Genomic DNA, 144179 nt, shown 5'->3' on the forward strand with positions numbered 1-144179 from the left:
GTATGTACAGGGATCCCTGGGTGGCGCAGCAGTTTGGCGCCTGCCTTTGGCCCAGGGCACGATCCTGGAGACCCGGGATCAAATCCCACGTCGGGCTCCCAGTGCATGGAGCCTGCTTCTCCCTCTGCCTATGTCTCTACCTCTCTCTCTCTCTCTCTCTCTCTCTGTGACTATCATAAATAAAAATTTAAAAAATATGTACATTATTGTGATTTGTTTTATAAAAGCAACATGTGTATGTAGGGAAGAGAAAAAAATACTGGAAACATACACACCAGTTGTACAACAGTGGTTGTGCTGGAATGGGAATTTGCAATTGTATTTATCTTTTTGACTTCTATATAGATCAAATATTTTTGCAACACTTTTGTAATCAGAGTACAAATATTAGATTTTATTTGAGAGAGAGTGCACACGTGCAGGGGGAGGGGCAGAGGGAGAAAGAGTCAGCTGTCAACCAACTGAGCCACCCAGGCGCCCCCAGAGTACAAATATTTTAAAGAAGAATTCCACGGGATGCCTGGGTGGCTCAGTGGTTGAGCTTCTGCCATCAGCCCAGCGCGTGATCCTGGAGTCCTGGGATCGAGTCCCACATCGGGCTCCCTGCATGGAGCCTCTCTCTCTCTCATTTATTTATTCTTCATTTTAAGAATAAATAAAATCTTAAAAAAAAATAAAATAATGTGAGAAAGTAAGACAAATTTGTAATGATAATATACGTTAGGACTACTGATAGCGTGTTTGTTTTTTGTGAATTTTCTTTTACATACAGGCTCCCTTAGCATAAGACAGAGACTATAAAAATGAGAGCTGTTATTCTTTCCTTTCAGATTTATCATACCCTAAAAGGAAAAAAACCTATTCAAAAACAACAAGGGGGCCCCTTGATGCTAATCTTACAGATATAAATGACATTTTAAGTTATACTAAATATGAACATAAAAGTCACTGCATCGGCTGCAACTATAGTGTAATGAAAAAGATGGAAACAACCCAGGAACAGAGGCACGTTTATTTATTACGTAAATAAGGACCAGATATTACAAAAGAACAATCCTTTAGCCAATGCAGGAGGTTGCCTAGGAAGTGAGTTCTTCCAGAGTAACAGAAATAAAGAATGCTATATTATATTAAAAACCAAAGTGAAGGTGGAACGCTAAATTGCTTTTGGAAAAAAACCTATTGTATTGCCTTATTGTATAGAATACAAGTTTTTTTTTTTTTAATTTTTATTTATTTATGATAGTCACAGAGAGAGAAAGAGAGGCAGAGACACAGGCAGAGAGAAGCAGGCTCCATGCACCGGGAGCCCGACGTGGGAATCGATCCTGGGTCTCCAGGATCGCGCCCTAGGCCAAAGGCAGGTGCCAAACCGCTGCACCACCCAGGGATCCCAGAATACAAGTTTCTTTTACTGAAATTTAAACTTATGTTCATTGAAGTATCTGTGGAACTTCTTAAAAGCTCTATTTTAACATTTTGTAGAGTTTACTGTTTACTTGAAATAAAATTCTAATTAAAGTATTAAAAAGTAACGTGTATAATTTTCAAGCTTAAGATGGCAAGGTATGAATTGTAGTGTATAAATAATTATAGTTATGTATATTTGACTATTCAGATAGTACATCCTTATAGTAATATATTTAAATACTGTATTAAAAGTTGGAAGAGGGGATCCCTGGGTGGCTCAGTGGTTTAGCGCCACCTTTAGCCCAGGGCATGATCCTGGAGTCCCAGGATCAAGTCCCAAATTGGGCTCCTTGCATGGAGTCTGCTTCTCCCTCTGACTGTGTCTCTGCCTGTGTGTGTGTGTGTGTCTCTCATGAATAAATAAAATCTTTAAAAAAAATAAAAGTTGAAAGAACTGGGGAGCCTGGGTGGCTCAGTTGGTTAAGTGTCTCCCTTTGGATCAGGTCATGATCCCAGAGTCCTGGGGTCAAGACCTGTGTCCGACTCACTGCTCAGTGGGAAGTCTGCCTTCTTCTCCCTCTGCCCCAACCCCTGCCCTGCTCGTGCTTGCTCACTCTCTCTCGAATAAGTAAAATCTTAAAAAAAAAAAAAGAAAAATTGAAAGACCCAAGACTGTCCTCTCTCAAAATCAGTGGTAAAATCACGTTACTAGTTTCTTATGTTATCTTTCCCAAAATATTCTAGGGGCATATATGTGTAAGCACCTGCTGCCACATCTCACCCCCAGATGTTATCTACTATTCCTATATTTTTCTACTTAGCAATGTAACTTGAACATCATTCCAAACAGCTCATAGCTATTTCTTGTTCTTTATAATAGCTGCATAATACTCCATTTAACTCCATTCCTCTTAATAAACATTTGGATTGTTTCAACATATTAGCTATTAGAAATCATATCTTTGTACATTCACCTCTGTGTATATCCATGGGCTATTTGTTAGGATGAGGATTTTTAGAATTAAGTGGATACAGAGTTAATGTTTTTGAAGAGATTACTCTTCAAAACAAGATTGTACAAATTTATATATACTTTGAGGTATTTTCTTTGTTGGGCTAGGTCAATGTGCTATTAGTGTTTTTATGAAATGTAATTGTGAGAAAAGACATAATTGACATAGAACTTTCATAACAATTTATTAGCAATCCAAAGAATCATCTGCCATGAATCAATCCTATTTCTCTATAACTAAAGTAATTAAAAGAATGGGATGTGAAGACATGAGTTCAAGTCCTAGCTTTGGCACTTAGGATCTGTGTGATTTTGAGCAGGTTATTTGGTCCTTTTAAGCCTTGATATGTCTTTGCAAAAGGGGGCAATAATAGTGCCTACCTAACAGAATTAGGAAGATTAGTGTACAGAATGACTATTGAAGAGACTGACAGGAGTACGTGCTTGATAACTCAGTGGATGACCTGAGTGATTAACACACAAGAGCATTATCTATGTCTATTTGGAAAAAAAAAAAAAAAAAAAAACCAACAAAAAGACAAAAGACAAAAAGATATCAAATAATGAACTAATTATTTTCTCAGAGTCTTTCAATTCAGAAGAATATAGCATCTTCATCTGAACTCCTCACAGTCATGAATGTGAATTTCTGGGCAGAATTTAGTATGGAACACAATTAATTTAGAATCAGACTCAAACTCAGAAAATATGAAGTTCTAATTGAAGAAGAACTTCAGAGGTGCCTGGCTGGCTCAGTCAGTTAACTGTCTGATTCTTGATTTTGGCTCAGGTCATGATCTCAAGGTTATGAGATCAAGCCCTACACTGGGCTGGGTGTGAAGTGAAGAGGAGAAGAAAGAGAGAGAAGCTTAAGTAGACTTAAATTAAAAGCTTAAATTTTAAGTAGACTTAAATTTAAGCTTAAATTTAAAAAAATTTTTAAAGAAAAATAAACAAGAGAACCTCAATAATAGGGAGATTTGGGTTTATGAGATTGCAATATAATCCAAATTTCTCTAATCTCAGAACAAGCAAATTTCTAAGATAGCATTATAATAATGATGGCTGGTAATTTATAAACACTCTTAACTTGAGAATGGCTATAAAGAACCAAGTGTAAGACTTCAATGTTGCAGCTGATTTCAAGCATTCCTTTTAATGGATTTTATGTACTAAAAGTATGATCACCTCAAATCTCTATAAATAGGAAATTGAAACATGTTCACTTTGATACATCAAAAAATATTAAAATAGGCACCGCAAAATATACTTGTGGTTAAAGGTCAAATTTATTAGAAGATTAAGAGATGTATTATACCTGGACTATAAATACTGCACAGCTGACTTTATTCACAGTCAAGCACAGAGATATAGTCAGTGCCAACCTATTTTGTGGATACTCTTGTTCTTTTGTTCCAAGAAAAATTTGCACCGTAAGACTTGGACTTGGGTTTTGGAACCTTCCTCTCTTCAATGTCATAGCTCCACCCTACAAAACAAAAACAAACCCAGAGAAACACAATTAGAGATATCTCAAGAGCACAGCAAGTAGAAGCTAACTTTCATAAATTTAATGTTCATTTATTATGAAGAGTACATGTCAGCACATCTGAAATATACTTAGTAATGTTTTCCCTTATAATCCTGTGACAAGAGAGTCCAAAATATTGCCTGAAGATGATTTATTGTATCTCAAAACTGTCACCCATGATGTGACTTCTCCTTGCTCAATATTCTTTGTTCAATTACTTATGGTTATGTATTTATGTAAAATTTTTTATTTCTCTATGTGGTATAATATGCATCCTCTTTAATAACTGCAGTGCGGAGCATTGAGCAATATAGTCTGTCTCACTGTTTTCTAAAAGCTCATGTTTTCACAACAGTTTGGATCTCACTCAAAGCAATACAGGAAAGTGTACATAGTTATATACATATCTATGTACATAAATAATGGATTCGGAGCATTAAAAGATTACTTGGTCTAGCTCTTTGGACTATGGCAGGCTACTGATTAAATTCAAGAACTTTTTCAGCATTTGTATCAAGGGCTATCTATTTAGAATCCCATGGAAATACTTGATAACAATGCAAATTCTTTGTCCTGATCAAAGGCTCGCTGGATCTAATTTCTGGTAGGGGCTTGAGAATCTGTACTTCAACTATTGATCCTAGATTTTTATGCATAGAAGTTGAGAACTACTGGCCAAAACGATCTATTATCTTCTGAGAGTCTTTGTATCTTCTCTCCAAAGCCCTTCTCATTGTTTTATGATTTTGAAAAGTAGATTTATTCATGTCCATGTCTTCTGCTTTATTAGTTACTCAGTTCTTCTAAGTTATGGAGAACAACCCTTCAACATCCTCCTCTTTGAAAATCATTCTATTCCCTAGTGCAAGCAACCTCTGTAACTTTTACTTTTCTTCATAAGATTCATTTTCCATTCCTGTAGTTTATCATTCTATCTGAGGATTTTCTTCAAATAACTCATCTTGAAACACTTGATTCATTACTGAATCATGCAGTCATGTAAAAATGTCCACCAAACTCAGTATTATATGTCTAATTAAGTAAACTTCTTGATCTTGTGAGTCATTCTAAGTTCTAGTGCCTCTTGGTCAGTATAGTATTTGCTGCCACAAAAACTTATATTTCAATAGCTCCCTACAATGCAATTTTGCCATCAAAGTGAAGCCTGTGAAAATCAAAGCATATTGCTACTGCTGCTTATTTTAGTGTCCAAAAAGAGAAAATAATTAATAATTCCATTGCCAAAACTCCATCTTCAAAGAAAATCCATGTGCTATAAGGAAATTGAGGCAGGAAAGCAAATGAAACAAATGGTTTAAACATACAAACAAAACATCAGAATCCAGGAGAGAAAATATTGATTCAATTTACTTGCTTAAACACAGCCTTACTTTCATGGAGTAAAGTTTTGAGTACTTTCTAATCCATTAAAACAGAAAAAAATTAAAAAGCTGTCTCTTACTTTAGGAGGACCTGAACTTGTAAGTACATTAATAAGTGGCAAATAGCATTTCAAAAACTTTACTAATGGGCCTAAGAAAGTACCTACTTCATAGGTTGTCATGAGGATTAAACAAGCTTATTCATGTGAATGCTTAGAAAACACCTGGCCCTTAATCATTTATTGGGTTCTATGAAAAAGGTACTTTTCTAAAACCTTTATATGAACTAATATTATTTCCTTTATATAACTAAGGAAACTGAGGCACAGAGTGGTTAGTTAACTAGCACAAGCTCACTTGGCTAGGAAGGGACAGAATCAGGACTTATCAACAAAGACAATCTGGGGCGCCCAGGTGGCTCAGTTGGTTAAGCATCTGCCTTTGGCTCAGAGTCCTGGGATCAAACCCCACATGATGCTCTCTGCTTGGTGGGGAGTCTGCTTCTCCCTCTCCTTCTGTCTGCAGCTTCCCCTGCTTGGGTGCTCGTTCTCTCTCTCTCTCTCTCTCTCTGTCAAATAAATAAATAAATACAAATCTTATTTAAAAAAAGGACAATCTGATTCCAGAGCTTCTGCCTTAACTAATACTGTGTCTCATGTGGTTTACAGCAAGCACTTGATAAATAAGCTATTCTTTCTGTCTCAAATTTGATTTGCAACTTTCTAGCAACACATCTTCTATATGAAGTGAAGCATTAATGTGAATAAAATTTCCATCACATTGGAACCCATTACTTTCGAATTAACTATAGAAAGGAATTTTGGTAAGCAAATTAATATTGTGAACTGAACATGATAACTTTAACATTATAAACTTCTCAAGCACCTCCTACATTAACCAGCAAATGATGCTGTTAATTATTTAAAAAAAACTCAATTCAATAAAGCAGGTATAATAATATTTACTGAGCATTTGCTATTCATTTAATAAACATTATTAATTGCATACTGTATGTCAGGGACTGCTGAGACACCAGAGGTAAAGCTGTGAATAAATCCCCAAACTACTTCAAGCTAGCAGAAGAGAAACTGATAAGTAAATGCATAGTATATTAGGTGTTAATATAGTAATATCTATGATTAAAAATACATATTTTATGCTAATGAGCACTAAAGAGAAAACACCTTAGAGTAGGTACACAGGGAAACCCACCCTCCTTGAGAAGGTCACATTTGTCTGAACACCTGAAGGAGGTCAAACAGTTAGCCGTGTGGATGTCTGGGAAAAGAGCTTGAGGCAGGAGCATATCTAGTATTCTATGTTGTTAAGTCTTCTACTAAGTGCTTTAAATGTATTTTTACAGAATTTTAAAAGATCGTAGGTTGCCTGGTTTATAAAGTAGGCATTATATATACTCCAACTTTATATCTAATTATTAAGGAAAAATAAAGCACAGAGAAGGTAAATAAGCAGCCTAAAGCCACACAGCTAAGTGGCAAAGTCAGTGTTTTACTGAGGTCGACTTTAAAATTATGGACCGAATCACGTCATAAATAGTTTAAACTGCATTTCTTTAAATGCATCTTGTAATTGTAATTTTTATCTATTTCACCCATTTCCTTTCAATCTTTGTGATTTTTAACCCCCCCCCCCCCCAGTTTTTATAAATGTGTCTCAAGAATGCCTGGAAAGTAAGTCTATGTTCATCATATGTCCTCCCACTCCCACCCCAGTTGTGGAGGAAGGAAAAGGTTTCTAGTGTAGATGCTACATCCTGTTATAATGATTGTTGGTAAGTTATCCAAGGCCTCCATGATCTCTTCTTGCCAAATGATGGGTGAGAGAATCTATGCTCCCTCCCTACCCCTGCTTCCCAATATATACTCTCCAGCCCAATAAAGACATTGTAAGAGGAACTGAAGAAGAAATGAGGAAACACTTGGACATATTTAGGAATTGGTATTATACACAAATAAATACATACCTGATACTCTCTCATTTACATGGTTAATCTTTCAACCACTGGGGAGAAAAATTTTTTTTTACTGCATCAGAATGCAGATGTAGCTCTATTATCTGTTTTGTTCATGGAGTTTCAAAATGCTGTCGGGGTCACTGCAATGTGAGATGACTGGGATTTTGTACACATAAAAAAACAACTGGTTTGGGTTTTCTCCTTTAACAAAGGAGTGACCTGGCTCTTGGGAATTGTGAGCCAGATCATAGTTGCTGTTGATGGTGATAACAATAAATAGAAGTATCATTATAGGGACTGGAATGTGGACGGGCAAAGCACCTTGGAAAAACAAAAACACACGTGGAAGAAACTAATATTTGCTAAGAATACCCATCTCTATATTATTATTGCTCTACCACAGCCACCATGATTATTAGGATGTAGAGGGGGGAAAACCCTTTTTCTCGCATTTTTCTGTTAGAAACAACTTTGTTCCCAAAGCTGCACAACCAGCTAATACACTTCTCTGATTAAGTAGGTATGAGGAAATCTAATGATAACTCACAAGAGACTGAAACTCAAGTCAGAGTCTACATAAATCTCCATTTGGATTTTCTATCACGGAGAAAATTTTTCTACTATGTAGGACTGATGCTAGGATGAAAATCTGCTCTTTTGAGGGGGGGGGGGTCCTCTATTACAAATCAGACCACATTTCCAAGCATTCTTCTCCAAAGTATTTACCTTACAATGTGTAGATAAATTATTTTATTGGTCCCACTATACTTCATACTACATACAATCTTTCCCAAGTTATTTTTTCTAATATTGTGGCAATATACCAGCTACTGGAACAAGCAGTGACTAGCTAAAAACACAAAATAACCATAAGAATAACAACACTTGAAAGGACTGTAAACATTTGTACTTAATGGATAAGTTACATGAATTATGCTTATTTTCTACTTCCTATTTGGAAGTTGTTCTTAAAAAGAACATAACCTGGAAGAAACAACATAAAAATTTAAGAATGGAATTTTATATGTAAAGTGTTAAGCTTCTATAAGAAATTTCTTTTCAACACTAAGAGTTTTTTTTAAAAACTCAAACTTAAGTTTCTGTATTAGATCATGGAAGTGAAAACACTTGCATTCTCTGAAGAATGCTTATACAAAATCAAGGTGTAGTGTATGGCAGTGGTCCCAATATGTTGTTCTATTAGGACACTGAAAACCAGCCCTTACTCTTCCCAGCTGTGCAACAGAAGAAGATCAAAGCAACTGAGTCCAAAGCAGCTGCCCCAGGGATGGAGTAAGCTCCTAGGGCTGCCGTCACTTCCCACTGAGGAGAGCAGCCATATGGCACGGATTAACCACAAATCCAACCACCAGCACCTAAATGATGAGAAGCTGACTCCCTTTGCTGTTTCACACACTGGAATGCTTTCACAAAAATATTTTGATCTTTAAGCCCTAGTATCAGAGAAGTACCTCTGGCAAATACTGTAGTAAACTTAAAATGTGACCTGTAATATCTTATGCTCAATTTCATTTTTGGAAATATGCCCATTTATTTTGTTGATCTCCAGGCTGTGGTTGAGTTATTCTACTTCCTACAATATGAATGTTTGGTGAAATCTTTCAAATGCACCTCCATAAAAAAGCCCCAAACTCAAGAATCAAAGACCAAAAAACAACACAAAAGGCCTCTGAACAAAACAAGACCATGAAAATTAACTTGTGAGTTCTATGTATGAGACAGAAAATTGATTCCATTCACTTTTATATACAGAACCATTTTATTTATGGTTCAGTAATGCAAAAATAGAGAAATATTCATTAGTGCTTTTATTGTTTGTGAAATGTTACTTCTGGTAACCTTGGTTCAAGTCCTATAAAATGTCTTTCTCCTGTAATAATCTAATCTCAAACCCTGATAGTTCAGAAGTGAATAGTTTAATAGTTTTTCCTACTCTCCTTCTGTGTACAAAGCAAGAAGCACTGCATAATTTGGCACAAAATGACATAACTGGGAGTCACTGCTAACAGAGGCAGAGGATCAGAATAGAAAATGCTTTGGGAAGCCAAAGCAAGATATATTGATACTTGAAAGGTTTTGTATCCACATTATGCCTCCGTAAAAGCACAGCATAAACTTTTAAAATATAATTTAAAGAGGGGGGAGAGGGCTGTGATAGCCTTTGAGGGATTTCACTTTACAAGTCTTGGGCCAGAGCAGCCCAGGTGGCTCAGCGGTTTAGCGCCGCCTTTGGCCCAGGGCCTGATCCTGGAGACTTGGGATCGAGTCCCACGTCAGGCTCCCTGCATGGAGCCTGCTTCTCTCTCTGCCTCTCTCTCTGTGTGTCTCTCATGAATAAATAAAATCTTTAAAAAAAGAAAACACTAAATTAAAAAAAAATAAAAAATAAAAGTCTTGGGCAGCCTGGGTGGCTGAGTGGTTTAGCACCACCTTCAGCCCGGGGTGTGATCCTGGAGACCCCAGTCCCACCTCGGGCTCCCTGCATGGAGCCTGCTTCTCCCTCTGCCTGTGTCTCTGCCTCTCTCTGTGTCTCTCATGAATAAATAAATAAAATCCTTTAAATGAGTGAGTGAATGAATGATAAGTCTGTCTACTTTGAAATTCCCAAGTACCTAATACTTGGCAAGGGAAGAGGTTCAGATTAATTTGCAAGCATCTTAGATCTTCTTTTAGAAAATAATATGGAGAAATAACAGGGGTTGGGATACATTTGCAAAGTAACTCTTTCCACAAAAATTATATAAAATTATTTAAACAAGCAAATAAGGTGAAAATGTGAGGCACCTGAAATATTTATTAGATTAGTAACATTCTACACCTGCCACAGCTGCAACACCTCAAAAATAAACCCACCTTTGATGTGATAGTCAATGGCCCCCTTAAATTTTATCTTTTCAAATAATATAGTTGCTATACAGTATTATTTTTATTTTCAAAGCAGTAATTGGAACCACATTATTCAGAATTTGCCACAAAATAAACTGGTCGGTGTTCCAAAAGTACATGTGAAAATCAGTCATTAGAAATTGAGAACATATTTTTTCTAGAGAAAGAAACTATACAACAGTGGTACATGTCCAAAAATCACTCTCAGAGATTTTGATGTAACTGGTTTGGGTGTGGTCTGTGCATAGGGATTTCCAAATCCCATTTAACCCATAATATACTAGGAACCTCACTAAGCCACCACGTATAACCTTATCTCCATGAGAAAAATTATTTTAGACCTCCAACAGGAAATTTAAATCTCTCTCCCCACCCCAACATTGTCTGTTTCTCAAGAAGCTTAGCAGTTCAGGAGTCAAGCTGAACATTTTTCTGGCCACAGGACAGTACCTGGGACTGGGGATTGAGAAGAAAGAACTACAAAGAAGAAAACTGGGGCTTCAACAAAAAATTATGCAGTGTCTATAGCATGCCAGATCTTAGCCCTGATTGTGGTCCTTGAGTTATATTGAAACCTTGTAAGATGTAGGTACAAATAATCCTCATAATTTGTGGATTCTGTATTTGTGAATTTGCCTGTTTACTAAAATTTACTTGTAAACTCCAAATCAATATTCATAATGCTTCCATGGTCATTAGTAACATGCACAGAGCGATGAAATTTGAGTCACCCAACATATCACTTCCTAATTGAGGTCAAGCAAGGTAATGCTCTGCACCTTCTTGTTTCAGATCTCATACTGTAAACGAGTGTCTTTTTCCGTGGTCTATTTACAGCTACATTTTTTTGCTTTTTTGTGCTTCTTGGTGATTTTGCTGTTTAAAACGGTGCCACAAGTATAGTGCTCTAGAGCTTTTTAGTGTTCCCAAGTGTAAGAAAGGCTCAGATATATCAATACGTATGCTAGATAAACTTCATTCAGGCATAAGTTACAGTGCTGCTAGCTATGAATTCAATGTTCATGAAATCAATAATATGTATTAAATAGGTGGTTTTTTTTTTTTAACATTTTTTTTTATTTTTTTAATTTATTTATGATAGGCACACAGTGAGAGAGAGAGAGGCAGAGACACAGGCAGAGGGAGAAGCAGGCTCCATGCACCGGGAGCCCGATGTGGGATTCGATCCCGGGTCTCCAGGATCGCGCCCTGGGTCAAAGGCAGGCGCCAAACTGCTGCGCCACCCAGGGATCCCTAAATAGGTGTTTTTAAACATTTGAACACTGGAGACGCCTGGGTGGCTCAGCGGTTGAGCTCAGGGCATGATCCCAGGATCCCGGGATCAAGTCCCACATTGGGCTTCCTGCATGGAGCCTGCTTCTCCCCTCTGCCTGTCTCTACCTCTCTGCTGACTCCCTGTTTTGTTTTTGTTTTTTTTTTTAACTTTGCTCTCTACTAAGTTTGGGAATTGGTTTTATGGTCTAATCATTTGATAATTCCCTTAAATAAATTAATGGTTTCAGAGATCTGTTGTCTAAATGGGTGAAAAAAAAAGACAGAAAATCTGGTCTGTTGGACTTTGCAGTCTATTTGAGCTCAAACAAATGAAGAATTTGTATTCACTAAGAGAACAGCTATTTAGCATGGATTACTGAATTTCCTAATTCTGTTACCTGTGACTGAAAGTTTAGAACTAAAGTTATAAGCTGTGTGACTGACTACTGACTGGTCTGTCTATATGTGTTAATTCAGAAGGGTCTTTACCTCTCATTATATGTATGGGTAATGTTTTTCCACCTCTACATGTTATTAATGAATTAGATTATAAAATCTCTTAAAGGGGCTCTGTTCTGAATGGCTTATAGAAAAAAATAATTCCTAAAATTCTTAGAAAATAAGGAAATTCAACTTCTAAATAGTCTTAATGTGGTAGCTCAATAAGGCATTCAACTCTTGATTTTGGCTCAGGTCATGATCTCAGGGTCATGAGACTGAGCCCCAGTGGCCTCCACATTCAGTGGTGAGTCTGCTTGAGATTCTCTCCCTCTGTATCCTGCCAGCCCTTGCTGGGACTCCCCAACTTCCCTCCCCTTCCCCCGCCTCAAAAAAGTAATCTGAGAGACAGAGAGAAAGAGATGGAGGCAGAGGGAGAGGAAGGCTTCCCACAGAGCATAGAGCCCGACGTGGGACTTGATCCCAGGGCCCTAGAATCACGACCAGTGCTACAGGCAGATGCTCCACCGACAAAGCCATCCAGGCGGCCCTCAAAAAAGTATTCTTAAACATCTAAGGAATTCGAGTTCAGGGCAGCCTGGGTGGCTCAGTGGTTTAGTGTCACCTTTGGCTCCCCAGCGTGATCCTGGAGACCCAGGATCGAGTCCCACGTAAGGCTCCCTGCATGGAGCCTGCTTCTCCTTCTGCCTGTGTCTCTCATGAATAAATAAATAAAATCTTTAAAAAAAATAATAATAATTATTATTATTATTATTCAAATTCAGATAACATAGATGAGTCTCGGGGTGCCTGGCTGGCTTAGTCAGAAGAGCAGGCAACTCTTGATCTGAGGGTTGTGAGTTCGAGACCCACACTGGGTGTATAGATTACTTAAATGAATAAATAAAAACTTAAATAAATACTTAAGTCTTTGAAAAATACATATAGCTGATCTTTGGGAAATAAGACAAATTTAACAATTTTGATTTAATAAAAGCAGCTATGTTTATTTAATAAAAGCAGCTATGTTTTCTTTATTAGTGTTAAATATAACACAAGCACAGAACTTTATTGTTTCAATATGTTCTTTCTAAACTTATTTTAAATTTACAGATCAAATAAGCTAGCATTACTTCTGTTTAATGTTTATAATCCTAAAAAATATAAATTTGCATTTATCCAAAATCATTGATTATTCTGGTAATTTTAACAGTAATTGTGTTTTATAGTATGTCACTTTGAAAAATAATTTCCAAGATCTTTGGATAACTTAAAACCTTAGATGATGTTAATGGATATTTATTAAATACCTAGATCATTTCTAAGAATACTGAACAACCGATTACTAAGCAAAAATTTAAGTTTATATACTTTTGCTTCTTGATTTTATATGGTACAGAGAGGTTGTACCTTTGGGTTTGTTAATGGATGCGTTCATTTTTGCCATTTAGAGAAGTTCCACTATAAAGAGTGCATGTGGTTGTAGAAAGTTGTTAAGTGAATTTATAAGTTTTGCTAGTTTACTTAAATATTAGTGTGTAACAGTTTTCAATGATCTCTGTTTCCTCTATGAAATCAGAGTAACTTTGATTAAAAGATATAATTAACATACAAAATTTTATTAGGAGCAATAGTGGCAAAGAGGTATAACTTCATATGCAAGGTAATGAGATGTGTTTCTGTTCTTCAACAGAAAAAAAAAAAACAGTATAGAGAGGTCCCTTTCAGGCAACTGACCTGAATAATGGAAACTTGATCAAGAGAAAAGGACCCAGCGTGACCACCAAGCTCATGGTAAACAGGCTCACTAAGCTACCCACCTCAAAATAGCCATAGGCCCTAACTGACCAATTACAACTAGGCACACAGTTCCTAAGATTACCAAAAATTCCATACTCTTTCACTCTGCCCAATAACTGTGGTCCCTCACCACCTCCTCATCTCAGTCTTTCCTTTGCGGTCTTGTCCACAGCTTCCTTGCAGTGTATTCAATAAACCTCTATCTCTTTTGTTGTGCCTTGGGTGAATTCTTTCACCTCCTGCACTGTCACAGCCACCCTTATTAGTCAGGTCACCCCATAGTTAAGTCCTAAAGCTAATGTTCAGAATGAGAAAGAGAATGGTGAAGGACAAAACCTGAATGGATGCTGAAAGTTATGTAAGATTTAAAAAAGAAAGTTGTGTTTGGCTTACGGTATGTCTAAAAAGTCTGAAAAGCTATGAAATGTGTTAAAATCTTAGCAAAGTTTGCTCAGTTTGGGTGCGCTTATTTCATTAGTTCACTGTTTACTGCCTCTATCTACAACACGAAGGGTTATTCTTTTTGTCTAATCTGCCTAGATTTCAAAGTTTCTGCGGCTTACCAGAATAACTTTAAATGCTTTATGCTGACTTTAGGTCCTTGATGACGTCTGTAAGAGCTCAGGATCTTTACAGTCATGTTACCTTTTATGTCTATAAGTTTTATTATCCCTTTGAAATGAGCAGTCAAGTACTGTTTGTCCAGCACCCACGATCCTATTCCTATCCTAAGTGTGCAAATCTACTGACATTTTTAAATTTTTGTCTTCCCAAAATAACAGCCTAAATGTAAAATAAGATTCAGATTATCTTTGTACCTAAGAAACTATTTTCATGATTCCCCAGAGGGCCTCTGGAATATCACAAAGATGTATTCTTTCAACCTTGTGAAAAGAGAGATACTGGAAATAACTGGGTTTATTCGACATGATACTATTTACGAATATAAGAGTTATCAAGTCAGAAGATGCTTAACCCTCCTGAGGTTAAATCTATATGGGTAAAATGTTAATAGAAATATTTCAGAAATTTATGTTATATGCTAAATATAGATTCTCAGTGCCCAGTAGTCCATGATGTTTTATTTATCAGACACAATTTCACTTATCTTTAAAAACATTAACTTGGTTGCATCTTCCATAGTTTGGAATCATAGAGGATCATAGTTTGGATCACAGAGGCCAGTATATGCAAATTGGGAATCCAGATCACTTATCAATGGAGTTTTATTAATATGCAAATATTTAGGATCTACCCCAGATTTACTGAATCTCTTTACTTGATTTTCTTGACATATTTTTGGTATATTCTTACTATATGTTTGACACATTCAGGGTATATTATATCTTAGGATTAATTATTTCTCTGTAAATATTATGTTCACGTATTTTTATAAATTAGATGCACATTCACTGTTTTCTTTGAAAACAGGCTTTATGGTTTAGCACCGCCTTCAGCCCAGAGCCTGATCCCGGAGACCCGGGATCAAGGGGCTCCCTGTATGGAGCCTGCTTCTCCCTCTGCCTGTGTCTGTGCCTGCCTCTCTCTCTCTCTGTCTCTCTCTCTCTGTGTCTCTCATGAATAAATTTTTTAAATTTAAAAAAAAAAAACAGGCTTTAATACTGATTACAGATATTTTGTCTATAACATTTTTGGTATGACTTTAAGTTGCATTATTCTTATTTTGAATGCTTATATTTCATTTCTGAAATTTACCAGTAATGTTAATTACAGCCATCTTAAGTCTTTTATCACTTAGGAATAGATTTTTTTGTTTTATCCTGATGCTATCCTGAAATCCATTACAGGCCAGAGTGCTTTGTCTTCAACAAAGAAAGAGCCTCAGAGCTCCATGGAAGACTTAGGTATTCTTGGGTATAGGCTTCTGATGCCGTAAATAATTGTAAGACCATACCAGTAGACTGAGTCAGGATTTCCATAACTCTAGCTGAGGAGCAGACAAATTTATGACACAGTGAAGCCAGAGTTAATGATACAGGACTGAATGCATTGATGAAGGCTGAATATAGTTTTTGTTTGGAATATTTCTGATATTGTTTCAATGTTCTATTTTCTGGGCAGTTAAGGAAGTCCTTTCCCTTTTCTCCTGGGGTATCTATAATTTAATAGACAGTGTTTTGTAAATTAAAATTGGAGTCATTTGTAAATGATATTAGTTTCCCTGCATGACCCCTACAGAACTGGGTAACTCTTGTTGAATATTCTTATATTCATGGCAATATAGTAATTGGCACATTTTCAATATGTCCTCCTTTTTATTAGAAAATAAGTGTAACCAATGGCTATGAAATGAAGGCCTTACCTAGATTGACATATTTGACAATGCTACTCATTTAATCAGATATGACCACATACTTTTAAGGAACTAAAGTTGACAAAAATCCTTCTAGGAAAGTGGCCTGGCACCAGGCTAACTTAAAAATTCCTCAAGGTAGGAAGGAACCTTATTTTGAGGACTTTCATATTTCCCTGAGAAGGGAAGGAAAATTTGCCCAAAGTAATAGGTATCACAGAAGAAATCTGGTGGCAAGTTATTGGTTGCGAAAAGCCTAACCTGAGATTCCTTATGAAAAATTTCAGCAAAGCAAACTTAAGAAAGCTTATATGGTGAAGAGCAGCAGAACTGTGGCCTCCCAAAATGCCTTTTTGGCATACGGATTTGGAGCTGGTTATTTAAAAAAAAAAAAAAAAGTAAACACAGGAAAATCTCTGAAAATGAAGAAATTGCCCTTTTGTGAGGGACATTTACATTTATAAGGGAAATCTCCATTTGTAAAGGTGTCTCCCACTCTGTATTAGGAAGTAGAGGATGACTAAAACTCTGGAAATTCACCAATGGAGAAGCGTTGGAATTAAATCTGCCTAACAGTTATACCCTTCTTTATGGTGCATTGCCTCCCAAGACTCACTCTCCCCAGCATCCTCTCCCCAGATCTATTGTCTTTACCTGGAGATTTTATTTAGGTGGTGGTAAAGGTCATTCTGGAGTTACACAGTTTTCCCGGGTGTACAGGAGGTATACATGTTACTAAACCTGTTTTTTTCTCTGTTAATCTTCCAATTATGAGGGCAGAGGTCTCAGCCAAGACCTATAAAGTTAAATGGAAAATTATTTTTCCTCCTCTACAATTGCAAATTATTCATTCTTGCTATACCTAAATAATCAGGCCAAATATTAGCCCAATATTTTGTGATCATAAATCTTTGGGATTTTCTTTTTAACAAAGCAGAAGGGTAGAAACAAATTATGTTTCAATAGAAAACTGCATTATCTATAGTATGCCTTTCCCCTTCCAGGTTATCAGATTTCAGTTTAATTCCTAGTCTTTCAGCTATTTTATTTCTTTTTAAGTTGTATGACTGATAGATATGCAAATTATGTCCTGTGTCCTACTGGTAGTGATTTAATTAACTGCCCTTCCCCCACAAAACGTCCATCTGTCTCCATTTGCATTCCTTTTTTCCACATACATTTGTGCTGTTTTGACTTTTACTTTGAACTGGCTATAACATCTACCTAGTTCCTTTATATCGCATGAATAAAATAAATTCTTTAACATGAATTTTTATATCTGTAGGAGTCCTGATTCTTACCTTTTGAAACAAAGGTGTCTTTTTAACAAATGAGTGAATGTTAGCTTGAGACCCTTGTTAGTAGGTTTTAAGGTAGGTGGAAGTCCAGACTTTGCTGATGGGTCTACTTCTGGGATAACTGTAAATCCTGGGTTGCAGTTCCAATTACCTCCATATTTTCCTCAATCCAGGGCTTGACCTGTCTGCTTCCTCCCCTGCTTCTACCTTCTATTACTTCAGAGGCGGGTTTTCTTCCCCAATAGATCCACTGTGGACAGAATGCAGTTTCACAGTTTATCCTCTATCCTCCTACTCCTGAAAGAAACCCTCCTCTATTTTGAGAATTTCAAAGAGTTTTTACAGCTAACAACAATGAGAAAAACACAGGGGGTAAAATGACCTACCAAAGGAAAGTCACAAAGTTTCAAATCAGATCAAACGGGGAAAAGGCCATTTCTGGTTTCATTAGCATGTAAATGGTAGGAGACCCTAGCCTTCTATCACTGACATTTTTCCACAGCCATCTTCTCCGGCTCTCCTAGACGCAGCTTCCTTCTCCTCCCCGCCCTCACCCTCAACCCTAGAAGGAAACACTAGGAAAGACAAAAGCCACAATGGGTGAGAAAGGTAGGTCTTTTCAGTATACAAAGAACTAAAGTGAGGTTCATCTACATTTCAGAGGAAACCCCAGATACTCTTTTCTCTTTTTACAAAGAAAGGTTATCTTTGAAGAGTTCCTCTGGAATATTTGCTGAGCTCAAAGAGAGACCTTCAGGAGGAGGCCCTGGGGTTAAAGCCAAAAGACACAGGGGTATTTATATTTTCTTTACTTAGTGTGTATGGGGGAGGTTGAGAAGTAAGATTTGGAGGAGTGGAAGGTAGGGAGCAGGGAGAAAAGCCACAGGGAGGGCATTCAGTCTTTTCTCCTTTCCCATACCCTAGTTTCACAGAATTAGCCCTCTGAAGAAGCGAGATATGGTGAGAAGAGAGACCTAAGCAAAACAGAAGCAGGGGGGTAGTTACAGGAGTTATTAATAGCAAGAAGAAGAGAACTTCTTTTAGTCTCAGAAATTATATATTCTTACATAAAATTCTTATATAAAAAGATGAACCTGCACAGTACCTTATATGGTTAAGAAATGAAAAACGGGTGATTAATGGGATCTTGTGGTATAATATAGGTCTCTTTTAGCTATTTTATTTCATTATTATATTACGTGTAACATAAGAGTTTCCACTTATCCTTGATTCATACTGAGTAAGAGTAAAGAATAGAACTATACTTCTCAAAATACAAAACGTGAAGTTTTCAAAGTTGGATAAGGTTTTCATATTTATGATATTCACTATAGAATATGTATTAGTGATTCAGAATATGTATACAACGTATATTCTGTACATTGCTAATAAGTACTATAGATCAGTGCTGTCCAATAAACATAATGTGAAACACAAATACTTTTAAATTTTCTTTTCTCTTCTCTTCTCTTCTCTTCTCTTCTCTTCTCTTCTCTTCTCTTCTCTTCTCTTCTCTCTCTTTCTTCTTTTCTTTTCTTTTCTTTTCAAGTTCATTTAAGTAATCTCTATACCTAATGTGGGGCTGGAACTCCAGAGCCCAAGATCAAGAGCTGCACAGTCTTCTGACTGAACCAGCCAGGTGCCTCAATTTAATTTTAAATTTTCTGATAGCCACTTTTAAAAAATGACTAAGGAAATATGTAACATTTATTTTAATTGTATTTTCCTAGCCCAATATATATCCAAAATGTTATCACTTAAATATGTAACCAATGTAAAAACTTAAGTTTTTTTTATACCAAGTCTTTGAAATACGATGTATATTTTACACTTATTGCACATTTCAATTTGAACTAGACACATTTCAAGTGCTATACAATCTCATGTGGCTACTGTATTGGACAGTGCTGACTTAACTGATGTAGGAAACAAAGGCAAAAGAAAAAAATTAAATTTCCTTACTGTCTACAGCCCATTGAAAGTCCTTGAAATAGGCAGAATGACCTTCCTCAGAGAGCTTAGCTATCCCCATCCCCAGGATCCTGTAAGTCTTAATATATAAATATTTCTTTGAAAACTTCCTTTATCTCTACCCCCCCCAAGATACTTAGCAAACATATGGCCCACTGACATACATCTGAAAGGTCTCAAGACTGAGTTTTTACCAAACAGTAATAAATGACCTTTTCCTAATAGCTAGCCCCCTCAGGATCCTGGAAACCTTGTTTCCAAAATACTCTGGAGGCTTGTGCTGTCCCTTACCCCTTCCCAACCTGAAAGTATATAATCAGTCACCCAGCACAACCTCAGAGCTTTGGGTCCTGTCCCTGTGGGTCCTGTTCCCGTGCTTTTAATAAAACCACCTTTTCACATCGAAGAAGCCTTGTTCCTCATTGTACTGATTCTCAAATAGTCCCTGAGTATACAAACTATCTTTTCCTTGAGGCAGTTTTACCCTAACTTCCTATTTCTTGACACTATTAAAAGGCAAACATTTAATACTCCTAAATGCATAACCTTTGCCAGGTTTTTTCATTATCAACACAGAATCATCTATATTCAACAAAAACACATTTTCCCTCTAGAGCATAAAATGGATAAGGTACTGGGCTAGAAAGTAAAGAAATAAAACTGGATGAGTTGGCCCATGAGCTTAATTTCCTTAAACCTGTAGTTTTTGAGTATTATCTAATACAACTTTTCATTTCAAAGAGGAAGGAATAATGTTTATCAAAGGTTAAGTATAGTGAAACAAGACTTGTTCAAAATCTCCTGTATAGCAAGCAGACAGTTATGGAATGAGAATCCTAGTTACTAATCTCAGTCCAATAGTTGTTACATATTAGTGCTTCTAAATTCTTTCTAATGCTTTCATTAACCAGGACATTGGTTCATCCAACCTTCAATAGCATTATCTTATAAAAAAATGATGTGGAGGGAGAGTGGATCCTTTTTTATGTCCCCACCACTATTCACCTACCCATGAGAGGCAAATCCGAATGTGATAAGATGTGGGTAATTTGGAAAAGATCCTCAATCCCATGATTCTGTACCATTTCAATGATTTGCTTAGACTTGCTGCCTCAATAACTAGAGAAACAGGACTATCTATATAAAGTCTCTTTACATAAAATGATTTATATTGCTGACTTAAATAAATGAGGCAGCTCACAAGTATTATAGTGAATTCAAGGGTGGAATAATCAGCTTCAAATTCCTTTTGCAGAGAAATGTATTTTACAAAGTCCGTAATTTTACCACGTATCACATGTCCATTAAATAGGTTTTGTGCGACATGTTGGAGACAAGGCAGTGGCTAAGATGGATATGATTCCTGCTACATTGTAAGGTTAAAATTCCTGATCCACTGTTAGCCTGCAGTATTATAAGACACTACCCACTAAGCTTTTTCAAGTTATACTGTTTATTGACTTTGATAACGTTCCTCAATTTTCTTGCCCAGGGAGCAGAAATCAGAGTGGGAAAGTACCTGATTTCAACAGCAGCAGAGACTAGTTCACACCTGCAATTCACATGGCAACTGTAGTCATGTAGTCCTGGTGACCACTTAGACATTAACCAGAGATTTAACAGTTTAATTAGATTTCCTGTTATTAAACTCACATTGCAGACCTCAAATGAATAATTTTCAAGGTGTCAGACATGAAATATGGTAGGCTGCAAAGATGGAAAACATTAATAGAACTGTTTTTGATAAGCTATATTAATTTAATTAAAAAGCAATTTAATTTAAATCAAAATAATATTTTAAAGACCACGATCACTTTGAGAATAATTATATAATTAAGAAATTTAGAAACTGCCAAGAACATGTTTTAATAAGAAGCTTTACTTACTAAATTTGTTTTTAGATCTTAAAAAGTCTACTACAAAGAATAGGATAAACTTATAAATGATTATAACTTAACTATGTTCTTTTTTTTTTTTTCTTAACTATGTTCTAAACACTTATTAACTACTTCAATCCTTATAACAATGCCCATTGTACGTAGGAGAAAATGGAAGTGCAAAGGCATACAAATACTAAAAGAGCAACATGGATCTAAACTCAGGCAGTTTGGCTTCACACTCTTAATCATAAGCTATGTAACACTAAATACTAAAAGGCAAGTATTTTAGATAACAAGCTTTATATAGTACTTTCACATTTATATGTCAAATATGTTACATAACACTAATAATATTTTACATTTACATATTGCCTTAAATTAACAGCTTACTTAAATAGACATTATCTCATTCAAATAGATAACTTAGATTCAAATTCACCTGCTCATTTAGAATAGAAGAATGCATTAGGTAAAAATACATACTAGTGCTTGTAAATCCAACAGAAATACAGCAGAAATGTCAGATGGAGAGAGGTAAGGGTCAGAACTAATAATTATCAAGTATCTGTCATGTATGAGATACTGGGCTAGGTACACTATGAGTTAAGTATCATGACTTCAAAGGAAAAAAGTCCATTATGAAATTAACCCAAAATCATGTAGCTTCCAAATTGGCATAATAAGGATCAGAATTCAGACTGGACTGACTCCAAAGCCTCTCTTCACTACCATGTTGCATGGCTTAATAGATAATGAGAAAAAAATTTTTGCATTTTTGTTTTAGGAACATCAATATAAACAATAGTTTTAGGTGGCTACCTCAAAAACTAATACCCTCTTAGGCTGCATTAATCTAATTGCAGAGTTGAGATTATGCTTGGTACTATACCCATCATATCTAGAAAAGTAGCCCACAGACATTTAGGCTTACATGAAGTTTTACAGAGAATAAGGGAGCAATAACTATTTTCCAAATAATCGAAGAGCCATTAGGTGGCATTATAGATTATAGATGGAGATTTTTGTCTCAGAGTAAGAATAATAAACAGGTATCAAAACTAGGATAGGCTGCCTGCCTTATGAGATGTTCAACTAGAGTTTATAAACTAAATGTTAGTGATTTTTGCAGAGGGAGTCCTAAATAAGGTAGGAGTAGAAGTAGTTTTACTCCCTGCCTCTATTTCAAATTAGAGCATTTTGGCTCTTACAGGTTATGTGGGCATTCCATTTTAGACTTTTTTTTGGAGGGAGGAGATGTTCTAATGGTATTAAAAAAAAACTAAAAACTACTGGATTAGATATACTATAAAACTTCTCTCAACTCAAATTCTATATCCCTGACTGGTTTTGATTAAGGTCAAGAATATAAAATCATATCTTGATTTTATTTGTCAAAGCAAAACAAAAACAGACCAAACATACCATTTTTTTCTGCAAAGGCAGCTGCATCTTCTTTAGTACTGAAGGTTAAAACCATGTTGGACAAAGGGTCAGCCCTGTAAGAAATTTTTTTTCCAGGATTTAGCATTAAATTTGCTTTAAAAAACAAAACAAAACAAAAAAAAACACCATGTTTAAAATACAGTAAATGTTTAGAAAATAAATGGTACAATATCAGATAAGTATACTATTGAAGGAATATCTTATTTTAAAACTGTTAACTCCTTGAATATCTTTTCCTATGTTAAACTGAGATTTTCTTTTTCTTTTTAAAGATTTTATTTATTTATTCATGAGAGACACAGAGAGAAACGGGCAGAGACCTAGGCAGAGGGAGAAGCAGGATCCATGCAGGAAGCCTGATGTGGTATTTCGATCCTGGGACTCTGGGATCACACCCTGAATCCAAGGCAGACGCTCAACTGCTGGGCCATCCAGGCGTCCCAAACTGAGATTTTCTACACTATACTGTCAAATTTAAAAATTTATAACTGCAAAGACATTCTGCAATTTTGGGGCTTTAATAAAATCATTTATTCACCCCTTCAGGAAAAAATAATAGAATTGAATATTTAAAATCCCAACAAAATTCTCAAATTGACCTTATAAATTCAATATCAAGATATTTACTGGTGAGTGCAATTGTCAGTACTATCATTACCCTAAAAAATAGATGGCAACAACACCCACTCTTCTAAATGAACCTTCCAGCATTACAGACAATAATTAAGCATATGACCAGATGAAAAATTAAAGCTCCAAGAATTAACATCTGATTGAGTTCTTCAATACAGGATAGTGATAATGTTTACAAGTCTACAAGGAAACTTCTTGGGTGCCTGAGTGGCTCAGTTGGTTAAGTGTCTGCCTTTGGCTCAGGTAATGATCCCAGAGTCCTGGGATGGAGCTCCACCTCAGGCTCTTGGCTCCAAGAGGAGCCTGCTTCTCCCTCTCCCTGCTGCTCCCCCTGCTTGTTCACGTATATGCACTCTTTCAGTGTCAAATAAATAAAATTATTTTTTAAGAACCCAAGTTTATATAGAAACTTCACAAAATGCACAAAATATATTATTTCAGAAATATCACTTTTATCAGTACATTTATTAAAAGGTAGAACACGGTTTGCTCCAAAAGTTTATTATAAATCTCTCAAAGGCAAATATAGCATTCTGTGAAACATCATTTAGAAATGTGGAAATAAAAAACTAAGATTTAGAAAGTAATGTGGATAATGGGAAGATATGAGATACACATAGGGAGAGAATTTATGGGAAGTAGCCCTCACTGGAATTAAGATCCATAAATTATTGCTGCTGAACTTCTAGTCCTCTATTATGGCTCCTTTGAGATCCTCATAATGATAGGTATTCTTACCATGTCCTCTCCTTGTAAGGAAAAAATGCTTTACACATTGGTTAGCTATATTAGTACCAATAACAAGTAATTTATTGACCTCTCCTTTATGCACAAATGGTTTCTCAGTTGATAATTTGGATAAAATATACTGAGAACAAAAATGGCAACATAAATATGATTCAGTAATTTTTTAAAAAGATTTATTTATGAAAGAGAGAATGAGCAGGAGGGGCAGAGGAAGAAGGAGAATCTCCAGGAGACTCCCCACTGAGCACAGAGCCCAACACAGGGCTCAATCCCACAGCCTGGAGATCACAGCCTGAGCCAAAACCAAGACTCAGACGCTTATCTGCGCCACTTAGAAGCCTCTGATCCAGTAATTTGGTAAGCACTGACATTCATGTTAGCTTCGTTGAGAATAGGAAACAAAACAAAAACTGTAGGAAAAAATTGGGAGCCAAAAGCTCCATTTTCTGCAAAGGTGGTATTGCCATTATTATTCTCATTTTATTGAGGAAGAATTACATACATAAATTGAACAGTAACAATGTGCATCAATAAGCCAACATTTTTCCAGCACTCCGTTTCTATCCTTTTCATCCTCCATCACCTACCTTTTGAAGTTCTAAGTATGTTGCCACTACCAGCGTTCACCCTTTCTTATCCTTTCCCCAAACTACCATACTTTCCTAACTAATCTTTCTTCTCCCTCCTTGACTCCAATCTACCCTTGACCATGTTGTCAGCTTAATTTTCCTAGTTTGACTCTTAAATTCACTGTCCAACTAGAAAACTTAAAATAGTTTCCTCTGTTTACCACATGAATTTCAAAATTTCCTACACTTTAGCATTCCAGCACTTCTCCAATATGATCAGAACCCACTTTCTAGTCTTCTTTTGAATTATGCCCCTTGGAGGTAACCAACTAGCCAAACAGATTGCTAAGTGTTCCTCTAAATGTAGCCTATATGTTCCCACCAGCTCAATCTGTTCCTCCCACTAGAAATATAGAGGAAGACCAATATACAGCATAGAGAAGTCCATCCCAACCATCTCTCATGGTTTACAATGAATATCAGTCTTTTCTATGAAGTATTTTCTTTTATATCCAACTTCCTCCAACTATAAATAACCTCTTTTCCATCTTTACTAAATATAATTTGTACTTATGTTTTTAAACTTTACATGCTCAATCCCCAATTACTGAGGTTCCAATTTTGGTAATGGCAGATTTACCTACCATTAAAATAAGATTCATCTGCCTAACAATTACATAATAAGCTGCGGACAAAACAAAAAAAATCCAACTGTCTGAAGGGAAGAGCGTGACCAAATGCAGGAATGAAAATGGAAAGGATTAGACCTTTGAAAGAAGGGAACCACAATGGATTAGATTCAAATTGATTGAATTTTCCCCCTAAAGGTACTCTCTGGTACAGACATTAAAACCCATCTAGAACTCAAGCAGAAAGCCATAGTCTTATCAGCGCAAGGAATCTGAGGACCGGAGTTTTTAGGATTGCCAGAGCAGCTGCAAAGTAGGGGAGGAAAGAGTGAAAAGGAGGAATTTGCAGAGGAGGGAACTTCTGCAAACAAATGGGCAGGGCTCTAAAACAATAGCTGAGAAGCCTGAAAGAATTAACCAGAGATTTCAGCAGCTGTTTCCTTGCTACAGGGAAGACTAAATTTGGAGTCCCAAAGAGTTAGAAGGACTTGGTTAAGTACTTTGTGCTTTCCACCAAGACCTGCCTTTTTATTATTATTTTTCAAATTTTAAGTAGGCTCCATGCTGGGCATGGAGCTTAACCTGGGGCTTGAACTCATACCCGGAGATCAAGACCTGAGCTGATATTAAGAATCAGACACTTAACCAACTGGGCCACCTATGCATTCCTATACCTTTTTATTTTTTAACACTATGTTTCTAGGACTATGACTACAGAGTAAAACTGAAACAGACCCACCCTACAAAGCATAAAATATACCCTCTACAAATTCAAGGTAATCTATTTGTAATTTAACTGTCTGCTGGAACAAAACTCATCACATTACCAGTGTCATTAAGTGGATAGGCATAAGGATAGAGAATTTAGAGAATTATACTTTTTTTTTCTTTTCCTTTTTTCAGAATGAAACTTAATAAAAATTGGCTTGATCAGGATTAATTAGCATATTAATAAAGTCATAGGTTCACCTGATGTACAAGAATCTTCATTTTAGTATTATGCATAATAACTCCAACTGAAAATTGTTGTTCAAAAGACAGCAAGCCTGGGGGCACCTGGGTGGTTCAGTAGTTGAGTGTCTGCCTTCGGGTCAGGTTGTGATCCCAGGGTCCTGGGATTGAGCCTGCTTCTCCTGCTACCTATGTCTCTGCCTCTCTCTGCCTCTCTCCTGAATAAATAAAGAAAATCTGAAAAAAAAAAAAAAAAAAAAAAAGACAACAGGACTAAAATGGAGTCACTTGTACTTAGCCCCATATCAGCAAATCAGCACTTGACACCTATCTTAACTGCAATTTCAATTTCTCTCAGGAATGAAGAAGTCTTAAACTAGTCAAGCTGGAATACCAATCAGAGGCAAGGTAATCTGTTCTTTCCTTGTCCTTGTCCTTGTCCTTTTTTGCCCGTAAGTCTTTCATTTTGTAAAGCTTTTAGTAGCTTCTATTTGCTAGATGGAATGCTGCTGGATTCATGAATCACTGAATTAAGCCAATTTGATCTTTAAATTTACTCAGCTGAATTTTGTTTTTAACCAATTTAGTGGCAGCTGTGGGATCTGAAGCAAATTTCTGATGGCATTCAGATACAATAAGCAACAGGTGTGGTACCCACAAACCCTTGAATTCTTGGTTCATCATTTCCAAGAGCCATGAGTAAGTTTCTCTTGATTCTGGGCTCCACTCTCTCTGCACAATCCCAATCTAATTGGCTTACAAGCCAGTTCCATGCTGGAATTCTGGCTTAACTGGTGGAAACCCCCAGTGTTGATTCTGTCCCAAGACCCATGTGGGAACTGTTAGTGGCAGCTGCAGTTTCCCGCTGATGTGGTGCCTCCAGTCCCCATCTGTTGGTGTCGGCTAGTTTAATCCTTTCCCCAGTCCAAGGTTCCATGGTGGAAATCACTGGTGGTACACACAGGACTATCTCATGGCCAAACACAGTAACATCTCTAGGTTATTGCCAATATACTACGATATACATGTTTGTTTGTCTTGTGTTGGGTAAAGGCTAATGCTAATGCGGATCTTGGAAGCAAAGAAGCTGCAAAAATTGGTAGGAACATATTGAGCACTTAAAAGCTGTTAGAGCATTCACCAACTAACTCAAAGATCCCCACGTTAGTATAAATTGGCTGCAGAATAGATTAGATTGACACTATATCACTGCCAACCTCAAAATATCTGTGCAATGAGGTACGCTGCAAAATATCACAAAATCCCCAGTGTAGCAGCACATCCCTTTTAGGTATACGTTTGGCTCTGAGAGATCCAAAGATTTAGCTTTAAAAAGAAAAAAAAAAGAAAAGAAAGAAAAGAAAAAAGAAAAGAAAAGAAAAGAAAAGAAAAGAAAAGAAAAGAAAGAAAAGAAAGGAAGAAAGAAAGAAAGAAAAAGAGATCCATAAATTCTAAAAAGTTAAGCATGCCACCTTCTGGCACACCTGCATATTTTGTCTAAAAACTATGGTCTCAGAAGTTCTATAGCTTGGTGAAATATCTACCAAAATGTCAAAATTTTATTAGAGACAACCTAGAATTACACTGGCCATTATGGAAAACGTTCCAATTAGATGAGATCATTCATTTAAGAAATGCACTTGAAAACAAGGGTTCCTGAACTGAACAAACAGAATGGGATACGTATTTTAATTGGTATTCAGAAGATTGCAAAATGTATCAAGATTCCAAAATTACTTCATTAAAAATATGAAGCAAAAGGCTAATGAAAAATTAAAGACACAAGAGGTACTTTAAAAAGATATAAAACCGGAATGATTCCTATTGCTCCCCTCTAATCTTCCTTTACTTTAGTATTCAACATTCTACTGATCTATCTAAACTGCCTTTCCACCCTGAAGAGACTATTCAAAGGTTACCTTTTATGATAAAATCATTCTTTCACTCCTTGATCAAAGACCAAACTAAAAACCATAGTTAAAGAACTTCCTAAACCCAAGGATGATCCACAAAAGTTTTCTGAAGAATTTATTCAAGTCATTATGAGGACTTATGACCCCAGGCTGCCAGATCTTGTGCATATGCTGGTGGGACGTGGGGAAGCCCAAACAGGATACAAAGCAGGATGGTGTAACTCCAAGGATGATATCCCAGATCCTTAACCTTCAACCTGGTTCCCTTGTGGACAAGAAAAGGCTCACAGAACAGCCCACTGATTTTTTTTTTTAAGATTTTATTTATTTATTCATGAGAGACAGACAGAGAGAGAGAGAGAGAGAGAGAAAGGCAGAGACACAGGCAGAGGGAGAAGCAGGCTCTATACAGGGAGCCCGACATGGGACTCGATCCTGGGTCTCCAGGATCACACCCTGGGCTGAAGGCAGCGCTAAACCTCTGAGCCACCGGAGCTGCCCCCACTGATCTTTAAAAGACATTCCTAGAGTCTTCCCTGTTCACATTGGTAAATTATTCAAAAGTGCAGAAAAAAGAAAGATGAATCTACCGCAGACTTTAAGCTTACTTGGAAGCTCTCTTCCTGTGGCATTCTGGGCTCTATACAATAACTGAGGTCACCCAATTTGCTCTAACTGTCCTATTTGTAAATGGATTATCTCTTGAGATTAGTGGATTGACAAACAAGCAAAAAACAGGATGGGAGACAACTGACTGAACCTGTAATGACAGCTGAGCACTTTGAAAGGACTTGGGAACAGCACCACGAACAGAATTCTGCCAACCTACTAGCCTTACAACTACAATAGCTCCAAGACCAGGCACCTAAAATAATGTCCAGGTCCCCCATATCACACCCTCCTAGGGGTCCACAATCAAAACAATGGCCCAAGTGTTGATGCTTCATTTGCAATCAACCAGGACACTAGAAAAAAGTATCCTCAAAGGTTCTATGCAAATCTGTCAACATCAGCTCAAGTGAAGCAGATGTTTCCTCCAGAAACATTAGTAAAAAAAATTTTAAATATATATATTTTAAGATTTTATTTATTTATTCATGAGAGATACAGAGAGAGAGGCAGAGACACAGGCAGAGAGAGAGAAGCAGGCTCCATGCAGGGAACCCAACATGGGACTCGATGCCAGGTCTCCAGGATCAAGCCCTAGGCTGAAGGCAGGCGCCAAACCGCTGAGCCACCCAGGTGTCCCCAGAAACATTAGTAAAATCTTTAGCCAACTGAGCAGATAACCTTAATTTATTTTATCTACTAGAAAAACAACTTAGATTCAACTTCTTTTATAACTAGTGAGTTATATATTACTACTGTACCTGATTCATGGCAGTAATTTTAAAATAGAAGTTATAAGTTCTCTATTACATCTCTCTGTAGATCTATGTGTTGCAGATAAGTTATTTTTTTTTATCTCTAGACGGTATTGGTAAAATTAATTTGTAAAAGAGTTCTATTTAATTGGCTTAAGGAAAATTAAGCACTTATATGAATTAAGGTATTCCTAAAATTCTCAGATAGACAATAGAAACTAATCCAACTGTTACTCAGATTCATGAGATCTGGGAAAATATTCAGCATCAAAGCTAATTTAAGTTTGTTGGTTTAATTAAAATAGTTCTTTAGAATTATCAATAGTGAATTTAATGCAGACATACAACTTTTATTCTATTTGGGCTTAATAGTCAAGTATGTTCATATTATCTCTGTTATGGAACTTGTCAGGAAAAAAAATAATATGAATTTTCACAAGTGATCTAAACATAATTTTTGAAAATGAGTGAATTAAAGATTTATTTATTTTCGAGAGAGCACACATGTGCCAGAAAGGGAGGAGGAGCAGACAGAGAAAGAGAGAAAGAGAGAGAGAGAGAAGGAGGGAAAGAGGGAGGGAGGGAGGGAGAAAATTTCAAGCAGACTCCTCACTGAATGTGGAGCCTGACTTGAGGCTTGATCTCATGACCCTAAGACTAAGATCATGACCAGAGCCAAACTAACAGACACTTAACTGACCAGGCTACCCAGGTACCCTAAGAACAAATGAATTAAAATAGGCTTAAGCAAGATAAAAAGCTTTAAATGAATTTTTAGAATAGTTTCCCCAGATTTTTTTTAAGATTTTATTTATTTATTCATGAAAGACACAAAAAGAGAGAGGCAGAGACAGGCAGAGGAAGAGAGGTAGGCTCCTTGCAGGGAACGTGATACAGGACTTGATCCCAGAACCCCAGGATCACGACCTGAGCTAAAAGTAGACGCTCAACCACTGAGTCACCCAAGTACCCCTCTCCAAGTCTTTTTTTAACCCGAGACCTTAACGTTGTGTTAAATTAAGTGATGGAATATAATTAAATCTCTAGATCACTTACAAATAATATAAAAACTGAAACATTACTGAATATACGTTTATCTACTTTTGGCTTCCTTTTACTGAGGAATTAAAAGTATTTGGATCTATTAGTAAACATGCTTTGTGCCTGAGAAAATTATTATGAGAAAACAAGCATTTCTAGAAATAACAAAAAGTTTAAGTCTGCCAATCCACAGAATGCTAAAGACAATTCATTACTGTTTACTTCTTAATTTTCATTAAAAATTAAAATTTTTAGGGGCACTTGTTTGGCTCAATCAATAGAGCATGCAACTCTTGATCTCAGGGTCATGAATTCAAGCTCCACATTGAGTATGGAGCCTACTCAGGTTTTTTTTATTATTATTATTTTTTAAGGTTCTAGGGTTAAAAATTCTAACATATATAATTAAAGCCACTAAGGTTTATGGAAAAGGAATTTTTGGACAGGAATATTAAGCATGGTCAAGACTGGCTAAGACCAGAATGACTTTAAGTGAATGTGTTTTATAGTAAGCTAGTGCAGGAGTGCCTGGGTGGCCCAGTCCATTAAGCACCTGACTCTTGATTTTGGCTCACGATCTCAGAGTTTTGAGATCTAGCCCTACATTAGGCTCCATGCTGAGTATGAAGCCTGCTTAAAATCCTCTCTCTCTCCCCCACGCTCCTCCCCAAATCACATGATAGATAGATAGATAGATAGATAGATAGATAGATAGATAGATAGATGACAGATAAAGGGAACTAGTGCAAAATCAGAATGTGGTTTTCACTCTGTTAAAAGAACAAAGTTTTCTTGGACTATTTGGTCTGCTTTTGATGAGAGACTAAAAGATTCTTTTTCCTTTACCTTTTTATATAATCTGCCTAGAAAACAAAGATTTTATCTTGTCAAAATAATTTCCTGTGTTTCATGTTTTTATCACATCTTTAATTACTTAAGAAAACTGAATCTTGGGCAGCCCAGGTGGCTTGGTGGTTTGGCGCTGCCTTCAGCCCAGGGCGTGATCCTGGAGACCCGGGATCAAGTCCCACATCAGGCTCCCTGCATGGAGCCTCCTTCTCCCTCTGCCTGTGTCTCTGCCTCTCTCTGTCTCTGTGTCTCCCATGAATAAATAAATTAAATCTTAAAAAGAAACAAAAACAAAAACAAAAAAAACTGAATCTTCCCCATTAAAAGAACTAAGGTTATTATTTTGCAATGATCTAACTTTTTCTATTTGCCTTCCAAGTCTTTAACTGTCGCTACGGTTAATTGGGTAACTACTGTTTCACAGTAACCTATGATCCCACCTGACCAAGTGTTTTCTAATCTGTGATTTTTTGATCAACTTCCCAAAAATCATAGTATTTCTGACTTAAACTAATTTTAGTATTTTTCTAGGGGGTCCCTGGAAAATTGGAAAAGATTTGTATTCTCTCCTTATAAAAAGAGAGATGTTAAACTAATTAGGCCTACTTGAAATGTTAAATGAGGAAAAGCACTGTCAACTAGTATTAAGCCTTCTTTATGTTGTTTTTATATAGGCATGTATTATAAGTGTTCTAAAAAATTATATGAAATTCCTAGAAATCTGATGTCCTGGTATAATGTTATATCATTCATAATTCTACTTATCTTAAAATGATGTGTAACACACACACACACACACACACACACACACAAATTTCCTTGTCTATTCCATTTTAAGGGACTCTTGTCAGACCTTTAACACAGTTAAGTCTTTTAAGGCTTTTGTCACTCAGAGATGTTGTTTTACTCTGATGCTTAAGTGTTCCTGCAAAAGTACTACACATTCATGGAAAGGATTTTGACAAGTACAGGTTATTTTTTTTTTTAAGATTTCTTTTTAAGTAATCACAATACCCAACATGGGGCTCAAACTTACAACTCCAAGATCAACAGGTACATGTTCTACTGACTGAGCCATGCCAGGTGCCCTGCCAATGACAGGTTTCTGATAACTAAAATCATACAACTGAACTAGAAATTCCTATTTCCAGAACTATTAGAAAAAACTGGATTTAAGAATTAATAACATGGTTGGCTCAGTTCAGTAGAACATGTGACTCTTTAAAAAAAATATATTTATTTATTCATGAGAGACACACACACACAGAGAAAGAGAGAGAGAGAGAGAGAGAGGCACAGACACAGGCAGAGGGAGAAGCAGGCCCCATGCAGGGAGCCCGACATGGGACTTGATCCCAGGTCTCCAGGATCACACCCTGGGCTGAAGGCAGGCGCTAAACCACTGAGACACCTGGGCTGCCGAACATGTGACTCTTAAAGGCCATGAACCCCATGTTGGACACAGAGCCTACTTAAAAAAATAAAGAATAACATAGGACTGAATGAGGAAAATTATAATTTTTATCACTTCTTGTTTGAAATACTGCTGGTTCTTTAATGTTTTGCTTTTCCAGATTTGGCAATTTGGTAAAGTATACCTTTGTAAATAAAGATGAAATACTAAAGTATTCTTTTTTTTTTTAAGTAGGCTCCACACCCAGTGGGACTTGAACAAATGACCCTGGAATCAAGAATTGGCTGCTTAACCAACTGAGCCACCCAGGCACCCCAGGAGTATTCTTTTCATAGTAATATAGTTAGTTATTTACATAACTTCAATAAAAGTCTGTTCTCCTTATAACATAACTGAAAGTACTGGTTATGGGACACCTAGGTGGCTCAGCAGTTGGGCATCTGCCTTCAGCTCAGGGCGTGTGATCCTGGAGTCCTGGGATCAAGTCCCACATCGGCTCCCTGCATGGAACCTACTTCTCCCTCTGCCTATGTCTCTTTCTCTCTCTGTGTGTGTCTCTCATGAATAAATAAATAAAAATAAAAAAAATAAAAAAAGGAAATACTAGTTATGTCACCAAGGCTTTAACTGGAGGTTTTACAAGTAAAATTTGATGGCCGGTCCTTCAGAGGCTTTTGAAAGTCCAAAGATTCCTTAATAAAAATTTCAGCAAAGCAGTCTTCAAAAAGAGCTTATATGGTCAGTCACTATTCTCACTGCACTTATATAAACAATCAGGCCAAGTTTACTGTAAACAAATGAGTTTTATGGTGATTATCTTTGAGTTTGTTTTTTTGTTTTGTTTTGTTTTGTTTTTTAAAGAGTGGAGTTACTTGTAGAGAATAAGATGTTTGTACCTTTTAAATGTCAGATTCTGGCCCTATTAACTATTTTTGAGGTTTTGTTACATGTCTGCATGTATCCTGAATTTTTCTAGTTTCCTCAAATATCTGGCTACAACTCTCAAAACTAGTTTTTCTTTTTTTTTTTTTTAAGATTTTATTTATTTATTCATTCATAAGAGAGAGAGGAGGCAGAGGGAGAGGGATAAGCAGGACCCTGGGACCACAATTCAAGCTGAAGGCATACACTTAACCAACTGAGGCACCCCGGTGCCCCTAAACTAAGATTTTCAATTCTCTCCCACCTTTGGGATCACTAAGACTGCCCTTCAATCTCCTTGGAAAGGTCTCTACCAGTTCCCCCTCACCACCTAGATGGCAGCCAAACTCCAAGGATTAGAAGAACCCCAAGCACATATTTCACAGCTTGAAAAGGCTTCGCCTAATATCTAGTCCTGTGAAAATGTTGGAAACCTTCTAAATAAACTGAAGAAGTAGGTAACATTGATGTATGCTACTTCCTCCCAAGACACCAGATCAAGACCATACTTTAGCCAATATCCTCTTTGTCATAAAAAACTCTGATAGATATACTAAAGACCCCTCAGTCCATTTTCCTGTCTTTTATTAACCTTAAAACTTGGGGAACTTTGCATCCAGGCTCTATATAAAGAAAAGGACACGAGACAAGGGTAACCAGAATAAAACCACAAGTGCGGTCTACAAACCATTAAAATATTACTGGCTTCCATTGCTGATGCCTTTCCAGTCCAGAGCCACAGATTAAAATGGGAATTACTGGGAGGCATTCAGGATTCACTTCCTTTGGCAGGACTCTCTTTCCCTGGTCAACACCACCTGCTATGGATTACCACTTCTGAGGAAGTTGAAACTCAGTTACATAAGATCACTGAGAAAGCCACTTGGCAAAAAAAGGTGAGTCCCTCCAGGGAGTCTTTCTTTGACTTAATTGATTTTGATTGGTTTGGGTCTTAGAGAGTCCTCGGTTCTAAAGTCCAATCCAAACACTGGGAATTATCTCACTTATTATAATCATACTAGTTTTCCCTGGCATGCTGTGTTCTCTCAAAGGTTTTAAATGCATGTTCGTAGCCTCTACCCACTAAGCAAATGATCTCCCTAAGACTGAAACATCAAAAAAGAAAAGAATGACCAGCTTAAAAATATGAACCTGAAGCTGGGGTCTGTCAAAGAGATCAAGACCTGTGACGACACACAAAGGATCAACAAAAGCTGTGAGAACTTTAAAAAGTGGTAGCTGGGAACAATGTTAATGCCTTAAATTTTAATCATATCTCTCAGTTAAGCTGAGAGTCTAATCGAAAAGGTGAGGGGTCGGTGGGGGTGGGGGGCAAGGATTGTTAAAAATATAAAAATAGGCCCAAAATGGGGTCACTTGTGCTAAGCCTCACATCAACAAAGAAAGATTTCATACCTAACTTAACTGTAGTTTCAACCTTTCCCAGGAATGTAATCTTAAACTAGTCAATCCTCGAATTTCCTAGTCAACAATAGTGAGGTAATCCTCCCAATAGGCCTCTTCTGTCCCCAAAGAAAGATGAGGTAATCCATGCTTTCCTTATCTCTTGCCCCTTCTGCCAATAAAAGTCTTCCATTGGGATACCTGGGTGGCTCAGCAGTTGAAAAGTCTGCCTTTGGCTCAGGGTGTGATCCCGGAGTTCCGGGATGGAGTCCCACATTGGACTCCTGCAGGGAGCCTGCTCCTAACTCTGCCTATGTCTCTGCCTCTCTGGGCCTCTCATGAATGAATGAATGAATGAATAAATAAATAAATAAATCTTTAAAAATAAATAAATAAAATAAAAGTTTTCCATGTTGGAGGCGCCTGGTTGGCTCAGTCAGTAGAGAATGTGACTGACTCTTGATCTTGACTGTGAGTTCAAGCCCTATGCCAAGTGTAGAGACTACCTGAAAATAAAAATTTAAAAACATAAAAAAACGACTTTTCCATTTTGTATAGTTCTTTAGAGATCCTATTAGCTAGATGGGATGCTGTCTGATTCATAAATTGCTAAATAAGGCCAATTTGATGGTTAAATTTATTAACAAAACTACCCAAATACCATCAATAAATAGTGCAATGGATATGAGTCTTACATATAGAGAAAAAACATTAAAATCTCATGTAACTTAAAGAGCAATCATGACATTTCAGGGGCACCTGGGTAATCAGTCGGTTCATCATCTGTCTTCGGCTGGGGTCATGATCCCAGTAGTCCTAGGATTGAGCCCTGCATTATTAGGCTCCTTGCTCAAGGGAGTCTGTTTCTCCCTCTTCCTCTACTCCTACCTCTGCTCCAGCTCCTTCTCTCTCTCAAATAAAATCTTGAGTAAAAAAAAAAAAGGAGTAATCATGACATTTCAAATACTGAGTATGGATACCTAAAACACTCTTTATATATTATTTTACAAATAAGATATAATTCTATATATTTTGTTAAGATATTTATTTATTTCAGAGAGAATACAAGAAGCATGAGTGGTAGGAGAGGGAGAAGCAGACTCCCTGCTGAACAGGGAGCTTTAATGTGGGGCTCAATCCCAGGACCCTAAGATCATGACCCTAAGACCATGATCATGAAGGCAGACTCTTCACTGACTCGGCCACCTAGGTGCCCCTATAATTCTATTTAAATTGCAACATGGCAGATGCTTTAAAAACTCTCCAGGTACTTTGATAAAAGAAGATGTTAAATGTCATACTTTTCTAAAATTGGACATAATTTAAATGGATAACCACCTTCAGCTGGAGACTGAACACATAAAATGTTCTAGAGTCTCAATTAGACTGATAATTTTTTGGGACGCCTGGGTGGCTCAGTGGTTGAGCATCTGCCTTCAGCTCAGGGCGTGATCCCAGGATCCGGGATCTGGGATCGAGTCCCACTTTGGGCTCCCTGTGGGGAGCCTGCTTCTCCCTCTGCCTATGCCTCTGCCTCTCTCTCTCTGTCTCATGAATAAATAAATCTTAAAAAAAAAAAAAGACTGATAATTTTCTAACTTATCTGGCTATTTTCTCTAGTAGCAGCAGCTTGTATTGAACTAGGGGTAGTTCTGCTATTTAACACAGATATTCTATTGTGTTCTACAAAGAACACAGTTCTGCTATTTTATTCCACCACAGATATTTAGGTCACTGACTTACTTCACTGGTGCCACAGAATTTATAACCACTTTGTTCCAATGCACTGTAAATCTGTTAATCACAAGATCACAGGAACTTACAAGTTTCCCTCAAAATAGCTAATTTCTAAACTCGTCTCCTTACAAACAATGACAAAAAATAATTTAAAAATAAACAACAAAAAAATAAACAAAAGTGTTATTAAATTATTAACACTATTCATACATCGTATCTTAAACTAATATACGACATTTGAGAACATACTAACAGTGCTCACATTATCAGCCATTTCATCCAATAAATACTCCGAAAAGACTGGTTCTAGGATTTATTGTGCTGGGCCACACATACATAAATACTAAATATATATGTCTATCATTGAACACGATATCTACATAAATGGTCTCTCAAAAAGTACTATCAAAGGATATACTGTACATGAAAAAGTTTACAATTCAATATATTTACAAGGAAAATCTATACAGAAAGAGGGCAGAAAACAATATTCAAATTAAACCAAAGTACTCACGTTGATGCCCAACCCATCAAAGGATTTTCCCATCGCTCCCTGGTATCAAACTCCATCTTCCATTTCTTTGTGTTATTTACTCCAGACTGCATGTTATTGCGAGCAGGAACAAAGATCCTGACTTTTCTAGTTTTGATATGCTCTTCTGGAACACCAGTTAAAGTAGTAATATCCTACAGAAAAACAAGCAAACACATTTCTAACAGCTCATATACACTCTGATGTACTTTTGCTGCTTTGTATACCCATATAACCCTATTCAGATTTCTCAACTGGGGTTTTTAGCTTTCTGATTTCACCAACTCTACTATTTACCCTATATATTGCTATTTTGACATCTGAAAAAGATATATTGGGAGTAGTTAGGGTACAGTAGAAAAGGGTTCATGAAAAAAAAATTTAGGTGCCTTCTGTCCAACAAAACATTGGTAATTTCTGAAGTGTTTGCTCGTAGATGAACCTGTCATCAGTAGACTCTTATTTCATGAGCTGGTATAACTAGTAAGAGAGAAAAATTGTGAATGGAGTAAGGAGATATAAAATATTGATAACTTTTAAATAGAAAAAAGTCCATTACCAGTGATTTGTGTCAAACTGCTTACAACAAGGCATTTCTTTAGAGAAAGGCCTAAGCATTTTGGCAAACAAAATCAATTAACAACTTTAGATACTACCATTTTATCTCTCTTTGGTGAAATCTACTGAAAAGAAAATGATACATCAAATCTACTCTGCAAAAGTAAACCAAAAAAGTTACCATTGTTTTCATTTCACCTTTCTGTAAAAATTGTGTAGCTTTCTCTTTTTGAAAAAAAATTTTATCTAGTAACAAATGCTCAACTGACAAATGCATATAATTCTGATACCCCAGTTTAGACCTATTTCTCAAATATGGTACAATCAGGACACAAAATAGTAAAGTAATTCAGAATTTAAGTCTCCATTCAGTAATAGTAGAAACACTATATTTGATCAAAGTAAGATCATATCAGGGTTAACCATATTCTTATAAATGAAGCATTATCATATCATGGTTCACTTACTAAGGTAAATTTTAAATAACTGGTTAAAAACAACAGAGTAAACATGAAAATGATACCAAACTTGTGAAAACAGGAAAATTCTGTGAATTTCAATTTAATTGTAATAAATCCACTAAAGACAAATGTTTATTTAATTTATAGTTCCACTCTAAACAATATTATGGACCAAATAATTGTGTTAACACTTGGTGCTGCAAATAGGTACTGGGCAAATACTAAATATATTTCTGACTGCACTGGCCTTCCTACTCAGACTTAAAAAAAATTGTTTAGGGGCACCTGGGTAGCTCAGTCCATTGAGTGGCTGCCTTGGGCACTGGGCAAAGGTCAAGATCTCAGGATGCTGGGATTGAGCCCTATGTCAGGCCTGCTCAGTGGGGAGTCTGCTTCTCTCTCACTCTCTCTCTACCCTTCCCCCTGCTATGCTCAGGCTATCTTTCTCTAAATAAATAAATAAATAAATAAATAGTTTAAAGTTATTTTAGCTGGCAACCAATCTTCTGCTTGACATGATGTCTTTCTACTTACACCAATAACTAGGTGTGGTTACTTTGTCACAGCTTGTCTGGAGAAACTACCAAAATAACCCATATAAATATTTATTATACAAATACGCACTTCTAGTACATACCTACATTTTTAAAGTTTCTTTGTATACAGGATAAAAGCAAAATATGCACAACTGGCTCATAATTTTTAAACATATAACTAAACTAAGTTTTAGTTGATCATTTTTAATTGTCAAGTTCAATTTCAAAGAAATTTCAAGTATGATGACATCTGATGACTTAAAGAGCTTAAAGAAACTCATGGGAAGTCCTCAATAATTTGTCATATTAACTTATTTAATATTATATATTGATGTTAAATACATATATTTATTTTATACATTTTTTCAGCTATAGCTGAAGTGGGATATAACAAACAATGCACATGTATTATAAAATTACAGGATAAGGTATCATTTCCAAATTCCACAGCAAACCCTCCAATATGAGTTGAGTCCATAAACACTGGATCTACAAGTTAGCTACTTTTTAAGACTTACAGGAAAGGAAACTATTAAACTCTTAACACTAATTAATTAGCTCAGAAAGATGAGATGACAGGAAACATTACTTTCTCTTTATAATCTCCTATATTGTGAGATATATACACTAAAGTAATTTTTTAAACTTTTAAAAAAGGAAATAGCATTTCTTGATTTATACTATCTATTAAAATAGAATAGGAAAATGATTTTTTCTTTAGGATGGAAAATCTCTCTTAAGTGGCTATAAAATGTTACCGAGCTCTTTTTATTTTGAACAACCATGAGTGCCTCCATAGCTTCTCAAAGTATAGCATTTTTTAAATTGATATTCCCCAATTTAAAGTTGATATTCCTCAATTTAAAGTTGGCACTGGCACAAATAAGTTACTGAATTTTGAAGACCAAGTTGTCCTGACACAGAATCCGTTTTTGCCGGCAAAAGACATGTAAGGTACTGCAGCCCAGTTGAGCTGCTGCCAAAGACGAGGATGAAAAGGCTTGGCATCGCTCACATACTTGACACCTAAAGGGCACAGAAGCTCTAAAATTCCTAGTCCCTGTAGGCACACTCTTAGTCTAGACAAACTGATTTCTCACACTTTTAAAATGCATTACGACACTATTGTTATCATTTCATCCACACAGCTTCAGCTAGTGACAGAAGAACCTGTCCTTTAAGCCACATTTCAATGGGCTAAAAGCTCCCACTCCAAGATTCCATTAAAACAATGTAATACTTGAAAAGAACTATGAGGCACTATATTGAAATCTTTACTTGTGCCTTGAAATCTTTGCTCTCCCTCAAAATAAATAAATAAAAACATCTGCAAACTAAACTACATTGAACCAAAAACCAAAGACATCAACTCTAGATTTCTACTCTGGTATTGCAATTTGGATCACCTGTGGTTTAAAACAAAACAAAACGCTGCTTATAAAAGATATGTTTTGAAGATGTCAATATTGCCTTTTATAGATTTCTCATTTTACTGGTAAAATATTTATAAATAACAATTCATGATATTCTATGACCACAGAAAAGCTAAATCGCATTTGATAAGAAGTCTTAAAGATTTTACCTGAAGAAACTCAAGACTCACTAGCTAATAATTATCTATAAATTTTAACACATCAAGTTACCCTTTGGATAATACACACTAATTTACTGAATTTCAAAACTTTTAAACAGATGAGTAAGCATAAAACCTATATTCCAATTATTAAAGAATGTCATTATCTTAAGTTTCACAATCATAGGTATAATAATGTGATTTTTAAGAAGCAATAATTAGTGATTTGTAGACTGAAAGGCATTCAAATATCTGCTACTGAAAAGATGCATATCATAATTCCAAAGTTCCACTCTTTCAGTATCATCTCTTCTACAATTTTAAATTCTGGAAGAGCGTACAGCTGACCTTCTATTTCATAAGTCTAGTTCAATGGAAGAGGAATTTTAAAAATCATTAAGAAAGTACATGCCAGCATATGTAAATAAACTTTATTCTTTCAAACACCGATTTCCATTATAAAATATTAGTTTTCCATATAAAAACTGTATGATTCGGTTATCAACTGTCCCCATTTATGTTGTGTGAATTCAACTTTTTTTTTTTTTTTTTTTTTTTTTAACAAAGGAAGCAGGGAACAAGCAATGGGAAGTTGGTGTCAAAATGCAGAAAAACCTCCCAGCAAGCTTCTTGCAACCACCCAGGATTTAGAGTCTTGCTGGTCGCTCTCTTTTCAATACCAGAATTTCACACATTTCAATGACTATTATGACTTCAAAGAATCAAATTTTCATCATTGTCCGTCATCTGCCGGTTGATTTGTATAAAGGAGTTCTTCTGCATGCACTCCAAACAAAAGCCTCCTTACTTTTGTGGCTATATATCAAGTTTAAAAGTTTTGTTTGTGACAGTTGTGTCTTTGGTAAATTAGGGTAACACTGAAGGAGTGCAGCTGCTCTGCAGGAACCTCCTTTTTGGCACCATTTCACTTAAATAAAAACTGAATAATTAGCTTCTGCCTTTATTAAACCACAAAAATGCCACTGGCCTTAGTAATTACTTCCAGTTGCCCCACCCACTTAACCTTAATAGTTTACACTTGTCATAAAGAGAAATAAATGAAAAAGGTTTTCACCACTTTGGGGAATTTTTGATCTCCCCGTACATCCGTAAGAGCCAAAATTTTAACCAGGCTTTTTGATAATAAGTTCACTAAAACACACTGTTGAAAAGTTTTAATAAAGCACATACTGGAACATTAAGTACAAATATTGTTACAGAAACTTGTTCTACTGCAAACTTTTAGTTACCAATTATGTATTTAAATTTATTCCAGGGCTAAAACTGATCTAAATTTGAAGACTGCGTTTATATTCTACTTCAACCATGAGAGATGTTAAAAAGAAAACAATTTTAGATCTGTAATAAAAACTTCCTTTCAAGTACCCCACAGATACTTAGCACAAGAAATTCATGAAATGATCTCATAAATAATGAAGGGCATTTTATAAAATAAATTTTACACTTTGAAAAATATAAAGAGTTGACAGCATAACCAACAAATGTATTTAGTTATCACGGAAGAACTTGAAGCACTTCTAAAAAAAAAAATCAGTGGCCATAAAAATTAAGATACAAATAAAAATTGCAAAAATGCACTGATGTGGGAATCCAACCAGGTGATGAAACAGTGTTGGAATATAACATTACATTTTGCATACTGGGTAAGGGTATCATGGAACCAAAAGTTTTAAATAAAATGTTAAGATAGAAATAGTAACATGCAAATGACTGCAAATCATAAAACAAGTAAAAAAACTAAGAATTAGAGACATTTCTCAATCTCAAACCATTTTCATTACTCCCAGATCCTTCTGAGCAGGAGCAATGGTTAAAGCCAAAGGGCTGAGTCCCAAATGTGGGCAAACGAATAAGCTTTTCTTAATTTGCTATCTATAAAATCAAAATGAGGTAAAATGACAACTAACATACATAAAATGCATACCTCAGACAACAAAAAGAATATATCTCATTTACTCAACATATTTTTCAGCACCTACTATGTATTAGTTATTGGACACAATGCTCAAAACAGTACATGCATCGTCTCTATTCTCATGAAAATTAATATGAACTTTTTAAAAAGGACAGGGTGAATAAATAGTAAAAAGTTGGTGTTAAGATGCAGAGAATCTCCCATCTTCCTTGAAAACTTTGTAATCAAAATACAACAAAGGGTTTTGTAATTAGAGTCAGTAAATTGCTACAAGTCTGGAGAAGAGAAAAATGTAGCTTTTCCAAAGAGCTGAATGTCCCATTTGTTGTATACATCAAAAACACGGAGTCAAATATACATTAAATTGGTTTTACAAAGTATGAAAACACATACTAGTAAGCCTATGACACTCATGTAATTGAAAAAATAAGATATAATTTGCCTTTATTTGTTTCAACTCAAAATCAAAGATCCTACTATGCCAATTTAGTTATGCCAGGGGCTGCAGAGCATATAAAGACAAAATTTTGGAACACCTGGGTGACTCAGTGGTTGAGCATCTGCCTTCAGCTCAGGGCGTGTTCCCAGAGTGGTGGATAGAGTCTCTCACTAGGCTCCCCACAGGGAGACTCCTTCTCCCTCTGCCTGTCTCTGCCTCTGTGTCTCTCATGAATAAATAAAATCTTAAAAAAAAAAAAAAAAAAGACAAGATTTTATTCCTAAGTTTACAATTTGTACACCCATAGTGGGAGTAATGTGTGGGAGAAATAACTAAATAATCATATCGTGAAATACAATATTGGGTAACAGCAAGGAAGTAGAATTCAGATAAATCTGGAGGAAACCCAGCCAGCTCCACCATTTGTTACATGTGCAATACTGACAAGCTATTTCACCTTTCTGTATGTCCGTTTCCTCCTTTAAACTGTATCACAGTACCTGTGTCATAGCACTGTTTGGAAGGATTAAATCAGGTTTTAAAGGTGAAAGAGTATCAGAAAATACATGATGATGAGGGACAAAGAAGATGATTCCTTCAGGATACTTATGATTTTAATGAGACTGGTAAACACTGTAACAGTATTAGAAATTTATAAAAATATATCCATATGCCTAACACCCTAGCAACTGTTTTAACTGTTTTTACCTACCAATAATTATCCATATACATATCCACTTTACATAGTTAAACCAATAATATTTTGCACTGATTATTTTTAAGTATCATATCACTACGTTTTTTAACCCAGTGCTCATATTTGTTTTAATGGCCTCATTAAAAATCTATTAAGTTGATATGTCACATTGTCTTAGCCATTTTGTCAGGGAGCCCTCTTGTTTAACTATAGATGCCAATAGTTAACCAGAAATAGACAAGACTGCTTAACTCAAGTTCTAACTAAAACCCATTGTGCTTATTTCTTATTGCACTTCTTCAGGCATTGACAAAGACATTTTGCAATGACTGGAACATTCCAACACCAGACCAGAAAAGCCCAGATAGTAATGGAATGCCTAGAAGACCATACCCCACGTATCCCCTTCTCAGCCCATATGGGATCATGGTCTAAACACATATGGACTGCCACCCATGATCATACACTCTGCTTGCTTTCTTATATGGAACCCCCACCCTCCTCAAACTCTCCCAATAAAACTCTAGGTATCCATTTTGCCAGCAGAGAAGTAGGTTGTAAAGGCTTGTGCCTGCCACTTGCAAAGGCTGCTGGCACCTGAATTAAATTTCTCTCTTTCTCTTTTCCAAATCCTTGTCTCTTGAGTTATTGGCTTCTGTCGCAACAAGTTTGTTCAGCAATAGTGTTGGCAAACACAGCTAGAAGCTATGCTTCAGATTTTTCCAGGCCCCTCAGGAATCCCTGGGATGGAGCAGTTGGCTAACACAGTGCACGGGGATTCACTCATTTATTTCCTGAGTTAGTGGCTATGACAGACTGATCAGCAACAATTTCTCATTGTTGAAAAATCAAATTGTTTCATTATTATTGCCTTTCAAATACACTGCAATGAAAATCCCAGTAAGCTGATTCCTTTAACTGTCATGGAGGGTAAAATTGACAAAGTCAAAGGTTATAAGAATTTTCAGGGTCCCTGAAATGTTATCAAATTGCTTCCCAAAACTGTGGTCAAATTTTATATTGCCACCAACAAGATAGGCCAACTTCCATTTATTCTTTAAAGGCATAGAAACACAGGTATATATTGAATTTATTGGCTTGAATTTATTTAGTGTGTATTCTTCCACATGGAACTACAAAGGAGAGGATGAGTTTGGTGTTTGACTTGTAAAAACATATCAAAAAATTAACAAAATTTCTTCAAAATTGACCCAAGTGATATTATGTTACTTTATAAGAGCAGCTACCAGAAGAAACCAACATGAGATGGTAACACTCACCTAAAATCTAACTACCTAAAATATAATTCTGAAACATCATACAAATATGCAATCTCTTTGTAATTGTAGGGACCAAGGGCAGGACATCTCAAGACAGGACAACTTAGCATGAACATTATTTTGATTTAAAAACAATCAAAACCCAGCAGATTTAGGAAAATCTCTTTACTTCCCCCCTTAACTGCCTGCTTGTGCCAGAAAAAGAGCTATTAACAGAGTCCTCTTTACTAAGAAACTTATGTATATAATAAGGCAATTTTTTTTACACCTCTTCTTACTTTCCCACTAATGGTCTTTCTGCCCATTGTAGCTTCAGACTCCTACCCTCTCCTTAGCTCAGATAAGCATCACATTGCTCAACTGTGTTTGGAATTCCATGTCTATGTGAATTGCCATATGTACACTATTAAATTTGGTTTTCTCCTGTTAATCTGTCTCATATCAACTTGATTCTTAGTTCATCCTGAAGGACCCTGAAGGGCAGAATAAATTCTTCCTCCCCAACATAATGGTGTGGGGATGGCAAAAATTTTCAGATCAGTACTGTACACAGTCTATTTTGTAGTGCATGATTTGACATACAGGGTAGCTAGATCAAGTCTGCTAAGCAGCTATTTCATGACAGAATAGTACGATTTTTTTTTTCAGAATGCTACAATTTTAAAAAAATGATACAGAAATAAACTTCTCCCCCCCAAATCAGGAAAATCCATTGGAACACATCAATCAGTTTTACAGGGAAACACTTGAAACAATCTTTATTTTCTATAAACTTCGAAACAAGTGAAAGTTACTACAAAAGTCATGCTTCACAAATAAATGATCAATATTGCCTCAGTGAAAACCAATATGCTTCACTGAAGCATTCTTAAGTTATTAAGCTAACAATTTTTTAACTTAACAAGAAGAAAGTTATAATAATAATGATCAACTTTTTAAGAATTAAAAAGACTTAATTTTTGCTTTCTAATCCAATGCTCCCAAAGGTTTTGGATTTTTAAATCACTAAGTCATGTAGCTATATAAGACATGTGAGAGCTTTTTCAGAAACTGAAAAGGACAAAAGAGTGTAGCCACAAAGCACTTGGAAGTCACATATTACAGTTTGTAAAGATCCAATTTGTATTTTTTAATCAAATAGTCCTCCACATCCCCTGGTAACAAATTAAAAGGCTGACATAAATTAAAAATTATTACAAAAGCAAAAAAAAAAACAATTATTACAAAAGTGACAGCAGTAAAGAACTAAATAGGATATAACTGCTGATTAATATTAAGGCAAAGGAAAAAAAGAAGGTAAATAAACTTCTTAAAATCAAGAGATGATTTAAGCAATAAATGAAATTAAATCTGGAAAGGAAGCTGGAAATAATAAAAAATAATGGGTCCAAAGCTAAATGCTTCTGGTTTAATAAAGCAATATTCAAGAGGCAATGATATGAAAGTCAAACTACATTGTGAGGAGGCACATAAACTATGTAAGACAATTTCTTGTTAATTTAATGTAAGAATAAAAGTGAAAGTACCCAAGAGAAGTCTCCTTTTTGCCTTAGGAAATGACAGTTAACTGAAAATATTAGTGACAACAGGGGACCCCTAAGCAAGTAAATATATACATGCACATACGCACGCATGTGCATACATATCCATTCATATCTTAAACATTGTATTATAACTCAAAAAGCATACATGTACATCCTTTTAATAAAATAATAACAGGGCCAGTACTTAACAGGTATAGGTCCAGTGAGTAAATTCCAAATGTCATTTCTTCCACTAGCCACCAAGAAAATATATCATAGTTTTGGCTTCTTTTTTTTTTTTTTTAATCTACTTATATTTATTATTCATGACAGAAACAGAGAGACAAAGAGGCAGAGACACAGGCAGAGGGAGAAGCAGGCTCCATATGCATGAAGCCCGACGTGGGACTCGATCCCAGGTCTCCAGGATCAGGCCCTGGGCTGAACGCGGCGCTAAACCGCTGAGCCACCCGGGCTGCCCAGTTTTGGCTTCTTAAATATGAAGTTAGAATATAAAAACATCTGTGAAACATGCTGGGTCCAAAATTTGTTTAGAATTTTGTGATTTCTTTACACTACAATCTTTTATAATTGTTTCACCTCCACTTAATTCGACAGAAATTGTTTATTAGAAATTCATCGGTATTGTCTTTTCAAAGTATTCAACAGAACTGTCACGAAAAGAACTTTGTCCCCTATATAGCAATCAGATCATAGTATTCAATTAAATTATGTAATTACAATTTCAAGTAAAACTGGCATAAAAATCTGTGGAAACAAACACAACTGAGTCTTAGTAAGCATATGACTCAATTACAAAGAGCTGAAGTCTGGAAGTATACTAAAATGAAACCTAAATTAAGCCATAGTATGTAGTGTGTTCGGGTGTCAGAAAGTATGTTTTAAAGAAAGAGCTGAATCAGTAACTGAGCAAATTGTTAAAGGTAGGTTAAAAAAAAAAAGGTAAAATATTCATTAACAAAGCCATTATTGTACAAGAACTGTCACAATGTAGAAAGTACATGGACTTTTACTGCCACCCATGATGGAGTAATTGTTACCAGACTTCCTCTTGCCATATAAAACTGGGAAAATTATTTTAAGCAACTATTTTCAGGTACTGGACAACTAGATAGTAGGCAGAATCATACTGTAATCCCTGGAAAAAGAATTCATGATGTAGCCCTTAACTGTCTCAGCTTTATCCCTGGAAGCACAGTGCAGACCACTGGGAAGCCCAAGCAGAACACAGGAGTTCTCAAAGCAGAGTAGGTAGGGACCAGTTTAGGGATGGTGAGGTAACAAACATTTGTGAAGCAGAGTTCTAAAGAGGAGCAATGAGGCAAAATAAATAAAAGGCAACCGAATTAGAAATAAAGAAGTAAAATCATCTCTGTTCACAGATTTATAGGATTCCATATACACTCACAAAAACTGTTAGAACTAATGAACAAGTTCAGCAAAGTGGCAGGACAAAAAAACAACACAGAAAACATAGTTGTGTTTCTAAATGCTACCAATAAACAATATGAAAACAAAATTAAGATAATAATTCCATTTACAATAATATCAAAAAGAATAAAATGCCTGGGAATAAACTTAACCAAAAAGGTGAAAGACATGTACACTGAAAACTACACAACACTGCTTAAGGAAATTAAAGATGTCAAAAATAAATGGAAAGACATGGCATGTTCATGGACTGAAGTCTTAATATTATCAAGATGATAGTATTACCCAAATCAATGTACAGACTCTATCAAAATCTCAATCAAAATCTCAGTGATATTTTCTACAGAAACAGAAAAATTCATCACAAAATTCATATGGAATTTTTGCTTCAAAACAATCTTGAAAAAAAAGAAAAAAGTTGGAAGATGCAATTGTTTTGATTTCAAAACTTATTACAAAGCTATAGTTCTTGAAATAATATAGTACTTGAAATAATACTGGTATAAGAAAAAAAAAACTGGTAGAAGTATGGATAAAGGCCAATGTAATAGCCCCAAAATAAACTCTTGCATATACGGTCAACTGATTTTCTTTTTTTTTTTTTTTTTTAAAGATTTTATTTATTTATCCTTGATAGACAGAGAGACAGAGAGACAGAGAGAGAGAGAGAGAGAGAGAGAGGCAGAGACACAGGCAGAGGGAGAAGCTGGCTCCATGCCGGGAGCCTGACGCGGGACTTGATCCCGGGACTCCAGGATCGCGCGCCCTGGACCAAAGGCAGGCGCCAAACCGCTGAGCCACCCAGGGATCCCCAGGTCAACTGATTTTCAACAAGAGTATCAAGACCGGTCTACTTCAAGGTTTATTAATAGTGAAGAAAGAATGCTAAAGCAGAAACGGGACTTCAGGTACCTTCTAGATTGTGAGACCCAGTGCCTCTCTCCCACTCTCCTGAAGACTTTTGTCTCCTTTGACAAATATTGTATGACTGTGCTCATAAGAGGAACCAATGATAGGCAAATTCATAGAGACAGAAGGTATAATAAAGTTACCAGAGATGTGGTGAAGTGGGTAATGGGGAGTAAATGGGGTAACCCATTTAATGAGTTCTGTTTGGAAACGTGAAAAAGTTCTGGTAATGGATACTGAGGATGTCTGCACAACACTGTAAATGAGCTTAAGGCCACTGAATCATACACTTAAAAATGGCTAAAATGGTGAATTTTGTGTTATGCATATTTACCACAATTTAAAAAAAAAAAAAGAAAGTGGAATGGCATCTTTAAAGTGTTAAATTAAAAACTTTCAACCTATATCCAGTGAGAAAGTCCATAACATTCAATATCCCCTTACCCCACAAATTCATGTCTTGAAAGCTTAATTCCAAACATGATGGTATTTGGAGACATGATGGGCCTTTGGGAAGTAATTTGGTTTAGATGAGTTATGATGTAGGGTCCTTATAATGAGATTAATGCCCATATAAGAGACACCTGAGCACGTGTTTGCTCATGCCTACCCACACACTCATATTCACTCTCATTCTCTCTCTTGTTCTCTCTCCCTCCCTCTCACTCTGCCATGTGAGGACAAGGTAAAAAGGCAGCCATCTACAAGCCTTGAAGTTTATCCTAACCAGAAACCAACCATGCTGGCATTTGGATCTAGACTTCTAGCCTCCAAAACTGAGAAAATAAATTTCTGTTATATATATACCCCTCAGTCTATGGTATTTTGTTATGGCAGCCTGAGCTAAGACAAGGTCTTTCAAAAGCAGAGGCAAAATGAAGGCATTTCCAGAACACAACTGTTGAGAGATTCTGTCCCAATAAACCTGCACTACAAGAAGTGTTCAAATGAAGTTCTTCAGGCTGAAAGAAATACCAAAGATATAGAAATCTATATCTATATGGAGGAATGAAAAATACAAAAAATGGCAAATTAGTGAGTAAATATAAAAGATTTTTCTCCTTGTTTTGTAGTTTCTTTAAAAATAACTGATTGTGGAATCCCTGGGTGGCTCAGCGGTTTAGCGCCTGCCTTCGGCCCAGGGCATGATCCTGGAGTCCCCGGATCAAGTCCCACATCAAGCTCCCTGCATGGAGCCTGCTTCTGCCTCTGCCTATGTCTCTGCCTCTCTCTCTCTCTCTCTCTCTAAGTCTCTCATGAATAAATAAATAAAATCTTTAAAAAAAATAAATAACTGTCTAAAGCAGTATTAATAATTTACTATGAGGTTTACAACATTTTTGGAAGTAAAATGTATGTCAACATTAACACAAAGGACTAGTGTAACAGATGGAAGCAGCGTTTCAAGGTTATGTTACATGTAAAGTGATATATTACTAGTTTATGGCAGAATGTAAAAACTTAAGAATGCATACTATAAATCCCTAAAGGAACTACTTAAAAAAAAAAAAAAGAAGAAGAAGTACAGATAAACATTGACAGAGGAGATAAAAAAGGTTTCTAAAAATGTACTTAATCCAAAATTATGAAGGCAAAAGGGTAGAGGGTGAAAATCAGATGGGTATTAAAAGGCAGATTATACTTTAACAGAAATATACTATATTAACAAAAATGAAGGATAAAAAAAATGAAGGATAAAAATTATATTATCAACTCAACAGATGCAAAAAAGCATTTCACAAAATTTAACATTGATTTATGATAAAAATTCTTTTTTTTTAAGATTTTATTTATTTATTCATGAGAGACGGTGATAGAGGCAGAGATACAGGCAGAGGGAGAAGCAGGCTCCATGCAGGGAGCCCGACGCGGGACTCGATCCTGGGTCTCCAGGATCACACCCTGGGCTGAAAGTAGTGCTAAACCGCTGAGCCGCCCAGGCTGCCCTATGATAAAAATTCTTAACAAAGTTAAGTGTAGAGGGAATGTATCTCAACATAATAAAAGCCACATGACAAGCCCAAAGCTAACATCATACTCAATGGTGGAAAGCTGAAAGCTTTCCTTTAAGATCAGAAACAAGACAAGTATGCCCACTCTTGCCACTTCTGTTCAACATAGGATTGGAAGTCCTACCCAGAGCAATTAGGAAAGAAAAAGATATAAAAGACATCCAATTAAGAAAGTAAGAAGTAAAATAGTCACTATTCTCAGTTGACATACTATTACATATACAGAAAACTAAATACTCTACCAAAAAACTGTTAGGGGCACCTGGGTGGCTCAGTTAGTTAAGGATCTGCCTTCAGCTCAGGTCATGATCCTGAGGTCCTGGGATCAAGCCCCATGTTGGATTTTCTCTCTCCATCAAGTAAATAAATAAAATCTTAAAAAAAAAAAAAAAAAAAAAAACCTGTTAGGGATCCCTGGGTGGCGCTGCGGTTTGGCGCCTGCCTTTGGCCCAGGGCACGATCCTGGAGACCCGGGATCCAGTCCCACGTCGGGCTCCCAGTGCATGGAGCCTGCTTCTCCCTCTGCCTGTGTCTCTGCCTCTCTCTCTCTGTGACTATCATAAATAAATAAAAATTTTTAAAAAAAACCTGTTAGAATTAAAAGTGAACTTAATATAATTGCAGGGAACAAAAGTAATATAAAAAAAACCTGGTGCATTTCTACACACTAGCAATAAACTATCAGAAAGAGAAATTGAAAAAACAATCCCATTTCAAATAGCATTCAAAAAGGGTCCCTGGGTGGCTCAGTCAGTTGAGCATCTGACTCTTGATTTCAGCTCAGGTCATAATCTCAGGATCATGAAATGATCCCTGTGTTGGGCTCTAGCTCAGTGCAGAGTCTGCTTGTCCATTTCCCTCTGCTCCTCCCAGTGATTGTGCGCGCGCTCTCTCTCTCAAATAAATAAATAAATAAATAAATAGATAAATAAATAAAAAATAAATATAAAGTCTTAAAATAAAAAGTATGGGGACACCTGGGTGGCTCAGGGAGTGATCCTGGAGTCCCAGGATCAAGCCCCCATCAGGCTTCCTGCATGGTGCCTGCTTCTCCCTCTGCCTAGGTCTCTGCCTCTCTGTCTCTTTCATGAATAAATAAATAAAATCTTTAAAAAAATAGCAAGAAAAGAACATATCTAGGGGTACCTGGGTGGCTCAGCCAGTTAAGGATCTGCCTTCAGCTCAGGTAACAATCCTGACGTCCTGGGATCAAGCTCCATGTCATGCTCCCTGCTCATCAGGGAGCTGCTTCTCCTCCCTTAGTCCCTCCACACCCCCATGTTTGGGCGCACACACTCTCTCTCTCAAATAAATAAATAATAATTAAAAAAGAAAATTCCCAGGAATAAATTTAACCAATTATATAAACCTATATACTGGAAACTATATGATATTGATAGAAGAAAATGATGAAGACATAAAAAAATGAAAGAATGTCCATGCTCATGGATTAGAAAAATATTGTTAGAATGTCCATAGAACCCAAAGCAATCCACAGATTCAACACAATTCCTATCAATATTCCAATGGGGGTTTTCTTAAATGGAACAAACACAGTCCTAAAAAGGACCCCAAATAGCCAACCATTCTTGAGAAAGAACAAAGCTGGAGGAATCATACATCCTGATTTTTAACTATATTGCAAAGCTACAGTTGGCATAAAAGTTCACATAGATCAACAGCACAGAGTAGAGAGCTCAGAAATAAACCCCTTATAGTCAATTAATTTACAACTAATGAGTGAAAAATACAAATGGAGAAAGGACAGTTCCTTCAAAAAAGGCATTTGGGAAAACTGAACAACCCATGAAAAAGAATGAAATTAACTACTATCTTATACCATATACAAAATTCTCAAAATGTATTAAAGAATAGAATGTAACACTTGAAACCATAAAACTTTAAGAAGAAAACACAGACAGGGGTGCCTGAGTGGCTCAATCAGTTGAGTGTCTGCTTTTGGCTTGGGTCATGATCTCAGGGTTCTGGGATCAAGTCCCACATCAGGCACCCTGCTCAGTGGGGAACCTGCTTCTCCCTTTCCCTCTGCCTGCAGCTCTCCCTGCTTGCATTCTGCCAAATAAATACATAAAATCTTAAAAAGAAGGAGAAGAGGAGGAGGAGGAAGAAGAAGGGTTAGAGGAAGAGGAGGAAACACAGACAATAAGCTCCCTGACATCAGTCTAAGCAATGACTTTTCAGATTTGACACTGAAATCAAAGGCAAGAAAAGCAAAAATAAATAATTGGACTAATCAAATGATAAAGCTTCTACACAGCAAAAAACCACCAACAAAATGAAAAGGCAACCTATTGAACAAGAGAAAATGTTTGCAAATCATGTATCTGATAAGGGGTCAGGATATATCCAAAATATATAAAGAATGCATACAACTCAATAGCCAAAACAAAAACAAAAACAAACAAACAAACAAACAAACAAAAAAACAACCAAACCAACCTGATTTAAAAATTGGCAGAAAGGGGTGCCTGTGTGGCTCAGTCTGTTGGGCGACTGACTCTTGGTTTTGGCTCAGATCATGATCTCAAGGTCTTGAGATCAAGCCCCGTGACAGGCTCAGTGCTTGGTGTGAAGTCTGCTTAAGTTTCTCTCTCCCTCTCTCTCTGCCCCTCCCTCTGTCCTTGCATGCTCTCTCTTAAATAAATGTCTTTTTTTAAAAATTGGCATAAGATCTGAATAGATATTTTTCCAAAAGGTACATGAAAAGATGCTCAACATCATTAGCCAGCAGGGATTTTAAATACAAATGAAAATGATAGGACACCTGAGTGGCTCAGTGGCTGAGAGTCTGCCCTCAGTTCAGGCATGATCCTGGGTCCAGGGATCGAGTCCTGCATCCGGCTCCCTGAAGAGAGCCTGCTTCTCCCCATGCCTATGTCACTGCCTCTCTCTCTGTGTGTCTATCATGAATAAGTACATAAAATCTTAAAAAAAAAAAATCAAAATGACAATGACATTGCTATACACTTGTTAAAGTGGCTACTATAAAAGACAGGAAATAACCAGTGATGGCAGGTATGTGGAGAAAAGGGAACCCCCTTTGTGCACTGTTGATGGAAATATAAACTTGTGCAGTCGCTATAGAAAACAGTATGGAGGGTCCTCAAAAAGTTAAAAATAAAACTACCATATTATCCAGCAATTCTACTTCTGGATATTTATCTGCAGAAAACAAAAACACTAACACAAAAAGATACATGCACTCCCATGTTCACTGTAGCATTATTTACAATAGCCAAAATATAAAAACAACCTAAATGTCAATGAATAGATGAATGGATAAAGAATTCATGGTGTGTGTGTGTGTGTGTGTGTACATAATGGAATATTATTCAGCCATAGAAAAGAATGAGACTTTCCCATTAATGACAATATGGATGGACCTCACAGAAACTGTGCTAATGAAATAAGTCAGAGAAAGACAAATACTGCATGATTTTTTTTTTTTATGTGTGGAATCTTAACAACAATAACAAAACAAAACACCAAGTCCACGGATAGAGAACAGATTGGTGGTTGCCAGACATGAGGACTGGAGTCAAAGAAATGGGTAAAGTTGCCCCCCCCCCAAAAAAAAAAGAAAGAAAGAAAAGAGAACTCACATGGGGATTAAAAGGCAGAGATTGTCAAACTAGGTAAAATAAAAGAGCCAAACTTTATTTATTTATTTTTAAAGATTTTAATTATTTGAGAGAGAGGACACAAGCAGGGGGAGCAGCAGGCAGAGGAGGAGTGAGAATCAGGCTCCCCACTGAGCAGGGAGCCCAATATGGGACTCAATTCCAGGCCTCTGGGATCATGACCCAAGCCGAAGGCAGATGCTTAACCAACAGAGCCACCCAGGCGCACCTACATGTGCAAGAGACAAACTTTAAATATAAGCTCACAAATAGATTTAAAGTAAAGGGGTTAAAATATGATGCACCATGCAAAACTATGAAAACAGGAGCAACTATATTAATATCACCAAAGCAGACTTCAGAATAGGGATCAGCACCAGGAAAAGGAGGACAGTACAGAGGGATAAAAAATATCAATTCATCAAGCACACATAACACTCTTCAATGTTTACGTATCTAATAGTAGAGCTTCAAAGTAAGTGAAGCAAGTAAGTGACCAACATAAGAAACAGACAAATTATAGTTTGAGATGTTAACACTACTCTCAGTAACTGACAGAAGATACAGACAAAATTATTAGGAAGGATGAAGAAAATGTGAACACTATTAACCCCAACTTAAAACTGAATTGAAATTTATAGAACACCAAACTCCAAAACTAGAATATGCACATTCTTTCCAGGTATACATGGAACATTCATGAAGACAGGCCACATTCTGAGCCATTAAAAAAATAGTCTCAAAAATTTTCAGAACTGAATTCAGAGTGTGTTTTTGACTACAATAAAGTTAAATTAAATTAGAAACCAATATAAATGTAGTTCACCAAAGAGAAGTACTATAGACATTTTAAAAGATGATCACCTACATTGTTCTGGAAAGGTGTTGTAACAAGAAAGAATATAGACTGACACATAAGGTAGGGAGAGTGTTTCTTTCTTTTTTTTTTTTTTAAGATTTTTATTTATTCATGAGAGGCAGAGAGAGAGGCAGAGACACAGGCAGAGGGAGAGAAGCAGGCTCCATGCAGGGAGCCCGACGTGGGACTCGATCCCAGGTCTCTAGGATCATGCCCAGAGTGGAAGGCAGATGCTAAACCGCTGAGCCACCCAGGGATCCCAGGGAGAATGTTTCATAACTTCCTCAGATACATTCTTTATACCATAAACTCTGTTAAAATGTATTATAATAGTAACAGCAGTACTGTTATGCATTTTGTATACATTTATGATAGAAATCTCATCCAGAAATCGATAGTACAATGACAGCTAACTTCATAATGTTGATCTTCAGGATGTACTAAACTTTGAAGCACTTTCAATGCATTTAAGTATTATGTGTTTTTGTTGTTCTCTACTTCTTAGACATATTAGGTAGAATCTGTTATACCCATATATATGCCAGAGTCTGAAAGGTATCCATAGATGCTAGGACCACGTATGCTAGGACTATGAATGCTAGGAAAAAAAGCACAGGCTATGAAGAGCCATATCCCTAAAATTATACAGAGTTAATTACTAAAAACCTCAGAAGTATTCTGTATCAATTATCTTTAGGTATCAAAAATATTTGAAATATTGATACTAACCCCTTTGATTTAATAATCCCACTCAAAGAATCAATCCTAAAATAATGATGTTATCAAAGCCTACACTTAGGTACGAAGTTGTTCGTTCTAGCACTGTGTATAATGCGAAAAATTTTAAATAATGGGAAGCATAACAATAGATGTTATTATGGTATAGCCATACAATGAAACAGTACATATCCATATATCCATTTACAATTATGCTTTTGAATAATTTTAAAGATATTCACAATATAATGTCAAATGAAATGAAAAAATGAAAAAATAGGATATCAAACTATAAAGCATGATTTGTGTTATACATAAATATGTTGGATGTTGGTGTGTTCAAATATTCATATAAAAATGGAGTAATATCACTAAGACTGAAATTAAAGATGATTTTAATTTTCTTTGTATTTTTACATTCCAAGTTAATATTTCTACAATGTACTTATTTTACTGTTAAAATCAGTAAAGTTTTTAAAATTATATGACTGTAACAACTGAATATAATATATAATAAGATGAATAAGGCCTTCAGAAACTTCTTTGGAGTAATAGTTTAAAATTCCCATTAAAAGGTTATAAGCAGGGCACCTAGGTGGCTCAGTCAGTTAAGCGTCTGCCCTCAGCTCAGATCATGATCTAGGATGGAGCCCCATGTCAAGCTCCCTGGTCAGTGGGAAGCCTCTGCCTCTCCCCCAGTTCATGCTCATTCTCTGATCTTTTTTTAAAAAAAGTTTATAGGGGGATCCCTGGGTGGCTAAGTGGTTTAGCACCTGCCTCTGGCCCAGGGCATGATCCTGGAGTCTAGGGAATGAGTCCCACATCAGGATCCCGCATGGAGCCTGTTTCTCCCTCTGCCTGTGTATCTGCCTCTCTCTCTCTCTCTGTCTCTCATGAATAAATAAACAGACTCTTTAAAAAAAGTTTATAAATGACTAACAAACCTTCTCACTGAGGGGTGCCTGGGTGGCTCAGTCGATTGTGCCTTTGGCTTACAGAGCCCCACTAGTCTGATGGACTCTATGCTCAGCAGGGAACCTGCTCTTCCCTCTCCCTCTGCCTCCTGCTCCCCCTGCTTGGGCTCTCTCTGTCAAATAAATAAATGAAATCTTTAACAAAGAAAAAAAAATTCTCATTGAAACAAAACTATATATCAATACATCTATACAACTGATTGTCAGAAACTATATGAGATAGTTACATCAAAGATGATTTAGTAAAATGCCACAGGCTGTTAGAAGGCAAGTTACATAACAAAAATAATTAAATACACACACATACATACACAAAGAACACAATGATGTATTAACATAAGACCACTGTAACTGAGGTCAATATTTTGCTCCAAAATCCCCAGCACTCAAGTGTCTGAGTAGAAATGTGACTCAGAATAGTAGTCTTCTGGGATCCCTGGGTGGCGCAGCGGTTTGGCGCCTGCCTTTGGCCCAGGGCGCGATCCTGGAGACCCGGGATCGAATCCCACGTCGGGCTCCTGGTGCATGGAGCCTGCTTCTCCCTCTGCCTGTGTCTCTGCCTCTCTCTGTGTGTGTCTATCATGAATAAATAAATAAAAATTAAAAAAAAAAAAAAAGAATAGTAGTCTTCTCAAGACTTCAGATTCAGTTATGTATCACAATCGTAATTTCAGTTTGCTTCTCTTCATACAAACAACTCCACGTAGGGGGAAAAAAGGAAGGAAAAGAGCTTTTATTGAATGATGAAATAAATAAGATATTGTATCTCCTCTTGTTTAAAGTAGATAGTCTCAAAAAAATAATAATAAGTAATAAGTAGATATTCTCAATTAACTTCCAAAACAAATCTGAAGGGGATCCCTGGGTGGCGCAGCGGTTTAGCGCCTGCCTGCCTTTGGCCCAGGGCGGGATCCTGGAGACCCGGGATGGAGTCCCACGTCAGGCTCCTTGCATGGAGCCTGCTTCTCTCTCTGCCTGTGTCTCTGCCTCTCTCTCTTTCTCTCTCTCTCTCTATGTCTATCATGAATAAATAAATAAAATCTTGAAAAAATAAAAAAATAAAAAACAAAACAAATCTGAAAAGGTGTTTTTATTTTGTAAGATGAGGACATAGAAGTTAAATAACTTGCTCAAAGACTTACAATTAAAAGAACGGATTTGAAGATCTAGTGCAGTCCATAGTCTTTCCAGTGTCTCAAAGCCTCTTACTAGGGTGAAAATTTCAAAAATATAATGTACAAATCATGACATTCTTTTTCCAGTCAATAAATGTCTTCAAAATCCTATACATTCTCAAAGAGAAAAATAAGGCAATGAGAAAAGAAAGAGAAAATTAGGCTCTACCTATTAGAGGGTAGGGCCGTCTCTGTCTCTTCTCTCTAGATCTCCCAGTATTTGGGGGAGAAGAAAGAAGTATGAAGAAAGACAAGAGTAAGAAATGTGGAAGAAACAAGAGAAAGGGAGAAGAATAAGAAGAGTAGAAGAGACTTAAGAGACATAATTGAGTGGAAAAAGGAAAAGAAAGATAATGTCCAAAGCCTATTTCTTTATAGCCAATTGCTGAAAGGGGAAAATGAGAGGGGCAAAGGAGAAACACAGTCAGAAAGCCAGAAAGATGGCTGTCAGCTTCAGAGACAGCAAAAATGAACAGTGTCACAAAGACAGGGAACTAGCTATATAAATACTAGAGAGAGACAAATCTCAAAAAGCAGAGAGGAAGAAAAAGAAAGGAATGGCAAAGAGAGAGAGAAGTAGAGTCAAAGTTAAGACAAAGACAACTGTCACCACTGGCCCACACCACTAGCTGAAGCAAGGTACAGAAGCTTAAATGTATTTGGGGCTTTGTCAGCACCTACTTGGTGGACAGCAGCTCAGTTAATTTATCTTCCTCACAGTGATGACAGATCTCTATTTTTTTCCCCTTTTGATGGAGGAAGGGGGGGGGGTGTGGAAGGGCCATAGAGGGGAGAATTAGAGGAAGTAGATAAATTTATTATTTCAGGTCCCAATATGATCTTTAACAAAAAGCATTTCAAATTGAGAAGAGTTTTTTAATAGGAAGAATCACTGAATTGTTATACCATATGTAAAATCTAAAATACAAAGGCAAAATCAGGATCCATTTTTAAATGGCTGTTAAAAATTCAATCACTTGTAGAAAACTTTATGTAGGAAAACTTCATGAAAACTATAAAAATTATCTCATGAATGTCAAAAAAAGACATAGGAGTAAATAAAAATGGCAACAAGTAAACCACTTCTTTGAACTTCTCTGAAGTGCTCTTTAACCATCAAGAGCTAAGTAATTCTTAAGCTTTTTTGATCAGTAAATCAGATCAAATCACTTTCCTACTTAAAACCCTAAATTCAAACTTCTAACCATCAACCTAAAAACTGTACCTGATTCAATCCCTGACTACCTCTTTGACCTCATTTTGTTTAATCTCCCCCCACCCCTCCCATTATGTCACAGCTTTCCTTCTCCTGACTACTACCAGCTGGCTTACACTTTGGAACATTAGCTTCTTCCTCTGACTGGTATGTTCTTGGATTCTCATATAGCTGACTCCTCACTTCAGATCTTAATTCAAATATCATACCTTTTCAAAGTGGCTTGTCTTGATTGCCCTATAAATAACCTCCATTCTACTCAAACCCCGTAGCTACTCTCTATCCCATCTCTTTGCTCTTTCCTATGATATTCATTAATCTATGGAAGTATCCTAATTATTTATAAAGTTGGTATACGCTTACATGTGAGAATGTAAACTTTAAGGGTAACAATGTTGTTCCATATTTACAACTATATGCTCAAATAATACATACAGGTGCTCAATTATGGTACATATGTATATATACATATGTATACACACACATATATGCTTAAAAATGTAATACACAAATGAAAAGGTACAGTAAGATTTTATGCTATAAATAAGAGACAAGTAAAAAAAAAAATCCCTTATAGGATCTTCAAAACTACAGGCTGTCATAGTTGAATATTCCTAGCCCTAGGGGTGGTTCAGTTGGTTAAGCACCCAACTTCTGATTTCAGCTCAAGTCATGATCTCAGGGTTATGAGATTGAGCCCTGTGTGGGGCTCTGTGTTGGGGGTGTAGGCTATGTAGGATTCTCTCTCTCCCTCACCCATTGCCCCTCCCCCACCTTCCTCTCTTAAAAAATTTTTTTTTAAATATAAATAAAGAAATAAAAAGAAAACTCCTAGCCCTAGAGTAGCTTTAATTTCTAAACACTCTAGGCACAGGCTACATCAGCCATATGTGAATGGTTAATACATTATGATGCTTACTAAACTAGGAACCTTATTTTAATAAGGTTTTAATTTCTTGGATGTCAAATCTCGAACTAATCAATTATGTCTAAAAATCTTTTTGACAGATTTTAATTAAAACAATGTATGCTTAGTGGTCATTGTAATACATGCAAATCTGTATACTAATCAGATCCTCAGTTCTTGAAATTCCATTAGTGTTCTCAGTCCAACATATGTCCTATGTGTTGCTTAAAGAAAGCCAAGATCAAAATTTTTTATATCTATTTGGTGGAGGCATTAAGACTTAAAAAACTCACTCAATTACTAATACGCAAATACTCAAAGCTGAAAGAAGTATTAAACATGAAACAGGAATGGAACAAAAAGCCTATTCATACATTCTTGAAAAGTATGCCTTATTGAAGAAGCAGAGTTTTGTGAAGACAGTACACTGCATATAGTAAGGGTTCCATATCACTATCCATTTTTTAACTTCTCATCTTGTAAAACATGAATGATATTTGCAAGCTTGCCAGTGGTATTTTAAACAGTTAGAATCAGCATAGACTAAGTCATATAAAATTAAAAGGCCTGAATGAAGAAACAGAATCGAAGTTTGCTAGTCTCGAATTCTGAGGTCTGCATTTTCCTTTCCTTTGCTCTAATTCTATTCCCTGAGATACATGAGATAAAGAGAAAAAAGTAACTGTCACCAGAAGATGTTACTCCCATTTTCTTTACTTTCTCTGACCTCTGCATTTGTTAGGTACTTACTATAATATGATGAACATCAGGCTTTCACAAGTTTGAAGCAGATATTTGGATGTATTATTGAGTTTTGAAATTATCTGGGTAAATTGGCCAATTAAAAAAGCAGTAACTCTAAAAACAAAATACTCTACTACCAAATAAGCAACAATTAAAAAACTCACCTGTACTCAAAGTATAAAACATCATGTACCTACATATTCTGATATAAACACTGATGATTTTTTTCAATTATATTCAGTCAAATGAATAAATTAAACAAGCAATTTCCAAACAGATAACATACAGTTTCTGTACCTTGAATTCATTAAAGAAAAACAGATAATGTATTTTCACATATAAATTGTATAATCTCTAAAATATGACCCAAAAAATTTTAATCAAAATCCAAACAAGTAAAATATTATCAATTCTACTTTATTGAGAGCCAAAGCTCCTACATAATAACATGCAAGAATTTTAAATTCATGAAAGCAAGTGTCAAGTACTACACACAATTTCCATACACAGCAGGTAGTAAAGCAAGAAAAGAACTGACACAGTTACTCTCCTTAAAAGAGACATACAATGGAGAACTGTTATACAGCGCTAGCATACTACAGATCTATGCATTAAAGATGTTGTGGCTATTAACAGTTTAAACCTTTACTGTATTTTGCTAATTGGTACATAGAACTTTAAAGCTTTTGAAAGATAAAACATTCCAGTCAGTTCAATTCTCCAGCATTGTTCAAGTATTCCAAGTAGGAACAAAGAGGAAAATAAATCTGCTTTAATTGCTGAAGAATCACAGATAATAGAGATGGCTGAATACTGTAGAGGAAAGATCTTTTGTTCCTTGAACAATTTTAATATAGAAAGATCATTCTCTATTTTAAATTAAATGGTTCCTGCCTGCATATAAAAATTACTATTAACATCCATTTCCTCTGTAAGTACGTAAGTACAAGTTTTATATAACTTGATAATATGTGAAAATAACTTATTTTAATTGGGAGTATGTTTCAGGCAACAAAGTTATGTAATTAGTGTGATTTTATTAAAATAACTATATAAAAATGATCTGACTTGTTTTAATCACTATTAAATGTACAAGTTAACTGAAGTTGTTTTAAAATTGATATGTTACTAATGAGTAGAAATATTTCTATTTTAAAGGATCATTTTACTCTATTTAGATAAATCATCAATAATTTAAGAGTATGTTTCATCTGTAAACATAAAAACAGGCTATTTTAATATTAGTTCATAGGCTTAGGTATATATATGAGATAGGAATATTAAATGCAATTTAATAACCTTCTAAGACATATAAGCAACCACTTATGTGATTAATATTATTGGTACAAAATACATTTACGGATTAATCTATCCCAAATGTGTAGGAAGAACATTTCTTCTGAACCATACCAAATCTTAACATTTATTACTTCAGTTTTTGATATTTTCCAAAATCAGTTATCTCTTCCCTTTCCCTCCTCTCCCCTCCATCTCTCCCTCTCTCCCCTGTATTTCTTTCTCTCTCAGTCTCACACACACACAAAATAGTGCTTGAAAAAAGGCCAATTAAAGAATGGCCATGTTACTATAAAATTTACATTTCCAAAATCATTAGTCATTACTTCTTAGAATTTTAAGTAATAGTATTGCTACAATTTTAATAGGCTATTCAACAATTTTCTTCAGTAGCTAATGGGTAGTGTAAAACCACAGAGAGAAGTACATTGTAAAAAAAACTAGTTGTTTTTAAAACATAAAACTATATTGCAAACTAACATTTATATTTAGTAATGCTTTTTCTCTTTTTATTTTAATAGTCTCATCTAAATACAAGAATATAAATAAGCATCTGTAGGCTGAAAAACACGAAGAAACATTATTCCATATTTAGTGAAAGTCTTAAAGAAAAAAAAACCCACATGCTAAACTGCCACCATAGAAGGTTCTCAAAGACTGCTATTCTTTGATGTAAAATGAAATACTACTTAGTGAATAAAACATAAAAAACTCCTGTCTACCCTTCAAAGAGACATATCCTTTGACCCAGTGCTCCAGACTAAAGCCTTGAAATTTTTGCACAAGAATGCTGCATGAGGAAAGTCCAGACAAAACAGACACTTGAGATGCTAGAAGGCTGTATAACCCCAACTGCAGACACTAGTCCTTCCAATAATCTAGCAGAGATAGCGCTGCCATGCACCAAAAGTAATCTCACCAAAAGAAAACTGACCCCACACCCCCACCAAAAAAGCAAGCAGTCAAAGCAAATCTAAGCCTTTAACTTAAGTTTTTATCTTTTCGTGCTGGTCACCTCTTAATGATTGATTTTTATTTCAAGCTTGCAGATTTATAAAAAGTTTTCATCTGTAAACTTCTAATATGTTAGGAAGTAAAAACAACATAAAACAAGTACTTGTGTAGTAAACATAATTGTTTTATTTCTGTAGGCTTGCAAACATTCATTTTTATAAATTTCTTAGAGCAAAATCAAGCAATGAAAAAATTTTAAACCTATTTAAGTGACAAAAAAATTCTATTCAATAACTTGCTGCTGGCAGACATTCTAAAACAGCAACATTATCACTCAGTTAGTTGACTGAGCATGCTACCAATACCATGTACTTAATCAAATAGCAGTTACATGTAACAAATTATCAGCAAGTAACAAAGCTTTAACTGGTGTTGTTATTGCTCTTTGGAAGAAACTGTCAAGTAGTAAAATAACAAATTGGTAATATCCAAAACACTCTATTTTACATGTATACCTTATTTTTAAAGAAAATAAATACAGACTACTTAAAATGTCCAAAATATTAGGATTTTATATTAATAGTGTATATTGTAATTTCTCAAGAAAAAGCTTAGAAATGATACCAATCCTCCCGGCTCCACTGACTTGAATTGTATTACAGACTGCTAAATGTTTCCTTTTTCCTATGCGTTATTTGCGTTGAGGATGCAGGGAAAACTAACCATAATTCCTTTGTAAGATTTTTAAAAGGTAGTGTTTAACAGGTTTTAAACAAAATAACTAAGCACCTAAAATAAAACAAGCCATTCAAATTTACATGTGTCTGGCACACATAAGTGCCCAATAAATATTTACTGACTAAATAAATGAAAAATGAAGAAAAGATGGCAGCCAACATAATTTTACAGATTATCGTAAGGTACAAACTCATCTCACATGTTTTATTAATAAGTTAAAACAATTCTTACATATTATGAGTATTTTTCTGCTTCTGTATTAAAATTTTAATTATAGCAGTAGATAGGTAATAAAGGTAACTGCGACAAACAGGAATTGGTATTTAGAAGAGGTAATAAAGATGATTAAAAACAAACCAAAAAACCCCAATCAAAAACATACCTTTTAATGTTTAAAGTTTAATGTATGCCTTAGTTGTTTTGTGGGAAAGCACCTACACAAAATCTTTAAAAGAGTACCGAAAATTTAATTTCTTTTTGTAGTCCAAGTGACTACAGAAAGACAACATGTTCATGAGACTTGCATTTTCATCAAAAGTATTGAAAGGAGATGGAGGTGAGGTGGCATAAAAGAAGGAAAGTTACTCTCTTAATAAAACACAGAGGCAAAAACATTCTTCACCTAATCTCTATGGCAAAGCAGCTCCTGCAACAAAAACTAAGGGCCAAAAAACCATTAGTAAGCTTTCCTTATCACTTTTAGGAAGTATCTCATATTTGGAAATAATAATGGTGCAACCCATGAAAAGAAATTTTTTTAACACTGTGCTTCTACATGAATTGACAAGATTATTTTAAAATGCTGTCATCTTTTGATATTTAAAATTTTACTAGTTCATTTATTAGCAAATGAAAAAGACAGTTTATGAACAAGAGAAGACATGCTTATGATCGACCAATTAGAAATTTACTATGTGCTCTGACATAAAATTTATTATTAACTGTAATTCAGGAATTACAATTTTATTCTCTGAAGATTTGTTCTCCAATATGTCAATTCTGTATATAGTTCTAAAATTAGAGAATAGATTCTTTACAATAGAAAATGCCAGGCAGATTTACCCCTCTAAATTCCATGTCTTAAAAAGAAACCAGAAAACATGTTGTCAATATACAATTGATGCCCAGAATAAAACATTTTATTAAATTCTGCCTGTCAGATGTGATAGGAAAAAAAAAAAAAAAGCTTCACTTGATTAACATGCTGTTTGAGCATGTTAATTTATTAAGAATAACAGTTAAAAATAAAAATAGCATATATTTAAGAAGAAATAAAACTGACTTGATAACAATACAAATAAAAAAGGATCTGAGGTTTTAACTATTCATGAAATCCACATTAAGGATGAAGTATGAAAACCTAAATTTTAAATTGCTTTATTAGAATTGCTGAGATTAAAAGAAATAGAGGTAATAATCCCTGCCATACCCTGCACCACACACCTAGAGTAACTTAAGAAATCCTGGCAACAACATTTAAAAGGGATTCAGCCAAACTAGAAATTAATCAAGAGGATGAATTAACTGGAACTCATGTGAAATGAACCAAAGCCCTGGGGATGTTTAACCCAGAAAAGAAAAAACTTAGGATAATGATTAACAAACATTTTAGTCTCAGGATTTGTTTATAAGCTTAAAAATTATTAAGCCCCAATGAGGTTTTATTTATATGAGACACCTATAGATATTTACCATGAAAGAAATTAAAATAAAGAAAAATGTAAATATATATTTAATTTAAAATAAATTGATTATATATCTACATAAATAACATTATAATGAAAAATATATTTTCAAAAACCAGTAAGAGTGCCACTGATTTGCATTTTTGAAAATCTCTAATAATCTAGCTTAATAAAAGCTGAATTCTAACATGTTTCTGAATTCAAACTGTTGCGCTAAATTGTCTTGGTTTCAATAAATGAAGAAAATAAATGTAATAAGAAAAAGGAGCGATTTTTTCATAGTCTTAATTTTTTTTAAAGATTTTATTTATTTATTCATAGACACAGAGAGAGAGAGGGAGAGACACAGGGAGAGGGAGAAGCAGGCTCCATGCAGGGAGCCCGCCCGATGTGGGACTTGATCCCAGGTCTCCAGGATCACAACCCAGGCTGCAGGCGGCGCCAAACTGCTGCACCACCAGGGCTGCCCAGTCTTAATTATTTTTATGTTCAGTTACATTAAATTCATTGCTCTTAATAAATGAATGAATGAATGAATGAATGAATAAATAAATAAATAAAAATTCATTGCTCTTTCTTGCACTTTTTTTTTATGTGCAACTTTTTTTTTTTAATTTTTATTTATTTATGATAGTCACATACAGAGAGAGAGAGAGAGAGAGAGGCAAAGACACAGGCAGAGGGAGAAGCAGGCTCCATGCACCAGGAGCCTGACGTGGGATTCGATCCCGGGTCTCCAGGATCGCGCCCTGGGCCAAAGGCAGGCGCCAAACCGCTGCGCCACCCAGGGATCCCTTTCTTGCACTTTAAATGACACTTTTACCCATGCATGATTTTAAAATATCATATATTGGTCTATGGAAAATACTATTTCATAGAGGTATGCAGATCTTACAATTGTTAGCACGTTTCATGATATGTTCGTTAAAAATCATGTTTGTTAATACCACCACTGTGCTCACTTCGGTAGCACATATACTAAAATCGTTAATACTACCACCAATCCTATTAGAACAGTCTTTAAGTATTGAAAAGATGTCAAGCTTGATCAGATCAGTGGTAAAATCAAGTTCTACAAAAATTCTAATTTTCACTTGAAAGTTTGCAGTTTATCATTGGCAACATTTCTTTGAAGTTCGTTTTTGAGAAAATGTCTGCCATGTAGTAAGAACTGAAAAACCATCATTTGTCTGTCATCTGTTACTGTTTTTTCACTTAAAAGGTGTTTCATGAAAAACGTGGTAGGGTTGTTTGCAACAACTCAACCATACAGATGCTTTGCCTTGAGACAATTGTGGTACTTTAGCAAGAGTGTTTTATGGGTGTGACTTCTGTTTCTTTACACGGAACATAAAAAGATGTTTATGCAGCATTGAAATTTTTTAAACTAATAATTTTTGCTGATTTATCAAGGACATTAAGTGAAACTGGAGTTTTTTAAAATCTCAAATGCAAGAAAGAGAAATACAAAGTAGTAGCACAGATGTACTACAGCTGCTTTTGTACCTTAAATGTCAATGTAAACACATCCTTGTATAATTTTTAGAAGTCTGATCTGTGGACTCTTATGAGGGTCTTAGGCCAATCCCCACCTCCACCCTGCTCAGATCACCCTTTGAGAACCACTGAGTTAGGATGACCAAAGAGCTGTTCTCAAATACACAGGAGGCTGTCACGTAGAAAATGGCATGTCCTAGATAGTAAGGGAGACCTTGAACCAATGGATATTAGTTATAAAAAAGCAGATAATCACCAAATTAGGAAACAATCTTTACCCCTTTTAAAAAACGGAGATGTAATTTACAAACAAAAAAATCTATCCTTTAAAGTTTACAGTTCTTTGTTTTAAACAAATGAACACAAATAAAAGATTTTGAAGAAAGAATCAACACCATAATCCCGATATAGAACAGTTACATTACCCCACCCAAATTTCTTAATGACCTTTTTCGTATACTCTGCTTCCACATTCAGTCTTGACAAACAGTGATCAATTTTCTGTCTCTAGAGTTTTGCCTGTTCTAAAATGTCAAATAAATGGAATCACATAGTATGGTAGCCTGTGAGTCTGGCTTCTTTTACTTAACATAATGCACTGGAGATTCATCCAGATTTGTTACTAATTGGTGAGTAAAAGTCTATTATATAGATGTACTGAAGTATAAGTTGTGGTACTTCCAGTTACTGTAATGATCAATAAAGCTATTAAAAACATTTGTAGGGATCCCTGGGTGGCGCAGCGGTTTAGCGCCTGCCTTTGGCCCAGGGAGCAATCCTGGAGACCCGGGATCGAATCCCACGTCAGGCTCCCGGTGCATGGAGCCTGCTTCTCCCTCTGCCTATGTCTCTGCCTCTCTCTCTCTGTGTGACTATCATACATACATACATACATACATACATACATACATTTGTATGCAGGATTCTGTGTGAACATAAGATTTCATTTCACTTGAATAAATATTGAGAAGTGAGACTGCTAGGTTAAATGGTAAGCATATATTTGCCTCTGTAAGAAACTACCACACTGTTTTCCAAAATGACTGTGCCATTTTGCATTCTCACCAGCACTATATGAGAGTTCCAGTAGGTCTGCATCCTTAAAAGCACTTGGTCAATTTTTTTAAGCCATTCAGATAAATGGGTAGTGGTATCTCAGTGTAGTTTTAATATTCATTTCCATTATGACTAATGATGTTGAGCATCTTTTCGTATGTTCATTTGCCATCTGAATATATTCTGGGTAAAGTGTTCATTTTTATTTGAGTTAGTATCATATTATTTGGTTATAAATGTTGATTTTCTGGATACAACTCCTTTATCAGATATGTGTTTTATAACCTCCCAATCTGTGCCTTGTCTTTTCATTCTCTTAACAATCTCTTTCAAAGAGCAGAAATTTTTGACTGTAAGGAAAACCAACTTTATAATTCTTTTTAAAAGTAGGCTCCACACCTAGCATGGAGACCAGTGTGGGCCTTGAACTCATGACCTTGAGATCAAGACCTGAGCTGTGATCAAGGGTCGGATGCTTAACCGACTGAGCCACCCAGGTGGCCCCCAACTTTACAGGTTTTTAAAAAATGGATTATGCAGGGACGCCTGGGTGGCTCAGTAGTTGAGCATCTGCCTTTGGCTCAGGATGTGATCCCGAAGTCCTGGGATTGGGTCCCATATCAGGCTCTTTGCATGGAGTCTGCTTCTCCATCTTCCTGTGTCTCTGTGTCTCTCATGAATAAATAAATAAATTATTTTTAAAAAAACAAAAGAAGATTATGCTTTGTTTTGTAGCTATAAAACACATCTAACCCAAGGTAATAGTCTCTCCTACATTCTCTTCTAGAAGTTTTATAATTTTTAGTTTTACATTTAGAACTATGAGTTTACATTTAAAACTTTGAGTTAATTTTTGCATATGGTACAAAATATGGTTGGCGGTTTTTGTTTTGTTTTGCATTTGGATATACAATTGTTCCACCTTCATTTGTTGGGAAGACTATTTTTCTCTCAGAAATAGCTTTCTAATAATTATGGCTGATTAGTAATATAAAAAGTAGCCTCGGGGATCCCTGGGTGGCTCAGCAGTTCAGCACCTGCCTTTAGCCCAGGGCATGGAGCCTAGCCTGCTTCTCCCTCTGCCTATGTCTTTGCCTCTCTCTCTCTCTCTCTCTCTCTCTCTCTCTGTGTGTCTATCATGAATAAATAAATAAAATCTTAAAAAAAAAAAGTAGCCTCAAAGAAATGAGAACCAGTTAACTGGAAATTTTTTAAACGGAAGTTTGAGAACGAGTTGTTCACTACAATAAAAAAGGACAGAAGATGAAAATGATCTTTCCAAATCTCGTGCTTTGAAGTTCCCCAAGAAAACTGTCTTGGAGAAGGCTTACAGGTCTTCCTTCATGTTCCTAACCCTTACCTCCAGCAGTTCAGCTTTTATCTAGTTAATTACTTACTGGATTTCCCCATAAAATTTCTCTTGAATAAAAGATTGAAAAATCTTTTAAATGAAAAATGACTGGATCCAGTAATATAACTATGTAACATCTAAAGTTATCCTCTGGTTTTAAATTCCTGGGATTCATTTTCCAATAACCACAAAAATTTATCACCAACTAAGTTTAGTTCACATGCTTAAGCCCTGGGCTATATAACAGGTATCACCTATATTAATTTTAATGCATTATGTAAGAATATCTAACAGAAATCATGATAATGGCCGATTCCCTTACCTTACAATTAAGATTCCAGTTTTTATTCAAATCCAGGTACAAATATATCTTTAAAAGGGGGAGGGGGCATTGGGGTGGCTCAGTGGTTGAGTGTCTGCCTTTGGCTCAGGTCATGATCCCGGGATCCTGGGATCAAGTCCCACATCAGGCACTCCAAAAGGGAGCCTGCTTATCTTTCTGCCTATGTCTCTGCCTCTCTCTGTGTGTCACTCATGAATAAATAAATAATCTTTTTAAGAAATTTCAGATACAAATATAATACTAAACTAGTGTTGAGTAGTTAATTAAAATGGTATACTTAGCTAATAAATTGGTTTCCATAAAATACTGATATTAAAATTCTGTTTCCATATCTTCTAAAATACTTATATTTACTTCACATTTTGAAATATTTTTATCATTAATGTTGATATACAGTAGATCCCATACTCTTGTAGCCCCTCATCCATGGTTTCTCTTTCTGTAGTTTCAGTTACCCACAGTCAACCACAGTAAGGAAGCTAATGATTCTCTTTCTAACATATTTGTCTGGAGGTCAGTAGTAGCCTAACATTACATCACAATGCCTACATCATTCACCTCACTTCATCTGATCACGTAGGCGTTTTATCATCTCACAGCATCACAAGAAGGGTTAAGCACAATCCAGTAAGGTATTTTGAAGAGAGACCACATTCACATAAATTTTATTAGAGTATAGTTACAATTGTTCTATTTTATCAGTGTTGTTAATCTCTTACTGTGCTTAATTTGTAAATTAAACTTTATCATAGGTATGTATGCATAGATAAAACATAGTATATATAGGGTTTGTACTATCCATGGCTTTAGGCATCCACTGGGGAGTCTTGGAACATATCCTCTGTGGAATGGGGGAAGACTACCATACATTTTTAGAATAATTTTTGTTCAAAATGCAAATATAATAATAATAATAATAATATAATCAACTCCAACTGCTCAGTATTTCTAGAAGTACTCTTTGGCCACTTGCCATTATGCTATCAACTGAACCTTTCATCCAGTAGTGTATGGAAACAAGACCTGAAACTCCCTATCAACATTATGTTATGTATTTGATTATTTAATACTTGTATTTTAATATAAATCTAAATGAGGGATGCATGGGTGGCTCAGTTGTTGAGAGTCTACCTTCAGATCAGGACGTGATCCCAGAGTCCTTGGATCGAGTTCCACATCCAGCTCCCTGGAGGGAGCCTGCTTCTCCCTCTGCCCATGTCTCTGCCTTTCTTTGTGTGTCTCTCACAAAAGAATAAATACAATATTTTTTTTAAAAATTTTAATGAAAACTCTTTAGTGAATGGCTAAAATTCATGTCTGAAAATTACCTATGGGATTCAGTTATCTGTTTAAATATTATTTCAACTATGAATAATTTATAAGTAAGACTTAAATTGATTTCAGCTGGAATAGACATGTTAACTAATACACTTCAAAAAAAAAGAAATAACAAAGCTGGGAAAATTTATACAGGGCAACAAAATTTGTTGGAAGCATGCATCTGATTTAATGAGATAAAAACTCAAAGCAGACTGTATACCTCTCTGATATGATTCACAGCATCTTGTTTAGAGGAATAGATTACTACCTCACTTATTATTATTCAAACCAGAAAGGAGAGAACTTAGAAGCATTACTAATAAACTCTATAAAATTTGAAAATCTTATAAAGAGTAAACCCCACAATATTAGATAAGGGGTTTAAAAGATGGTCACTGAAGGGATGTCTGGGTGGTTCAGCGGTTGGGCATCTGCCTTCAAGCTCAGGGCATGATCCCAGGGAGCCTGCTTCTCGCTCTGCCTATGTCTCTGCCTCTCTCTCTCTGTCTCTCTTATGAATAAATAAATAAAAATCTTTAAAAAAAAAAAAAAAAGATGGTCATTGGAAAAATTAAAATAGTACCCTCATTAATTAATGAACACGTCATATGTAAATCATCCTCCTCTTACACACATACATGTCTCATTTCCTTTATACTTGACTAAGCAAGTGATGTTTGATTATTATTTGAAGAAGAAGTAGAACGTCCCTGGATAAGAGCTAAGGGATTAGTGAAAAGCATCTAGGCAGAGAGAACTGGAATGTGAATGCCCTGAACGAGGGAAAGGAACAGCAAGTTCCAGGACTGGTGTAGCTGGAGCAGAGTGTATAAAATACAGTGGTACAAGGTAAACTTAGAGAGGAAGGCAAGACTTAAATCATGCAAGACCTCAAAAACCATATAAGGATTTTTTTTCCCATGTTAAGGATTTTAATGCTTACTTTTAGGTCAGTAAGAAAACCAATGGATCTTACACAAGAAGTGACAAAACTAGCATTTAAAGACTATTCTGTTTATCTTTTGGAAAATGAATTAAAGGAAGATTAAAATATCTGTAGAGAACAATTTAAAAAATTCTGCAGCAATTTACAAAAAAGATGATGGTAGCCTAGACTAGGATGATGGCAACGTCAGCAAGTGAATCTAAGAGGAGATAGCTTAAAAGATAAAACTAACCAGCCTTAAGCAGAAGATCGGAGTTTTCCAAACTATTTCTCCATTGTCTGTTAACTTATCTATTTATGTATCTGTTTATATCTTTAGCGGTATAAATGATGTTTAGAGCTTTAAGTGTGATCTATTATTTAAATTATGCTTACAGAGTCGACACTGAGTGATAAAAGAAATGTACAAATGGAAGAAGAGAAGAAACACACCTATACACTTGATAATGGTAAACCAGATAAAAATGAAAAACATGATTACACTATTACACATTTTTACAAGTCTAAGACTATAAAATTTATACTATTTTCCAATATAAGCATAAATAAGTTGCATCTAAAATAATACCACACATAGAAAAATTTTTTATGTGACAGTAACCATAATTCTATCTGCTACTAATTAACAGAGTATTATTTATTTGTTGCTAGTTCTAATCTCTCATGCATAATTTAGTAATAAATGTAATGTGTGTGTGTACACATATATTTACATACAATAAAAACAACCATAAAATAATTGGTTCCAAAAAAACCCAATATACTTAAGTTTACATACTACCTGGTGTTTTATAACTTAACTAAACAGGCGTGTAACGAGAAAATTAAAAACTACACATATTCACTTACATTTATATTCTTGTTCAATTCATATTCATTAATTTTAAATGTTCTGATTGCTACTTATAAACACCACAAAAATGAAGCCCTTTTTAACTTTAATCTAGTATCTGCATATGACTTAATATCTGTGTATAATGCTTAACACAAATTATCTTTTTGTAATAAGTATTTCCTTTTAAAATATATATACAGTATAGATATTCAAATTCACATCATTTTCCGGTAAGAACCAGAACACCATTCTGAAAAGCTATTGTACAAAAATAACCCTGAAGGCAGAATCATAGCAGCGTATAATAAAATTCTTACCAATTTTTCATCAACTGTTATGAGTTGCGTGTCTCGAGCTTGGTCCTGTGCCAACCTCCATGTGGAAGTGCTTAATGACCTGCAGTGCAAGACTTTAAGTTAAAAAATGATCCATGCAATGAGAAAAGAGAGGCAGACAAATCTTACACAAATGAGCTACTTTAACAATATCTGTCTTATAAAACAAAAAAGAATAGAAAGAAAGAGAAGAGGGCACAAAAATCCTTTCTCTCCCCAATTAGTTCTGTCTGCTGAGTTTTTGGCAGACTCACTTAAGAGTTCACAACAGGCTGCACTTTATGTCAGTCTATAGGCTCTCTGTCACAGAAAGGCCATCAGTAACAAGTACCATACTCCATGAGTGTACAGTAGCTAGTTTGTCACTATCAGGAAAAAAAATTCAAAGCTATTATCACTCCCTCTGGAAGGCTGATTCCTAAATGATCATATCAGAAAGAAAAAGAAAAAAATCATATTCTTAATGGCTGAAAGTAAATATTGTTAGAATTTAATTATATAATGTTAACAAATGAAGTTTCTTTACTCTAATTTCAAAAAAAATTAGTTTAAATAGAAATGATTTATATGATAATGTTAACTAATGTTATTAGTTTAGTCCTGTATCTCATTCACAGAATTAAAGAAAGTCTAAATAGTTAAAAGAAATATTAAGTCAGAAATAAAATGGGCACCAAATCTAGTTCCTTTATATTAGCATCCTCTGACCCTTGCCCCAAAGAAATTACTTAAAACTACCATCTTTTTTTCCCTTCATATACACACTGTACTTTATACTAATGAATGCCATGCCGTCATTGTTAAATTTAGCATTTTACATTTTCAAAAATACTAAGCCATCCTATGCAGATTTCTCCTTCAAAATGTAGCTTATACAATCAAGACTCAGGTTTCAAAACTGACAGAATATACAGTATTAAGTTCTTCTTTATTTCTTTTAAATTTTTTATTTATTTGAGAAAGAGCAAAGAAGCAAGCATGAGCAGGAGGGGAAGGGCAGAGGGAGAGCAATCCCAGGACCCTGGGATCAGGACCTGAGACAAAGGCAGCTGCTTAACCAACTGAGCCACGGAGGTACCCCAAGTTGTTTCTTTTTTAAATGAAGTATAACTACCATCATAATTCTGACACAACATAAACACTAATACCTAATGCAAACCATCATGCCTTCAACAGCTAAGGTGTACACAGCTTTATAGAAAATCTACCTACTAATAGCATAATTTAAAGATAACAATCCAAAAGGCCTTTTTGCTTTATGAACATATATTTTTTAAATGCCAGTTATTTCCAAAAATTAATACTTTATTATTTTAAATACTTTGCTCAAATCTGTACATTCAATGCAATCCCTATGAAAATACCATCAACTTAATTCAGAGTTGGAACAAATAAATCCTAAAATTTGTATGGAACCAGAAAAGAACCCAAATAGCCAAAGGATAGTTTAAAAAGAAAACTAAAACTGGTGGCATCACAATTCTGGACTTTAAGCTCTATTACAAAGCTGTAATCATCAAAACAGTATGGTACTGGCACAAAAACAGATACATAGAACAATGGAACAGAACAGAGAACCCAGAAATGGGCCCTCAACTCTATGGTGACTAATCTTTGACAAAGCAGGAAAGAATACCCAATGGAAAAAAGACAGTCTCCTCAACAAATGGTATTGGGAAAACTGGACAGCCACATGCAGAAGAATGAACTGAACCATTTCCTCATACCATACACAAAAATGGACTCAAAATTGATGAAAGACCTAAATGTAAGACAGGAATCCATCAAATTCTTAAAGGAGAACAGAGGCAGCAACCCCTTTGACCTCGGCCACAGCAACTTCTTGCTAGACACATCTCCAAAGGCAAAGGAAACAAAGGTAAAATTGAATTATTGGAACGTCATCAAGATAAAAAGCTTTTTGCACAGCCACGGAAACAGTCAATAAAACCAAAAAAGGCAACCTACAGAATAGGAAAAGATGTTTGCAAATGACACATTAGATAAGGGGCTGGTATCCAAAATCTATAAAGGACTTATCAAACCCAACATCCAAAGAATAAATAATCCAATCAAGAAATGGGCAGAAGAAAAAAAAAAGAAAAAAAAAGAAATGGGCAGAAGACATGAACAGACATTTCTCCAAAGAAGACATACAAATGACCGACACATGAAAACATGCTCAACAGATCACTCAGCATCAGAGAACTACAAATCAAAACAACAATGAGATACCACCGCACACTGATCAGAATGTCTAAAATTAATAAGTTAGGAAATGGCAGATGTTGGGGAGGATGTGGAGAAAGGGGAACCCTCTTACACTGCTGGTGGGAAAGCAAGCTGGTGCAGCCACTCTGAAAAACAGTATGGAGGTTCCTCAAAAAGTTGAAAATAGAGCTATCCTATGACCCAGCAATTGCACTACTAGTGCAATGTAGTGATCCAAAGAAGCATCTGCACCCCAATATCTATAGCAGCAATGTTCACAATAGCCCACTATGGAAAGAGCCTAGATGTGCCTCAACAGGTGAATGGATAAAGGAGATGTGGTGCATATATATAAAATAGACTACTATTCAGCTGTGAAAGAAAGAAAGAAAGAAAGAAAGAAAGAAAGAAAGAAAGAAAGAAAGAAAGAAAGAAAGAAAGAAAGAAAGAAAGAAAGAAAGAAAGAAAGAAAGAAAGAAAGAAAGAAAGAAAGAAGAAAAGAAAAGAAAAGAAAAGAAAAGAAAAGAAAAGAAAAGAAATCCTGCCATTTGCAACGATGTGGATGGAACTAGAAGATATTATGCTAAGTGAAATAAGTCAATCAGAGAAAGACAATTATCAGATGATCTCACTCATATGTGGAATTTAAGAAACAAACAGGATCATACGGGAAGAAGGAAAAACAAAACAAGATGAAATCAGAGACAGGCAAACCATAAGAGACTCAATCATAGGAAACAAACTGAGGGTCATTGGAGGGGAGGAGTTGGAATGGAGCAACTGGGTGATGAACACAGACAAGGGCATATGACATAATGAGTATTGGGTATTATATAAGCCTGATGAATCACTGACCTCTACCTCTGAAATCAATAATCCATTATATCTTAATTAATTGGATTTAAATAAAATTTTGTTTTAAAATATCCTGCTCAGAAATACATATACACAGGGACACCTGGGTGGCTCAGTGGTTGAGTGTCTGCCTTAGGCTCAAGTCATGATCCTTGAGTCTCAGGATCAAGTCCCGCATTGGACTCCCCACAGGGAACCTGCTTCTGACTCTGCCTATGTCTCTGCCTCTCTGTGTCTCTCATGAATAAGTAAATTTAAAAATCTAAAAAAAATAATAATAATAATTACATTTACACATCTACATGGAAATTATTTTAATTGATACAGTTAAAATACATGTTATGTAAAGTAGTATGATTAACACTCTTAAAAATCAATTTACTCTGGAAATCATTAAGATCAACAACATGACAATAAAAACATCCTGAATACTCTTAACCAAATTCATATACTGTAAGGGAAAAAAATGACGCAATGATAAGGAAACTCAGGAGAACTTAAAATATTGGAAATATTATAAAATGTAGCTACATTTCAAGAAAATGAGGCTGCAAAAGCTCCTCTAATGAAGAGAAGTGCTAAATCAAAATAGTGTAAATTATTCTACATAGATTAAAACTCTATGGTAATAACATAGATTAAAATTCTATAATCCATGAACTGTGTAATTTTGGATTATACAGTGGATTTGATTTAAACAATTTTCTTGGGGATCCCTGAGCGGCTCAGTGGTTTAGCACCTGCCTTCGGCCCAGGGAGCACTCCTGGAGTCCCAGGATCAAGTCCTGCATCCGGCTCCCTGCTTCTCCCTCTGCCTGTGTCTCTGCCTCTCTCTCTCCCTCTGTGTCTCTCATGAATAAATAAATAAATAATCTTTTAAAAAATATATAATAAAAAATAAACAATTTTCTTAAATTGTGTAATAAAATCTTATTGTATATTAAGTCATAACCTAAAGCAAAATTTTAAAAGCATAAAGATCTATTTTTTAAATTTTAGATTAATCTCCAACTAATCATAATAATGAAGTTATATATCACTTTCTGAAAACAGATAATAACTTTTACAAACAAATACACAGATGAAAAATCATATCTTTATCAGGCTATATATAAAAAACAACAATTAAAAAGTGGCAAAAGGGTACCTGGATGGCTCAGTAGGTTCAGTGCCTGCCTTTCGCTCAGGTCATGGTCCCAGGATCCTAGGATTGAGGCCCACGAAGGGCTCTCTGCTTCTTCCTCTGCCCTTCCCCCTATTCATTCTCTCTCATGCTCTTTCTCCCAAATAAATAATTAAATAAAAATCTTTTTTTTAAAAAAAGTGACAAAAGACATTAAGTAAAGTAACCCTACCAGAAAGAATTAAAAATGACAAAACTTTTGAGAAGTTTTCTTTTGATAAGAAAGCACTTTTTTAAAAAATGATTTTATTTACCCATTTGAGAGAGAGAAAGAGACAGCACGGGCAGAGGGGAGAGGCAGAGGGAGAAGGAGAAGCAGACTCCTCCCTGAGCAAGGAGCTCAACGTGGGGCTCGATCCCAGGACCCAGAAATCATGACCTGAGCCAAAGGCAGATGTTTAACCATCTGAGCCACCCTGGTGACCCCCAAAAAACCTTAAAGATAAACCAGACTGCAAAGAAATCATAAACAGGAATTTTTATTATTTGAAACTATATTCATATCATTTATTACAGAAAATTTTGCCTAAGAACACACACGTAATATGTGCATATGTATACGTGCATGTATGTGTTATTAGGTCTTATTAGGTCATGTGCTATGTAGCTACTCCCTAAACGTAGAAACAGTAATTATTTTTAAAAAATCAAATCTCGGATATGGAGAAGGATTTTCCTCCAATTATAAAAAGTTAAGGTAGGAACAAAGATCTAAAGTCAATTATAAACACAGTATTTAATTAATTATACCTATAAAATATAAGCTACAGTTATTCTTATTTTTTTTTATTTTTTTTTTCAGATCTGAGCTTTTAAAAGATTTTATTTATTTATTTATTCATGAGAGACACAGAGAGAGAGGCAGAGACACAGGTAGAGGGAGAAGCAGGCTCCATGGAGGGAGCCTGATTTGGGACTCGATCCCAGGTCTCCAGGATCAGGCCCTGGGCTGAAGGCGGCACTAAACCGCTGAGCCACCTGGGCTGCCCCTACAGTTATTTTTAGATTAGATGCAAAATATAGCAAATATCTATTTGTGGATTAGCCTTTAAAGAATGTTATATCAGTAAATTGCTAGGCAGGAAATAAAGTGTTTTTTAATAATATAAGAGTATAAAAACATTAAACCAGAAATAAAACCTAAAAAGTATAAAAGGAAAAAATGACAAAATATAAAAACTTCTAAACCAATGATACTATAAAAGAAAACAAAAGATAACAAACAAGAAGAAAATATCTACAATATAAAATAGTAAAAAATCCAAAACAGGTTAAAAAGCTCCTAGAAAAAAAAAAAAAAAAAGCTCCTAGAAATCAGTAAGTAGGGAGAATTCTTTTTTTTTTTTTAAGTAATCTCTATGCTCAGTGTAGGGCTAGAACTCGTGACCCCAAGATCAAGATTCACATTGCTCTACTGACTACATCAGCCAGGTGCCCCAGAAGGAATATATCTTAAATTTCAAGAGGGAGTCACATGACAAAAAATCAAATAGCCTAATTAAAAATGGGGAAAGGATGGAAAGGGACTTGAATGGCATTTATCCAAAGATCTATAGTCAATAAGCACACAAAGAGATACTCAACATTACTAATCATTAGGAAAATGTAAATCAAAACCACAATGAGATACGACTTCATACCCATTTGGATGGTTATCAAAAAAAAAAAGTGTTGCTGGGATATAAAGAACTAGAACACGGCGCATTGCTGATGGGAATGTAAAATCATGCAGTTGCTATGGAAAGCAGTATGGCAGTTCCTAAAAAAATTAAACCAAGAATTACCACATGATTCAGCAATTCCACTTCTGGATATATACTCAAAGAATTAAAAGCAGGGACTCAAATAGGTATTTGTACACCAATGTTCCTAATAGCACAATTCACTAAATAGCCAAAGGCAAAAACTGCCAATATATTAATAATCTTATGTTATTGGGTAATGTATCACAAAACTAAAAAGTATACACGTAGAAATGATAAGTAATCATTAGTAAACAGGTAGTAATTTTAACTTCGCTATCACCTATTTTTGAGAAATTAGAAGTTTTATTTGCCTCATGAACTTGCCTTTCTGTGTACCTGTTTTTTAAGTGGCCGTTTCACATTTTCAGGTTTCTTAAGAGTCAACTTTAATTCTCAGCCCAAAGGATAAACTCTCAGGGCTGTGACTGTTATTACCAAAGACTGTTATTATACTGAGCGTGTCATTTATTATATTTAGTTTCCCTGTACAAGTTTCCCATAAGAAAATGAGATATCCTGGAAATGGAAAACAAGAGGTCTTATTTCTAACTCTGGTTTTAGTACCTACTATTTCTGTTTATGAGCAAATCACTTAACCTTTCTGCACCTCAATTTGATTCTTTGTAAATTTATAAAATAAGGACTTGCTCTGAAGTTTGTGCTAGTGGTTTCTGTGATTCTAGTAAGTGGAAAGAGTATAGTTCTACTTCGTTTCAATAATCCCTTATGGAAATGCTAAGTAATAAATAACTCATAATAATCTGTTTTTCTTTAAAACTCTAAGGAGTTGGGGATCCCTGGGTGGCGCAGCGGTTTGGCGCCTGCCTTTGGCCCAGGGCGCGATCCTGGAGACCTGGGATCGAATCCCACGTCAGGCTCCCGGTGCATGGAGCCTGCTTCTCCCTCTGCCTGTGTCTCTGCCTCTCTCTCGCTCTCTGTGCGACTATCATAAAAAAAAAAAAAAAAAAAAAAACTCTAAGGAGTTAAAACTTTCAAAAACATATATACCACATTTGTTTATCCATTCACCTGTTGATGGATATTAAGGTTGTTTCTGGTAATGACATTCATATGCAGATTTTTGTGGGGATGTAAGTTTGCAACTCATTTAGGTAACTACTTAGGGACACAACTGCTAAACTGTATGTTATGACCATGGTTAGCTTTAAGAAACTGCCAAACTGTATTCCAAAGTGGCTATACCATTTGTGTTCCTACCAGCATGAATGAGAGTCATTGTTGTTCCACATGCTTGTCAGTATTTGGCGTTGTCGGTTTTTTGGATTTTAGCCATTCCACTAGGTGTGTAGTGGCATCTCACATTGTTTGAGTTTTCAATTCCCAATGAAATAGGATGTGGAAGACCTTTTCATATGCTTATTTGCCATCTGTATATCTTTTTTGGTGAGGTGTCTGTTCAGATCTTTTGCCTGTTTTTTTTAACTGGGTTGTTTTCCTATTGTTGAATATGAAGAGTGCTTTGTATATTGTAGATACAGGTTCTTCATCAGATATGTGTTTTGCAAATATAGTCTATCAGTCTATGGTTGTCTTTTCATTGTCTTAAAGTATCTTCCATAGAGCAGAAGCTTTTAATTTTAGTGAAGTCCAACTCATCTATATTTTCTTTCATGGATTTTGCTTCTGGTGTTGTATCTAAAAACTCAGAAGCAAACCAAGGTACCTAGAGTTTTATGTTATTTTCTAGAAGCTTGACAGTTTTGCTTCTTACTTTTAGGTCTATGATCCATTTTGAGTTAATTTTTGTGAAAGGTGTAAAGTCAGTGTGTAAGTTTGTTTTTCTCCATGTGGATATATTCTAGTTCCACTTGGTGAAAAAATTATCTTTTCACCATTGGATTGCCTTTGCTCCTATCTCAAAGATCAATTGACTGTATTTGAGTAATCTATTTCTGGGCTATTGTTCATGTTCTATTGATCTACTTGTTTATTCTTCTGCCAATGCCACTCTATCTTGGTTACTGATAAGTGTAGTGAGAATGAAATCAGTGTTTAATCCTCTAACTTTGTTATTTTTTTACAGTATTATGTTGACTATTTTGGGTCTTTTGTCTTTCCATATGAATTTAGAATTGCCTTGCCAATACCCATGAAATAACTTGCTAGAATTTTTATTTGGAAGTGCTGGATCTGCAGATCAAGTTGGGGAGAATTGACATTTTACTAATACTGAGTCTTCCTATCCACAAACATGGAATGTACCTTCATTTATTTATTTTGTGATTTATCAGTTTCCTAGTTTTTTTCATAGACATCTTATATATATTTTGTTACATTTACCTTCATATATTTATTTCTTTATTGGTGCTAATGCGAATGATACTGCATTTTTCTTTAAAGATTTTATTTATTTATTTGAGAGAGTGTGAGCAAGCATGAGCAGGGAAGGGGCAGATGCAGAGGGAGAAGGAGATTTCCCACTGAGGAAGGAGCATGATGTGGGCCTCAGTCCCAGGACCCTGAGATCACGACCTGAGCCTAAGACAGAGGCTTAACCAATTGAGCCACCCAGGCACCTCTGGTATTGCATTTTTTTTTTTAAGATATTATTTCTTTATTCATGAGAGATAGGTAGAGAGACAGAGAGAGAGAGAGAGAGAGAGAGGCAGAGACATAGGCAGAGGGAGAAGCAGGCTCGATCCTGAACCTCGGGATCACCTCCAAGCCGAAGGCAGATGCTCAACTGCTGAGCCACCCAGGCGTCCCTGATATTGCATTTTTAATATCAAATTCCAATTAGTCCTTGATGGTGATACAAGAAAGCAATTGGTTTTGGATATTAACATATCTCACAAATTGCTATTATAATTACTTTATAGCTCTAGATTGTTTTTTGTTAATTCTTTGGGATTCTTCCTTACAGTGTTGTCATCTGCAAGCTAGGACAGTGTTATATTTTCTTTCCCAATATGTTTAGTTATCATTTCATCCTCTTGCCTTATTACCACTAACGAAGACTTCTAGTACAATGTTAAATAGAATTAGCAAGAGGGGATATCTGCCTTTTCCCAGTCTCAGGAGTAGTTACTCATCATTAAGTATGTTTGTTGTAGATTTCATGTATATGTTCTTTATCAGTTTTTGGAAGCTCCCCTCTATTCTTAAGTTTGCTGAGAGTTTTTAGTATGTTGGGTATTGGATTTTGTCTTTTATGTGACAATGTGATCAAGTGATTTTTTTTTAGATTGTTGATGTACTGGATATTAATTGATTTTCAGATATTGATCCAGCCTTGCATATCTGGAATACATCCTACTTGGTTGCATTGTATAAATATTTTTATTTTGTTGAGGATTTCTGCATCTGTGTTCGTAAGAGATAATGGTCTATAGTTCCCCCCTCCCCCGCCACCCTTTTTTTCCTGGAGTTGGTAGTTAAGATAATGCTGGTTTCATCAAATGAGTTAAGACATGTTCCCTTCTGGAAGAGAGTGTAGAAAATTAGTATCATTTCTTTTTAAATATTTGGCAGAAGCACTGTCTGAGCCTGGTGCTTTCTTCTTTTTTTTTTTTTGGAAGGTCATTAATTATTGATTCAATTTCTTTAATAGCTGTAGGCCTATCCAGATTATTTCTCTTTGTATCAGTTGTGGTAGTTTGTGTTTTTCAAATAATTAGTTTATTTCCTCTTAAGTTATATTTGTGGGCACAGAGGTATTTATAATACTTCTTTATTATCTCTTGAATGCCTAGGTGTCAACAATGATGACTTGCTTTTGTTTCTGATATTGGTAATTTTTGTCTTTTTTTTTAAGATTTTATTTATTTATTCATGAGAGACAGAGAGAGAAAGAGGCAGAGACACAAGCAGAGGGAGAAGCAGGCTCCATGCAGGGAGCCCGATGCGGGACTTGATCCTGGGACTCTAGGATCATGCCCTGAACCAAAGGCAGGCATTAAACCACTGAGCCACCCAAGGATCCCATCTTTTTTTTTTTTTTTTTTTTTTAAGATTTTATTTATTTAATTATTCATGAGAAAGACAGAGAGTGAGAGTGAGAGTGAGAGTGAGAGCGAGAGCGAGAGCACGCGCAAGAGTGAGCAGAGAGACAGGCAGGAGAAGCAGGCTCCAGGCAGGGAGCCTGATGCGGGACTTGATCCTGAGACTCTAGGATCACGCCCTGAACCAAAGGCAGGCACTAAACTGCTGAGCCACCCAGGGATCCCCTTTGTCTTTTTTTTTCTTGGTTAGCCTGACCAGAGATTTATCACTTCTCTGATCTTTTCAAAGAACAGGTTATGGTTTTGTTGATTTTTATCCACTTTAACAGTTCTATCAATTTACCAATTTCCTGTTTACAATGTCCTTAATTTCTGCAATAACTTTTATTTTTTTTCCTCTGCTTGACTTATATTGATTTATATTGCACTTTGCTATAGTCTCCATTGGCAGAATCTTGGATTATTGAATTTAAACTTTGTCTTTTCTGATGTATATATTAAGTGCTAAGTTTTAAACACTGCATTTGCTGCATCACACAGATTTTGAAAAGCTGTATTTTCATTTTCATTTAGTTCAAAATATTTTAAAATTTCTGAGACTTCTTTTGACACATAATTTATTTAGAAGCATGATGTTTTGTTATCTCCAAATAACGGGGGATTTTCCAGTTTTCTGTTACTGGTTTCTAGTTTAATTCCATTGTTGACTGAGAGTATACTCTGTGTGATTTCTATTCTTTTAAATTTGTTAGGGTGTGTTTTATGGCTGAGAATGTGACTAACTTAGTGAATGTTCAATGTGAGTTTAGAAGGATGTATATGCTGCTGTTGGGTGATGTATTCTGTAAATGTCACTTAAACCACGCGCAACTGATAAACTGAATACCACATCTGAGGCTAATAATGTACTGTATGTTGGCTAATTGAATTTAAATTTTAAAAAAAGTAAAAAATGCCAACTAAATCTACTTGATTGATGTGCTCTTCATTTCAGCTGTATCCTTACTGATATTCTGCTGGATGGCTCTGTCAGTTACTATTAGTATAGATTATTTGAAAATAAAATCTTTTTCTTTTTTTTTGAAGAAGAGTGTTGAAGTCTCCTAATGATAATAAATGAATTTGTTTCTCCTTGTAGCTCTTTTGGGTTTTGCTCCACATTATTTGACATTCTTTTGTTGGTCCTACATACCTGAAGTGTTGTTAATATCTTCTTGGAGAACTGACCCCTTTCTAATGATGTAATACCCCCTCTTTATTCCTGATAATTTTTTAAAAGTGATCTCTACACCCACCGTGGGGCTCAAACTCATGACTCTGAGATTAAGAAAGAGTCAAAGAGTCAGATATTCTACCAACTAGCCAACCAGGAACCCCATTCCTGATAATCTAGTTTATCAGAGATTAATACTGCTATGGCAGTAACATTTGATTACTGTTAGCATGGCATATCTTTTTCCATCTCTTCACTTTTAATCTGTCCATGTCTTTATATTTAATATGGTTTTCTCTTAGGTAACATATAGTTGGGTCTTGTTTTCTTTTTAAATCCACTCTGACACAGTTTCTCTTTCAATTGGTGTATTGAGACTATTCCTAAAGTGATTATTGATATAGCTGGAATTAATATCTAGCATGTATAGCTCCTCTGCTCTCTTTCTCTTTTTTAGGTGATTTCTGCCTTGGTTTCTAAGAGTCCTTTATATATTCTATATATTAGTGTTTAAACTGCTGTATATGTTGTACTTTTTATGATATTTCCTTCAGCTTGTAGTACACTTGTTCAGAAGTTATTTTTCTTTCACAGTTTGTGGGTATTTTGCCTTGTGTCTTGGTTAAGAAAACTTTTCCATCCGAATGCTATTTTAAAAACTCTTATATTTTATTCCAGTAATTTATACATAACACAGTGTGTGTGTGTGTGTGTGTGTGTGTGTATATGAATCCATTTGGGATTCTTTAATAGATGGTAGAACTATTTTATTACAGGATTCAAACATTTTTCTTCCATGAAAGGCTAGCCAATCATTTCATTATTATTTATTAAATAGTCCATCCTTTCGCCACTAATTTGAAATTGCACTTTTATTATATAATAGACTTACAAATCTACATGATCTGTTTTTGTATTCTGATCTGTACTGTTTATTTGATCTGTGTGCCTGTGCTAATACCATATTTTAATTATTGTAGCATATTAGTAGGCAAGGCAAATCCTGCCTTTTAGTTTTCAAAATATTCTTGGTTATTTTTGTAAATTTTTTCTTCCCAATGAGAATTATCTAATTTTATAAAAATTCTGTTAGAATTTTTTATATTTAACTTGTAGATTAGGGACGTGTGGGTGGCTCAGTCGGTTGAGCATCTGACTTTAGCTCAGATCATGATCCCAGGGGTCCTGGGATCAAGCCCCGCATCACGGGCTCTGTGCTCAGTGGGGAGTGTGCTTCCATCTGCCTCTCCCTCTCCCCCAGCTTGTGCTGTCTCTTTCTTTCAAATAAATAAATAAAGTCTTAAAAAATAAAATCTTAATAATTGACATCTTGAGGTGCCTGGGTGTCTCAGATGGTCAAGCATCTGCCATGATCCCAGGATCCTGGGATTGAGCTGTGCATTGGGCTCCTTGCTCATCCTAGAGCCTGCTTTTCTCCCTCTCCCTCTGCCTGCCACTACCCCTGCTTGTGCTCTGTCAAATAAATAAATAAAATCTTAAAAGAAAATTGACATCTTACAGTAAATTTGCTTCCAATTATTTACAAGACATTGTAAAGTACAGCAACTCAGTTCCTTTAAGGCATTCCAAACCAGAAGAGTTATTTTTTATTGGCCACTATACCTCAATGATTTGACCTTCCTAAACATGTATTTTTCATATATTCATTGTATTTTGTAATATAATTACTATCATCACCATGACATCTATATTTCTTATTTCTTTTATTTTTACTCATTTAGGTTTATTTTGCTAACTTGTTGTTACAAACTGGGGTAGATTTGTTTCTCCTTTCCTTTTTCATTTTCCATCGCACCCTCCAATTTCTTCATTATCACCCTCCAAAACCTTGATCACATTCTCCTTCTTTTACTCCTCAATTTCATTCCAAGGTCTGTTATGTAATAAGCATAATTACCCTTATCCCTCTTGCACAAATCTTTCCTTCATCTGTTGGATGACACTCAAAGGATTAGTTTAAGTTTTTGGCTTGAGTTGTGTTCAGAGGACAACTGCTATTAGTCTGTGCTGCAAGTTCCATCTGGCTCAGAAGAATGGGAAAAAGGATACCTATGCAAGAGATTGTTAATTTTTATGCACCTGACAAGGGGAACAGTTTAAGATAACATTAAGTATGTAGGTAAAGATTAGAAATTTTGTGATAAATCTGAATTAGAATCAAGGAACTTATTTGTGACTAGATTATAAGCTATTTTCACTGTTATTTCCACTGAATACCAGAGCATTTGTAATATCCTTGCCTTTCCTTTCACTACACATATTTTCACATTGAAATGATCCTTTGAACCCCTCATCTTTATTTTTTCCATTAACAATTACTTCTTTCTTGCTTCTGCATAGTGAGTACAGTGTAATGACAGTTTAAGTTTTCTCTATTGATTAAAGATTTTGAATCTTTAAAAACAAAAAAAAATGGGACGCCTGGGTGGCTTAGTGGTGGAGCGTCTGCCTTTGGCCCCCAGGTGTGATCCTGGAGACCCAGGATCGAGTCCCACATCAGGCTTCCTGCATGGAGCTTGCTTCTCTCTCTGCCTGTGTCTCTGACTCACTCTCTCTGTGTCTCTCATGAATAAATAAATAAAATATTTAAAATAAAAAAATCTTGAAGACTTCAAGAGCATTAGCTTGAAGGTGACTGACCCAAATACCAAAGTATTTTAAGTCTGAGATCATTATTGTGACATGGAGAGTGTATATATGTTTTTTATTGTAATTTTCAGTTAGAACTCTTAGAAATATTTTCTTGTGGTTTAACACTTCTTAATGGAACTGAATACTTTCTGGTTTAATGTGAATTTGGATTAATTCAATTTGCAGTAAATTGACAACAGAAGTAGTAGGTTTAATCAAAAGGTTGAAATATTAATTAATTCCCTAATAATTTCTATAGGATTAGGAATTTTACTTTTTCTAGAAGTTGATCAGTTCATTTCTGGTCTTTTAAAGTTATTGGTTCAATTTTAATGTTTACAAAACCATCTTCAGTTATTTGTACGGATGTTTTTATTATCTATAGTTGGATACAAACTAATACTCAGTTGCTTAAAACAACAAGTCATTTGTTTTGCTCACAAATCTGCATTTTAGGCAAGAGTTTGGCAGGGAAATTTGTCTCTGCTCCATGTCGTATCTGCTGGGATGGCTCAACTTGGGCTAGAGGATCATTTACATGGCTGGCAAAGTGATGTTACTGATGTCTCCCCATCTGGGTCTCTCTGTGGGGCACCTTGGACTTCTTCACAGTATGGTGGGTGGATTCCAATGGTAAATATCCCAAGAAGCAATGTTCTAAGAGACAGAAAATGGAAACTGCAGTTTTTTAAGGCCTGAGCCTAGAAATACACATAGCCTTAGTTTGGTATCATATTGATCAAGTAGTCACAGGGCTCAGATTCTAGGAATAGGGAACCTGCAGCTGTTGAATGAAGGGAGGAGTGTCAAATTTGGGGCCATGTTTTCAATTTGCTACATGGGATATGAAGGATGGGAATTTTATTCTCCTTAGTTGATAAAGTTAGTTTGCTTCAAAGGGAGAATAGTGTTAGTACTTGGAATTAAGTACTATTTATTCTTATTTAGATACTATTTTCTTTTTTTTAAGATTTTATTTATTTGACAGACAGAATACAAGCAGAGAGAGTGTCAAGCAAAGAGAAAGGGAGAAGCAAGGTCCCTGCTGAGCAGTGAGCCCCACAACATGGAGCTTGATCCCAGGACTCTGGGATTATGACCTGAGCTGAAGGCAGATGCTTGACCCACTGAGCCACCCAGGTGCCCTCACATACTATTTTCCATTGCTGATGGTTTCTTTTTATCTTTTCCCCGTTAAGACTTTTTGAAGATTATATTTTGAGGTAATAAAAACAGTATTTGCAAGGTGTATATGATGAAGTTAGAAAACTCCAAAGAAATCAAAGATCCTATAAATACATAGAGATAGGAAGACAATATTGTTAATGCCAGTTCTTTCCAACTTAATAAGCAGATTCAACACAATCTCTTTCATTAAGTGGAACTAGAATATATCCACATGGAGAAAAACGAACTTACACACTGACTTTACACCTTTCACAAAAATTAACTCAAAATGGATCATAGACCTAAAAGTAAGAAGCAAAACTGTCAAGCTTCTAGAAAATAACATAAAACTCTAGGTACCTTGGTTTGCTTCTGAGTTTTTAGATACAACACCAGAAGCAAAATCCATGAAAGAAAATATAGATGAGTTGGACTTCACTAAAATTAAAAGCTTCTGCTCTATGGAAGATACTTTAAGACAATGAAAAGACAACCATAGACTGATAGACTATATTTGCAAAACACATATCTGATGAAGAACCTGTATCTACAATATACAAAGCACTCTTCATATTCAACAATAGGAAAACAACCCAGTTAAAAAAAACAGGCAAAAGATCTGAACAGACACCTCACCAAAAAAGATATACAGATGGCAAATAAGCATATGAAAAGGTCTTCCACATCCTATTTCATTGGGAATTGAAAACTCAAACAATGTGAGATGCCACTACACACCTAGTGGAATGGCTAAAATCCAAAAAACCGACAACGCCAAATACTGACAAGCATGTGGAACAACAATGACTCTCATTCATGCTGGTAGGAACACAAATGGTATAGCCACTTTGGAATACAGTTTGGCAGTTTCTTTCCATGGTCTTAACATACAATCCAGCAATTGTGCTACCAGGATTTACCTAACTGAACTAAAAGCAAATGTTCACACAAAAATCTGTACAAGAATATTTATCATAGCTTTATTTATAATTGCCCAAAACTGGAAGCAAACAAGATGTCCTTCTATAGGTGAATTGATAAACTATGGTAGAGCCATATAACGAAATATAATCCTGTGAGAAAAAGAAACTGGGGCAGCCCAGGTGGCTCAGCAGTTTAGTGCCGCCTTCAGCCAAGGATGTGATCCTGGAGACCCGGGATCGAGTCCCACATCAGGCTCCTTGCATGGAGCCTGCCTCTCCCTCTGCCTGTGTCTCTGCCTCTCCCTCCTTTCCTCCCTCTCTCTTTCTCTCTCTCTCTGTCTTTCATGAATAAATAAATAAAATCTTTTTTAAAAAAAAGAAAAAAGGGGGCAGCCCGGGTGGCTCAGCAGTTTAGCGCCTTAGCGCCGCCTTCAGCCCAGGGCGTGATCCTGGATATCCCGGATCGAGTCCCACGTCGGGCTCCCTGCGTGGAGCCTGCTTGTCCCTCTGCCTGTGTCTGCCTCTCTCTCTCTCTCTCTCTCTGTGTCTCCCATGAATAAATAAATAAAATCTTTAAAAAAAAAAAAAAAAGGAAATTTGCTAGAGAAAAGTATTTGCAAATTACAATAATCTGACAAGGGATAGCCAGAATATATAGAGTATTGCTAAAATTCAACAATGAAACAACTAACCCAATTCAAAAATGAGCAGAGGACTTGAACAGACATTTCTCAAAGGCCAATAAACACTTGAACACTGTTCAACACATCACTAGTTATCAGGGAAATGCAAATAAAACTAAAAGACACAACATGATACTCATTAGAATGACTAAGGAAGGGAGGCAGGGAGAGGGAAGAGAGAAAATGCTAGCAAGGATGTGGAGAAAATGGAATCACAGGCAAGAGTGCAAAATGGTGTAAATACTATGGAAAACAGTATAGCAATTCATTAAAAAATTAACAATTACCATATGATCCAGCAATTCTACTTCTGGGTACATACCCTGAAGGACTGAAAACATATAGCAGCATTATTCACAGTAGCCAAAAGGAGGAAGAAACCCACAGATGGGATGGATTAAAAATAATTAGTATATACATACAACAAAGTACTATTCAGCCTTAAGAAGGATGGAAATTCTGACACATGCTACAAAACAGATGAACCTTAAAGAAATGATAGATGATATAAGTCAGTAACAAAAAGACAAACTGTATGATTCTACTCACAGGAAGTACCTTGAGTACTGAAATTATGAAAACAAAAAGTACAATGGTGTTTGCCAGGCATTGAGGGGAGAGAAGAATAAAGAGTTATTATTTAATAGGTAGAGAATTTCAGTTTTAGAAGATGAAAAAAACATTCTGGAGATGTATGGTGGTACTTAATGTCACTGAACTACACTTAAAAATGGTTAAAATTGTAAATTGTGTATTATGTATATTTTACACTTTTAAAAAAGATTATGCCTTGTAAAGAAACTGTTGACCCTGTTTACAACCACTAATAAGGAGGAATACACACATGCAAGTTTGTCAAAGCCAAAGATTTATAACTGCCTAGAAAACAGCTTCTTTAGGTATGTAGAAGCATATCTATATACATAATCAATCATCTCTTCACAAATTTTTCAAAAATCAAATTGAAGTTGTTGAACTTTAATATAATCACTCTCTGTACTGCCTCATGTGGTATATTTTCCAAAAAAAAATCTATAGTGCATGTCTGTATAACACTAAATAAGTCATATTTCACTAACATACTTAATACCAATTACCACCATAATGATTTTTCAGACCATTGCTTTAGCACCATTATTTAGCACATTTTATATAATAGTTGATACTTTTTATGTTATCAATAGTTGTTAAAAGCAAAATCTCTTCAATATATTTAGGAAGTTATAAAAAACAAAACACAAGGAAAAGCAAGCCCAGATGAAAGAACTGACTGGTCAATTAAGTAACTACTAGACATATTCAATTATCTACCTTGTTATAACCTTCAGCATCAAGATCCTTAATTCATCATAGTAGTATTACTTCAGAGGTACTATCTTTAAAAAAAAAAAAAAAGATTCTACTAATCAACTACACAAAATTCTCTATGTTCCTCATAAGACTATATTATGTGTTAATCACTACAGTTGTGCCGAGTAGTCTAGTTCTCACTCCAAGCATATGGTAAGATTATACCTCACTGCCATCTCTAAAGTTTGGTGTGGGCATGTGACTTAGTTCAGGCAATGAAAGAAAAAGAAGTGACACTATCTAGTAGCTTTAAAAATCAGTGCATTAAAAAAAAAAAAAAATCAGTGCATAAATGCCTCTTTTCCCCTGTCAGAGAAACCAACAGTGGTTAGTCTGGGTCCCCAAGTGAGGACAAATAGTGAAGGAATAGAGCTTCTGGCTATCCCACTAGGGACATGAATCATGAACAAGAAATAAATCTTTGTTAGTTTAAGCCACAGATATTTTTGGATTTAGTATCTTGACTGATACAGCTTGATAAGCAATTCTCTATTCATGTATTTCTCTAGGGAATGCCATATGAGAACTTAAGTTATAGGATGTCTGTTTCACATTGACTGAGGTTGGGAGTATTACATATTGAGAGTTTACTATTTTCAAGTGAATCAAGATGTCACTTTTTAAAAGCCCGTTTCTGGTCTTTAAAAGCAACATGATTTTTTTCTTATAGCTCCAAAGCTTAAAGGGGTCAAAAGCTCTAAGATGATTTGCTTCATGCCAGCTTTAATGCTACTGTTTCATCTTAGACAGATTACCTAATTAAAAAAAAAAGTTATGAATTTTATCCTCATTTATCTTCACTTAGAAGTATTCCAACTTGTTGCTTATTTTGTTCAGCTTAGGAATCTTTTGGTTTAAAACCTCTGCTATAAAACAATTGGGATTATGTCTGTATTAAAAATATTTTTTAAAAGATAATAAACAATAAATCTGATCACAGATAACGTGCTGAAATTATAAGACATGAAAACCGAACAGATTAGTATTCATCATCCAGCAATATTCCATCAAAGAGAACAGCTAGTTGGTAGGTGCTGCTCACTCTTCAATTCATAGATGAAGTATCTGTCCCTTAGCAAACCTGGCACCCTGGGTCATACAATTTCTTACAGGCTGATGATTACATGGTTAAGAATAATTACAAATACGTTCAGAAGAAAAAAATCACTAACATCAATATTTTTTAAACTTCCTGAAACAACTCAGAAAACTGTCATATAGTGACTTCAAAATCAGTCAGACCCATGTTAAAATTCCAGATTGCAGCTTAAGAGGAATATGATCTGAACAAACTACTTCACAACTCTGCACTTCAATTTCCTCATCTGCAAAAATAAGGATAATAATACCTCACAGAATGACTCGCAGAATTAAACAGCATGTTAAGTAACTGGCATGGAGTGCCTGCTGAGAGAGAAATGTTTGATTCTTTCCCTCTAGTAACATTACCAGCTCATTTAGGAGTAAAAGAGGAAAGGCAACCCTACAATAGATGAACAAACACATCTTTTCAAGAATTACTCTAAAAAACATAAACTAAGTTTTCTTTTTCTGTCCAATTAACCATAAACTTCTACTAAATCCACTGATTCTGTCCTTATTCCCTCCCACCTTCACTAATAAAACACTTACTTGATCTCCCTGACTCTAGTCTTACCCTTTTTTTTTTTTTTCTAGTCTTATCCTTAAAGGCATCTTCCACCTCAGCAAGTAATTATACCCAATCATTCCACTCCTTTGCTTAAAATCCTTCATTGCCTAGTGGTAATTTATCTCAAAATATGGAAGTGTTGGGGTGCCTGGGTGTCTCAGTCATTAAGCGTTTGCCTTCGGTTCAGGTCATGATTCCAGAGTCCTGGGACTGAGCCCCGCATTAGGGTCCCTGCTCAGCAGGGAGTCTGCTTCTCCTGCTCCCTCTGCTATTCCCCCCACTTGTGTACTTGTGTTCTCTGATTCTCTGTCAAATAAATAAATAAAAATATTTTAAAAATATATATGGAAGTGTTTAGGGATGGAGTACCAGGATTTTTATAATTTACTTTCAAGTAGCTTAGGTAGAAAAGAATATATATGTTTGTATATTTTGCTTATAAATAAATATATCTCCATTTTGCTTACCTATATACATATAATACATAAAAGCAAAATGAGCAAAAAACACACCAAAGTATTAACAATCATAAATCTAGGTGGTAGGTTTCTGAATTCATTATAGTCTAACGTTTTTGTATATGTGAAAATTGTAATAAAATTTGAAAAATCGGGGGATGCCTGGCTGGTTCAGTCAGTGGAGTGTGCAACTCTTGATCTCAGGGTTTTAAGTTCAAGTTCCATGTTGGGTATAGAGATTATTTAAAATAAGAACTTCTTAAAAAGTTGAAATACTGAAAGGAAAATGGAAAAAATATTAGCCAATTATTTATATTACGTTAAATAATATAAATGCTTTATTTATAGAAAAATGGAAAGGAGTAAAGTATTTGCTTAAGTAGTTGCTTGAATATGCACAAACTCCAAACATAAGAAACTAGTAACAGTTCATTTCCTGGAGGGTGAGGAGAGCCGTGGTAAATGAGCAAATGAAACAGAGAAGAAAAAGCCTCCTAAAATTTACTTTATATATACAGAATTCTCTGACTGCATTATCTCTTCAAAATATTACATTGAAAAGTAATGTTGACCATATTTTTACTCACTGCATGTGGTTACTGTGAGTATTAAATGAGACAATGTATATAAAGCTTTAGTAAGTGCTTGGCATTTGGTCAAGATTCAATAAATGTTATCTAGTCCAGCTGTTGAAGTAAGAAAAAATAAATCTTCAGTATTAATAGTCCCATCTCATACTTACAAGTTAATTTTAATCTACACCCTCAATAGTTAGTTGTGCTCTCCAGAGGTGATTGCTTATTTGATGTGGTCTGAAATGGTGGGGTTTGGAGCCAACAACCAAGAAAGAATTCTTGAGATGTCTTCTGTGCAAAAAAGGTGTATAAGATTTTATTTATGAGAGAAAGAAAAAAGAAAGAGAGAGAACAAGTGGGGGGAGGGGCAAAGGAACAAGCAAGCTCCCAGTTGAGCATGGAGCAGATATGGGGCTTGACTCCAGGACCCCAATATCATGACCTGAGCCGAAGTAAGATGCTAACTCACTGAGCCACCCAGGCACCTCAAAAGGTGTTTTATAATTTCAGTACCATGGGGACAGGATCCATGGGAAGAAAGAGCTGCACTGAGGTCATATGGAGCAGCCGATTATATACTTTTAAGTTCAGAGGGGGTCAGGGATTGCATTAAGTCTCTAAAGAATTTTGGAAGCAAGGTTTCCAGTACTTTGAATAGGCTAGCTATTGTTAGGAAAAGATCATTTATTACTGTTTAGTAAAAACTCAGTCATGAGACCCTTCAGATGTGTATCAGTGGGCTATATGCTTGGAGGATGATTACCAACCAGTATCCTGGGGAACAGAGATAAAGGAAATTTCCAAAGGAATTATTTTATATATTAAAGAAGACTTAAGGATTCAAGGGGGTGGGGATAAGATTGCCTCTTGCCCTTAGCAAAGTATTAACACTGAGGCAGCTGAGTCCCTAGAGGAAGGTCATTCGGTCTGTTTCAAAGACTTGTCAATTGTAAGTAGTAAGGAAATTTCATTTTTCTTTTGCCTTTGTTTCTCACATAACCTATGGACCTGAATTCCAAACATCACTATTAAATTTTGTACCAAAAGATTTTTCTGACTGGTGTAAAGCAAGATTGAAATTATTTTTCCTTGATAAAATGAATGATATTTGAAATATATGATTGCTAGGAAAACTGTAAGGGCACCACAATTTAGCAAGCTCAGCAGCCTAGACTTTTAGAATACTCAAGGTCATTTGGACCTAGATCTCCCACTTCAAAGAATGCACTGTTTGGATATGTGGGTGGCTTGATCAGTTAAGCATCTGACTTCCACTCAGGTCACGATGTCAGGGTCCTAGAATCGAGCCCAGCATCCCTGCTTTGTCTCTCTCTCTTACACACACTGATAAATAAATAAAATCTTTTAAAAAAAGAACACACAGTTGTCTGACATAACCATTCTTGCTATCAGACTATTGCTATTATATATCTTTAGTCAACCAAGTATCTCATCATAGGGCCTGTGAACCACCTCTTCATGAAGGAACATGCTACCTGACTTGACAGCAGCACACCATTCTGCTAAAACACACACAAAAAACACAGACCCAGAATGGAGTCATTTATGCTGGGCCAAGTCACCAAACTGGGGCTTAATATCCAACTAATTGCACTTTTAACCTCCTCCAGAAATGTGGTTTTAAATAGTCAGTCTGGAATTTACTGGCCAGCACCAATGAGGTAATATAGGCCTCTCTCCATCCCCCAAAGGAAGATGAGATAATCAACCTAATAAGACGCCCCACTCCCCCTACCCAAAAGGTGACCTACCGGAGAGAATCCTTTGTTCTGTTTATAACTTCTTTGTCCTGCTTTTAGAAACGTTTCCCTTCTGTACCCTAATTCATGAATTAGGCAGCATGCATCCTTCTACTTGCTAGATGGCATGCTGCCTAATTCATGAATCAATTAATAAAGCCAAATAGATTTTTAAAATTTACTTGATTAAATCTTTGTTTTAAAGATTTTATTTACACAGAGAGAGAGGCAGAGACACAGGCAGAGGGAGAAGCAGGCTCCCCACAAGAAGCCTGATGCAGATCGCGATCCCACAACCCAGGGACCATGACTGGAGCCAAAGGTGGATGCTCAACCGCTGAGCCACCCAGGTATCCCTAAGTTTTTGTTCTTTAACAATTCCTATCATCAGAAGTTTTTACCATCTACCCTTAGTGAGCCAAGGTATAGCCTCACAGAGTTACTGAAAAGATTAAGTCAGGTCTAAATGATAACAAGCACTTAGTGATCTATTAAGGCATCTTTTTAATGTACAGCATAGTGATCTATTCCAAGTAACATTATTAGCAATCGTTACTATTAGTTTAGAGAAACTAAAGCTGTTAAATTAACAATTCCTTTGAGAAGTTTTAAGTTTTGCAGGCGCCTGAATGGCTCAGTCAGTGAGCATCTGACTCTTGATTTTGGTTCAGGTTGTGATCTCTGGGTTGTGAGATCCAGCCCTACATAGGCTCTCCACTCACCGTAGAGTCTGCTTGTCCTTCACCCTCTCTACTCTTCTACTCTTCCCCCTGCACATGCATGCTCTCTCGCTCTCTCTCAAATAAATAAAGAACTTTTAAGTTTTTATTAGATTAACCCTAAAATTCATATCAATTCCAAGACAAGGATTCTCCCTTAGGCTCGGGCATGATCCCAGTCCTGAGATTTACCCCACGTTAGGCTCCTTGCTCAGTGGGGAGTCTGCTTCTCCCCCTCCCTCTGCCATTCCCCATGCTTGCACTTGCTCTCCCTGTCAAATAAATAAATAAATAAAAACTTAAAAAATTGTTTTCAGATTAAAAATAACTAAATAAGGGTTATTTAGTTGGCTAAAGTTGTTTAGGTGTTGTTTAGGTTTAAAAGTTTAAACTTTTTAAAGTTTAGGTGGCTGAGTTGTTTGGGCATCTGCCTTCAGCTCAGGTCATGATCCCTGTGTCCCAGGATAGAGCCTCACATTAGGTTCCCTGCTCAGGAAGGAGTCTGCTTCTCCCTCTCCTTCTGCCTCCCCCTTCATGCGCACGCGCACGTGCACTCTTTCTCTCTCTTTAAGAAATAAATAAATATTTTTAAAGATAACTAAGTAACAATTCATTTCCCAAAACAGCTATAGTAGATATTTGCTACCAGTGCCCTGTTTTAGAGCAGCCTTTTTTGAAATCAGGCAAAAATCAAATAAAGATTTAGTAATAAATTACTGTAAATAAAGATAAGTTGTTAACAAAAGAAAAACTGAAAATATTCTGAAACTGTTTAGCCAAGCAATGCCACTCTGAAATACCATATTAGTTTTAGAATAATGCATGTCAGGAGCACCTGGATGGCTCAGTTAAGCAGCTTTCTTTTGGCTAAGGTCCTAATCCTGGGGTCCTGGGACTGAGTCTCATGTTGGGCTCCCTGATCAGTGGGGAGGCTGCTTCTCCCTCTCCCTCTGCCCCTCTTCATTCTAGCTCTCCCATTCTCCCTCTCCAAAAAAATAAATAAAACCTCAATAAAAATTAAAATAATACATGTTTGTATAAAGTTAACACATCTATTAATCTATTTTTAAAATTTCAAATAGGGGTGCTAGAGTGGCTTAGTAGGTTAAGCGTTTGCCTTCTACTCAGGTCCCGACCCCAGGATCCTAAAATCAGTCCCTCGTGGGGCTCCCTGCTCAGTCGGGAGCTTATTTCTCCTTCTCCCCTCTGCCACTCCCCCTGCTTGTGCTCCCTCACTATCCAATAAATAAATAAAATCTTTTTTAAAAAATGAAAAAAGTCAAATAGAATCTAAAACAACCAAAAATGTAAAATATGATCTAGACTTCTCTTTTTTTATTTATTCATTCATGATAGAGAGAGAGAGAGAGAGAGAGGCAGAGACACAGGCAGAGGGTGGAGCAGGCTCCATGCAGGGAGCCTGATGTGGGACTCAATCCCAGGACTCCACAATCATGCCCTGGGAGGAAGGCAGGCGCTTAAACCGCTGAGCCACCCAGGCTGCTCCCATAGCAGCATTTTCTTAAGCAGGATAGCATTTTAGATTTTTGTTTTCCTTATAAAGCAACCATTTAGGTTTTTAAATGTAACTATCAAGGGCAGTTCCTGTCTCTCCTCACCCCTCTCTTTCCCCATCTTTCTCTCTCTTCCCTCCTACAATTAAGGTTCTGCCTGCCTACACTGTTTCTTCTTTCTGCTTTGTCCTCCTTGCACTGACCCTACCTCAGCATGCTTTGTCTATTGAAGTCCTATTCAACCTTTAGGTGGCACTTTAAACATCACTTTCTTTGAGGAGCATTATGTGAATTTACAAGTTAGACTATAATACTAATCTTAAGGTTTTAGAATCCTCTGGTGTTAACTTTTACCTTTACTAGTTCTTGTTATGCTCCATTGTAATTGCTTATTTTCTTGTCTCTGTTTCCACTAGACTTAAGTTCTTTGAGAGCAGGAACTATTTCTTCCTCACCTTTGTTTTCACAGCATAACATAGTCCTTAGCAAAGAACAGATACACTTAAGATCTGTGGGCTCATTTGATTATGGAATAGTATGAACATATAAAAATATTTCATAGCATTTTCTTTTTCTTTTTTAAGATTTTATTTATTCATGAGAGACAGAGAGAGAGAGAGAGAGAGAGAGAGGCAGAGACACAGACAGAGGGAGAAGCAGGCTCCATGCAGGGAGCCCGATGCGGGACTCGATCCTGGGACTCCAGGATCATGCCCTGAGCCAAAGGCAGGCGCTTAAGCAGGAGCTAAACCGCTGAGCCACCCAGGGATCCCCATCATAGCAGCATTTCTTTCTTTTTTTTTTTTTTAAAGATTTTTTTATCTTTTCATACACAGAAGACAACAAAATATATATGCACAAAAGCACAAAAGGCCACATAAAACCAAAGCCACACACACACAAAACTTGATAGTGGTTAGCTTATTAATAAATAAAAAAGGCTGCTTATTATTCAACTAGTCATTTTATGGCCTTCATACCACTTTAAAAAACAAAAACAAAAAGGGGTAGCCCGGGTGGAGCAGTGGTTTAGTGCCGCCTGCAGCTCAGGGTGTGATCCTGGAGGCCCGGGATCAAGTCCCATATCAGGCTCCTTGCATGGAGACTGCTTCTCCCTCTGCCTGTGTCTCTGCCTCTCTCTGTGTGTGTGTGTGTGTGTGTGTGTGTCTCATGAATAAATAAAATCTCTAAAAAAAAAATCACTATAAAATTTATCCAAATCCAGTCAGTAAAACTGTATAGACTGAATACTGACCAAAGTAATTAAAAATCCCACCAACTTAAAAAAATTAATAAAATAAAATAAAATAAATAAAAATCTGTCTATCAATCCTACTCTCAATTAATCAAAAATCTATTGAGAGGCAGCAAGGTGGTGCAGTCGGGAACATCAGAAATAAAATCATAGCATTTTCTTTTTCTTTTTTAAGATTTTATTTATTCATGAGAGACAGAGAGAGAGACAGAGAGAGAGAGGCAGAGACACAGGCAGAGGGAGAAGCAGGCTCCATGCAGGGAGCCCGATGCGGGACTCGATCCTGGGACTCCAGGATCATGCCCTGAGCCAAAGGCAGGCGCTTAAGCAGGAGCTAAACCGCTGAGCCACCCAGGGATCCCCATCATAGCAGCATTTTTTTTTTTAAGATTTTTTTAATTTATTCATTAATGAGAGAGAGAGAGAGAGAGAGAGAGAGGCAGAGACACAGGCAGACTTCTGCTCAGGGCAAGATCTGGGGGTTGTGAGATCCAGCCCCACCTTGAGCTCATGCTCAATGAAGAGAGTGTTTAAAAACATTCACCTAAAAAAAAAAAAATTTCACCTAGGTGGCTCAGTTAGTTAAGCCTCTGACTTTGACTTAAGTCATGATCTCAGGGTCCTGAGATCTAGCCCTGTATCTAGTTCCCTGCTCAGGGGGAATTGCTTCTCTCCCTCGGCTCTTCCCCCTCCCTCTGCTTCTGCACTTTTGTGTACTCTCTCCTCTCTCTCAAATAAATAAATAAAATCTTTAAAAAAAAATTCACCTAAAAAGGGTTTTAAGTATAACTGACATAAGCTGTGTATTAGTTCCAAGTGTACAACACAGATTCAATATTTGCATGTATTGTGAAATGACCATAGTTAACATCATCTTACAGAGTTCCAAATTTTTTTCTTGTGATGAGAACTTTTAAGACCCACTCTTTTAGCAGCTTTCAAATATGCAATAGTGTTATTAACTGTAGTGCCTATGCTGTATCTTAAAAAGATGCCTTAACTTAAAAATAATTTAGGTTATGTTGATGAATACCCAGGCAATGAAATATTCTCTGAAGAAAATTCTAAAAGATCTGGCAACAGCTATAATACTTCAACTACAAAATAGTGTATCTATGTTCAATAAGCCTGGTTAAACTTTGTTGACTGTTTATATTTATATTTTTATATGTTCATACTATTCCATAATCAAATGAGCCCACAGATCTTAAGTGTATCTGTTCTTTGCTAAGGACTATGTTATGCTGTGAAAACAAAGGTGAGGAAGAAATAGTTCCTGCTCTCAAAGAACTTAAGTCTAGTGGAAACAGAGACAAGAAAATAAGCAATCACAATGGAGCATAACAAGAACTAGTAAAGGTAAAAGTTAACACCAGAGGATTCTAAAACCTTAAGATTAGTATTATAGTCTAACTTGTAAATTCACATAATGCTCCTCAAAGAAAGTGATGTTTAAAGTGCCACCTAAAGGTTGAATAGGACTTCAATAGGCAAAGCATGCTGAGGTAGGGTCAGTGCAAGGAGGACAAAGCAGAAAGAAGAAACAGTGTAGGCAGGCAGAACCTTAATTGTAGGAGGGAAGAGAGAGAAAGATGGGGAAAGAGAGGGGTGAGGAGAGACAGGAAGAGGGGGACCAGAAGCAGGGAGGTGGGGGAGGGGGAGAGCATGAACAGTCAGGGTTACAAGTAGTTTAGAATCACTAAAATATAGTTGTGTATGACTGGGCCAGAGTGGAAACGGTGAGAGGATGAATGCCAAGGAATGAATAGAAAATGTGAACAGGGAATATGAAGGACTCTGTGGCATGCTGAGAAGTAGGGATTTTATCCTATAGGCAACATGGAGAAAAAATTAAGACTGATGACATGGAGACCAGTTAGGAGGCAGGATGATACTAACTATGGCTACAGTAAGGATGGAAATTGAATGAGCTAGTAAAATGAATACTAGGATTGAATGACTAATTGAGAAGAAGCCTAGGAGAGGGAAGAGACAAGAATGATAGATAGATTTCTGGCTAGATAACTGGCAAGTTATTGGTGACAGTAACTAAGGGAGTGGTGGAGGAGATGCTGATCATCAAATTGTTCCAGATATTCTGTGATTTAGAGGCCTGTGGAAAATCCAAGTGGAGACACCCTGATTAGATCTAAGGGTCCAGAAGTCTAGAAATTCAGAAAAAGATGCAGAATCACATCTTAATGGAAAGTAGGTCCTAAAGCCAGTGTGTTAGGCAAGAACTACAAAGAGTAAAAATTATCTTCAGAAATCCTGTAGGAAGCCTCCCACCAGTAAAGATATACCATCTCTTTTTTTTTTCAAGTTTTTCTATTAAATTCTAGTTAATTAACATATATGGTAAAATTGTTTTCAGATACAGAGTTGAGTGATTCATCACTTACATATAACAACCAGTTATCATCACAAAGGATATACCATCTCTTCATAAGCCAGTCCTCTAGCACTAGAACAACTGCTATTCCTTAGTTAAGTACTAAATAATAACTAAGTAGAATAATGAAAGAATTAAGTTGAATTTTTAAATGTTTTTAAAACATTTTCTACCCTTTAGTTGTGTACTTTTTTGAGTGAAAAGTATATATGATGCAAATGAACTACATTTAGCCTTTAGTGTAAAGAGATGGTAACTGAAGTCATAGTAGATAACAAGATACAAGGAGAGCATATTAGTTTTCTACTGCCTCTGTAACAAATTACCATAAAGTTGGTGGATTAAAACATCAATTTATTCTCTTATAGTTCTAGAGCTCAGAAGTCCAAAATAAGTCTCACAGGTTAATAATGTGTCAAGCAAGACTAGGCCAAACTTAATCCTACCTGCAAAGTCCCTTTTGCCATCTAAGGGAACATTCACAGGTTCTGAGGATTAGGACATGGATATATCTGGGAAGAAGGGACAACTATTCAGCCTACCACAGAGTGTATGCAAAGAATAAAGGTATTAGTTATTCTCTAGTTCTTAAATTGGATGATGTGCACACATGAATTCACTTTGCCATTATGCTTCCTAAAATATGTTACATATATTCAAGTGTATATAAAATATTATACAGTATAAAACATTTTTAAAAGAATAAAGAGCTATTAAATCAAATGAGAAATACTGACAGTTCAAGGAAAAGGCAAAAGATTCTGGGACACTCAAAGGTAACTGAGGAGGAGGAAAGCCAAAGTATAAGTCAAAGGAAGAATCTTTCAATAATGAGAAAGTCATCTCTTTGGATTGCAAAGGTCACATAAGATAAGGATTGAGAAGAGCTTATTAATTTAGCAACAGGGTCACTGTCGACCTTGATGAAAGCTATTTACGTGGAATGGTGGATGCCAAAAATAGACTGCATTGAGCTGAAGAGTGCAGGGGAGGTCACAATCTGGAAAAAGCCAGGTGCAGATAATTCTCTTATATACTCATGAATAAAATATGTAAATAAACAAACAAAATCCAGGTTGCTCTCATAATCCAGGAAGAACTAGAATCTATGAAAGATTTATGAAAGGAAAAAAAAGAAGGTAAGGAAGGAAAAAAGAGCAAAAAGGAAAAGAAAAACGCCACAAAAGAAAGAATAATAGGGGCTCCTGGATTGTTCAGTGGGTTAAGCATCTACTTCAGCTCAGGTAATGATCTCAGGGTCCTAGGATGGAGCCCCACATCAGGCTCCCCGCTCAGCTGGCTGTCTGCCTCTCCCTCTCCCTCTACTCCTCCCTCCACTCATGCTCTCTCTCACTCGCTCAAATAAGTAAATAAATAGGGGGATCCCTGGGTGGCTCAACGGTTTAATGCCTGCCTTCAGCCCAGGGTGTGATCCTGGAGTCCTGGATGGAGTCTGCTTCTCCCTCTGCCTGTGTCTCTGACTCTCTCTCTGTCTCTCATGAATGAATAAATAAATAAACTTTTAAAAATAAATAAATAGGGCAGCCCTGGTGGCGCAGCGGTTTAGTGCCGCCTGCAGCCGGGGGTGTGATCCTGGAGACCCGGGATCGAGTCCCACATCGGGCTCCCTGCATGGGGCCTGCTTCTCCTTCTGCCTGTGTCTCTGCCTCTCTTTCTCTCTCGCTCTGTGTCTCTCATGAATAAATAAAAAATAAAAAAAAATCTTAAAAATAAATAAATAAATAAATAAATAAATAAATAAATAAATAAATAAAATCTTTTTAAAAAAAGAATAATAATGATGTTGATAACATTATTGTTATAATTTATCAGGCACTTAGCATACACCAGGCACTGCTGTAAGGACTTTATATACTTTATGAAAGAGAATGAAAGAGAGATAATGATGTCCATTTGTAAAACAGAAAAAATAGGCACAAGGTAGGCAAAGAGCTAGAAAGTGGCATAGGCAGGACTCAACTATAGGTGGAACTGACTCCAAAACGTGTTCCTAACTATACTAGACTGAAATGTTTGACTGGACTGATACATGAAGTGAACTAGAAAAGTTCAAGTATGAGGCTAAGAATATAGCCTGGCAGCATGGTTAATATTAGGAGTTAATATGTCTATCTCTGGAAAGCAGTTTTTCCTGCAGTTTGGGTCAAGAACACTAACTAGTAAGAGTTTATTAAGGGGACTGGCCAAATTAACAGTTTGAGCTTGAAGTCGAAAGACTGAATTTGAAACCAAAGTAAAAATCTGAGCCCTAATGAGGGGTCACTTACAAGCAATAACTAAGACATACTTAAACCATGAACTTCAATCAGCAACAGAATAATCATGTTTTAAGTCTCAAAGGAAGAGGAAACCAAAATTTGTAAAATAACCTCAGATGCATGTTATAGCCATTCCAAAACAAACTATGCACTAAACTCGTATGCTGAAACACATTAATAAGATGGAAGACTAAGCTACCATCGTATGAATAGTCAGAGATGACAGTGGGACAGGAACAAGAAGCTAGGGCAGCCCAGGTGGCTCAGCGGTTTAGTGCTGCCTTCAGCCCAGGACGTGATCCTGGAGACCCGGGATCGAGTCCCACGTCAGGCTCCCTGCATGGAGCCTGCTTCTCCCTCTTCCTGTGTCTCTGCCCCTCTCTCTCTGTGTCTCTCATGAATAAATAAATAAATAATCTTAAAAAAAAAAAAAAAAAAAAGAACAAGAGCCTAAAATGCAGCTGTAGGAAAAAAAGTTTTAATTATCTTTGAATCATTTAGGCAGTACCAGTAAAGAGAAAATATATCCTCAACCCAGAGAATCAGATCATGTAAATTACCAGCCACCAGCCTTACCTATCAACATTCTCAAATCCAAAGGAAAATCTGTAAGTTGATCTCTAATTGTCAACCTTGGATGTCATCTCCCTAGTACATAGCAGAGCAGTATTCTGCCGTCGTGAATTTCTTAAACATGAAATTTACAGAAGAAACCATCTCTTTCCTAGAGAACTTATATTATTTTTTAGTTAAGTGAGTTGTAAGACCTAAGTTTCCCAATCCTTTGTCATGTCCCTCAGAGTAATGGTGAATGAGCAAATTCCAATAAATGTGAATTATTTACAAGCCTAGGAATAAACTATAATTGTCAAGAAATCATCTAAACTGATATCATTCATTTTCATGACATGGAATAACATACCTAAATCAATTACCTCAGTGCCTAAGTGCTCAATAAATAATAGCTATTAGAATTATTATTATTAGCACCCTCCCTCCCAAAAATCAGTTATAGAGACCCTTGAGTTATAAGGAAGCCTGTAACCAACACCTTCCGTGCTCATGTCACAGCCTCTTGGCCTCTTTTTCATTTGCTACAGCTACAGAAACTCAGGATTCAGGTTATCAACCAACATTCCTTGTCGAGTGAACATTATGACTCAGATCTTCAGGAGCACAAGTATAGCTCAAAGTACATTAGAGTTAATAATACCTTCAACCACAGGTGAATGACAACTGTGGATAAATGTTCAAGCGTTCTATCTTTCAAATAGACAATACTGAGGGACATTCTGTATTTTCTCAGGAAGTTCCAGGGGAACTGAGCCTCTATCACTTACAGAAGCAACTTCAGTATCACATTTTTTTCTTCCTTCCCTGTTTCCTAAACTCCTCATTTTTAGTTCCTATGTCAACTCAAATAAATCACCTATACTCATAACTGCCTCAGACTCGACTTTAAGAAATGGCAATCTGGGGATCCCTGGGTAGCTCAGCGGTTTAGTGCCTGCCTTCGGCCCAGGGCGTGATCCTGGAGTCTCGGGATCGAGTCCTGCATCAGGCTCCCTGCAGAGAGCCTGCTTCTCCCTCTGCCTGTGTCTCTCTGTGTCTCTCAGGAATAAATAAATAATATCTTAAAAAAAAAAAGACAAGGCCGATCCATAAGACCCAAGAAACGACCATCTAGCCTGTGCTTGAATACTTCTATCCTACACATTCATCCCCAAAGCAAATGTTCCAAAAAACATCAAGGCAGATGTTCCCAGTAAAAGCCTGTAGAAATGCAGTCCTTTTGAAGTAGAAAAAATTACAAATATTTCTGAATGAATGAATAAACCCAGCAAGCAAAATTCCAGAGTTCCTTAAGGAAAAAGGTAAAAAGGAGAACCTGGGTTAGCTCAGTCTGTGAAGTGTCTGACCTGGGCTTAGATTATGATCTCAGGATTCAGGGATCGAGCCCCACATCAAGCTCCATACTCATTGGGGAGTCTGTTTCTCCCTTTCTTCTCCTCCCCCTGCTCCTGCACTTTCTCTTTCTCATATAAATATATAAAATCATTAAAAAAAAAAAAAAAAAGGTAAGAAGCCAGCCTACATAATATATACACACATTATTTGTTCCCTAAAGATATCTCAATATAAAATATTCCTGTCCTTAATTTTTGTTCAGGAGGCCTAGCTTTCATTACACCTAATTTCCAACGTCATATATATATATATATATATCTATACACACACACACACACACACATACAAGTAGAATTACAAAGAATGACAATATCATAGTAAACCCTTAGGCTATTTACTCTCACTAATTATTTCTCCTAACATTTTTATTTTATTTTTTAAATGATTTTTATTTTTTAATCATTTATTTATTTATTCATGAGTAACAGAGAGAGAGAGGGGCAGAGACACAGGCAGAGGAAGAAGCAGGCTCCATGCAGGGAGCCTGACATGGGACTTGATCCCAGGTCTCCAGGATCATGGCCCAGGCCTAAGGCAGGCACTAAACCACTGAGCCACCTGGGCTGCCCTTATTTCATTTTTTTTTTTAAGATTTTATTATTTATTTGAGAGAGAGAACAAGCAGGAGGGGCAAAGGAAGATGGAGAAGCAGATTACCCACAGAGCAGGAAGCCAGACACAATGGCAGGCTCTGATCCCAGGACCTTGGGATCACGATCTGAGCTGAAGGCAGATGCTTAACTGACTGAGCCACCAGGTGCCTCTCCCCAACATTTTTAAAACTTGGTACCAAAGATAAGGATGTTCTGTCCCTCCCTGCAGTATGTGCACGCTCTCCCTCTCTCTAAAATAAATCTTGGGGCATCTGGATGGCTCAGTCAGTTAAGCACCTGCCTTTGGCTCAGGTCATGATCCCAGGGTCCTGGGATTGAGCCCCTCATCAGACTCCTTGTTCAGCAGGGGCCCCCCTGCTTCTTCTACCTCTGCCTGCAGCTCCCCCTGTTCGTGTGCTCTTTTACTCTGTCAAATAATTAAAATCTTTTAAAATAAAATAAAATATTTAATAACAACAACAAAAAAAGGAAAACAAACAGCCCAATTAAAAAATGGGTAAAAAAATACAAACACTTCCCCAAAATTCAGTATCATCAACCATTAGGGAAATAAATATAAACCACAATGAGTTAGCTATCACAGAAATACAAATCAAAACCACTAGATACCACTTCACCAGATGATTATAATAAAATAGTAACAAGCATTAGCAAGGTTGTGAAGATGCTGGAACTCTCATTCCCTGCTGGTGGGAATATAAAATGGTGCAGCCACTTTGGAAAGAGTACGGCAGTTGTCAAAAGGCAAAACAGAAAATACAACATTATCCAACAATTCAACATTTCTGTATATTCCCAAAAGAATAGAAACATATGTCTACACAAAGCTTGTATAAGCATGTTTTATAGGTCATTATTCATAATAGCCAAAAGCAGAAACAACCCCAATGTCCATCAACTAAGGGATAAATAAAATGTGGTATGTCCATACAACAGAAAATTATTTAACAATAAAAAGGAATAAAGCACTGATACACGCTACAATTTGAAAACATTACTCTAAGTAAAAGAAGCCAGTCACAAAAGATCACATGTGATTCCATTTATAGAAAATGTCCAGAGTTGGCAAATCTACAGAGACAGAAAGTAGATCAGTGATTGCCTAGGGCTGGGAGAAAGGGAGAAACAGGAAGTAACAGCTAGTGGGCATAGAATTTCTTTTTGGGTTAATAAAAATGTTCTAAAATTGATAATGAATGGTTGCACAACTCTGTGAATATACTAAAAACCATCAAATTTTACTTTATGTAAGTGAATTTTATGGCCTATAAATTCTATCTCAATAAAGATGTTATTTAAAAATCACAATGAAGGGATGCTTGGGTGGCTCAAACATCTTATTTTGTAATGGGGTGAGCACTGGGTGTTATACTATATATTGTGTATACTATGTACTATATATATATATACACATATACACACACACTAGGGTGTTATACTATATATTGTATATACTATGTACTATATATATACACACACATTATATATAAATTCAAAGTGAATTTAAATTAAAATTAAAAATCAAATAAATAGGGCAACCCAGTGGCACAGTGGTTTAGTGCCACCTGCAGCCCGGAGTGTGATCCTGGAGACCCGGGATCGAGTCCCACGTCGGGCTCCCTGCATGGAGCCTGTCTCTCTCTCTCTCTCTGTGTCTCTCACGAATAAATAAAAATCTTTTTTAAAAAAGTCAAATAAATAAACAAACAAACATCGACTTCAGTTCAGGTCATATCTAGGGGTCCTGGGATCAAGCTCATGGGAGGCTCCACGCTCAGTGGGGAGTCTGCTTGTCTCTCTGTCAGCACCCCACCCCATTGTTTGTGCTCTCTCTCCCTCAAATAACTAAATAAAATATTTTTAAAAAAATAAAATAAAAAATAAAACCCACAATGAAGTATCATTATACATCTACTAAAATGGCTAAACTAAAAAACACTGACAATATCAATGTCAATGAGGAGGCAAAGCAACAAAACTTTCATACATTGCTGACAGAAGACCAAAATGGTACAACCACTCTGAAAAACATTTTAGCAATACCTTGTAAAGTTAAATATATATTACCAATGACCCAGGATTCTCCCTCCTGAGTAGCTACTCTAGAGAAATGAAATCATGTTCACATAAACTCCTATACACAAATGTTTATTGATAGTGGCTCTATTTATAACCGTCAAAACCCAGAAATAATCCAAACGCCCTTCAAGGAGTGAATGGATAGATTATGGGACACATCCACACAATAAAATATGTACTACTTAGCAATAAAAAATGATAACTAATGATAAACACAACAACTTGGATAAATCTCATGCTGAGTGAAAGAAACTAATCTTCACAAGACTATATACTGAATGGCTCCATTTATATTACAGTCTCAAAATTACAAAACTATGGAGATGAAGAAAAGATAACTTACTGCCAGGGATTTTAAGAGTAGGGAGGGATAACAAGAGGGAGTCTTTTGGGGTAATGAAGTCTTTTGGTACCCTGTACCCTGAATATTGTGGTGATTACACAAATCTATACATGACATGTATTAAATTCTAAAAACTGTTCCCCAAAAGGAAAAAGTGAATTTTTCTTTATAATTTTAAAGATAAAATTTTTTAAATTCCAACTTAAGAGTCAACTTTTTTTCATTAATTCAATTTTAGCTAAATTATCAACTCTGATAATCTCATTTAGTTAATAGTACAGTATATAGCTCAAAGAACAATACTGGCAAAATGGAACCCATCCTCAGGAGTACCAAGAGGTAGAAAAGCATTAGGAAATCTGGTGATAAAAAAAAAAGGAAATCTGGTGATAAATTAATAAAGGGTAAAAAAAGAAAAAAACAGATATGTTAAGCTTGGAGCACAGACTTAAAGGGGAGAATGGGTAATGACAAAGGTTTTCAATTATCTATCTGCAAGGCTAACATGTGCATGGGGGTTAGAATTTTTCTATATAGTATTAAAGGGAAACATCATTTACCAATGAATTTAAAAGTACAGATGGGCTACCAAAAATTCAGCATTTATTCCTCAATTGTTAGATAATAAAGAAGCAGGAAATTCTAGAAATTCTTGCATTAAACAAAAGGTCAGGTAGGATGATCCTACAGTTTTATCCCAACTCAAACACTGTATGAATCTATGGACTATAACTTCCAGAGTTAACCTAGCAAAGTAGAAGGCAATGAACATCTAAAAAGGTAATCCTTCCTGTCAAAATATCACCTGTCATTGAATAAAGGTAAAAATTATAGAGCGCTTTGAGTTCCAAATTTTTAAGAAGACTAAATAAATATAAAATCTTAACAAAAGCCCTATTGAGACCTATTTTATTTCCCCAAATCTGATTTGTCCTAAGAATATTAAAATTAAATTCAAATTACTAATGCCTAATTAAATATAATTTCATTAAACTTAAAAGACAAAAGTTACAAATATAAATTTCATGCAAATTTCTGTAAGTATAGTGAAGAAATCTCCTGAAAAAGAAGTGCTCTTTCCACACAAAAAGTGGTAGTCCTCAAAAGAGCCAAAACATCTGCATTCACTTTAAAGCTCATCAAGACAGACTGACATTTTTAGGAGAAGCATATGGCTTGCTGAACAGTCATCTAGAACAGGATCTTTTGTCTAGTAAACCCTATTCAAGGACCATTTACTTATGTATGGAGTGGCTGAATAAAGGAAAGAACATATTTTCGAGTCCTAGAAGACACAAAGAAATAAACTCTTCATCTAGCTTTGTTAAGGATATAGCAAAACATATCACAAAAGCAGCCACATCTTTACTCTCAGAGACTATGCTCTCAACATCTGAAACAATTCTATGAAAACACTGAAACAAAAGAACTCTAGAAAAGTATGCAACTTTCTTAGAGAACTATATCTAGCCAAAGACCACCTCCCTAAAAAAGGCATTTCCATTTTAAAGGATAAAACACTTTCTTCTTAAAACTTCGAAGGGCAGAGTTCAACAGCTGCGCTATATTAAACCTGAGCCCTTCCAAAAGGAAGAACAAGAGTCTCTAGAGAGCAAGTAACATGGCCTGCTTTCTCCAAAATTATCAAAATGCCTGCTCTGCCTCAAAGGAAAATTTCTCCAAGAAAAAGCCTCCATACAGTATATCGGAGAAAAGCATAAAACTTAATTTAGATTAGGGAAATATGCAAAAATGGAATTTTTCTTTGTTTCTGGAAATCTCCACCCACCCCCACCCCCCCCAAGGAAAAATGCGTTTTGAAGTCTTTAAGATATAGCATGGAAACTATTTTAAAACTCACCAACAGTAGTTTCCAGCCCTAGCTTCCCATCAAAATCACCACAGAGCTAAGCCTCAACCTAAATTTACTGAACTACTATATATTGGGGCCAAGGCATTTGAATTTTTTATGCACACACAGGTGATTTTGATGCACAGCAAGGGTTTAAAAACCACTAAACTGATCATAATGCCATAAAAGAAAAAATTAAGTCTAATGAATAAAGACAAAAATAAAAAGGTCATATTTGACAACTAACTAGTTCTAAAGAACCCAAAATTGTATTCACCTATCCAAATAACAGAATAAAATTTGAAATAAAAATTCTAAAGCGCACTCATGCCACTACTTAAAAGACAAAAGACAGAATAGTTTGCTAAAATATCCAAATTTTTAGATGAAAGTCGTTGTGAAGAATTTGGCCACTCCATAATTCAGGTATCATAAGGTTCCACCAGGGTCTTTGGATACTGCAAACTAAAAAAGAAAAGTTATAATAAGAGCTCATGTATTGTATGTAATCATCTGCCAAACTTAAAGTTCAAGGTTTTAATCACAACAATATAAAATTCAGCCATCATCCCAGCTTCATTAAGCCTACTTTATTTTACACAAAATCCTAACAGTTTACTGGCTTGGTATTCAAACTCATGATAAATGAAAAAGGGTAGTGAAACTGCTAAAGAGAAGCAAACCAATCAAAAAAGGACACAAAAACACTATTAAAAAGCAGACAAAAGAACTCAGAAAGTATAGCAAACACTTGATAGTTTTTAAAGGCATCAGCATACAATAACTTTCTCCTAATGGTCACTGGAATAAGAAATATATGTTCTGTTTACCTTGCTTAACACATATCACATGCATTTTGTTTAACAGGGTAAGAAAGTATAATAAGCAAGTCACATATACAAAATTTCTCACCAAAAAATAATTACAAAACCTAAAGGAAAAGAATAAAACAAAAAAAGTAGCTCTCATTGTACAAAAGGCACAGTGGAAGTGCCTTCACAGTGGAAGTGAAAGTAAAGAGCATCAGATAGTTTCTCAAATAAACACATTTGCAAAAGAAAAACAGAGAAAACACTCAGGTTTTAATTTACTATTATCAGACATATATTTCAGACTACTGAAGTCAACATGTTCCTTTAGACTGCTTAAACCGGACTATTTCCTAATAATGCACATTTAAAAATCTGTTTCCTCATCTGTTATGTTTCCTCATCTGAAAAATAAGAACCTTGGTTCATAGGATTACTGTGAGAAATAAATAAGATAACACAGGTAAAGTACTGGCGCAGTGGCTAATATACAGTGAGACATAAATGTCAGCTATTAGTAATTTGTGCTCAGAACAAATCCCATAAAAATGATTGTCAATTTTCATCAAGGTATATATTTTTTAGAAGCTTTTCCATTTGAAATTGTTTTATTCTATATTCACCCCATCCCAGAAAACATGTATTACAAGGGAACCAAACTGTTCCTTCTTTCTCCATTAAGTCCAATGTAACATTAACTTTTTAAAATTTCATGTGAAGTGGCTTACAGAACGCAAATTTAATAATCACATTTAGTTACTCTTATTCCTAAAAAGTACTCATGTTCCATGAATATCCTTTCCCAAATAAATTCATTTCCACTTCTTTTTAAAAATTTGAATACAGGGACGCCTGGGTAGCTCGGCGGTTGGGCGCCTACCTTTTTATTTACCCATTCATGAGAGACACAGAGAGACAGGCAGAGACATAGAGAGAGAGGCAAGCTCCCTGTGGGGAGCCTGATGTGGGACTGGATCCGGGGATTCCGAGATCATGCCCTGAGCCAAAAGCAGATGCTCAACCGCTGAGCCACCCATACGTCCCTATGTGATAAACATTTACCTGTTATTTGTGAGCCATTACATGGGTGCCATGAAAGATACAAAAATAGGTAAAAAAAAAAAAAATTTCCAGCTCTCCTAAAGCCTGTGGCCTCACTCAATGGTGCTAAAAACTGCTCGTTTACAAGTATGTATGTATGTATGTACATGTAAACGGGGGTTAGTATAGGTTGTTTATGTTGAAGCAACCAACAACCCAAACATCTTTGTAACTTACAACAAACACTTTATATTTTATATAGCCTGTAAGAATCAGCTTCTAGCTTTACTCCATGTGATATTCGTTTCAGGATCTAAGCTAAAAGAAAAAAAAAATCCCACCTAAAATATCCATCTCATAGGCAGAGGGAAAAGGGACATGGCAAAACATGGGACAGCTCTTAAAGCTTCTGCTTGACATGGCATATTATTGCCAGTAATATTTCATTGGCCCAAAGAAATCGACTAGCTAATAAGGTAGAGATGTATAATCCTGTCACAGAGAACACAAGCAAATATTTTAAATAATATCATCTACCACAATATCTATCATGAAGATGAAAGAAAAAAAATATTCAGATATTGGAACCAATAATAAAAGTAGTGTTTATTTAGGCAAGGTTTACTATGTGCCACTATTACTATTCTAATATTTATTAGTATTAAAATATTTAATTCTCCTAAGAAGAATTCAACAAAGATGTCTACTACTGAAGAAAACAGACCAACTATGGATATTTCTTAATGAGGAAAATAAGCAAAACAACGAAACCTATTAGAAGGTATTTTAGGGGTGCCTGGGTGGCTCAGTTGGTTAAGCGTCCAACTCTTGATCTCACTCAGGTCCTGATCTCAGGGTCATGAGTTCAAGCCACACCTTGGGCTCCATACAGGGTGTGGAGCCTACTTAAAAAAAAAAAAAAAAAAAAGACATTTTAGAGATATTTCAAGCTCACTAAACTTGGCTTTGATATGTTTCAGAGACAACAAAAGTAGCTGCCCTTCAGAGAGAAATTTATCCAGCTTATCTGAAGTAGAAGCCAACACCTGGTTTTATTTTTATTTCTTTAAAGATTTTACTTATTTACTCATGAGAGACATAGAGAGAAAGAGAGAGGCAGAGACACAGGCAGAGGGAGAAGCAAGCTCCATGCAGGGAGCCCGATGTGGGACTCCAGGATCACACCCTGAGCTCAAGTCAGCGCTAAACCGCTGAGCCACCCGGGCTGCCCATGGTTTTAAATATCCTAAATGTTTCTCCAAATTGAGCTGAGACAGTTTCCCAGCAAGGTGTGATATACACAGAATTCTGGTCAACCTTAGGACTGTCATCTTTACTACATCTTACTCACTGGAGGTTCCTGGAGACTCATAATTTCATACTGGCTTATCTAATGCTGGAAAAGGAAATAGGGCGACACAACACAGCCCCAGACAGGAGCACAAAATAAGCCTCACAAAAAAGATCCATCCATACACTTAGTTCCCACAACAGTCATTAATACCCTACGCAGACCCTAAGGAACTGTGCTGAGGTAAACACAAGACTCAGTTCAAAATGAGAAGTGATAAAACAGGGCTAGATAAGTACCTGTAAATAGGTTAAAGAAAACAAAAACTACTGTATCAAGCATGGAGTCCAAAGTATTGCTATTTGAAACAGAGCACCAGTTTATCTAGCTTTTAGATTAAAATCCTAAATTGTTAGCCTTACCGTGGACAATTCCATAGAAAAGTCAGGGAAAGTAAGAATACATGTAGGCTATTTATCCAGGTTTCCCCCCCTTCTCATTCAATCCAGAGAAATGAGAAGCATGTGGAAACTGGGACACTCTAGAGCATGAGCTCAGTAACTAGATCAAGCGAATCATCTACACTATTTTTTTTTTAAGATTTTTATTTATTTATTCATGAGAGACACACACACAGAGAGAGAGAGGCAGAGACACAGGCAGAGGGAGAAGCAGGCCCCATGTAGAGAGCCCAACGTGGGACTCGATCCCAGGTCTCCAGGATCACGCTCTGGGCTGAAGGCAGCGCTAAATCACTGAGCCACCCGGGTTGCCCCATCTACACTGTTTATTTTTTTTTAATTTTTTTAATTAATTAATTTATTTATGATAGTCACACAGAGAGAGAGGCAGAGACATAGGCAGAGGGAGAAGCAGGCTCCATGCACCAGGAGCCCGACGTGGGATTCGATCCCGGGTCTCCAGGATCGCGCCCTGGGCCAAAGGCAGGCGCCAAACCGCTGCGCCACCCAGGGATCCCATGTACACTGTTTAAATAATTTTTAACCCTTATGTATGTTGGGTTTTTTGGTTTGCTCTTATTTTTTACTGATATACTATAGTTAATGTCATACAAGTTAATGTAACTGCTTCTTTCCTTCTACTGATAATTCTTTTCTTCAGTATATTTTTTGTTCACTACTCCCCTTCTTACCAAATGCCTGATTCTATCTTCCTCATTTTACTCAAGTGATCTGAAATGTTACATTACTTGCAAATGTTTTATAAGCATTACAATAAAATGAATTTTAGATTTAGATTATCCCATTAATTGGTGCTTTCCTTTTTAAAAAAAAAAAAAAGTTAAAGGTTGTGTTTTATTTGACAGAGAAAGCACAAGCAGGGAGAGTGAGAAGCAGTTTCTCTGCTGATCAAGGAACCAGACACACAGCTTGACGCGCAGCTGCATCCTAGGACCCTGGGATCATGACCTGAGCAGAAACCAGATGCCTAACCCACTGAGCCACCCAGGCACCCAAAATGGCTCGCTTTCCACCCACCAATTTTTCAGATCATTACTTTCAAATCATAATGGAAAGAGAAAAATTAAGAATGAAAAGCCAGGGACGCCTGGGTGGCTCAGTGGTTGAGCGTCTGCCTTTGGCTGGGGCCATGATCCCAGGATCCTGCGATCGCATCCTTCATCAGGCTCCCCATGGGGAGCTTGCTTCTTCTCCCTCTGCCTATGTGTCTGCCTCCGTCTGTCTCTCATTATAAATAAACTTGAAAATTTCCAAAATCCAGTATCTTAAGTTCAACTACAACAATAGCTGACAAAATGGCTGTGACCTAAGCTTAGATATACAGTCTTGTCTTCAATTAGCCACGCACCAGTGGATCCTTCACATTTGTTTTGAGTTCTAGGGCTACTGTGAATACATTATTAGTTGGGAGTGCAAAATTAATCTCCATAACGTCTAGGAGAACAAGAACTAACCTGGATCACCTCTCTTAACAGCCTGACTCAAACCAGCGGGACATTTTACTTAGAGAAGCGCTTAGCCGTCTTCGAGTTCCCCACATGTAGAATGGTTGACCACAAACTTGTTTACCTTTCCTCAATCTTAGCATCCTTATGTTTGAACGACTACATTATGTGTATATCTACTACTGCCCTCAAAGCTTCAGCGCTTTTCGTAAGCCACCCACCCTACACACCCAGAACACCCTCTTCTCCCCACCTCCCCAACACCCACCATTTAAACCCCTAAAAAAAAAAAAAATCCTCTCCAGTTAACTCTCCTTCTAATTCTCTGCATTCCCTTTATATTTTAATATAATTAGCATTTGACTAGATCAATTCCTAACCACTCCCAACTGTCCATACAGTCTTTCCAGGTCATTCTAAGCACTTAGCGTAGTCTCTCCAGAGCCTGCATAAGGATATTCCATATACACACCCTGGTTTCTAATATAAGCAGCGAAAACAGCGATAAAACATTATTCTTTGCAGACAAAAATACTACTGTGTGTGTGTGTGTGTGTGTGTGTGTGTACGCGCGCACGCGCGCTGCTGCTGTGTCAGTAACAAAGTCAGGAAAATTCGGAACAGGGAAACCGAGAATGAAGTGATGCAGTCGAAATAAAACCACCATCACAAAAAAAATAAAATAAAAAAAAAAAATAAAACCACACACACACAAAAACAAAAACAAACAAACGAACAAACAAACAACAACAACGCTGCAAAGCAGAACGGTAACAGCAACAATCCCTGAGTCACTGTGGAGCTTTTAATAAGATTCTGGAGAGGAAACACCCCGACATCACCACCAGCCGTTTCAAGATTACCTTCCAAAGATTACTGCCAGGGACATGTCCACTAACCATCAATTCCGGCCAAGCGGTCTGAGGAATAAAACAGACCCTCTTTCTGCACAGAGACCCACTAATACCACCTAAAGCCGAGGAAGGGAGAGAGGGGTTTAGCCTTCCCGCAAGGAGCGGAGGGATGGGCCCACAGGTGAAAAACCGAGGAGCGCGCAGAGCAGGCGGAATGAGGAGGAAGACTCCTCCCCTCCTCTGGGGGCGAGGGCTCGGCCCACAGCCCCGGAGACAACCCCACCCCGCAGACCCTCTCCCACAGCCTCAGGCCGGGAGCTGCCACGAGGCCACGCGTCCTCCGCCGCCGTCCCCGCACTCACGCCCCCACTCGCCGGGGCCGGCGCCCCTGAAGCGCGGCCAATCCCAAACCCGCCTGCCCTCTCCGGACCAAGGGGTCAGCGGAGAACGCCTTCCCCGAGGCCTTCTCCCGGACCCAGTCAGCGGAGACCTCCGCAAAAGTGGAAGGACCCCAGGAGCTGGAAGAAGAAGAAGCCTCACAGTCCCGTTACCTGGTAGGAACCCTGGAAACGGAAACGGCGGCTGCAGCCGCGGCCCTTTTCCCCCACAGCATTCGCCTCAGCGCCGCTGACATTGAGACCGCCGCCATCTTGCTGCAGGCTAACGCCAGGACGGGTCTCCGGAAGGGACAAACTTCCTTCGATCTCAAGCCTCTGCAACTGCCGCGTCCTGGGGTGTCCCGTGTGTGTGTGTGTGTGTGTGTGTGTGTGTGTGTGTGTGTGTGTGTGTGTGTGTGTGTGTGTGTGTGTGTGTGTGTGTGTGTGTGTGTGTGTGTGTGTGTGTGTGTGTGTGTGTGTGTGTCTGTCTACTTGCTTCATTTCTGTTGGGCGCTTCGTTAAATACTGCAGTTTAGAACTGAGGTGAAAGGTTTGATTGAAAGAAATAAGAAGGCAAAAGGATGGGAGAAAATGCAGTAGTGCATTAAGTGTAAATACCACTTCCATAGAGTGGAATCCTTGTTTGTTGTTAGGACTGGTTATTTAATGAAAAGACACAGACACCTCCCACCCCCAGCACACACACACCCAAAAAACTGGAAAATTTAAACACCTGCAACTCATAATTTTTTCAAAGGACTGAGCATAGAGGGCTCTCCGGGTTCTTGAGAACCTAAAGTAGTACTTTTCCAAAGTGTTGCCAGATTCAGTATGTAAGCCCTCAGGAAAGGACTGTATTCAGTTTGATGTTCTCTGGTTGTAAAGATCATATTTTCCACTTTGGACATATGGCCTGGCAAAGGGTTATTTTTTTGACGTGTGGGTGTATATGAAAAACGAATGGAGCACAATATTTGATATCCTTGTCTTCCCAGTAAATTCTGAATTTGCTATCATCATCTAAACACACCAAGAATATTATTAATGCTTCATACATATAATGCAAAAATGATCTTCTGAGACCAGTGTTGGAAACATCTTTGAATTGTAGGCTACTGACCTTAAAAACAATGATTAACAGAGTTCTTTAAAATACAAAAGTTAGTTTTACGGAGTTTGTTTTTAAAGAGATTTAAAAAAGAATGCTCCTGCATTTATTTATTTATTTATTTATTTATTTATTTATTTATTTATTTATTTATTTTTGCTTTTAAAATTAAGCACTTGAAAACATAACCTTTATTAAAAGAATAGGATTAGCAGGAGGCTGGAGAATAACTTGGTTCTGCATTATGGCCAGTTAAAAGAAAACGCAATACATATGGAAAGAGGGGAAAGAAAGAGATTCAGCACCCTAATACCTAGCACCTAGCTCTAAAGAGAAAACCATGTCCAGGGAAAGAGGAAATGCACAAAAAGATGAAAGAAGGCAAGGGAGAGATGTCTCAGAGGGTATTTTCTTTTAAAATTTTTATCTTGAAATAATTAGAGATTTCACAGGAAGTTACCAAAATAGTACAGAAAAGTTTTGTGTGCTTGTCACCCAGTTCCTCCCATTGATACATCTTATGTAATTATAGTACATATTAAAGCCAGGAAACTGACATTGATATAAATGTTTGGATAGTCCTGTTATCATTCTATCACATGTGGCAATTCATGAAAACACTACCACAGTCAAGGTACAGAACTATTTCATCACCACAAAGATCTCCAGGGGCTACCTTTTTATAGTAACATGCAGGGGACTAACTCTTGGCCACCATTACAGTTGACTCTTAATGCAGGGATTCAGGAGACCTGCATAGTCAAAAATCCGTACAATTTTTGACTCCCCAAAACATAACTGCTAATAGCCTACTATTGACTAGAAGCCTTACCAATAACACAGTCGATTAACACATATTTTGTGTGTTATATGTATTTTATACTGTATTCTTATAATAAAATAAACTGGAAAAAAGAAAATGTTATTAAGAATTCCTTGTGAGGGATGCCTGAGTGGTTCAGTTGGTTAAGCGTCTGACATAGACTAGGTCAGGATCTCAGGATCCGGGGATCCAGCCCAGCTTTGGGCTCCCTGCTCAGCAAGGAGTCTGCTCCTCCCTCTTCCTCTGCCCCCACCCTAGCACTAGGACTGGAGTGCGTATGTGCTCTCTCTTTCAAATAAATTAAATCTTTAAAAATATTTGTGAGTTCCAGCCCTATGGTCGGTATAGAATATACTTTAAAAAAAGAAAGTTTCTGTTAAAAAAGAAAGGAAAGAAAGAAAGAAAGAAAGAAAGAAGAAAGAAAGAAAGAAAGCAAGAAAGAAAGGAAGAAAGAAAGAAAGAAAGAAAGAAAGAAAGAAAGAAAGAAAGAAAAAAAATAAAAGAAAGAAAATCATAAGGAAGAGAAAATATATGTACAGTACTATACTATATTTACTGAAAAAAAAATCCATGTATAAGTGGACCTGCATAGTTCAAACCCATGTTGTTCAAGATTCAACGATATTGTTTCCATTCGTGTAATTTTGACATTTCAAGAATGTTATATAAATTGACTCATGCATTGTATGACTTTTTGAGATTAGCTGCTTACACTCAGCATAATGTCCTTGAAAACCGTTCAAGTTAATGCATGTATCAATGGTGCATTCCTTTTTATTGCCGAGTAGCATTCCTGGTGTATTAGGATCCTCCAGAAAAGCAAAACCAATAAGATATATGTATGTACAAACTTATTTTTTGTTTAACTATTCACCTATTACAAAATATTTTGGTTGTTTCCTGGTTTCGGCTATTACAAATAAAACTGTTGGGGGATCCCTGGGTGGCGCAGCGGTTTGGCGCCTGCCTTTGGCCCAGGGCGCGATCCTGGAGACCCGGGATCGAATCCCATATCAGGCTCCCGGTGCATGGAGCCTGCTTCTCCCTCTGCTTGTGTCTCTGCCTCTCTCTCTCTCTGTGACTATCATAAGTAAATAAATAAAAATTAAAAAAAATAAAAATAAAACTGTTGGGAACACGTGTGGCTTTTTGTGTAGACATAAATTTTAATTTCTCTGGGTTAAATATCCAAAAGCACAATGCTGGGTCATGTGACACATGTATGTTTGGTTTTTTTTTGTTGTTTTTTTGTTTGTTTGTTTGTTTGTTTTTTCAGAAACTGCTTAGGGGAAACTGGATGGCCCAGTAGTTGAGCATCTTGCCTTCCTTTCAGTTTGTTATCCTGGGATCTGGGGATAGAGTCCTGCATCAGGCTCCCCGCCTCCCACCCCCCCCTCCCAGCATGAAGACTGTTTCTCCCTCTGCCTATGTCCCTGCCTCTATCATGAATAAACAAATAAAATATTTAAAAAAAAAAAACAAAGAAAGAAACTGCTTAACTATTTTTCAAAGTAGCTATACCATTTTACATTCCTATCAGCAATATATGAGATACATTTTCTCCTTTTCCTCATCAGCATTTGATATTTCACTGTTTATTTTAGTTCATCAACATTAATAATAGGTGTGTCATGATATCTCATCATGACCTTAATTTACATTCCCCTAATGGCTCATATTATCAAATGTCTTTTCATGTGCTTATTTGCCATCTGTATATTCTATGCAGTTAAATATTTCATTCTTTTGCTCATTTTCTAATTGCATTATTTGTTTTTTACTGTTACAATTTGAGAGGTCTTTATATATTACAGATATGAGTCCTTTATCAGATATGTGGTTTGCAAATATTTTCTCCTATTCCGTAGTTTGTCTTTTCATCCTCTTAACAGAGTCTTTTGTTCAGTAAATATATTAAATTCCGATGAAGTCTAGATTGGTCATTTTTATTTTTTTATTTTTTAAGATGTTATTTATTTGAGAGAGCATGTGTGTGTTCTTGGGGGGGGTGGGCGGTACAGGCAGAGAGATAGAGGGAGCAGACTCCGTGCTGAGCAGGGAGCCCAATGCGGAGCTCAATCCTGGTGCTCCAGGATCATGACCTGAGCCGAAGGCAGATGCTCAACCAACTGAGCCACCTAGACGCTCCTAGATTGGTCATTTTTAAATTCATGGTTTGTATTTTTAGTGTCATGTCCAAGTACTGGTCACCAACCCTATGTCCTAAGCATTTTCTCCTATGTTTTCTTCTAAAAGTTTTTTAGTTTTACCTTTTACAGTTAAGTCTATCGTCTTTTTAAAGTTATGTCTTTAGTTAATAAAGTGTGAGGTTTAGGACAAGGTTGAATTTTTTACCTGTAGATATCCAGTTGCTCCAGCACTCTTTTTAGAAAGACTTTCTTCCATTGAATTGCTTTTGTACCTTTATCAAGAAATCAATTTGGCCATAGTATTTCTGGGTTCTCTATTTCAGGGGGAATTTTAAGCCCTCGGTGGTATTGATGTTGGGTTAAATTTTAATAGAGGTGCCTTCTTTATTAAGGGACTTATGAGGGACACCTGGGTGGCTCAGCAGTTGAGTGTCTGCTTTTGGCTCAGGGCGTGATCCAGTCTCAGGATCGAGTCCCACATCAGGGTCCCTGCCTGGAGCCTGCTTCTCCTGCCTACATCTCTGCCTTTCTCTCTCTGGGTCTTTCATGAATAAATAAATAAAATCTGTAAAAAAAAAAAAAGCAACTTATTATCTGTCCCAGTGTTCATCAGGGGAACTTACTGTAGCCTTGTTCCTAGCCCCATTGACTAAAACTCAACCTCTCCACCTACCACCTATTCCAGTCCCTTCCTTTTGTGAATTTGGAATTTGAGGGAAGACTTCACTGGTCTGTTTGCCTTTCTACACACCCTTTGATCCAAAATCAACATTGCCAACAATATACTCCTGTAGAATCTCTGGTTCTCTTGACATTCTGCGAGATTCCCTCAGCTACCCATAACTGCAGTCCTTGGTGATCTCACATATAGGATATATGCCTAAGAACGAAACAAGAATAACTTGTTTTGTGCCTTTATTTATTTAATTTTTTACAATTTCACCTAACTATAGACTCTACCACAAAGCTTAATAAAATGTCTAGGTCTAAATACCAGTTTAACATTTCAATAGGAGTATTAATATTGACTTTACTTTTTGCTTATATTTCATGTATGGTGACCAGAAACCTCCTTCTAAACAGCTTATCATTGCTAAACAAAACATTTTTTAAAAAGATTTTATTATTTATTTGAGAGAGAGAGAGAATGCTTGCATGAGCAGAGAGATGGGCAGAGGGAGAGAGAGAAGCAGACTCCCAGCTGGGCAAGAAACTGCCCCCCCTTGATCCTAGGACCCCAGGATTATGACCTGAGTGGAAGGCAGCCACTTAACTGACTGAGCCACCCAGGTGCCCCAACAAAACAGCAATTTAAGACACTTGTTTTACTACTAATTAGTACTCACTATCTAACGTTATCTGACTCATCAGTAGTTTGGCATAGCTTTTAATTCACTGAGCATCTTTTTTTTTTTTTTTTTAATTCACTGAGTTAATTTAAACCGCTTTAACCACATTTCCCAAATGACATTCTGAGGAACAATAATTGTAAGAGACATTAACAGGTACTCCTAAAAATTGCTTCCATAATACTAATGCTTCAAGGAACAATTGTTCTCATTCTGCAATAAATATTGATTGAATAAAATAATTTTAATTTAATTTACAAAACTTAGTAAACTATATAATTTTAAACCTTATTTCTACCTGGAGATCTACACTGGGTCCTACGAGGTTACCACATTCATTCCGGCCTCCAGTTTACACTCTGTCCTGGAAACAAACACATGATCATGTCACCTGTATGAATCCCTCCAATGGCTTATCATTGCTCTCAGAATAAAATCACTTCTCCTGAACTGACAAGTTCTACATGGTTTGTCCCTCACGTTTCTCTCTAGACCATTGACTGTCTTTTGGTCCTGCTCCAGGGCCTTTTGCAAACTGTTGCCTACTAAAGTGCTCTTCCTTGCCTCTTCTCTAGTCATCCTCCTTGTTCAGATCATAGCTAGAGACTCCTTTGGTAGAAATTGTAGGTATCTTATAAACATTTCCCATCTTCGTCTCCCTTGCTGACAGAGCCTGACTCCTGCTATAGAGGCTAAAAAAATGTAGGATAATTGCTTTCCCATGAGCTTTTGCAGCCAGCACACGGGCATGCCAAGGCCAAAGGCATCTGAAATCCCTTGTGGGTAAAAAAAGCTTCTGAAAAAAGGAGATACACAAAGAGAAATGCCTCTTTTCCTGCCTTTGAATGCAATTGTATGAAGACATAGAGCTGTGGCATCCCCTCAGCATTAGGGAGTAAGCATATGAACCTACCCAACCAGAAAGGATGGAATAGCAGAGAGGGAAAGAGCCTAGGGTTTTGTTCTTTTTTTAATTTTTATTTATTTATGATAGTCACAGAGAGAGAGAAAGAGAGAGAGAGAGAGGCAGAGACACAGGCAGAGGGAGAAGCAGGCTCCATGCACCGGGAGCCCGACGTGGGATTCGATCCCGGGTCTCCAGGATCGCGCCCTGGGCCAAAGGCAGGCGCCAAACTGCTGCGCCACCCAGGGATCCCAAGCCTAGGGTTTTAATGGCATTACTGAGCTTCTGAATAAACCTTGATCAAAATACCTCCTCCTTCTTGTTATAAGAAATAAGTGCCTTGAACTGTTTAAGTCGCCATCGGCTAGATATCCTGCAGTGGAAAACATGTTTATTGATCCTCTTACACAGGGAAAATTTCTCTGACTTCCCTGACCACACCAATTCCTCTTTTGGTAGACACACCTAGCTCCATGTCTTTCTCCTTGGAGCACCTTCCATGCTATTTTAATGCAATGTAATCATCACTTTCTCCAGAAGGTAAAGTAATTTCTCTGTGGACAGGGATCATATCCATTTTTGCTGATCATTTCCCATACCTAGCCTAGGCCCTGCCACATAATAGGCCCCAAAGAAGGTACAGAATAAATGAATTATTGAGTAAATGAAGGAATGAATAAATGAAGCTAACTAGAACTGTAAAAATGTGGATCATGGGGAGGGCCTTTTCTTTTTGTTATTTTTGCTTAGATAAAGCTTGTAAAATTACTTTTCATGTGGCTGTCCTCTCACAAATCTTATTGGTTTCTAATATTTCATCTTTGATCAAATGTCATTTCCTGAAGACTGGGTTGGGATGTCGGGGGTAGAGGCCTCATGTTGCTGGCAAGAGACCTGAAACCATAAATCTACCTTTTACTAGACTTGCATTAAAAAAAAAAAAAAAAAAGTTTAATAACCCCTTTCATTTCCTTATTTCTCACATTTCAAATACAGGATATAGGCCTGAAATGAAAGAGAAATAATTTGCTGTGTGCATTTATTTTATTTTATTTTTTTACAATGTCACCTAAGCTATACGTTCTACTGCTAGGATTAATAGATCCTAGGTCTAAATACCATTTTATTATTTCAAATAGGAGTATTAAAACGTGAGTCGATTTTACTTTTTGCTTGCATTTCAAGCATGGTGGCCAAAAGAAACATTTAGTTTAGACTTTCTGATGGCATGTGAAATTTACAGTGGATCTGAAGTTGTCTGGTTTTAATTTTTTCCCCTTGCACATGGGTCTTCAATAAAGCATCCAGAAGAAAATAAATTAAAACCAGACATTTCTATCAGAGGTTTCTCATGCAATCGCTACAGACATGCAAAATTCCACCATCACTTATTGGCTACAAACTAATATTTTAAATCACATCTTATTTTTCAGTGCTAATTTAATTGAAAACCTTGAATTAATACCTTATCATCTTAGAAAATTATCATGACATCTGGCAGGGCTGCTGAGGCTTTGGCAACGAATGAAATAATTTCTACCTAGAGTGAAGAACTGCTGCTTGAAATTACTTTTGAAAAAACAAAGGGTACAAACAATCAAAATTCCTAAGAACTCAAGGAATTTTTGTACATAATTTTGATCACATGTCCCATCACAATCTGGACTTCCAATCCTAAATTTTCAACTGCTTATAGCTCATTCTCAAACTTAAAATGTAGAAATCCAAACTACTTATATTCTTTCCCTTTCTCTTACCCAAAGCATATCTGTTCCTCTCATCCAGTATTGTCTATCTTGGCCAGATACCACCATCTTTCTTCCAATATATGATGTTATCAACTGTAAAATGCATCATTATTTTCTGTACTATTAACTACAGAAAAATAGAGCAAGTAAGCCATGACACACTACCGATTATATATACTGATTTCAGAAAGGCAAAGTGTGAAGAAATGCACATTTTAGATGCAAAGAAATATAGAACTATAAACATGAAGACTCAGATTCAAAAGTCAAGATCTCTGTAATGAGCAAATAATGAGGTAGAAGGAGCCTGAATACTCCAGCCATCCTTCAATTCTGTAAGAACTGCCAACCCATTATTCTACCATCATTTCCCTATTCTTCACTCCCTCCCTTAATGAAGACTCTCCCCTCTTCTCCAAATTAAATTCCCTGGCCAGTAATCATGATTATTTTCTTGCTTACACTCACAACTCCCTTGCCTTTCTCTCAGTTTTTTGTACTCAGCAAAACTGAGTCCAATTCTCTTTCCATCCTGCACCTACATCCATGCAGCTGATCATGACTGGGGAAAAGCATCAAACCATACCAGTTTGCCGTTTGCCTCACTTGACCACAAACCTCAAACTGACCCTTAACACTATTTGGCAATCATATTAAACTTTCCTATATTCTTATAATCATACATTTTTAACCTCATTCATCCTCACATTTTATTAAATGACTCTTTCACACCTTCACTCTCCTCCAATGTCTGTTACATCTTCTCCCATCCTCACTTTTTAAAAATATTCCTTTAATTTTTTAAATTTTTATTATTCTTTAAAGTTTTATTTATTCATTTGGAGGAGGAGGGACAAACGAAGAGGGAGAGAGAAAATCTCAAGCAGAGTCTGCTCTGAGTGCAAAGCCCCATGTGGGGCTCAATCTCATGACTGTGAGATCATCCCCCTAGCTAAAATCTAGAGTTGGATGCTCAACCGACTAAGCCACCCAGGTGCCCCACTTTTTTTATTTTTTTATAAATAAACTCTATGTCCAAAGTGAGATTCAAACTCATGACAAGATCAAGAGTTGCATGCTTTACCAGCTGAGCCAACCAGGCATCCTTATCCTCACTTCTTGCCGATGACTTTCCTACTTCACTGGGAAAATTTTATTCTTTTTAAAAATTTATTTATTTATTTTAGTAATCTCTACTAAATCTCTACACCCAGCATGGGGGCTCTTCTGACTGTGCCAGTCAGGCACTCCTATTTCTCCCATTTTAAAAAATAAAACTGACCTTGACTCAATTTTATCCCACTAACTACTGCCTCATTTCTTTGCAGCAATAATCTTCTAAGGGTTGTCTGTATACACTATCTCCATTTTCCCATTCTCTCTTCAACCTACATAGGCATGCTTTCTTTCCCACCTCTGCACTGACACTGCTCTTTCAAGGTCACTAATGTCCTCCATGTTGCTAAAACCAAGGATCAAATCTCAGACTTCACCATATTTGACTTATCATTTGATTTTTTTTAAATTTTTATTTATTAATGATAGTCACAGAGAGAGAGAGAGGCGCAGAGACATAGGCAGAGGGAGAAGCAGGCTCCATGCACCAGGAGCCCGATGTGGGATTCGATTCCGGGTCTCCAGGATCGCGCCCTGGGCCAAAGGCAGGCGCCAAACCGCTGCGCCACCCAGGGATCCCTTGACTTATCATTTGATACAATTAATGACTCAGTCCTTAATAGTCCTTAATACACTCCTTTCACTTGGTTTTCAGGACACCATACTGTCCTGGTTTTCCTCCTACTTCATTTGCATGCTCCTCCTCACATTCCAGTGCTGGTTCCTCCTTCTTTCCCAAACTTAATATTGGAGTATCCCAGGACTCAACCCTCAGTCTTCTTTCCATCAACCTTAACAATCTCATTCAGGGGATGCATGGGTGGCTCAGCGGTTGAGGTCTGCCTTTGGCTCAGGTGGTGATCCCGCTGTCCTGGGCTCCAGTCTCCCATCAGGCTCCCTGCTGCCTCTCTTCCTCTCTGCCTCTCTCTCTGTGTCTCTCTCTTTTTTTTCTCTCTCCCTCTCTCTGTCTCTCATGAATAAATAAATACAATCTTAAAAAAAAAAAAGTAATCTACCAACGGCTCCCAAACCTTTATCTCCAGCTCAGTGTTTTCTCATGAATTGAAGACTTGTATTTCCACTTATTTACGTAATTTCCTCACTTGGATACTCAACAGATATCACAAACTTAACACGTCCAAAACTCCTAAATTCCTGATCTCTCCCAAATTTGTTCAACCGACAGCCTTTCTGTCTTAATTTTATCATTGCAGCTATTCAAGCTAAAAACTTTAGAGTCACCCCTCCCTCTCAGGAATGCTAGTTCTGAAACATGTTGGGATGTTTCTGAAAAATGATTCCATACGATGGAGTGGCCACAAAGTCCGTATATATAAGACTCAACAACAGGCAGTTAAAGATCTAAAAACAGCTACCAGAGACTGCTTTGATGACTCTCAACCATCAGCACTGAGAGATGTCCAGGTGAGCATAAGGAAAAAAGTTTTTATTCAGTTATTAGAAGAACTCATTCAGTTAACTCCTCCTACCATGCTTAAAAACTTCTGGCCACTTTGTATATCCCTGGTTAGATATTCACAACATATTGGAGTCTTCCTTAACTCCTCTCTTTTTTTTCTCACCCGAATAAGTTCCTTGAAGGCTCTACCTTCAAAGTATAACTATAGTATGACCACTTCTCATACCTCTATTGCTAGCTCACAGGTCCAAGCTACCATCACCTCTTGCCTAGGATGCTGCTAGTATCTTTTAATATATCTCCCTTCTTTTGTCTCTGTCTCCCACACTGTATTCTCAGCTCAGCTGCCACATGGTCTTTTTTTTTTTTTTTAATTTTTATTTATTTGTGATAGAGAGAGAGAGAGAGAGGCAGAGACACAGGCAGAGGGAGAAGCAGGCTCCATGCACTGGGAACCTGATGTGGGATTCGATCCCGGATCTCCAGGATCGCGCCCTGGGCCAAAGGCAGGCGCCAAACCGCTGCGCCACCCAGGGATCCCGGTCTTTTTTAAAATATAAGGCAATTTATGTCACCCTTTGCTCAAAACCATCCGATAGGTCCTCACATTAGAGATGATCTAACTCTATTACCTCTCTTAGCTTATCTGCTCTTCTGCTCTTCTTTCCTTCCTCACTGTTTTCTTCAGTATACCAGGCATTTTCTCACCTTAGGGTCTTTGCATTGATTGTTCCCTCACCTAGAACATATTTCCCCCTATATACCAACATGGCTAACTCTGTCCTCTCATAGGTCTTTGATCAAATGTCACCTTTTCTTTTTTTTTTCTTTTAAGATTTTATTTATTTATGCACAAGAGACACAGAAGGAGAGGCAGAGACATCAGCAGAGGGAGAAGCAGGGTCCCTTCAGGGAGCCTGATGCAGAACTCGATCCCAGGACCTTGGGATCATGCCCTAAGCCAAAGGCAGATGTTCAACAACTGAGCCATGAGCCGCCCAGGTGTCCCAACAGATCAGACTTGAAAGGGGCACACATCACTTCTATCCACATTCTAATGGCCATAAATTAGTCATATAGTCATATTTAACTACAAGAAGAATTCTGGAGAAAGTAGTGTATCTATGTCCTTTGAAGGAAAAGGAAATGGACTTTGGTTAACACATAATAGTCTTTGCCACAGTCTACTCTTCTGATAATTAAAAATCTCTTTTCTCTTTTCTCCTTGTATATAGAAGACACCCATTCCCCTCCCAAGGAAACAAAGCAAAACAAAACAAGTTTCATGCAGAGGCTGCACCCAGATGAAGCTGATAGTGACATACTAACTTGGTGCCTACTAATATGAACCAAAAAGACAAGTTTTATGTCCCCTAATGCCATCAACATATATATGCAAGTTACAATGGTGGAATTGTGACAGATAACTCCATTAAACACTCCTAGTCAGGAAAGGAAAAGATTAGAGATACACGGCTATCAATACAATACACTTGGCAACTTTGAAGTTTTGTTGAGCAAACATTTTCAAGGTCCTTACCTTGATTACACTCTGATTCTTTTCTCTAGTAGAAAGTCCCTTATTCATTGTTCTCTGCGTTTTCTAGACCCTTGCCCTCTGGGAAGTACTTCATTGTCCAACATGCTCCATAGATACTCCTGCAATATGCCCTTCTTGGGAGCTGCCCACTTGTTACTGCTTGCTCCTAATGTGCAAGTTTGAGCTTGAAACTATGTTAATAGTTCAATTCCTTCAAAATTGCAGTACATTTCTGATTGATGTACTTTTTCCTCAGTTTCATGTGTGGGTAGCCACACCTAAAAGTCCTTCCTAGGCATAACTTTCAAGCCTCATTGATTTTTTGCTTCCTTGCTTCTTCTAATAAATCATCTTCCAGTTAAATGCAACTACCGAGTGACCCTCACTGATTTCTTGTGGAACAGAGATGAGATGTCCTCATGGAGCTGTTTCCCAATTATACAATTGCTAGCAGATGGTTGTGTTTTAATCTACCAAATTGGGGGTTGTTCATGATACAACAATAGATAATATATGTCACACCATTACGTTTTCTTTTAACTGGCCAGTTACCTTCGGGGCACCTAGACTTTGAGTAGGAACGCCATACCTGTATTCTGATTTTTGCCTCAGAAGAAGTCATAGTAACACTATTAATATTTAGGCAGAAACAACAGGTGTGAACTATCCTGAGCAAACCAGAACATAGCAGATGTTTTATAGCTCTTTGTTGTCCAAAACCTTTATTTTCCTTCAGTCTTCTTTCCTTCTCTATAGGGTGTAGAAGTAGCTGACTTTTGGAATTTTTTCAGGAACTAGATTTCTGGACTCAATCCTCTTTCATTTCTGTTTGCAAACCGTGATTCTTTTCTGAGTACATTGGTTTCCTGCAATAGCTTGCTGATAGCTTTCCCATTCACTTCTACCAGCGTCACAGAGGTTATAGGGTCTTCCTTCAAGCTATCGCTGGAGACAGTTTTGCCATGTGTTTTACTTCTTGATAACATGATTCTGTTTCTAGCCTCTGATTCCAGTCTCCTCATTGCTTGATGTTCGACTACTAAGCCAACGTCACACATTTTCACTTGTTGTTTTTGGCAGAATCCCACATCAATAAGGAATGTTCAATAGTTCAAAAATATTATTTCTCACTCACATAAAGCCCCAAATAAGTATTCCTGGTTGGGGGGAGGAAGAAGTTCTCCCCTAAGCTAGTTCTATCCTGTGGCTCTGCCCTTTATACGGTAAGTTTTCAAAGTCACCATGTTCTGAGTCAGGCTGGCAGATGGAGAAACAGCATTAAAAGATCATATGCAGGAGACTTTTATGGGGTAGCCCTGGCAGTGAAGCACATCCTATTAGCTGAGTACATCCTATTAGCTGAAACTCAGTCACATAATTATACCTCACTGCAAGGAAGGCAGAAAGGGTTGTATGGTTGTATAGTCTAGCTGTGTGCATGGGGGAGGGTGGGGGGAGAAAAGAAGAAGAAGAAGAAGAAGAAGAAGAAGAAGAAGAAGAAGAAGAAGAAGAAGAAGAAGAAGAAGAAGAAGAAGAAGAAGAAGAAGGAGGAGGAGAAACTTTTCTGAAAAACCAGCCAATCTCTGCTACAATAGGTCACAGAAGTAACAAGATATTCTCAGTTTGCAGTAATTCACTCATTAGGAAAAAAGGCAAATTTATAGATAATATAAATGTCCGAAATCTAAAAGCATTGTGCATTGAACTTTGATTTCTTCATTTCCTCTCTACATTTGAATATGTATGTGACTGGTATTCTTGGAAGATCCCTCTCACCAAATAATATGCAAAATATAGATCTCATTCCTGTAAGGTTGATTGGTTTCATAATTTTCTCACCCTTCAGCAGCTCTTCCTTTGGTAACACTGGCAGACTAATCTAAATTGGATCACCTTTTGAATCTTCTTTGAAGCTAAATGTTCTATTCCAATAAACTTCCCTATTAGTTTGCAGGGAACGTAAAATAAAAATAAGACATAATAAAAAAAGAAGTAGCTAGTCAGCATAGAATCAGAAATCATCTAGTCTACTTCGTTTAATTTTCAAAGGATTGTTTTGTGCTTATTCTACTATATTATGGGTGCTGGCAGTTAATAAGCACAAAAAGAATATATTCAAGATATGCAAAGGAAATCAGTGCTGGGTAATAAAGAGTTCACTATACCAAAAAAAAAAAAAAAATACTACAAACATTTCTATAGTTAATTCAGTTTTGAAAACTTGCTTCCAAAGTGCGATTGTCACTGTTCTATGCAGAATTTTTAAAAATGAAGAACATGACAAAGCTGTCAACAGTTTTTCCAAACAAATTAGACTTGTCTTTTTAAACTCTTAAAACATAATCATGAGAGAAGCTAGCAATTTTGTTTGCTGAGCCTTCTTTTTTCTCATTGCTCAGAGTTTCACTAAGACTGTACCTCTTTTCAGGCATTAAAGAATTGAGTAAGAGTCAATAGATTATATTACCAAAAGGAATATTAATTTCTGGAAGACATCAAGATTCCAAAGCTTGCCTTGAAATCATCAGTTAGTCACGTGGCCCAATTGCAACAATTGAGGAAAGCAGGATGGAGCTATCCCATGCCACTAAAAGGCTTAGCATACTAATGGCCCTTTGACACTACCAGCCATTCAGAAATCAGACTTTGTCATGCTGAAGAATAGACCACTCACCCCCAACAGGAAGCATTGGAGAGGCAAACGTGACAGTAATTCCCTGTCAGATGAAACTGAGGTATTGTTTTGGATTCCATCATATGTGAAAAGAATTACCCAGTCATAAATTTAAAATATTCTTTCTTTACCTGTTAGCCACTCCTTGTTAGAGTTAAGTATCTGTGATGAGTTAAGGTTAACAATTTTGAAAATCTAGGTGTTTTTGAACAGGTTGTGAAACTCGGGATTTGGCTACCTGCTGTATTTTGGTAATCTAAATATTGCTAAAGATTATAACTGTCTAAGAAAAACTGATCAAGATTCAAGTGTTTTCTACCTTTCCTTAGCTAATAGGAGACAGAAGACCGTGTGAAAAAATAAGGCAAAGTGAGAAATAATCTGCTTTAGAGTTATTTTTCTCTGTATTTATGCAGCTTTAAATGACCTTGTATTAACATGCAACAAAACACTAGAAACAATTCAGTGGAAAGCCAGCATAAAAACCCAGTAATGGTCCATGGAAACTTGGGGAGGTGGGGAACTCACACATTAACACATCAAAACTAATTTGAAGAGGATTTAATTGATCCATGGGCTGTCAAAAGAAGACTTCAGCTCGTAAATTACAAGTGGTTGTCTGCTCATTACCTTTTTTCTTTTAAAAATAGAATAGATATAATCTAGGGTTTTGTCTGTTTATATTTATTTATTATTTTCCACTTCTGTATTCAGTACCTTATTTTGTCTAATTATCTTGTGTTTGAATCATTTTTCAAAGGGGGAAATATTTATTTCAGGGAGATTATCTCTTGTTCCATGAAAGAGGAAAAAACAGGTTCAAATCAGGGAGACTTCATCAAAGAGAGTTGTAATCCCTATTGTGTCTGTGTATTCTTCCCATCGGTTTAGAGAATGTGATAAATATCTCTTTGAATCAAGCACTGGCATTTACTTTTTCAGGCTCCAACAATTTAAATGTGATGCAAAAATAGGATATTCAGATACAGTAATTTACTACACTGAGTTGCTTTTCGGTCTTGAAACACTACTTGTGTTCTTTTTTAAATGTCCCTTTTCGCTGGAAGTAGATTAATTTTTTTCTGTAATTTTAATTTTATAACTATTTTTTAGGGGAAAAGAAAAATAAAACAATATCATTCTTTGTGATCCAACACATTTCACTGAACCCAAGAAATGAATAATTGCAAAAGAAAAAGAAGCCTTTTAAAGTTTCATTTAGCTCTGAAAACCCTCCCCAGATCCTCAGCTCCAGCTCTTGCAAAAAGATACATTATTTCAGAGTTTTCGAACACTGTTGAATAGCAATATAGAATTTATTTTTCTTCACTACTCAGTCACCAAAAATTTTTTTAAATATTAATTTTTAAATTGTAACTTGGTTGTCCTGATCCTATTGCCAGGTTTCCACATGGTTTTAATTTAATGTTCCTCAGTTGGTATCTTCATTACTCCATGCTCCTCTCTTATTGAAGTATACTGAGTAATTATATTTTTCTTTTCTAAACAAAAAGAGTGATACAAATCATGAATAGATTTGAAATTTTTAAATGTTTTATTGAAAGTTTTTCTTTTCTTAATTTCAAAGACTGTAAAGCAGTTTTCTTAAGGGAGAAAAAATGTGTATTTTAAAGGATAACATTATTATCTGAGAGAATAGATACAAGTTATAAATTTTGCTTTGTTGTCCTGGAAGAGAAGAAAAAAACCACCTTATTTTAAAACTAAATTTGAGGGGATCCCTGGGTGGCTCAGCGGTTTTTGGCCTTTGGCCCAGGGCGTGATCCTGGAGTCCAGGGATCGAGTCCCACGTTTGGCTCCCTGCATGGAGCCTGTTTCTCCCTCTGCCTGTGTCTCTGCCTCTCTCTCTCTCTCTGTGTGTCTTTCATGAATAAATAAATGAAATCTTTAAATAAATAAATAAATAAATACATACATACATACAACTAAATTTGATATTGTGGTGATTTATGAAATCTGGGGCTTATTCATTTTCTAGTAAGCAAACATAAACATTTAAAATTTCACAAAATAAAAATAAAATAAAATAAAATAAAATTTCACAAAATATTTGTAATAAAGGTATAATATGGGGCACCTGGGTGGCTCAGTTGGTTAGGTATCTGCCTCCAGCTCAGGCCATGATCCCAGAGTCCTGAGATCAAGCCTCACATGGGCTCCCTACTCAGCAGGAAGCCTACTTCTCCCTTTCCCTCTTCCTGCTGCTTCCTCTGCTTGTGATTTCTCTCTCTCTCCCCTCTGTCAAATAAATAAATAAAATCTTTAAAAAAATAAAGATATAATATTGTCAGAATACCCATTAGATTACGACATACACAGTCTTTTGAAATAAAAATTTTATTTCAGCTTTATCCTTGATTTTTTTGATGTGCTTAAGTAAATTCTTAGTAACTGTGTTTTGCTGACCTTACCAGTCCATAACTGACCTTTAAAAATACTACTTTCTTTTTTAGGACTTGAATATATAAAAGAACTAGTAAAATGAACAACATTTTAAAAACTAAGATCGAGGGATGCCTGGGTGGCTCAGCCTGGTTGGGCGCCTGCCTTCACTCAGGTCATGATACCGCGATCCAGGATCAAGTCCTGCATCCGGCTCCCTGCATGGAGCCTGCTTCTCCCTCAGCCTGTGTCTCTGCCTGTGTCTCTGCCTGTGTCTCAGTCTGTGTCTCTCATGAATAAATAAATAAATCTTAAAAAAAAACAAACAAACTATGATTGAATGCATTCTATGACATTCTATCATGTATTTTCCTTTCCTGTGATTTCCATCAGGTGCCCAGGCACCCTGGGCAAAGCTGGAGCCTCATTTCACAAGAGCAACTCCTCTCAGTGACAAGGATTCTGAGTACTTCACTTTCGTATGACTTTCTTCTCTGCTGGGATGGTTTCCCCACTCCCTCAACCGATCAGGCACTCAACCTACAAGGAAAATGTGGCCAGTCTCTTCTTGGAGCGTCAATTTTACTCTAGGATAAATATATTGAAACCTATTTGGCATTAAATTTATTGAGATATGATGGAATACAATACAAAACTCTCATAATGTTTTAGATCAAACATAAGACTCTAAAGAAACTTCAAGATTGTGAGAGAGCCTTCCAGGTTCTTCATTCTGCAGCTAGGGTGCTTAAGCAGAAAAGTGTGAGAAACACTGAATTAACACTCAGAAAGGTGCAACCTTCCCCCCAACTCCCCCCCGCCTGACTTTACAGTGTTTATATATACACGATTATCTTCAATGAGTTGTTTTTTTTTTTTTTAAGATTTTACTTATTTATTCATGAGAGACACAGAGAGAGAGAGGCAGAGACACAGGCAAAGAGAGAAGCAGGCTCCACACAGGGAGACCGGGACTCCAGGATCACGCTCTGGGCCGAAGGCAGGCACCAAACTGCTGAGTCACCCAGGGATCCCATTCAATAAGTTTTCTTTATCCAAATTCTTCTATCTCTAAAAAAAACCCAGTGCTCTGAAGCTAGGATTTCTGAACAAGAGAAGACCTGGAATAGTAGAGCAAATTCTACTGAAATCTAAATTGAGTGATGAATGGTGTTTCAAGGATATTGCATTACTGAGTCACATGTAAGGAAGTAATATTGTTATTATTATTATTTATTTGTTTGTTTATTTATTTTTAGCTTTTATTTACTTACTCATAAGAGACAGAGAGAGAGAGGCAGAGACATAGGCAGAGGGAGAAGCAGGCTCCATGAGAGAACCCTGATGAGGGACTCGATTCCAGGACCCTGGGATCATGACTTGAGCCAAAGTCAGATACTCAACCACTGAGCCACCCAGGCACCCCTCTTGTTTTTCCTTTTAAAAAATGAAAATGTTTTCATACTTCTCAATATATATATTTATTGGGACACCTGGGTGGCAGTAAAGAACTAGTAAAATGAACAACATTTTAAAAACTAATATCGAGGGATGCCTGGGTGGCTCAGTGGTTGGGCGCCTGCCTTTGGCCCAGGGTGTGACCCTGGAGTCCTGGGATAGAGTCCCACATTGGGCTCCCTGCATGGAACCTGCTTCTCTCTCTCTCTCTCTCTCTCTGTGTCTCTCATGAATAAATAAATAAAATCTTAAAAATATATATTTATTTATTTATTTAGAAAAAACTAAACAATATCAAGAAAGAAAAAGAAAGAACTAAAATTCACCCTAGGCCTTATCACACTGAGATTAATGTTGTTCATTGAACAAAATATTTATTCAATGCTCACTGTATGACAGAGGTGTCTTTCTATACACACACACACACACACAGAGAATTTTACATTAATAGTGACATATCGTGCTGTTCTAGTACTTCCTTTTTATAATAAAAAATAGTCACAGACAACAAATATCTCTATATCCTCATTTTTAATAGTTGTCTAGTAATTCTTTATGCAGTGCTGGACTATTTACTTACCCATCGTTTTTACAGCTTTTCTTAATTTCTAATCCCCACACCAATCTTTTGAGACTGAAGCTTTCTCAAGTTTACTCCAAAAATAAATATTTCTGCCATTTATGAATTTTTGACTGAAGAATGCAAAGACAGGCCTTGTATATATGTATGAGTTTACATATTCATATATGAATATATGTCTGCAATATGTATATATGCTTGACATATGTATGTACTGATTTTTGCCATATTTATTTTTAAGTATTTAAAATTATCCTCTCCACAGGTTATGAAAAGAAAACAAATATCTTTACCAATTCCATCCAAATAATAGGTTGTCTGCAAAGCAAGCCAACATAAGTCCTCTTCTTACAACACAATTATTTCCTTTGAAAGATGTCTTTCCAAACTGTAACCACTGTCTTGAGGATGAATCCACCTAACTGGATCTTAATTCTCAGAAAAAATGCACAACTTCAGCATTGTCTTCCTTGGTTTTTCTCGACCCTTTCTTTGTGCTTCATCTTCTCATGGAGTTAGTCACCCAAACTGAATTTCCTCTGGGGAAACTGTATGCACATTTTCTGCATAATCTCTTGAGGTTAAAGGCTTTGAGGATCTTTGTACATAATGGAAGAGGAGAGTCCTTTGACTACAATTGTCTTAATCCTTAAGATGTTTTGTGTGTAGTGAATGGGGAAGCCATCATTTCTTCTAAGGCTTCCTGAGACAGAATCTGCAAGATATTTGCTTCTTGGTGATTTTATTGAGTAATGCATTGAATGGATGAAGTTAATAATTACTAGATAAGCACATGCTAAACAAGTTCTCTGTAACTATATTTTAAGGTTAATTGGTGCCCTCAGGTTATATCTAATTATATGTGACAACATTTCATAATGAAAAAGACATTTGTCTTGTTGAACTAACTAATTTCTTTAGTTGAGGATGCAGGTTGAACACATTACTCCTGACTACATTTGGTGTATTAAAAAAAATTTCTTATTGTAGGGGAATTTTATTTTTTTCACTCTATTTTACACAGAGATAGTCTTTTGCTTAATAATTATTTTGTTTTCAATATCTTGATCTTAAATCAGAGTTCATACAGAAGTCTGTTATAAATGGAATCATAAAATAATTTCATGCTGTATGTAGCTAGATTTAACAGAATCAAAGGAACAGTCTCTCCTTTGTTTCTTTAATTGTTCCCAAAAGAAAATTCATAGACTCACATCTCTCCTCCAGTTACTTAACCTGCAGAATATTGTCAAATATAATTGATATATTTAAGAACTTGGAAGCCCAGTGGAAATATTGGATTTCTCTCTCTAGAATGTTTTTTTTTTAAAAAAGAGACTTTTATATTTTTCTAGAGTGCAACTGCTGTCTTTAGGTAATAAAATGAACAAGGTGATTCCTGAGTTTGCTTTAGCCTCATAACAGGGTGATCTAGCAGACCATACCAGCTTTGCTTATTTTTTTTTAAGATTTTATTTATTTATTTATTCATGAGAGAGAGAGAGAGAGAGAGAGAGAGGCAGAGATGCAGGCAGAGGGAGAAGCAGGCCTCATGCAGGGAGCCCAATGTGGGACTTGATCCCAGGACTCCAGGATCAGGCCTTGGGCCAAAGGCAGGCGCTAAATGGCTGAGCCACTCAGGGATCCCCTGCTTATCTTTCTCTTATTTTCTCCAGAGATAGATGAACCCCAGCACATTAAACAGGGGATTACTCAAAAATCCCAGAAGTTTGATTTCCAGAGTCTATTTTTTTATTATGTCTTGCTTTGGTTGTGGAAATATAGACAAATAGGATTTGAAATATTTTGGAAAGTAATTCTCAAATCTTCTATGACTAGTCATGTATTCCTTCGTTGTGACTCAAACTCCAATCTACATTTTGTAGGATTAAACTTGAAAATAAATTTAAATGACTATTAAACTAATGCATGCTTATCATAAAATATTTTAAAGGCATAGATCAGTATGAATAACTATGTCCATAATACTACCATCCAGAGATACCATGATGGGCATTTTGATGCATTTTTTCCTAGTCTCTTTTCTGTATGCATATACATTTTTATGCATATATTTGTGACTCTTCTGTTTGTCCATATTTAAATGTATTTGTCTAAGATAGATTCCTAGATGTGAGATTACTGGATAAGAGAATTTTTTTTTTTAAGATTTTATTTTCTTTTTTTTTTTTTAAGATTTTATTTTCAAGTAACCTTTCAACCCAATGTAGGGCTTGAACTCACAACTCCGAGATCAAGAGTCACATGTTTTAATGACTGAGCAAGCCAGGTACCCAAAGAATGGATATTTTTGGTCTTAAGTGGTCTTAAATCCTATCACATTGTTCTGAACAGATTTGTAACAATTTATAGCTTCACCAGCTGTGGATGTGTATGCCTCTGTTTTTTTTTGGGGGGGGAGTCATTTGACTATATTGAATATTCATTCTCACTAAAGCTAATTTGATAGGTATAGTGTGTGGCCCCTCAAAAACATAAATCTAGGGACGCCTGGGTGGCTCAGCAGATGAGAGTCTGCCTTCAGCTCAGGTCATGATCCTGGGATCCAGGATTGAGTCCCATATCGGGCTCCCTATGGGGAGCCTGGTTCTCCCTCTGCCTGTGTCTCTTATGAGTAAATAAATAAATCTTTTTAAAAAAAAGATTAAAAAGACCATAAATCTATACCTTAATATTGAGAGTCTGTGAATATTACCTTAGGTGGCAAAAGACAGGATTAAATTAAAGATTTTGAAAAGAGGATTTATCCTGGATTATCTAGGTGGGCCTTAGGTGCAATCACATGTATTTTTTTTAAAGATTGTATTTATTTGTTTATTTTATTTTAAAAATATTTTATTTGAGAGAGAGACAGAAAAAGAGGGCTTGAGCATAAGCACAAGTATGAGGGAGGGGCAGGGGGAAGAGGGAGAAGCAGACACCCCTCTGAGCAGAGAGCTTGACAATGTGGGCTCCATCCCAGGATCCTAACATCATGACCTGAGCCCAAGGCAGAGGCCTAACCACTGAGCTACCCAAGTGCCCCGACATATATTTTCATAAGGGAGAGGCAGAGGAAGTTTTGAGGCAGACATGCAGAGAAGACAAGGCAAAGACAGAAGCAGATATTGGAGTGTTGGGGACAAAAACCCAGGGATGCTATGCCAGCAGTCTCCAGATGATGGAAGATGTAAGGAACAGATTTTTCCTGAAGGTCTCAGGGGAATGTGGCTTTCCCAACACCTTGATTTTGAACTTCTGCCCTACAGAATTGTGAGAGAATAAACTTCTATTTTTTTTTTAAGATTTTATTTATTTATTCATGAGAGACACACACACACACACACAGAGAGAGAGAGAGAGAGAGAGGCAGAGACACAGGCAGAGGGAGAAGCAGGCTCCATGCACGGAGCCTGACGTGGGACTCGATCCTGGGTCTCCAGGATCAGGCCCCGGGCTGAAGGTGGCGCTAAATGGCTCTTCCATTGTTTTAAGCTACCAGGCTGTGGCGATTCATTATAGCAGCCACAGGGAAGGAATAAAACAGGTAAAAATCGTATTTCAGTGCTGCTTTTATCTACATTTCCCACACCAGAGACATGGTTATTTTATTTTAAAATTTTTCAAGTGCTTGCTTCGGCAACACAAATACTAAATTTTTTTATTATTTAATTAATTAATTAATTAATTAATTTTTAAATATTTATTTATTTATTCATTCAGAGAGAGCGAAGAGAGAGGCAGAGACACAGGCAGAGGGAGAAGCAGGCTCCATGCAGGAAGCCCGATGAGGGACTCGATCCTGGATCTCCAGGATCACACCCTGGGCTGCAGGCGGCGCTAAGCCGCTGCGCCACCGGGGCTGCCCTATTATTTTATTTTTAAAAATCTTTTCAATTAAAAAAAGTTTTAACGATTTTATTTATTTATTCATGAGAGACACACACAGAGAGGCAGAGACATAGGTAAACGGAAAAGTAGGCTCCCTGCAGGGTGCCTAATGTGGGACTTGATCCCAGAACCCTGGACCATGACCTGAGCAAAAGTAGATGCTCAACCACTGAGCCACCCAGGCACCCATTTAAAAAAAAATTTAAGTAATCTCTACACCCAACATGGGGCTCAAACTCAGGACCCCAAGAAAAAGAGTCTCATGCTCTACTGGCTGAATCAGCCAGGTGCCCCAAGACATGGCTATTTCAAATTTTGTTTACTTGGGGACCCCCGGTGGCTCAGCGGTTTAGCGCTGCCTTCAGTCTGGGGTGTCATCCTGGAGACCCGGGATTGAGTCCCACGTTGGGCTCCCTGTAAGAAGCCTGCTTCTCCCTCTGCCTGCATCTCTGCCTCTCTCTCTCTCTCTCTCTCTCTCTCCCTCTCTGTGTGTCTCTCATGAATAAATAAATAAAATATTTTAAAAAAAGACTGTGAAGAAGAGGAGATGAGGATAATGAAAAACTGTCCATGACTGTACCATTTATTGAGATAGAAAATATAGAGGAGAAGCAGGTTTGGAGAGAAAGTAATGAATTCAGTTAGAATGGCTTAAGGTGTCTGTGAGACATCCATGTAAACTGTCTAGTGGGCTGCTGGCTGCAAAGCTAGAGTTCAGGACAGAGATCTTGGCTAAAGCCATACATTTGTAGGTCATCAGCATTTTGAAGCTATCCACAGGTATGAGACTTTTCTAGAGGGAGTGTTCAGGATACAAAACAAACAAGGCCTGGGATAGGACCCTGAAGAACTACATAAGAGAGGTGTTCAGAGAAAGAGAATCTTAAGAAGCTGAGAAAGTAATAGAGGCACATCAGAGAAGAACAGTTTTTAAGGGCAAAATGACCAATAGCATTAGGCTGACAGAGGCCAGCTTGGAGCACCTCCAGAATCTCCCTTAGCTTTCAGACTGAGATTCCGCTCAGCTGATGATGGAGCATGATAAGGGCATCAAGTCAGTCCAGTTGTTTCTGCCCAGTACACAGCTTTTTTAAAGGAGCAATTTTTGCCCTAGAGCTTCCTGTTGAATTGACTGAGAATTTTTCAGGTTTGAATCACTATCTGAATGTCTTCTATGCCCCCATCCAGCTCTCTCCCACATTCAGAATTTGCAGACACTATTCCCAAATATACCTCTTAGATTCCTCACTCTGTCCACCTTTGACACATGATTTTGCAAACATTTCCATGGAATTAGAGGAATTAGAGGAGGCTGAAGAATAAATGCATTGTGGAGTTAAAGACCTTTGATGGTGAAGAGGAGGACGATAGCAACTGGAGGGGGGCTCAAGCCAATAGGGACTTCATATTAAGACAAGATGGGCATGCCCTATTTCAATCTGCTAATTTGTCCCAAGATCCCTGAGAAAAGTGAAAGGATGGAATCCTGAGCATAGCTGGAGGGATTCAGCTGAGAAAGGAGAAACCTTATTCCATCATGAGAGTAGGGAAGAAAGGAGAGATGGGCAGTGAAATTTGCAGCTGCTGTAGTGGGTGAGATCATCTGCTGAGGAGACGGGCCCAGGGGATAAAATATTCAAGAACATTCAAGGACAGCTTAGAGGGTTCATTGTAGCTATCTACAGGATGGTTAATGGTGAAGGGCTAGAAGCATTCCAATTTCTGCAAGGTCTAAACTGATGGGAGTATTCATGAACACCACTTGTATCAGCTACGGTTCCCAGCAAGAGACAGACAACCCACTCAAGTTGCAATATCGAGAGGAGAAGGTAACAAAGGGAATTTTTTAAAAAAGATTTTATTTATTTTTTTTAAGATTTATTTATTTAGAGACAGCAAGAGAGGGGCAGAGACACAGGCAGAGGGAGAAGCAGGCTCCATGCAGGGAGCCCAATGTGGGACTCGATCCCAGGTCTTCGGGATCACACCCTGGGCTGCAGGCGGCGCTAAACCGCTGCGCCACCGGGGCTGTCCAACAAAGGGAATTTTTATAAAGGTTTGGGAGGCATATAAAGGAAACAAGAAAGTAAAGTGCAGCACCCCAAGACTGGTAACCCAGGGCACTGCCATAAGTGCCAGGACTGAAGTGGGGGAAAGAGGAAACAACTACTGGAACTCAGAGGCTGAGAGAGCTGCACAGAGAGGCTGGATTTTAGGAGCAGGGACCTTTGATAGGACAGGAGACACAGCCCTTCATAGGGATCCACAAGTCGGAGTTGGGGGAATAAACACTTAGACCTCACTCTCCCTAATCCCTTCCATCTGTTTCTTGACCACTCCCAACCATAAGCCAGAAAGCAAAGGAATCTGTATTGTGGTTCCCAACAGATCAGCCTCCTCAGGGCAGATCAGGGTGGAGAAGGGTGAATCTGGAGGATTATGATATGTCCTGTATTAAAATGTACCATAAAACTACCAATAAAAAAAAGTGTGTTACGGCTCACAAATAGGCTTATAGAAAATGCTGGTGAGCCTAGAAATAGGACAAAGTATGTATATGTGTATTTATTATACAGTAAATATCAGTGAAACAAATCAGTGAAACAAAAGATGAATTATTCACCAAATTATATTTTCACAGTTGGCTAGTGATTTAGGAAAGATGTTAGGGGCAGCTGGGTGGCTTACTTGGTTAAGCATCCGACTCTTGATCTCAGCTCAGGTCTTGATCTCAGGGTTGTAGGTTCAAGCCCCATGTTGGACTCCATGTTGGGTGAGGTGCCTACTTTAAAAAAAAAAAAAGATAAGTTAAATCTCTACTTTTAAATCCCTATAAACCTAAAGATAAATCAATGATTTAAATGTAAAAGAACTTGAAGAAGAGGATGAGGGGTTAAAAGAAAAAAAATAGTTGAAGAAAATATAAATGTATATATTTATATTTCATTGTTCACATGTTGTCACAGAAATAGAAAGTGCATTAGATTTCAAAACATCTTTATGATAAAGAATAGTATAAACAAGCTGAAGGATGAATAAAAAACTAGGAAAAATTCACAACTCAGGTTAAAAGATTAATAGCCATTATGTACGAATGAAAAAATTTATATATATAAAAAAAGCTCAAAAATAGCAATGGTAGGTTTTAACAAGCCAATGATACATGAAAAAAAAAAAAAAACACACACACACACACACCTGGTGTGTGGTGGGGCACCTGGATGGCTCAGTAGGTTGAGCACCTGACTCTTGATTTCAGCTCAGGTCATGATCCCAGGGTTACATGATACTAAGTTCACATCAGGCTCCTGTGCTCAGTGAGGAGTCTGTTTAAGACTCTCTCCCTCTCACTCTGGTCCTCCCCCCAAACACCATGTGATAAGTAAATAAGTAAATAAATCTTTAAAAAATGAAACAAACCCACAATTGGTAAATAAAAATGAAAATACACTCAATTATATTAATAATCAAAGATATGTAACTAAAAATAATTGTAAATATAATTTCCACATCTATAAAGTTTTAAAACAACTCATTACTGGGAAGCAAAAGGCAACATACTCTCTAATTCACTACAAATATAGAAATTGTATTGACAACTTTCTTTTAAGGCAAATTGACACTGTTTATCAAAATACAAAATGTATATCACCTTTGACACACCAGTCTCACTTCTAGAGTTTATTCCAAGGGGTAATTTAGACAAGTGCGAAATGATATAGCTCATTCTGAATGAGTTCATTGAATGCTCATTTCTGGCTTTGTTTTTAGCCTCCTCCCAATCCATTAATTTGAAACTGGATGAGAAGATTAGGGTACAATTCTACAGTGGAATACTCTGTGGCCATTAAAATTAATACATTTTTATTTAATTCATGTGAAAATATATCCATGAGATGCTGTCCATGAAAAAGGAACCACATATGGAATAATGCCATTTATTTAAAATTGATTATTGGGGCACTGGGTGGCTCAGTTAGTTAAGTGGCTGCCTTCAGCTCAGGTCAT

The 144179-nt window shown here is 36.6% G+C and overlaps 1 protein-coding gene across 4 annotated transcripts; it reads right to left on the reverse strand.

Annotated features, from left to right (window-relative positions):
- Positions 1-3692: 3692 nt before the first annotated feature.
- NDUFS4 (NADH:ubiquinone oxidoreductase subunit S4) lies at positions 3693-117434 on the reverse strand. 4 transcript variants are annotated; one of them, XR_012030132.1, is made up of 6 exons: positions 117182-117339; positions 73288-73366; positions 37323-37495; positions 22616-22689; positions 17494-17592; positions 3693-3911 (listed from the first exon to the last, which is right to left on the reverse strand). XR_012030132.1 is itself a non-coding variant. In XM_072824633.1 (6 exons), the coding sequence occupies exons 1-5, from the start codon at positions 117277-117279 to the stop codon at positions 20992-20994; spliced, it is 453 nt and encodes a 150-aa protein (XP_072680734.1). In that variant the 5' UTR covers positions 117280-117339; the 3' UTR covers positions 3693-3911; positions 20967-20991. The 4 variants fall into 4 exon arrangements, 3 of the variants coding, with proteins under 3 accessions (XP_072680734.1, XP_072680731.1, XP_072680732.1); XM_072824633.1 differs by lacking the exon at positions 17494-17592 and adding an exon at positions 20967-21020; XM_072824630.1 differs by lacking the exon at positions 17494-17592 and having other exon boundaries at positions 117182-117434.
- Between the last annotated feature and the right edge of the window lie 26745 nt (positions 117435-144179).

The sequence above is a fragment of the Canis lupus genome, chromosome 4, assembly GCF_048164855.1.
Source record: "Canis lupus baileyi chromosome 4, mCanLup2.hap1, whole genome shotgun sequence".
Taxonomy (NCBI): domain Eukaryota; kingdom Metazoa; phylum Chordata; class Mammalia; order Carnivora; family Canidae; genus Canis; species Canis lupus.

Coding starts and splice junctions, on each gene's coding strand:
- NDUFS4 (XM_072824630.1), bottom strand. CDS start 117,279: ATGGCGGCGGTCTCAATGTCAGCGGCGCTGAGGCGAATGCTGTGGGGG. Junction 73,367..117,181: donor GTTTCCAGGGTTCCTACCAG/GTAACGGGACTG, acceptor CTTGCACTGCAG/GTCATTAAGCACTTCCACAT. Junction 3,912..22,615: donor TGCCTTTGCAGAAAAAAATG/GTATGTTTGGTC, acceptor TTTGTTTTGTAG/GGTGGAGCTATGACATTGAA.